Raw genomic sequence first — 126,978 nt, 5'->3', positions numbered from 1 at the left:
TGGTAGTTATTTGAGTATGACACACAAGAAAAAACTTCATGAGAAAACGAAACACCAACAAGTAGATATAAATCTATCATCGATAAAAAAAGATACAGAAGAATTGCTCTTTATTAACTCAAACGAAGGTCAACAGAGAAATGGCAAGAAAACGGTAAAATTTGAATGTCCAGAACAAATTCAAGATACAGCTGATATCGAGAAGAAACCACGAAAAGAAATTTTGGCATCCCCAGTATGTACAATCGACGAAAAAGTGAATGCTTATAGCTGTGAAACGATGTATTCTAACAACCTTTTCATATCAGACATTCAAACAGATAATAGCGAGGATACCGACGAATACTTTAACATCAATTACAAAGGACAAATAACAAATATCGAGTCTGTTCGTTCATTGTGTTCATCTAAAGCTAGCATTGATATGTTCGATTATATCAATTGCGATGCCTTAAAATAGGATTCGTGTAAAATCATTGTAGAATATACACTTAACGTCAATGATTATCTTGATATGTGAATGATCTTCCTGTTTAATCGTTGTTCTTAAAGTTACGTCCGAAATATATGACATAAGCGAACTCGTTTAAAACCTCCATTATTTATTGTTAATTCCATACAATGATATGTTCATTCAAATTTCCTGAGATGCCTAGCAAAAACCGAACTGTATCTGGGGTTCAATAATATGTTTCATTAAATTATGATGTTATGATGATAAAGATGTTTGATAATAAAAAAAATACATATGGACAAATCAATTTGAGTATTACAAGAAAATTGGATGTAAATATTGGATATCTATTCATTGCAAAACATTGATTAACTTAAGGAATAAGATGGAGTGGAGCATAACTCCGTCTTATGCTGCAAAAAACTTTAAAATACAACTGATTAATTGACAGTTTATTGGACGGCAATATTTCGTCCAGTCCAAAAAAGCCATTGTGCACTTTTCATTAAGGTGGCAAATTTTGAGGATTTAACTCATCGCAGTCTGATTTGAACAAATGTGTAAACACATACATGTGAACGGGACACAATGCATTTCGAAAATATTACTGTCTAAACTAATGGGCGGAAATTTGACATACATGTTTCACTGTCTTTTATGTTTATTTGCTTTCGATGAATTTTTTTGATGATTACATTTAAAAGCGATGTACCGAGCAGTTATTGTATTTCATATTTTTCTTCCCTTTAGATGATAATGTGGAAGATATTTCGATGCTTTTGGAGTATGTGATGTTTTGAGATTTCGGGGATGAAGTTTCTTCGAAAAAAAAGTTTAAAAAATTTATCGGCGTTGACAAATTATCATATTGTACAGTTTTAAAACTATTTTGTTTCCTTTTGTAAATTGTATGTTTCTGTCACAGATTAAAACGTAAATGTTTAGCAAATCTTTTCCCTATTCTTGTACAAGTTTGATATAAAATATTTAAAAACTGAACCATGATATAAAACTTTTGAATGACCTACAGTAAACTCTTTTTATAAGAACACGGATATAGTGAACAATTTTCGGATATGGCAAAGTTGTTTTGAGTCCCATGGTAAAATTCTTAGCAAATCTTTGCAAAATCTTACGGTATTAACGAATTCGGATATAACGATTTTACGGATATAGCGAACTGATTTTGAATCCCGTAGAGGTGAATAATAACGAAATTCAACACTTTTATAACGAATTTCTTTACAGTTTAAAAAGTTTTCACTACCATATAAAATAAAAGTTTGAGTGAATTTAATTTAATGTAAATTTTTCAATTCACAATCCGATTGTTAAAAGTATCAAAGTAATGCATATTTTTTAAACCCTCAATTAGGAAAAATATAATTAGTCTTTTAAAAGAATACATGTATATAGTAAATTCATATAGTTATTATTTGGAATTTGTTATACGGATATAACGAAATACGGATATAACGAAGTAAATCCACTGGTCCCTAGGACTTCGCTATAACCGAGTTTTACTGTATATAGTAATAGAATACTTCCGGTACAGTTTCAACTATTGTTCAATGCGAAACATTAACTGAGACATTTGTATACAAATTCTATTCTTATTTATTCTTATCGAATTGTGCAAGTTTGGGAAGCATTCAATCGCCTAAGGAAAAAAAATGTAATATGTCTACCTTGCGATTGTAATAAGAACAAACATTAAGGTACATGGTATTACGCAAAGATTGAACCTGTGTCATTTTTTAATCAACTGAATATTAACTGTAAGGTCTAAAAATAAAAGTGACTCTAAAATGGCAGGTATATATCATCCAGTCACCTTTTAGTTTCTTTTCAATTGTGATTGGTACGAAGTATTAACATTGTGATAAGGACAAATATTGAAGTATTAGGTACCTTGTTTGTTTGGTATTTAGAATCGTTTATTTGTCTAATATATTGTTTCAACTTGATGCGTTTTTACTCAAACTTTGAAATAAAAATATGCAATCATCATTTAATTTTATTCTAAAGCATAGAAATGATAATGGATGCAACAAAGAGTTGCCTGTTATAAACACATCGGCGCACAGCTAAAAGAAACATTATTTATTGTTTTAAAATTCAGTGTCCTTTCAATGTGACAAATCAATAGTTTGTTAATGAATACAAATCAGCATCATTTTCACAGTCGTTCTCAGTGTTGTCCTGTTGGTGTGTAGCGAGGTCAGCAACAAATCCTCTCTAATGGATACTAGTGTTCTCTTCTTAGTTAAAGTAATTAATAAAATTTAAGCAGCTTATTCTTTCGTTTAGGAATTTTAACAGTAACATGACTTAGATCTCAAACAATATAAACATATTTTACATAGGATAAAGAACATGATAACTTAAATCAAAATTCCAAATCTGTCCAAATATTATGGTATGTATGTGTAAACATGTGTCACATAGAAGTAAATGTTATTCCAAAGAAAGAGTTTTTTCGAGCAATGTTGTTGAGGAAATATCCTTTTAAAAAATTTTGTTTGTATGTATATGAGAAAATGTTTCAAATTGGTCAAATCATGACTCTTTAAGCAAAAATACGGAAATAATTTGGATATAGATATATAAGTTCCGTGCCAGGCATTATATCATCCAATACTCTTAAAATCATAATTAGTTTATTAAACGATGAATCACCGATTATGGATGTTTGTTGTGCAGTGCTTGATCTTTTCCGTGGCTGTCTGTCAAAATAAACGAGGCGATGGTTTTTGCATGCCACCGCAAAGGTAATCTTTACTTCTTCTTACATCTTTATTTGTACCACGTGGTTTTTGATCGACAGTAATTGACACGTGCTGAAAACTACAAGATCTTCGCTTGACTATGGTCATCATAAAAGGGACCCTCTAAACGGAACGCATTACAACTTTCTCGATAATCTATAAATGGTTTACCAATTTCAGTTCAGTTTAAAATGAACAGACAGAAAATGTAAAAAAAAAACTAAAAAGTCCTCACTTAAAAAATAAATATAGGTTGTAGCAACTTCTCTGATGAAAATGCAAAATACATGTACATGCTTACAAAGTAATGATTCTGGTTATTTCAAAATCATTATATAATCATTTGCTGGGAGAAACAGAAAAGACATATCTCTATCCAAAAATATGTCCAGGAGAATATTCGCGAGCCCTGCATCTTTTTTGTTATTGTTGATATGCATGCGTAATACGTGTAGTAAAGAAAGTGGAACTCCATAACACATTGCAATGTATATATTTATGGGTTCTGCATCATTATTAATATCAATGTAATAATTTGATATATTTCATGGAAAAAGTTATAATTGTTTGAAAGTTTAAATATTTCTAAGTTGAACAAAAACACCAAACTCGATCGGAAAATTTGTTCAAGTCGGGTTTTTAGTTAGATGCGCTATACTGTCTCATTAACATTTTACCAAAATATCTTTCAATACAAATTGCACATTATTTATCCATAGTCTGTGACCAATAAAAATGTTTCAGTTTGTGTAAATTTTTTGTATTTATTTTAGCATTGCCATTGTATGTTGTATAGGATTTTATAATAGTGGAGACAATTGTATAGGTATGTATGATTAAATTCATTTAATGAAATAGCAACACCATAATTCAAAAGTGTAAGACTTTCTTCGGCAAAAAATGATAAAAATGCATGTTATCACAATTAAACGGTCTGCTGAATTTTTTTGTTTTTTATTCATTGTGAAGAGCTCCTTTTATTTGAACTTGTTCAATATGGTAAAATTGTTCATATTTTTAAAAAGGATCCCACAACCAGGGAGCGGCAATGGAACATGGTTTTTATTAGTTGCCGTGATTATAAATTGAATGCACAAGTTCACACAGAACTCTTTTAGTAACCGCTTCCGTTTGACGAATTAAAATCTTATATACGAAGAATGCAAATATCCTAGCAGCTCTAAATACGCTTAAACTTGGGCGTCTTACTCAATTAGACTTAGATCCAGGCACGTAGCAAGTAATTTTTTTAAATTAACATATAAAAATTTGAATTATCATGGAGTTGCCCCCCCCCCCACACTTTTTTGGGAGCATGTAAAAAATTGATATGGAAATAAGGAAATTAGGATTGACATTAAAGTATTACACTACGCCAGCCCCCCCCCTCCCCCCTCCCAATTCCTAATTTTTCCTAATTTTCTTTTTTTTTCTTTTTTTTTTTTGGCCTGTCAAGATTTTTGGGATGAGTCTGCCCCCCCCCCCCTTTCAAAAAACATGCTACGTGCCTGAGATCCGTCTATTCATCGGAGAATTTAAAATAATCATATACATATATGCTAACAAATATGGCATGTGACCCATTTTATTTAATCTTCCTTCGAAATAATGCAGAATGTGAACCAGGCACCATAGGTGATAACTGCTCCTTGACCTGCCCACCAGACTACTTTGGACTTCAGTGTACAGAACAATGTAACTGCTCCTCGGACGAGTACTGTGACCCAACAAGTGGCTGTCTGGCAAACATCACAGTAGTTACATCTACAAATTTAGGTATACTATTATCATTCAAAGAAAGAGGCTTTGCGTTTTCTTAAAAGTATTGATTCATGATTTAAGACTTAATTAATATACTGAATCAAAGCAGAATGATTTGCTATTGTTAATTGTAAATCTTGGCTTGAATGACAGGACTGATAACGTCTGATACAATGACCAATATTCCAAAAGGTTTTGACTGAAATCACTGTGAGTTTTCTAGAATATTGGGTTTTTCCACTTCAGTTCAATCTCCTACAGCATTATTGTAAATAATAGCATTTATGTAAATTGTTATATGTTATTTTTATGCCAGTACCAAAAATAATAGTGTAGTCATAATATAATTGTAATTCAAATTTTTAAGTATTTTTGAGTATTTAGCTGATCTTCTTTAATTGTCTACTTTAGCCAATTCGAGTGCGGCGTTTAGTCGCGCGATGTTTTAACTACGTCATTTTAACTGTCAGCTGTCAACAAGTTTGTAAATACCGCAATCAACCCACCCTCCTTCCCCTTCATCACCTTTGGAGTTGGTGATTTATTTTGTAATGTATTACACATGCATGTTGCTGTTGATGTGTGAAATGTTGTTGTATGTATATTTGGTACATGTTCATATTGTATACATCTTTGTTTAATATGGGGGAGGTCATTTGCTCACCTTTTATAACTTATATTCAATGTCTGGTAATTGATATTATGACTGTTTGAAGACTTCTCCTTATTGCTTTATTTTTCTTATTAGCAAAAATAAATGGCAGTATATACACTCAGGCATGTTTTATGTTTTTCTATCAATTCTTGGCAGATCAATGATATTACATAAATTCATATTTATTCAAACATACATTCATTTGTATAAAGACTTGTATTACAAAAATTTGTATATAATATTTTCAAGATTATAATGTTGATGATGTTTAAAACTATGTTTTTAAAAAAGAATATGTTCAGATTTGAGAAATACAAAAACTTCCAAGTTACAGTGTAAGTTTTAAATTGTCAAGTCAAGTTCGACTTGGCCATTGATTGTCGTTGCAAAAAAATAGAATTGTTCTAAATATTAAAAAAAGATAATCAGACGAACTTTGAAATATTTATTATAACAAATAGCAATTGATCATTGTGTTGCTTTAAGGTGTCGGAGTGTGAAAGTGAGTCAACATTTTAACAGCTTTGTTTCAATGTTTATTACTAGCTGATACAGGAACTGGGTTCCTACTCAAGTTTGTTCTTCCGTTCTCACTTCTAGCCATTGTTGTTCTGATTGTTGGAACAGTTTGCATCAGGTATATTGAGTTGATTTTTTTTAAATAACAATACAATTGATAAATTTATTGGATTTTGATGATTTTTATTAAGTTTTTATTGTCATTTAAGGAGATGGCACGTAAAAACCATGAAGAAAACAAAAGGTAAAACTATACTATGAATCTGATATTTAGGGCTCTTGAAAAAAAGATTAAATAAGACGAGCAACAACACCGAAAAATTGTTACTTTTTACTCGGATATTATCAATGTTATCAAAACTCGATTTAATTAATTCTAACAATATATACTTTATTTATTAATATATGATGCATTTGAATATGACAGTAGCTTGCGTTGCGGAGTATGTAATATTTACTGTGATGCCTGCTACCTTAATATCCCAATTAAGTACCAAAATATCGTTATATTGTTTGTATCAACAATTAACTTAATTACTTAAATAACTATGCATCGCAATAGCGGGTAATATAAATTCTACGATCCTAACTACATGTATCTTCATAGGTCAAATGAAGCATTGTATTGTTTATGTTATGTCTACTATTGAATTACTTATTCAAGTATCCGTTAAAAGTATTTAAACTAATATCATTGTCGATGAATACGTTATACAGAGAATCAGCATATTCATTATATAAGTGAACGTTTCTAAGGTTACTCGAAAAGTCTGAGATCGTTAGCTTTAGCTTTTGTCGATCGAGTAGATAAGGCACATAGGCAGAAAAGGTATAAAAAGACATCAATAAACATTGTAAAAACATTAATACTTAAAAAAAAATCTATTACGTTTTTTTAATAAAAAATAATGCGTTTATCTTCATACCGATCGTTAGTGCTTTGGGTGACCTGTTTTTCTTTGCTGTAGATGAATTGTCATTATCGAAAGATGTAGCTGATGTCGACACCGAAACTCAAAAATCAGCAAAGAAAGGACTTAGTTCCAGAGAAACGGTATCATCCCAACTTTACAAAAGAAATTCCCATGAAAAAATTAATCGCAATGCAAATCTTAGTCAAAAGGAAACCATGGCCACAGGGGGAGACCCACCTCCCTGTCCTGGTCCGTCACTGGATGTCTCATCACATCAGAGGGAAGGAAATGTCCATATCAACTGGTGTTCTCTCGGCACAGTTTCTGAGAGAAGCAATGAGGTCTTACAAATAAGTTGTATCGACAAGGGTACAATTCAAGAGCAAACCAAAGACCAACAATCATATATTTATTCAATTTCGAGCAAACACTCAAGAAAACAACTGCATCGTGATAATTCAGATTCAGAATGTTCAAAAGTAACCTACGATGAAGAATTGTATGCAAATAATCACAATATTGAGTATTCCACCAGTTGTTTTGGACAGGAAGGGGATTCTGATGAGTACTTTGACGTCAGCTACGATAAACAAAAGAAAATGTCTTGCATTGTACTACCTAATCTTGACGCTTAGGAACTAAGTCATATGAAACTGAACATTTTATGTCTGATTATATAACTGCAAAACAATTGTTTAGGTTTGATACTCAGTGACATTAACATACATTTTTTATACTAATGCAAATCAATGCGTTAAATGCGCTATATATTTTAGCAATTTATTTAAGATGAAAAAATCCGGGTTTTTTTATAAACACGTCAGTTTTTGTTCGTTTTTTTTTTGGGGGGGGGGGGGATATCATAGCCTAAAGCCAAATGAAATTGAAAACAGGTGATACATGTAGGTATTAAACATGCGGGATTTCACAATCTGCACGACATCTGCTATACTCTTACTCTAATATGCCGTGGTTGTTTAATGATTCATCAGTAATTGAATCATTATATGTTGGAACTATTAATGTTTTTATTCGTTAATGCCTAGAACAATTAAAACCAGCTGTTTGGGTAGGAAGTTTGCTTCAAAATAATTGAGAGGAATATAGCTGTCTGTATATAGATCAGTTTTATAACTCTTGTCAGAACACAGGATGTGTGATTAAAATACATTTTCTGTTATCATAATTGTAGCATTTCTTTTTTGTAAAGTTGAAAAATGAATACCATTACAGTACCTTTCAATGACTTTTTCAAATTAAGTATCGCTTTGGCAGTCTAGCGTTTGCTTATAAAACTATTAATTACCTAGGTCTCTGTAATTATACCAAAGACGGAGTTAAGCATGATTTTATTTTGTCGATTGTTTTAAGATTACATTTTCAATAAAACATATGATCTATTAGCTGTTATTAGTTGTTATTAGAAGAATTTAATGTAAGTAAATTGATTGTGTTTTGTTGTTACAATCAACAATATGATTTGCTATGTATAGATAACAGTAACTTGAAGAAGAAACGTTTTTCCTGTAGTGTAGTTGTTTATGTTTTGTTAAAATACCACAATATGTGTAAATATACCGAGGTGTTAGGAAGAAATAATGTAAACACTTTCTACTGTAGTAATGATGCGTATACAAAAATATATTTCCAAACAAAAGTTCACAGTAATGATAAGCAATACAGCCTTTTATATTTTGCCTCAAAAATTAAAACCTTAGGTTGATAGATTTAAAACAAAACCAATTTTTATGTTAGCAAGCGAAGGAATGTAGTCAATCATGTACATTGCATCAATTGCCAAAAATTTTAATGATTTAAGAAATGAAGATAATAATTTTTCTATTGATCGGCGTATCAGGGAAAAAATTGACCGGAAAACTTCATCAATGCACGTAGTGCATTGATGAAAAAGTTTTCCGGTCAATTTTTTCTTTGATACGTCGATCAATAGAAAAATTATTATCTTCATTTCTTATCATTTAATAAAACATTTTCAAATAAAAAAAAATGTGAAGTGTCATTGATCAAAAGTGAAAATAATGTAAATGAAGCGGCGCGTATGAATACAAAACAACAACAGCAACAATATTAAAAATGGATGCGCCTTCAGCTGATGCAGAGCTATTGAGCTGAATTTAATGGATTAAACACAAATAGTGAGTTAAAATCTGAACCGGCTGAATTGAAAACGAAAGGAAAATACATCCGATAGCTTGTGATATTATTCACTGTGCAGAAAAACTCGTAATAAAACTAATTTTCATGTGAGATCGCTGGAATATGCAACTGGACAACCATCCAAGGAAAGGCGATCGTAGACGAAATACTGTGGAATCATTAGATTTCATGTAGGCTCAATTTTCGTGGAATTCGTGGGTACCTCTCATCCACGAATTAACATCCTCCACGAATTAATAAATAAGGGTAAAAATGTTATATTTCTTTTATGGGTCTAGGCGAATACACGAAATTACGTCCCCACGAACCTGTAAAATTTAGGCAATCCACGAAAATTCGCCCCCACCAAAATTAATGATTCCACAGTAGCTGATATGTCGACAAAGAATAGTATGTATAAGCGACTTTTGTAAACGGTGTGGTAACAAGATAGGCAGTGATGTACTTAAATGGTATATCTGCCGCTTGGAATGCGCCGAAGGAGTTGATGCATTACTTATAGCTTTTCTTTACGACGCTTATTCTGATGAACGATCATGTACGTGTGTAAATTTAAAAATTATTGTTACCAAATTTAAACAGCAGTGTTACCGTGAAATTTTAATAGCGGAAAGCGGAGTCCTGGCTGTAGGCAGGCAAATCGCCAATGTTACTATAAATAGCACAACTTCAAAAGTAAACAGAAAACCAAACAGCGTCAAAGTAAAAGCTTCCGCTATACCGATTAGTTACACAAAGAGCCACGTTTTGTCAAAAGTGTTGGTTTTTTTGTTTGTTTGTTTTTTTAATTTCAAGAGAACTGTCTATCTGTTTTAGTTTTCTTATTAATTACGTGTTTCAAAAACAATACTATGCACTTTGGACACATACAATATACGCATGAATTTTCCATAAAGACACACCAAAAGAGCCCGGCTTTCAGTACTTCAGTACTTTGATTGAAATTTCCACCAATAATTCTTCTCATTTAATCTTTATCATTATGTGGTAAACACAGGCTATCATTTTATTTTCTTCCATACTATCAAATGCTGTTTTCAAATCGAAGCTGAGGAATTGCGAAACTATCAATAAGGAAATCAATCCAAAAATGCAGATAACAGTTCCCAAGGATAAATTATAGATAGGAATCATACTCGCAACAAACACAGGAAATGTGCTCAAACATTGGGTTATACATTGTGTGTCATCACTTTGTACTTCGTTATGAGATACACAATGTTGTATAAGCTGGTGGTTTATTTTCTGTGTTGTTTATGTAACATTCTCGTTGTTTGTCAAAGTGGAACTGGGATTTGTATGAATCCAAACAGGTGGGTGAATTCTTCGATAACGTACATTTTCTTATTTTAATATGAATTTTTAAAGTCAACGGTTAATTTAACGGTTAATTTTATTTAAAGCAAATGTATTTTTATTTTAATAATATATTACAATTTAATTGTAACATGTTTTAATATACCTGTGCAACACGTTATAAATAACTTTTGCATTACGGTAACCATACATGTGTGTCATATTTAAGTTAAAATATAATTAACGTTGATCATTGCAAGCATTAAATTTTTAGCGATTTGAAATATTTCCTCTCTGAATGAATTATTTTCGACATATACTTCTATTTAATGTTTTAATTTTGTTTTTATTTTTACTCCTGGGTATGATTAAAAGTTTTAAAAAATGCCACAATAGAATACACACCAGTTTTGGGCTGCTTTTTATGATATCTTTCTTTATTCTTTTTTGATATCATTTCAAATGACATCACATAAAGCTTCTTTTACAATTAACTTTACAACAGTTTTCGATCGGAGTTATTTGGCTTCGCACGAGCTATTGCATACGTTGCACGAGCTCTTGCATTCGTTTCATGCATTTGTGTGGTCGCATCAACTCATGGACATGCACACTTTTTAGACGAGACCAAATGCGATCCAATTTATTGCAGTTCAATGCACGAACATTAGCACGAACGTTTTACAACGTTCTGTGTACTTACTGTACTCGCAAGAGCGATGCACATTTTTTTAACGATAGTAAGATAATACACAGCTGTTTATGCGTGCGTTGTGCGAACAGGAGACTGTTGCTCAACCTGTCTCATGTAAACTTGCAATGTTTGCAAGATTTACCGTTTTAGTTTCCATGCTTTGCCAATAATGTATACAGGATACGGGGTCATTTTCGCCCTGTGATATTTTGGCTTTTACGTAGGTTTTGCCTTGTCTTGAATTTGCCCCAGCAATATTGTGGTAAAAAAAAGAGATAATGTGAAAAACTGGGATTGGCCAAGTCTTAATCTGCTAACTGACAAAAAAACTGAACTGAGCAAAAATAAAACGGGGGTAAATGGTTTACTTATACAGTATAGACTGAATAACCATATTTGTTTCAGACCACAATCGACCTTGATTTTTGGTTGTCGCTTTTGTCATCTTCTTGGGTGGTATCTTCTCTTGCATTCAATTATGTCAACTAAAAAGCGTCGGAAAAGGCGGTATATATGCCCCCTTCCTTTGGGTTGTACGAGCATTCGCAGGATGATACGCATGGTTGGACGAGCGCTGCTCGTCCTTATGCATTGATGCATATTCAATTGTTTGATCATCTGGTCTTTTGTGCGATCCCATCGCGTCATTTTACAACACTCACTTCCATTGTACAACATCCGCATATAGACGCAATGATTTTATGCTTTTACATCGCACTACGGTTGCTCTGAATCGTACGAGTTTCTTACGAATGCTTGTTTTATTTACGATTATATTAGAAACAGTTTATTAAATCTATTTTTTGGTCACACGAATATTTTGTCGCTCTACTTGTTCGCCAATTGTTAAAGGGGCTTTAATCATATATCATATTACAGCATACTACGAAACGTGTCTTTAAAACTAAATTGTTTAACTAAATGCAGGAATGGCTGAACCTGATAAAGAACGATATTTTGAGGAATATTTACGATTCTTTAAAATAAAAAATTATTCCCCCTGTTGATTAAAATTAAAAACTTAGGAAAATTTAAACATTTTAGTTACGTTTCGTTAGGTACTCACCTTTTTTCTTTTTGTTTCAGCTCATCTATTAGATGTTGCTCAAATTTTTATTTAGAGGATGGTGAATGCTTAGGTATGTATTTGTGATTTAAAGTGCTCAATAAACTTTGAGAACGACTTGAACTACAAAATATTATAATTTGACATTTTTTTTTAATTTTTGAAATCGAAACACATTCTTTTGTAAGTGCACCCAATAATATTATTTGCTTTCACTTCATAATACAGTTTTGTAATTTGGATGTTAGAATACGAATTATGCAATTTTCTCATATACAATATTTTTGCATGAGAAAAATAATTGACCATAAAAACAAGATATAGATTTATCAGATTAAATAGAAAAAAGACAAGATCGTGAAAAAAAAGATTTAGATGAATTAATTAGATTTTGGCTTTAATGATATTATAGAAATATTACATAATGGTGAGGGAAATATGAACAGAAATCCCCCACCCCCAATAAAAAATATTTCTCGAAGGCTTTGTCCTTAATATTTTTCTAACATTTAAGCAATAACGTTTTTACTATACCGAACAACAAATAATTATACAATATAGGTCGATTTCAAATAGTTTTTCGACTTTCCGAAAGATAAAAGTCGTGATTGTTTAATTTCTTTAGGTCATTAGGTCTTTTTACCTATCAGGATTTAAATTTAAATTTCTTTTGTTTCAAATGGAATAGAGAACTTTTCCGGAGATATAGTAGGTCTTCTTATTACATTTCAAAATATAGCTTTGGCTCCTATTTTGTCTAAAACCTCTCAGATCTTACTGACATAAGGACATGATTTTAATTGCTACTTTTCTGAAACCACAAGAGATAGATACTTTGAACATTGACATATGTTTTCAAAACATTTTAAGAATTTTTCAATCTATTCATATCGGAAGGATCTGAGGCCCTTTTTTGCAGTTATTGCCCATGAAAGTATGAAATTTATATAAAATCACTTCTACCTTTTTACCATCTAATTGTAACATTAAAAAAACTTTGGACCACTTAGAATGGAAGCGTCTGCCTTGGCTGAAACAAAATGACATAAAGTTCAAAGGTCAAGGTGATTTGTTAATCTGTTGATAATTATGCATACCTTTTTATTTACATTGATGAACAAATACATCTTAAGAAATTTTGAAATATACCCCCCCCCCTTCTAGCTCTTACCGTGACACAGTTACAGAGTTATTGCCCTTTGAGAAGGACAAGCTTGTAATCGCTACTCCTCTGACCATTACAGATAGAAATTTGGAACTTTAAACAGTGTTTTATGTACACTTAGAGGGTTCTTCAATCTATTCATACCAAAAGGATCTGAGGCCCCTTTTTAGCAGTTAATGCCCCTGAAATTATTTTTAAAAATCCATAAAATCACTTCATCCTTTTTATAGAGAATTCAGACCAATTAGAATAGGAGCGTTTCTTTTGGCTAATCAAAATGACATAAAGGTAAATCGATAAGGTCATTTTAAAATCTGTTTATCACCTCACCGTAAACAAAAATAAGATAAAGAGAATACCTCTAACTGTTCAAGAACAGTTAGTCTGATTGTTGTATCTCTTTTCATTTATAAATTTGAATCATTGATACTTACATTGGGTTCTCTGATATTAAGATAATTAAACTAATTTTTATTTAATCATATTTGTTTACATCGAATCCTCATACTATTTGAAATGGAAAATCCCGAGAAATCCGAAGAGGAGCAATATGATATTCACACGATGTTCTGTTTACCCTGTTACGTGATTTTCTAGATTGATCAAATGACGCGTTTCATAGAATAACTAGATTGAGACATAATCAACTCACTTGTTTATTCCCCGCGTCAAGTCGCTTAAACTCTATTTTAATATTATAGAAACGACTTTTACTTTTAGCATTGATAAGTTTCTTGTATTATATCAGTGATGTTAAAGCTTGTCTAATTAATAAGCTAATTTCCTGACATTAATAAGTGGAGTGTTAATGCAATAATCAATCAAGTACATACAGGAAATTGTCAATGCAACTTTGTGTTGCATCTAAAGGGTTGATAATTTTGATACAGATTTGATATAAACATTAAAAAATATTTTTAGGATTAAAATATTTTCATTCATCATCATAGATATTTTGACAGGCGACATTAGTCATAAATGTTTTAAGTAATGCATGCTCCAAATTTTCTAAATGAAACAACGAGGAGATCCTGTTTTAAATCAAAGAACTAAGATTTTTCATTAAGATGATATTGAACCTTACATTTGTAGAATGTATGCCAGGCTACAGAGGTGTAAACTGTTCAGCAATTTGTCCACCTGGATATTTTGGACGTCTATGTAAATTGCAATGTCACTGCTCCTTGGACATGTATTGTGATCCGACAGCAGGGTGTTTGTGTAACACAACCAGTGTCAACTGTACAGATCCAGGTCAATCAAGCTATCTCCAATTAAAAAAAAATATCTCGTCATCTATTAACGCGGTTGATATTAAAAACACACCGTGTTAAACAGAAACTATCGTTAACATGTTGATCATCTTTATGATATTAATTAAAAACGGTCTATAAATTACAGAATACATTACAGAACAAGGTGTTACAGAGTCAATAACCAGTGATGCACAGGTTTCTCAAGCAAAGCACTGTGGGTACCATAAATCACATTGCATTACGACAAGATTTATAATAATTAATGAATGTAAATATATTAAAACAAAGACAATTTCCAAAAACGATGATTGTTGAGCTACTCTTCCTACATTTCAATATCGATTACAGATGATACCAATATAGAATATTCAGAAGTGTTTAAATAGATTTAATTCGATTTCAAAAGAAAAATTGTTTTACTTGTATCTGATTTTCTTACAGATGTCATTGAGACTTTATCCTCTTTGATTGTCATTGTGTGTTTCGTAGTCGGCTCGGTATCTTTCAGGTAGAAGTATTCCATTTATCAATTTTTACGACTTCGACATTTTCTATTGCTGTCACTGTCAACAGTACAACTAATCTTATATCATTGTAGGTATATAAAAGTTCAGAAGAGAAGAAAAGGTAATTTGTCATATAATTATTGAACAATCAATATGAATGATAAGTGAATCTGAAACATTCAAACAAAATATATTGAAAAAAAATTGCATGGGATTAACGTATGCAAAGCAAATCGTTTTTTTTAACTTCATAGAATCACATTCAAAGAGCAAAGTGACAGACTTCAACGCCAGAGCACAGTTACCAGCGGTAGAAGAGAAAAGTTTGACATCATCCGATGTTTACAATCATTTGAACCTTAGAGTACACTGCCCAAACATATCTCTTCACCATTCCGGCAAGGCGGACACTTTCATAGGCCCAGTGCCATGTTCTAGAGGGACACTGACTAACACCTGCCATCCGCATGAGGAAAGTATTCATGTCAGCTGGCGTCAAATTGACACTGCTCGTAAAAACAACAAAAATGGGTTTGGGAGAATCTCTGAAAATCACACTCACATGATAGAAGTCAGTGATCAAACGACAGATACAGAAAAACATACCTACTTCTCACCAAGAAAGTATGGTAATACAGAACATCAAGTAAGCAATCAAAACAAGAGACAACAGACATTTTGCGACGGATCAGCCATGTTCGAACTCAAGCGATCGGTTAACAGCACAGCTTTTCTCGAGAACAAATCACAGAAAGACAATGCAGCATCATCGGTATTGACCAACAATCAAGACTTATATGTAAACTTTGATGATATCGGGTATGCTAACTGTATCTACGGACCGGAAAGTCCTTCAGACAGCGAGGACTCTGAGGTCTACTTTGATGTCAGTTATGAAGGACAGCTGACTGTGCCTGCCCCCACAGATAATAGTTATTGTTTTCAATTACCTTTTTCATGTGAAATCGGTCAAGAAATGTCAGATTATATTAACTGTGGTTCAATAATCTAATTTTCAACACTTCACATCAAAGCACGCACCAAGTGCAAAATAAATGTTGTGCATTCAAAATATTTTTAGATTAATATATATACTAAAAGCAGGAAGTTATGATTTAACGTTTTCAGAAATTACATCAAACTTGTGTTACTTCTCTGCAGTACTATTTCCGAGAGCAACGGATACACTTTGAATTGGATATTGAATAGTATCTGACCATTCATAATGTCAATGAATCAAAGTCCTAAAAAATCTGTAGGATCAAGAACGTAAATTGATAAACCTTGCATCAACCTAGTAATCTTTTTTAACTTCGGTGGTCAGGAATATATATTAACGATGAAATAAAAAAAAAATAATTATCAGTTATTTCTTATTAAATCATTGGTTTGAATAGATTTTGCTTGAAAATGTTTACTTCACTAATCATAGATGTAGATTTTGTTTAACAATTATTTGTAATTATTACACCATTCCATCAAATTTTTGCTCGATATAAAATATCATCATTGATTTAGTCATGCATACCAATTAAAACACTTAACAAGATACAGATCGTTCCATTGATGGTTGTATTAAGAACAGCCTTATAAAACATTGAATTTATCGCATGTACTTATATCACTCTATATTAAGTAATTCATTAGCGTATAACTCCAAGAAAAGTACAATTGAATATTACCAATTTCTAATGAAAACATATGGAAAAACAGTTAACGCTCATCCTTATTCGATAGCCATTTTCATTTAGCAAATTACAGGAATGAAAATGAGATGATGCAACAGGTGGCAGTATAGGAAAATTATCAATTCTCTTTTCCTGCTCATGATCAAGCAAACAATTGTATTCCCAAATCAGTAAAAGTAGAACATCAAAACATTTTTTTCACGTGCACAAAGTGAATAGATGCTAAATATTCCCATTATCAACTACAAAGACTGTATTAACTGCCATTTGAAACAAATTGAGACGTTTCTATTACTTTTTGCATATGATTTCAACCAAGTGTGATTTAAGATTCTACGTTCACCATTTTTCTAAGTAACCAAACTTTGACTTAATGTCTGCCTTTTCCTTTATATCCAGATCAAAATCGTAAATGGCAATATTAACCTTTTGAATTCATGTTTAATTCGTCTACAGTATAATAAATTTTTTATTGTTTTCTGTTAGTTTGTTTTGTTTTCAATCGCTTTGTTTTCTGTGACAAAAACTGCAAAATTCCAAGTCCAATTGATTTTCTATAAAGTACGAGTGAATTTTCTTGACCTTGTCTTGTGAAAAAAATAGTGCTATATCTATTTATTTTATTATTTAAATACCTGCAATAATATATTGTTGATGTTTTACTTTACTATTTATATTTTTCTTTGTAATTAAGCCACTAAATATTTTTTTGTGAAAATATTTATAACTACAAGAAGAACATATATTACATTAAATTGAATTTGATATTTAAAACCTGTAAGAGAGTATTTATATTTATAAATATTGTATGTAAACTTTCGGTATCATGTATCTTTAGTACTACTGTGCAGCGCCTGATGACGATCTGAAAATTAATTTGCTTAATAATTATCTACCGCTAACAATTTTAAATTGAAACTTTATATTTATTTACTTTTGAACTCTTTGATTATCATTTGATTCTGATAAATGTCCTCATACTCCATAATACGTTCAAAAACTTCGTTGAAAATAAAATAAAGAGATAAATGAAATGTGGTTGTGTTCCGGTCGGACACCGAAAACAACTTTTACAATTCAGTGACCTATTTTATTTTAAACGGAGACAAAAGTCGCCATGATCAACGACGGATGTAAGAACATATTTATTCAATGACATGAATAAGTTCAAGAAATGAACACCACTTAAGAAACTCGAACCGAAGACAACTCAGAAAGTGCGTCACACTGCCAAAAACGGTTTGGGATAAAGTTTAAATCAGAAATATTTAGTAGGAGATCATGCAACATAGATGAAATGGACACTCGATGATGAATGATCGATAAGCTTTGTTATCTAACGTAACGTAATTTAACAATAATAACGACAAGCTCACTTCAATCCACTGAATGTATTTAAAAAAAAGTTTTGTTTGTATAGCGTATCTGATCTTTGGATATTTATCAAAGCAGGAAGTTTCAATGGTACATTTTTAACATTTGTTACCACGCTAATCAACAACGGAAGGCAGACTTTGATCTTTCATAGACTGACTATGTTTATCTATTGTTGTTACGCAAACGGTATACATGTACCTTTTAGTTCTAATCTTATCACATATTATGTATTAACTGAATAGACACAATTTATTCTTTCATATTTTTTTCTTTATTCGTTTCAAAGGTTTCATTTCTCGATGCTGGTATAGAACTTTAATTATCATAAAACAACAACTTCAGATAGAAGTTATACCTACTTTATTTATATTTAGAGGACATATTCAAAACATACATTATCTCCAAGAGTGTGCAGGTAGTCCTGAACTGTTTTATGTTAACTTTCAATGATTTTCTCATTCGTCAGAATCTCAAAATCTTTGTTTAAAAAACCCTTAAAGCAACTCTAAGATACATGTAGAAATTATGAACTGATCGACCTAATGAGGACAATCAGGTCAAAGACCCTCTTTAATATTCTTGGTCACAAACACTGACAGAAGGTACGAAACTAAAAGTTTTTTACTTTCCTAGTTCCGGAATCAATTTTTCTTAAAGAATCCATAAGATGGCAAGTACTACTAAAAAAGAGGTCTTGAAACTTAAATGTTTTCCTAAAACGGAAATTAATTTTACAGTACTAATTTTCTTTTTTATTATTTTTTTCATCATTGGGAGGAAGATTGATGTGTGAACAAAATGAGAGTTTACGCTTTAGGGTACCAAACAGGTGACTTTATTATACTCTGATCGATTTCATAATTATGACATGAAATACAACAATTTGTTATCTATTAATGACTCGTTTACACAACTAGGTTTGCTTTGTTTGTGATGTAGGCGTCTCTATTGATAGAATCAAAGAGAAACAACCAAACTTCCTTATACCCCATTTTTGCTGAGCTTAGCATTTGTTCCCTTAAAATAGGTACGAATTATTGTGCAGTGTCCCTGCAGAAAATTCCTAAAATTATTTGTTGTTGTTGTTTTGTGGGGGGTTTTTGGGGGTTTTTTTTATCATGTTACTTTAATTTAAATATAGTCTACTAATGCAACGTTCTGAAAAACAAAACTCGTTTATTTGCACTCATTGTATCTTTGACATTTGTTTCAAATTGAGACATGTATGGCGCATGATGAAAATATGATTGGCAGAACAATAAACACATATAAACTAGTATAACTATCGTGTTCTCTTTTATTCGCAATTAATTTAACGAAACGTATTTTCTTATTATCACGGGTTTACAATTCAGGTGCAATATTTTGAGTTTATCAATATTCTTAATGTCCTCCGGTTAGTTTATTATTTTCAAACTTGATAGCAAAACTGACGTTTAACAACTGCAAGGAGTTGTGAATCTTAATTAGCTTAAGAAACAAAATGTTCAGAATCATTAACATAACCGTGATTCTATATTAAAAATGGTGCAACAGCGCGTGCGGTGTTAGTTCATTAAAAAGTTCATACAGATTTAAATAGTTTTGCTATTCTATAGGCTCATATAAGTTTAATTATCAAAGACAACATCATAACTATAGATAGTTGTTATTATATTTATTGTTTATGTTTGGCGCTACTGGCCGCGGTGATGATATGGGGGTTACCACTGGGCTGTCCCCGCCAAAAACCAATTTATAATACAATACAAAGTCTGACGAACCGTGTATGATTGAATTGTGCATTGGGTTACAAATGCACAGATGTCACAATTACCAATATGCAATATATAAATCTATAACCTAATCAACGGGATTATTACAGATTAAATATTTTCGTCTATTTTGTATGTGTATATTGTTTTTCTTAATTACTAAGACGAACTATTGAATTGCCGGTCAATAAACTGTGATCTATTAGACCGCCGGTCAATAGACTGCGATCTATTGGACCGCCGGTCAATAGAATGCGATCCGATGTATTCTGGAAAAACCGATCAAGGTTTCAAATTTATATTAGTAACAGTTAGGTAAGCAGACATCAGTTGCAAACAATTGAGGCAGCGATATTATTTAGTTAAATGTAGAAGACTTGAGTTAGCTAATGGATAACAAAGATTCCAAAAATACAAAAAACGCTATTTAAATGACTGTGACTGTGCTGATTTCCTATTGCGGGAATAAAAACTTTTTTTTCGGATTTTGAGAAGTTACCATTGGACTCGTTGTGTGAAAATTTTAAAACAGTTTATGCATCTGCAAGAAACCAAAAGTCTATGATAAATTTATGATACGAAATGCAACGCCATTTTTTTAAAATTAGAGACACCGACATTGTTGATTACGATGCATTTAAGCCAGCAAATCTTTAGTTTCAAGCAATGATGGTAAAACTGAAACAAGTAGAAATTGGGTCTAGTGAACACAAACCCCTCTATTGAAGCTGACGACCTGGCTGTACTTTACACAGCATTCGATCTAAAAAGAAAAAACCCTAATGATCTTCAAAACAAGGTGTTTTTCGATTTTATGATATATTTCTGCAACCGAGGCAGATAGAACTTGAGAAAACTTTAAAAACAGGACTTTAAATTCCATGGTTCTGGTACAAATAAGTATGTGACTTTGAGGGACCACTCTACAAAAACTCACCAAGGAGATTCTACAGATACTGATAAAAGTCAGAGCGGGCGGTTGTACACTTACCAAACAACACTTTGTTCCCAGTGAAGTATTTAGCTGTGCTCAACCCAAATTTTGATTCATTTTGGCAACGTCCTAAATCAAAAGAAAAGAAACAGAGGTCTGGTATGAAGATATTTGTGTTCGTAAAAACACTTTGGGAAATAAAATAAAAGAGAAGTACAAGTTAAGCAAATCTTACACAAACCATTCTTTGCGTGCCACTACAATTACCCTATTACATGAGGAAGGGTTTGATGCAAGGCATACTATGTTAATTATGGACAAAAATCTGAGACAAGTAAAAAAATCCTTACAGCAGAACAGGAGAATCCTAAATGCGGATGATAGCAGAAACAATTTGTTACAACATTCTAGGTAAGACCATTTTCATGCACCATTACTTAAGACTAAGATGCTCTTGCTTATAGATTTTTAAAAACCCTGATTGTACTGTTTGAAAAACAGCAAGTATAACCAAATTCAATTGGTAATCTTTATTGAATGCAGATCTGATGTAGATCTGATGGTAAATTGCTGAAACAAATTATAAACAATTAATGAATACATGGTATAATATGCAAACTGACATTTTAACAATTCACACAATAATACATTTATATCATATATGTATATATATCAGTGTTGTCATAAGAAAAAAAATGACAATTATCAAAACAGACGAATTCCAAAATGTGCACCCAGTATTGAAACAGTAGCCCGAGGGAAATTATGGAATGTAAATAAAAATTGGAAAAATTTAATTGAAAAAATATAAACATAGAATTTACACTTTATAGGTGTGCTGTGTACTTATTAATGACCAGTAAATCATATAAATGATGAAGGTATCCTTATATGTTTAACCTCAAGATATGTAAACACGAAAAAATATGGCGCCTACAACCTACTACAGTAACAGTAATTACGAGGGTGCTTTATGTTTGCTTTTATAAACATGTCATGGCAAAAACAACAAATAAAATGAATATTTCATATATCTAAATGCATACGATTCTTACAATTTGAGGGGACAAGGATGAAACATGGAATATGTTGGTAAAGAAAATGTGTAGCACTGCGGCGGGACCGCACGTACACAGCGTGAAAAACTGAACATAGAAGAGTTCCACATAAAGAGGAATAACTCTCAGACTGGACAGTACAACATCAAGAGAGATAACTCTTGGTTCCACTACACTTATGATAATGATAATATTGATATGTAATGTAATACGTCTTTTCTTTATGTTTATTACCAACGTGATTCTTGATTTGATTTATAATTTTGATTCAAATTTTATTCCTTTATAAATTTAGGGACCACAACAGCAAAAAAAAGCAAGGAAAAGCCAACAGGAAAAACAGGTAATCAATTTATATGAACATATGTTCATTCGTGCTCATTGCTGGCGATCTTTTGATTATTCAAAAATGTAAGATTTAAATATTGGAAAACTTTATTTGAGAGAGCTACTTTATTTATATTACAGATGCACCACAGAAGAGTGAAATATTTTCCCCACCAGATGATGGATGCGAGAATTTTTGTATTGTTTTATTTTCCAAATGGTAAAAGAATCTATAAAGATATTTTATAAGAGAAATGATATGACTAATATGTATGATTTTGCTTTCCAATGCAGGTCAGGATGAAGAGAATTTTCAGTCATTTCCAGATGACATGGATTTGTTAAAGTGCAGTCTTTCCCAGTCTTTCCCAGTCTTTCTCCAAACTATCCTTCCAGCATCTGATTCATTCACCAAACCCGACACTTGTTGACACTAGTATCAGCAGCTCCACCTATGTTCAGAGAGTACTAAGAGAGCGTGCTGCAAATACCAACTATGGTGTTTTATCATGTTAAAGAGGTTCATATGCATTATCACTATAACACGCCTCATGATCACTCAAACTGAAGTAATGTATAATAATAAACATACGAAGTTACCAACCTAAAAACTTATTTTTTTATTTTTCAGTTAAAAATGTTCATAATTAATTGCTGCAAGATTAAAAGATCACTGTGTTAAGTTTGTTTTACTATCATTCCTAATATTTAACATTTAGGTCATCTAGGTATTGATTTACAATGAAATGGACGCATAATGTTTAAAAATCTTTTATAACATACGATTATGAACACTACATACTTAAAATATCATTATTTTAATTATAATAATATAACATTTATTTAATGCCCGGGCAGTCAATACCCTAAAACATTTTTCTCTTGGTGCAGGGAACAGCTTAGCATGTTCTATTGCCCTCGGCCGTTGGCTTCTATTAGTAAAACACATTGAGCTATTCCATGCGCCTCGGGAAAAACATTCTGGTCTATTGACTGCCCAGGCATTAAATCATTGTATACAAATATACATTATACAATACCAATGACCAATACAAATATGCAATGTTCCAAAGTTCACGGAAATGTTTATTGGCTAATGTATAAGGCCATGTAGCCATGATATATACAATGATAGCAAATAAAATTGATCAATATGCATTCATCCATTGGTGTTGGGGTGCGACGATAACGTCGCTATTGCGAGAACTGCATAACATCATAACCTCACCATGCATGTGACTATTGCTCTGATGGGCATTCAGGATCCACACCCGTAGCTGCAACATATATTTAAAACCAAGACACACAAATAATGTTTTTATGACAATAAAATATCAATAGTATACACCATTTAACTTGGTAATGTGATAAATGCGCATATTAAAGACAAGCTAAAATATGCGATATTATTCTATAGTCAACTCTTAATGACGCGACGCTTAAAATTGTCACTATCATGGATGAATTTATAATTAGGACATGATTAGGTACTGCACTTCTACATGAAATATTTTTGATTTTTTGCCCAAACTAAGTGCACGAAATTAATAAGGAGGAAATAAACACGTATGTGTTAGTAATATGATGAAGTGAGCAGTCAACAAACCTATGTCTCTGAGTTTATAGGCAACAAAGAGGAAATGCGTCTGTGAAAATTTGACCCTTCTCTCAAAAAAGATTAGTTATGGCATGCCGTTTATTGATATGTTTGTTGCATTTTGTAAGTTTTACCTTGTCCGCAAGCACAGAAATAAGTGGACCTGGAGTTTGTATGCTACCAAATAGGTAAGTTATTGCTTTGATTAATCTGAATACTTTTTGAAATGAATGTCCTTTAAAATTACAAGTGAACAAGTGAAAACATTGCATTTTTGGACGACAAAGTAATTCAATTTGTTAGAAAACATGTAATTGCAGTCCGTTTTCTTATTTTGATGAGATTAGATTAGAAGCTGTTTTCATTTACTTTATATATTTTATTTATGTCGGTAATCTGAAGATACTCTTTTTTCAGCACAATCATTAAGTGTTGTGCAGGATATATGCTCGTAGGAAACATGTGTTTAGGTGAGTAAAATTTGATTTAAGCAAATACCATTTATTAAACATTTATGGTAATCATATAAAGTAAAGTTGACATTATACGTATCAGTATTTATAATTATTATTTTCAAAAATTTAAATAAGATCTTCTGTCTTTTACAGCAGTTAATATTTTTGTCGTAAGATGTTTTTGAGTTTCAACAGCAGTATTGGATAGACTTTGAAACTGATCCATAAAACTTAAATTGAACTATAGATGTTTCATAGGGCATTTAATCATGTATGTATGTAAACGGAAAAGACTGTGGAAAGGAATAGAGAATAATATATTTCTAATACGAAATTGTCTTAAATGTTTGTTAAACGGTCCGTTAAGGAAGGAGTCGATCTCTAGAAAAATACCACACAACTACAAAATTTCTATTCTGTAATATATTTTGTTAAACAGGCAAGATATTGCATTTGTCATTAAAAAAAACGTTAACCCTTCGAACATAACACCACCGTGTCAAAACATTTATCATTCAAATCTCCTTATAACATGTTTTAAATTGCAGGGAAAAAAACACGTTCCATTTTTACACAGCTTCCTATAGCGTGCTATAATAAATCATGTATAAAGTCATTTCAGAAGAAGTTTCAAGGATCAAAAGACCAAAGCTTTGATATATTATAACTCAAAAATATTTTTAAAAAGCAATAAAAGGTGAGATTGTAAAAAGAATGGTTTAGACAATTTATTTCTATAAAAGTTTCTGCTAAACGAATCCGGAGTTGTAGCAAGACGTTTTTCCTGCCCGAAAAAAAGTTAATGTTCCTCCCTGTATGAAAAGAGTAGTCATACTATTTTATATAAAATTTATGATTCTATGCATTTTGGTCTGAAGTTTTATACATGCACATCAATTAATACCTTTAAAATACTTTGTGCGCATTATTTGTCGGCAGCATTTGTTATTTACTGACATTATAAATAATTCATGAACCAAGTCAATTTTATGTTTTTATTTATAAGATATTATCTTGAAACTTTGGTTTCATGTATTGTCCAAGAGAATATATTAACTAAACTATTCCTAAACTATGATATTACTTATAAAACGTTAAATCATTATAGTTTTGGTAAACTATATGCAAAATGTCGCATAAGCGTTAAATATGTACAGCATTTGTAAAACATACAAAGGTGATCAGAAATGTCCATATCCAATTGATTTCCTATAGGCATTTTTCTTGTTATCATCAAGAATTTATATCCCATTCTCTTTAAAAGATTTAAAAACGTCCTTTATTCTTACCACAATCTTTTAACGTGTTACACACATCCACTTATTCTTCATGGCCTTTTTAAAAAAATGTCACTAATTAAATATAAAAAATCATAATTCAATTAAAACGCCTATATAAACTCTTGTAGAATGTAACCCTGGCTACACCGGTGGGAACTGTTCATCGACCTGTCCATCCGGGTACTTTGGACGTCAATGTAATGAACGATGCCGCTGCTCCCAGGATGAGTATTGTGATCCAGCAAGAGGATGTCTGTGTAACTCAACCAGTGATTACTGTAGAGAACAAGGTAGATCATAAACATACTTTTCCATTGAATGAGAAATTGTTCTTTTTTATTGAGGAGTTGCTTTGACACATTAACACTATAAATATTGTATAAAACGTACATACTGTCTCTTATTCTTGTTTCTTTATGGTAGAAAAATATATTTATTTATTTATACTAAGGTAATGGGCAAAAATTCTGAACTTGTTAATAAAATATGTACCTTGTCTTCTATTGGTATTCTCAGAATTGACGACAGGATTTGCCAACAATTCAACAGCAAATCAGTCGCATATAAGTGAGTGTATACAAAATATCACATTTTATTGCTCTGATCACGAGAAACGTTTTGATATATATATACTCTAAAGAATTTTAATGTTTACTACCTTTTAATAACTTGATTATTGATATAAGAATGTGATTCTTGAAAGTATAGGTGGGTTAGTTTTATTATTTAATAGTGGCCAAATGTATCAATATGATGGCAATTTGAAAGAAATAAAGCACATACAACCATCAATTTAGAGATTTACCGTTATCAATGATTTTAAAATTTAAACCTAAGTATTATATAGAAAGAAAATTCTTTGTAGATAACATTCTCTCGTCGTTGGTACTTGCCATAACCGTTCTGGTCATCGGTATTATTTGCATCAGGTATGGAAATTAATAGTTTAGGTAGCTATACAACTGATAATCATTTTTATTTTCAAATATGAGCAATGTACATTCTGTATTTTCTGCTTTTCAGAATGCTGTACTCAAAGATAATGAAAAGAAAAGGTAAAATGTTGTGATTACTGTAAAAAGTCTAGTTTTTAAAATTCTCTCTAATTTTTTTTCATTCATTGATACTTGTATGATGTCAAAAACTGTAGTAACGATGACGATTTCTATAACTCTTTAGATTTACACTCCGTGCAGAATGTGACAACCACAGACAAGTCGGCACTATGTGTAGACCTACACCAGAATGCCTCCCCTCAACAAATCGTGGAGAGTATCGATAAAAACTGCAATCCACTGAGCACCGTCAGTCAAAGAGTCGATGAAGAGATGAGCAATTCAAAACAAAGGCAACAAAACAATGGTTGTAAAACTTTGATGTTTAGATTTCCTAAGTCGGTGACTGATGCAGCTTCTCGGCGACAAAAAATGCAATCAAAACATTTGGTATCCCAAGTACCAGCTAACGATAAAGAATTATATGCGAATTACGTTGATTTGACTTTTACAAACAAATCTTTCAGACCTGACAGTCCGATGGACAAAATGGACTCATGTGTGTAAAATTATCCACAATAAGTGTAATATAGATTGGACGTCATAAGAGGCAGTTTTCATGAAATACCAAATAAATTTCAATTTTAATAAGACATTAACTGTACATATATATTTTGATTAATTCAATAATAGATGCATCATTTTATTTACGTTAAAATTATTTAATAGTTAAAATTCTACGTCTTGTCTTGCTTATTTAAAATAGTAACAGAGTCAGATTGCTCAACATTTGCTCCAGTAACCAAGCATTGATGTTACACAGAAAAACGACTGAATCATTTGATTGCAGCGAGATAATGAAACTTTTACTACTTTTATTTTAAAAAAACTGACAGTGTTGTCAAAATAGTTTTTTTTATATGTCGAATCATTAATAGGAGTATGTCCGGTTGTACACGTACTGAGGGAAATACGCTTTTCAAAAATTTTAACAGCTGGCATTTGTAACTGGAACTTGTTTATTTCAGGCAAAAAAGGTATGAGTGGCCTCATAAGTCAACCATGGCAATAAACACAATAAAATCAACCACTTGTGAATATCAAATCCAGTAATACGTTTTTAACAGTGTGACATGCTAATTATAAAGTTAAATCTTGCTTCGATCACATGTGACATTTATTCTCGTTAACATGTTATACTATCCCATTTATCGACGCTTTTTGTATTAAAACATTTATATTATCTTCAATTTTTGGGTTACCTGCAAGTGACTTATATTCTCTCTCTCTCTCTTTCTCTCTCTCTCTCTCTCTCATATTCTTTCTCTCTCTCTCTCAATATATATGTACCTTTTTAACAGTTAATTGCATGTATTTCATAACAGTTTTCAATTTATAAAAATATTCAACTATTTATTTCAGTTATATTAGATACTTATAATTCTAAAAAAAATTATTTAAATCAGATGGTACATATATACAATGTAGTTCGACCACATTATATGAAGGAAAGGTTGTGAAAAGACCGAAGTTCTCAACTGTGAAGCCATGCTAAACTACACTCTAAAAGCAATTACACAATTCATGTACACAAACTTCCTTTTGTATATTACATATGTTTGTTCATACCATGACCATAACCGCTGGGGCCAGGAAGCAATGCACATAAAATAAACTTAATTTTCTGGGTAAAAAAAATTATGCTAGAAACGGTTACTTTTTTGTGGAAGCTAATGTTTAATATTGTTTTCAGTTATTAGCCTTAGTTGAACCGATGGCCTGGCCTGTTGCAACCACTATTGTAAAAAAACCACTATTGAAATAAATTATTTTAATGATGGTTGGAAATGTATTTCAATAGAAGAATCACTTTGCAAACACTATTGAAATGTTACATGATAAACATGTGCGTGATCAAGTCCAAGACTAGAATATTTATATATTGTCACAAAAACATCAACGCTCATTTTGATATACCAGCCAACCTTAATGTATTCCAATATTTAATTCTGATAAAAGGGGTTGTGACAAACCAAAATTCCATGCACATTTTTTTAAGCATTTCAGATACTTGTGTGCCTCCTATTTCAAGATGTTAGAATACATTTCCAAAAGTACCATTCATAAGGAAAATGTATGCTGAAGACATTATAAAACACTTTACTTGTATACCCGATATTTTGAAATGATGGCCAAAGTAGGTACACGAAAATGGTAATGACGAAATAATCAAATATATGGTAGTAACACTATTAGATGAGCAATCAAAATCTGAAAACTATGAGTCTTTCGCTATGAGCAACACAAATGAAAACGTCAGTCAGAGTTTTGTTGGTATCTTTGTTTTAAGCTTAGTAGAAAGTTCTGTTCCATTTGTTTGTTTGATAAAACAACCAAAATTTACAATGATGCATCAATTATTGTGTGTTTTTTACTTAAGCTTTTGAATGCTTGACTTGTTAGTGGAAAAACAATACTATAAAGATACATGAATTAAAGTACTCACATTCAATGTACATGTATAATGTTTTTTAAGCGCCGCCATGGCATTATTTAATTCGAATGTATAGGATTTACTGATGTGTTTTATGTTAAAGTTGAACACTATTCGTCATAATCCACTTTTCTTAAGAGCAATCGCCTTATAAATCATTCTATTTTCTAAATACCGATTGAGAAGATGTGAAAGTAATACAATGTGTTGCAGTATCTTAAACAATAAAAAATGACAATAACAAACTGTCAAGTATCTCAAAAATTCATAAAACGAAATACAAATCCAAAGCAGAGCAACACGGACCTCTATAGAGGTAGAATCGGGTGCCATTGAGGAATGACTCTGCTGACCGGTCACACCAACTGTGTGCTTTTTGTCGTCATCGGGAAAAAAAACCGGAAAAGTCCGTAGCCAATAAGGTGATTAATTATGGTCTAACAATTAGTATGAAAAGCGTCACTCAGACGACCAGTAGAAAATTGTTTTTGCTGACAAGGTCGTTGTATCGACCATAGAAGTTACGAAAAGATTATGTATAGAATAATTTAATGAATACGTAATATACTAATTAAGTGGAGATCATGTGCATTTTAGCTAAAGCTTATTTCTTTAAAATTATTGTTGAAGAAAGACAACTTTTAATTTAGCCACTTTTAAGAGTTCACTTCTTAGGCTGAAATAAGTTATCAATTTGAATTTTAATTTAGATAGTTTCATATGTCCATTTGAAATTAAAATGTGTGACCTAAGGAGGAATTATATCTTTGGATTAAGGTGGGGATCTCTATGGTTTTTATGATATTTGTTAATTTCAGGAAGAGCACTTGGGATCATGATCTACATATATACCATCTGAAATGTCTTGAACAAAGAAACAATAATATATAATATGTACATGATATATGATTCAATTTAAGAACCCAGATTAAGATCAATCATCTATGTTTTGTAATACTTCCTATGTACATATACATGTATTAGTTTGTGTTTTGTTCTATGCTATTCATGTTCATGACTGTAGTATGGCTTAGTCTTATTTTAAAATACATTAAAAAATTGTCAAATATATGACTTGGAACCCCCACCCCCAAACAAACTCAAATATAAACTATTCTCCCCCCTCCTTTATTGTCGAATGATCTATTAAAATCAAAATATAATTTGGGTGTCTAAAAACTTTTATAAACTGGTAAAAAATGTTATTCTTAAAAAAATTACATTACATCTTGTATATTTGACAAATGATCTATTGAAATATGATCAGAGGTCATATTTCTACCTTGGGATCAATAACTAGTATTGGCATTGACAAATTAGAATTAATAACAATAAATGATTCAAATTATAAATGTTTATACTCCACACTCATCCCCCCGCCCCCAATCTATCCTGGTTCTAAAGATTCAGTCTTCATACAGGACCTATACATTCTTACATGTTTACAGTAGCAAATTTTAAATCATTTCTTGATTGCTTTTTCTCTCCTGATGCACATTAACATTTTGGAAATTGCTTCATTCAGTTTTTTAGATTTATAAACAAAATGTTATATGCATGTGTATTCGCCTATTTGGGGTAATTGTAAAGTTTCCTAAATAAATCCGTGTCATCATTAGGCTAGGAATTACCCACATGGATCAAACACTAGTATATATGAATAAGATTAAATTCTTTATTATTTCTAGTTCTTAAATGTCAGAGTGTCTCCAAGGGGGCATAATCGATATACAATTTTACGCGCAATGACACAAAGAGCAAGAATAAATTATATGGTTTAGGGAATAATATACAGTGAATCATCATTTCCTATTTCATAAAGGCGGGGGGGGGGTGTTAAAGACAACACCTGGGGGTCATTAATATACTTTACACCATATGATGCATCATAATGACATTAGAAGATATTTTGTATTTTCCTGTTTCGTGGGGTCAGAACAGTCCAATAAGGTCATGACCTACATTGTATTTGATGCATTATAATACATTAAGAAAGAAATACTCCTTCCATCCTATCACAACTTATATAAAAATGATAAGTGTCTACACTTACTTACTGTGATGTAATACACAAATTTAATACGAAATTGTTTATACAGGGTCAATATGGGGTCAACTAAATAGTGCAAGTCTGACAAATTAAAAAAATAACTTTTGCAATTAAAATGACAGAAACTTTACAAATGCGATAAGATAGGTAACGATGATAAGCTTATTCAAATATTAAAAGATGATGATACAGTATGCTGTCAAAGGGAGATCACATTTAGAAAGTGAACGTAGAACTTACGTATGCTGGCATCCCATTATAGTGTGCTACTGCTACTACATGTATTATGCTTACCTATTTTGATCAACATCATAATGATAATCCAGTTAAAACACAATAATGAATTCCTTAATCTGATCTTAACTAATCCTCTTCTGCATTTGGAAAACACATACATGTATGTATACACGTGAACCCATCTAATCGAAGAGCTGGGTAAAACTAGTACCCGCTAATGAGACCTGCAGACCTGTGTTGTGTACGCAACTTCAGACAAAGATCAGTTATTTATAACATGCATGTATTTTCATGACCTATTCTTCAAATCCACTTGCACTATTTTGTTAGGTAAATAACAGCTTTAAGGTGGTGCAGGACACCTGCATATTTGTGATGTATACTTCCTATTGAGATAAACAATAAAGTATATTAAATATCAATTAAATATTTACCCACCAAATAATGTTACCTAACATTGAAGCGCAATGGGTTAGAGCGTTTACATGTCTGTAAGAGCATTGGGGTCCAATGTGTATTTTTGGTAATTTTACTATTGATATAAATGAATTTTCATGAGGGGAGGGGGGGGGGTCTGGACCCCTCACTCCCACCCCTTCTCTAAATCTGTGCATCCGATGATGTACATGTAGGCACACAGAAGCAAATCTAAAACCGGCAACCGCCACGGGGACGGGGCATAATTTAATTTTTAATTTTGTTTGTAATAATTATATAGACCATTATTCTTTCTATGACATGAAATGTTAAGATCATTGATTAATTGAAAATTCACTGCAAACAGTTCAACCCCAAATTGCACATAAAGTGCTCATGTGTATTATCACGTACTATCATGGGAAGGGATCTCATCCTTCAGTTATAAAAATTATAATTTTTAAATGTATTACCGGAGCTTGCATGTGGCCTTCATTTTTAATTAAACTGGTACAAAACAGTGTCATTTGGGGGCAAACACTTGGTGCGGGTATTACTGTCAAATGACAGCATCTAGTTTTTAATGTAAACCTCTGGGGTATCAATAAACAGAAAATAGAATCTTTTTCTCTCAAAACAGATTTTTTCAAAATGACCTTTTTTGAATTGGTGTACAGCGATAAATTATTGGGGTGTTTTCGTTCATAGTTACCACAAACATTTCGGTCATAAAGACGTGATATTTTTGAAATTAGGGAGCTTTCCAGTTTTACAAAGATATACATCGGGAAGAGCATTTTAAAAAAATTAACTTTTTTATGGTCAGAGAGAGGGAAGAATAACCAACCAATAACCAACCACTATTTAAATAGAGGCAATTATGAATTCCTAGGAAATATGTTAATTTGTTGATTATAATTACAATGTAACCAAACTATCTTTGAGTTTTGACCCCTTTGGATCACATGAAATACAAACTTTCAAAACGGTCAAAAGTTTTGTAATATTTTTATATTTTTATTATTAACTTAAAGTTTGAAATATATGTGCTAATTGTTTGAATAGAAGTACTGATATATACTCAACACTAAAAGTATATTAGGAATATTTAAATCAACTTGCTATTGCGGAAATGGTTAAATTATTTTTTATTTCATTATATATATCCCCATATATTTATGATTATGGGAACAAACCAGGAAAGCATTTAAACTAATATATCGAATGCAAAATTCAGCTGTTAATTATTACGTGTATATTTCATAATATTGAGTTCCTTTAAATGAAGTTTAACAATGATTCATAAGCCATGGATTATCGTTCTATGCTGTTTAAACATTTTTCCCGGTGCTTGCAAAACCGCTTCTAATACAGGTCTTTGTAATCTTCCAAATAGGTAAGGAATAGAATAATCTTAAAGACAGAGGAGAACTGGAACCTGGAATAGGTTTTAGCATATAATGTTTAAATGTTGACACTATACATTTATTGCATGATGGTGAGCGAAATTAGAAGATTTATTCCCCAAAGAAAAATCATATTATGAATATGATGAATGATTAAAAATATGATTTTTCTTGGGGAATGAATCTTCATATTTCCCGAACTTTCACGCAATAAAAGATTTATTATACGGAACAGCATATGATTTTACAAAATTTGTCGAAAGCAATAATGTCGTGATTGTCTTGGGTTTTTTTTTTGCCTGTTTTCTTTCATGAATTCATTCGAATCAAATGTAGTAAAATTTCTTTTTAGGCATAAAGAGAATTTAAATGAATGAATAATTTAAGTTTAATCAAATTTGTCAACATCGTATACTCATACTGGCATTTTTATACTTTTGGAATGAAAAAACCTGAGATTACCGATAAGGTGAGAACGATATTTTTTCCCGGGAGACACGACGTTTTGTTCGCCCTGTCACATGACTCTCTAGACCAATCAGATGACGCTTTATATAGAAAAATCAAATTAAGATATAATTAATCTTTTTGAAAACCACTTCATTTTCTCTGTCTTTCCTTTAGAACACAAAACCAATTCATATAATGTTATATTTTTGAAATACGATTTAAGAGTATTTAGATCTTTTATCATTGATCAATTTACATCTCACCTTATAAAATAAAAATTCTTATTAGACTAATTTTTTTATAAACTTAATTTTTCAGTTCTTCAATTAGATGTTGAGCAGGGTTTTACCTAAGTGAAAACAAATGTAAAGGTGTGTATTACCTTATATATTTATGTTTATACTTGTATTTGACGGGTCCTGATTTTATTTGTGGGGGGGTTGTTTTTTTTTTTATTTATTTTTTTAGTTTTTGTGGGGGTTTTTTGTAAATGAGATATTGATAGTATATATCAACGTTCACTTTATAATAATATTAAGTCTTGTGTTTTATTAGATGGTAAGTTATCAGATTTTTTTTGTGAATAATCTTGGTGTTTTACAAGGGGAAATAATTTCCCCTCTCCTTTTTTCCCTTTATGTCCATGATTGCGAAATGGAATTTTTAAGCAATGGAAATACTCCAATTGAATTACAAGAGCTATCCTTATTTTTACTGATGTACGCAGACGACATGGTTATTTTTGCTCAGTCTGCTGCTGACTTACAGTCAATGTTGAATACTTTAGAAAATTATACAGAGAAATGGTCGTTAACGGTTAATGTAAACAAAACAAAAATAATGGTTTTTAGAAATGGGGGAATTTTGCGAACAGAAGATGTGTGGTTTTATAAGTGTGAACAAATTGAAGTAGTGAACAGTTTTTGTTATCTAGGACTTTTGTTGAATTACAATGGCAAATTTCATGTTACGCAGAAACAATTGTCATTACAATGTATTAAGGCGCTTTTTGCACTGAAAAGGAAATGTTGTAATATGAGTCTTAATTTTACTACGCCTTTGTCCCTTTTTGACACTTATGTAGGAAGCATTGCTTACTACGGTTGTGAAGTCTTGGGCTTTCATTCTGCCCCAGATATAGAAAAAATTCATCTTAATTATTGTAAAAACATACTTAATGTTAAAAGGGGCACATCTAATGCAGTTATTTATTGTGAATTGGGCAGAATGCCTCTGCAATGTATCAGAAAAATACGTATTTTAAGATACTGGATGAAACTTTTATCATCAAGAAATTGCATTTTAAATTCATGTTATGTTAATATGTATAATGAAACTTTAGGTAAAAACAAATGTAAAAACTGGGCTGCAGAGATCAAGAATATGTTAACAAGTATTGGGCTAATGAACTTATGGGAAAACCAATTTTTTGAAAAGCCAGAAATTATTTTAACGATCGCCAAGCAACGTATTTTTGATAATTTTAAACAGTCTTAACTAACTGACATAAATGCCTCTTCCAAATGTACAATCTATAGATATCTAGTTGATCATTGTACCTTGCAGTCAAATCTAACAAAAAGAATTCCTTTACAATATAAGAAACTTATATGTAAATTAAGATTATCATCCCATTGTCTTACCATCGAAACTGGCAGATATAACAATGTTCCATTACAAAGACGTTTATGTCCTCTATGTACTTTAGATATAGAAGATGAATATCATTTTATATTGAAATGTCCCTATTACTGTAACTTAAGAGAAAAATTCCTTAAGAAGTTTTATTATATTAAACCCTCTGTCTTTAAATTAATTCTATTATTGTCAACACAACATGTAAAGGATTTGTGCAATTTAGGTAAATATATTAAGAATGCTTTTGTAATCAGAAAACTTCATGTATAAACTTGCCTTTTTCAAGTGACCAGTATATGTATTATAACATGTGTATATTAATTGTATATGTCTATGAGCTGTACAGCTGTTGACTAATAAACAATACAATATATTGTAAATGAGACTTCACCAAAAGTTTATTTGGTACTAAAAAGCAGTCGTCTTAAAAGGGAAAGTTTAATAATGAACTGGTTCAACTGTTAGATTTACCACAAATACTTGATAGCAAAACCATTCTATTGTGACCTTCTCAAATTTCATTTAGAATCTGCGCAACATGCAATAAAATAATATATATGAGAGAGAGAGAGAGAGAGAGAGAGAGAGAGAGCATACTATAGTTGAGTTCTATAGATTTGACACATTTGTGTATACATTTTATAAAAAAAAAATTCGAAAAGTCAAAACTCCCCCCAAAAAATTCATTCTGAGTTTAGGCCCTTTTGCTCTTAATACATTTTAATAAAATCTGCATGTGTATGTATAAATAGATAATAAGATGACATTTTTGAGAGGAATTTTTAAACGTCAAATATGTTTGGTAAGCTAGTTTTTTCTTACTGTATTTTCAGCTGAAATAGTTTTTTTTACGTTATCGTTCCTCATCATGTTTGGAAAAAATTTTAACTTCGCATACAAGACCAAGTACTGTGTTCTTTTAAAAAAAAATTTAAAGAAGAAGGTGTTCAGGGGGAACATACCCAAAAATGTTGAACAACAATTTTAAAAAAATACTTACCTGATTTTGCTTATCTTTTTGGGAATTTTTCTAACCCATGTACACATTTATATGCCTTTTTTAATGTATAACAATTTACATACGTCACATCAAAAGAGGGGCCAGGTTCCTTTCACAAATACTTTTATATGTTGATATGAAATTTAAGAATGCATTTGACTTGAAAATAATGTTCAATTTTGGGGAAAAATCAACATTTCAAAATGTATTGCTTTTCATAAAAACAAAAGTTCCTGATATGTTCGTACTTGGGACCTGGTGGCTAGTAGACCAAAGTTATACCCTCTGCACTACAAAAAAAGACACCAAATTTCGTTGACTTAACGGTTTCACAATCAGATCAAATCGCCATGTTGTGACATACTGTCTTAAAAACTTAAAGTCACAGGGTGTCGAGGACCCTTAACTTTTAATGTGAAAATATTTTGTGAGATGGCATAATAGTGTGCAGGGCTACTCGTTTACATTTTTACTTTCCTTCTCCTTGTCCAGACTTAGAGTTTATAGCTATAGACACGTAACAGTTTCTGCCCCGTTGGTCATTAAATTCTAAATTGTGAAAAAATGCACTACTTGCATCATTCATGAGAGTTCCATTAAATCAATGAATATGAATGAATTATTTTTATGTTGATACTGCTATATATGTCATAACTTTGGTGTCTCACATGATTCAATACTAATAAGTGTCCTCAATTGATCACATAATACATCAGTCAAAGAGTTTTACAGTAACAATGTGTGAAAACACTTTATCTATTTGAAATATAACTATACATTTTCCTTTCTGAGCCTTATAACAGTTTATAGTAAGATAAAAGAAATATGCTTGTAGAGTGTGACCTAGGCTTCTTTGGTGAGAACTGCTTCTCAACCTTTCCACCTGGAAACTTTGGACTTAAATGCAGAGAACCTTGTAACTGCTCCCCAGATAAGTACTGTGACCCAATAAGAGGATGCGTGTGTAACACAACCAGTGTTAACTGCACATATCCAGGTATACTTCATTCTTACAATACGAATGAAAAAGAAACACAAAGTATATTATTGACACAAAAATGCGTTCATTTTTCTTGATTTTAATTTTAATTATTGTTTACAGAGCATGAATCGACGCAGGAAATGACAATAAATCCGACCACTATGCAGCCTGTTGAACGTAAGCATTATTTACACGATAATATCCATCGAACGTTGTTGTTGAAGGTATGAACGTATTGAGCATTAAAGAAAAAATACATAACTTCCATTAGACAGTATGAAACACTAAAGAAAACATTTTTCTGTTAATATTAATATAACTTAATTTATTACTTTAACAAGTGAGCGAAAATTTGTAAATGGTCGTTCTTGTAAATCTAGATATAACGCACAACTTAGTGATATTACAGCTACTTGTAAGTCTGAGGTCATCCAATAAAGGTTCAAGGAGTTCTAGGAGTTCGTGCTCTAATTGAAGTTTCTATTGATCACACGGTTGTCAACGTCAAACGTTTAAAACAAGTTTATGTACCTAATAGGCAGTCTGATAATAATGACCTCTATATAAGTGTAACATTATTCAACAATATCAGACCATTTTTATAAGGATATCTCTTGAAATCACACTTTTTAAGGTAGATCAACAGAAAACAAGGAAACATAAAGGTGTTCCTCAAAGTACGATTCATAAGTTTGTCTTGTACATTTATGTAAGAAAATACTACGCAGTTAACTGGTAAATACCAAATTCTATTCGTATAGTTATGCATTTAGAAAGTATCTAAAACGTATGACTTTCATTAGCAAAGATTTGATGACAGAAAAGCAGCACTAATAATCTTTATTCATATCAAAAGATATTCAGTATCATATTTATTTTCAAATTCCTTGAGTCTCCTTTATGATTATGATAAAATGAATACTATTCATTAAAAACAAACCACTTCCTCCAAAGTATATTGTTTTGTCCTTAGTGTCATTTTTAAATATCAAAATAGATTCGTTAAATGTATATTTGACACTGCAAAATGTTTATGTAGTTTATGCCAGTCATAAGTTCGATAAACTTCATTGTGCGGGCGCTGAAGAGATATAATAATGTAAACCCCAAGCGTGGGTATTGTGTGTAATAAGTTATATCAGATATTTTGATACAATTTTCAAAATTTATGATAGTTGATTAGAATATATTATGCAATAAAGAATAATTGCATGACTTTAACCGTATATGTTCTGTTCAAAGTTATTACAGGTCTCCTTTGATAAAGATTAACTTAATAAGAACGGAAGTATGCGTGATTTGTTGCATCTATCAGATATATCATAGTTTGTCTTTGCTTAGCTGGATGAAAGAGACCAATCCGGCAAAGGCTTTGCCGCTTGTATCGCATCTCTGTGCATGGTCCCTGACCTTTCAAATTTATGGTGCTCTTTCATGTGTACCCGCCTGTCTTCTCCTGGGTGCACTGGCATTCCTTTACCTGCCCTCCGAAGCACGATTTTAAGCAAAATATGTTAAATATTCTTTTTGAAGCAAATGGAGGTTTTAAAAAGGATAAATTGGATAACAAGTATAATGTACTAAAGATCCTGCGAAAAATGTTCCAATTAAAACAACGTATGATCCCTCGAGTCATAGGTACTCATTTAAATAAGATTGTATTACGGTATGGAAATGCTTGGTCAGATTTGACATTGTTGTTTAGGTAACCAATACATGCCAGTGGTTCCCCTTTTTATTAATCGTGTTAATAAAATAATAAAAGCGTAGTCTTGATAATTTTAATATATGTTGTTGGTGTTTCAAAACAAAACTGCTGTTAAAATGTTCTCAAAACACAGATATAATTATAAAGGCTGGAGGGTCAACCAATTCAACATCATATTTACAATGACATTTTAAAAGTTATATTTTGGGTCATAAACTATTATTTAGTGAAGAAAAAAGTACAAAGAAATCAGTTTTAGAATTGGACAACTCTATCTTTATATAGAGCTATTCATCTAAAGGAGATTAATAAAGTCTAAATATGGCCAAGAAAGGTAAGTCCTCATAACAAAAACAACGAAATAGTATTTCTTAATTGCAGATCGAATTATGCTAAAATTGTATTTTAAATACGAGATTATCATGTTGTATTTTGACTTTATCCAAAAGCAGAGACTTTTTTTAACATGATTGTTTAACTTTTATTTTTCAAATAGATTTATTTTAATTGCCATCATGGATAATGCAAAAGATGGTGTTAAATTATATATTGTAAACTCATTAAAAACTTTACTAAGGCATAGTTTGGGTGGCCTTTTTCCTTGATTACTGTTTTCTTAATATTCAAACACTAGCTGCTGATGGTATTTCAGGAATTCTACTAGCGGTCCCTTTTTTGATAGCCGTCATCGCCTGTCTGATCTTCGGCACAATCTGTATCAGGTAAACTTACTCAATATAAAAGACCATTTTCAAAACATCACATGTATATTTGAATTGTAATCATCGGGAAATGAATTTATTTTATAACCGGTACATGTTGTGTCTTTTAAGAATACGATATTCACAAATGATGAAGAGAAAAAAAGGTAACTATAAACACAATGATATCAGTGGCATATAAAGTATGAAAGGTAAATTTGATAACATAATTTTTTAATATACAAAGTCTCAAATGATTGCAAAGTATGTCATTTCTTATCAAACTGTCTTCTTTTAATATGTAGATCTATTTTCCATGCAAAATAAGGCCGACTTTACGGTCAGAAACCATCCTTCAGAAACAGAAGAGCAAAATCCGAACGACGAAATTTACGACCATGTAAACCTTAGAGTGCATCATTCCAACCACTCTATCTATAACACAGGCGATACAGCAGTTGTCAGGGACTCGGCATTAAGTTTTGTGTTGACTACTGCTGTCCCTTTACAGCAGTCCCAAAGTGTGGAAAGTATTCAAAACAAATGGCGTCTACACGACGACCGGTTTGGTGAAAGTACTTTGGACGAAGCTTACCTAAAAACTGTTGACAACAAGACAACGGATCGACAAGCAGATATATATTCAACACCATGCAAAAGCATGACAAAGAAACAAATCTCTTGCTTTTCAGAACAAGGACAACAAAGAAATGGCAATGAAACTGTGACATTTGAGTATCCAAACTCGATTATTGATACAATTGTTCACGACACAGAATCACAAACAAAACCAATTTCCTCTCTAAAGTGGACACAAGAGGAAGAAATATATGCAAACGATGAAGTTGTACCTTATGCTAAAAATTCTATAGAACTAAATAGTCCATTGGAAAGCTACGACTCTGGTGAATACTTTGATGTCAGTTATGAAGGAGGCGTAATTACACAAAAGTGAAAAGTGTGACCTTGTTTGTCCAAACCTGGTCCCGAAAATTTAGATTGGATCAACTTACTGCAATATAGTTTTTATTGTATATAACTACTTTTGAAACTGCAAAGAACTGCTTTTGATTAGATATGTTTTAATTCATATTTTAGATTATTTCTACTAATTAAAGTGCATTGATGAATTTCAGATTTGTTTTATAGAAGATAAATCACATCAGCGAGATGTTATTTTATTTCTGTAAGATATGATTCCTATTTGCAAAGCAAAGAACTCTATAAATGATAAAATAATCAATGATAAAGTCGAGTAACATTTTTAATTTGTAAATTTTACACATTAGTGGCACTGGTATCGATAACCTCTCCCGAACGTTAATTGCTTCTCAGAATAAGAGCCATACAGTTAAACTGAAAAGCTATGAAACATTTGGGTAAAATAATAAAACGCACCTTATGATAATCAATATAATTTAGCATTATATCATAAATGAGAACGTTGTGTATAAAATAATATAAACAAGTGGTATAAAGGAAACGTTTGGTATAGGGTTCTATAAACAGGTGATATAATGAGGTGATATAATGAGAAACGTTGTTTCTGATTATCCCAGTCTAGCAAACACCTGTCCCTTAAGTCGCCTGTTGCTGTTTAAACACTGTTAGCAATGTTAACTTGTAAATAGTATATTCTAGTGTTTTAATTTTTCATTCACATTGATTAATCTATCTACAGGAATTCATAACGTAAATAAAGGTGTATTCCATTGAACGTGATTTCATTCAAATTGAATGCAATAAGGTTCCCCGTCCAGATCCCTCATAATGTCTAATGTTTGTACACAGATCTTAAAAACTAAAGATTAAACAAGTATTTACATCAGCATGGCATGCAGTTATTCAGTGAATGGAATTATTGGGCTACAACATGAGGTCACCGTTTTTACTGGTAGTTGTAGTTTGATAGTACATTTCAACAAATATTTGTCAGCAGTGTCTTTCGGCTGTCAGACGAAGTTAGCAACCTTGTTTTAATGCATATATAGAGGGTCTGATTATTTAAAAATGTTTATTTTGAATGAATACATGTATAAATTAGATTAGAAACATGTCATGAATGGATGATTACCGTAAATAAAAAAAAATAAAGTCTCAGGGGTCTATACTTGGGTGATGGAAAGGGGGGGGCTGTTCTCAAAGGTCCTGTACTCCAGCACCTGTGCTTTTCAGTAGATTGATACTTATTACTTGCATTTTAGCTCACCTGAGCTGAAAGCTCAAATGCGCTATTCTGATCACATTTTGTCTGTCGTCCGTCTGTCTGTCTGTCCGTCTGTAAATTTTTCACATTTTCAACATCTTCTCAAGAACAACTGGGCCAATTTCAACCAAACTTGGCACAAAGCATCCTTAGCCTAAGGGAATTCAAAGTTGTGAATATTAAGGATCACGCCCTTTTGCAAAGGGAGATAATTATGAATTTATGAAAATTTTCGAGAAATTTTCAAAAATCTTCTTCTCACGAACCATAAGACCAGGAAAGCATCCTCAGGTAGTTTAGATTCAAAATTGTGAAAATCGTGACCCCGGGGGTGGGTGGGGCCACAATGGGGGGGGGGGGTCAAAGTTTAACATATGAATATATAGAGTAAATCTTTAAAAATCTTTTCCTCAGAAACTATTCAGCCACGCGGGTATGATAAGGCAACTCTCAGCGATCAAATTTCTCTGATCGATATGACGTCACAATAAGCAGCATGATGTCATATCTTACTCAGAAACTTGTCGATTTTAACTTTATCTCTGGTTTAAATTATAAAAAGTAAAGGCATAAAATATCACTAGAAACTCTTCTAACTGAATATATCTTCGATTTCTCTCTATTGCGTATAATTATCATTGATGACGTCACAAGCATGTTTAATAGAGAAGATCATGTCGGGAGACAAATCATCGGAATGCAGTGTAAACAATGCCGAAATAAAACTTATTTTATACAGATACCTTAGGTTTAGAAGAGTTAGTTAGGATATAATCAGGATAATACAGGCATGGATATTTTGTTTAATTAGCGAGTTTTATAAGGTAAGCAGATCGACATTTATATGGCTTGACCAGCCTTTCCTCTGTCAGTGTGTACAAAAAAAGACAAAAGTGTAACACTACCCCGGATGTCATGAAAGATGACTTTGGTAAAAATCAACGGTATATGACCTAAACTACTTGAAAAGTGCTGCTAGAATCCTGTGCTTCGATGTTTTAAATGCAAAATACGTAGTATTTTCAATGAAATTATAGAAGTTGAGAGGGTTTCCAATAAATATTTACAATATTTATTTTATGCGATTAACAATAGGATTCTAGCAGTAATACTAATAAACATGAAGTAATTGCCGATCAAATTATTGTACCAAACATACAAATGAACTTCGTGGTAGTGTTACACTTTTTGATTTTTTGTTAAGGTAAAAAAGTGATCTATTTTTAACTGTCACGTGATACCATGGTACGGCAGCTTCAAAGATCGAGTCGAATCCGAAGTTGAAAAATAATATCTTGGTGAACACATTCACTTGGTATTCATATTCCGCACAGTTTTCATAAAAATAAGCAGTTTTTAAATTGATCATAATTTTGACTGTCATTAAACTCGGAGTTGCCTTAACCTACCCGCGCAGGAAAGCTGAAACTTGGGTGAAAGCATCCTCAGGTAGTGTAGATTAAAAAAAAATTATGACCCCCGTGGGTAGGGTGGGGCCACAATGGGTGATCGAAGTTTTACATATGAATATACAGTGTAAATCTTTAAAAATCTTTTCCTCAGAAACTAATCAGCCAGGAAAGCTGCTGACACTTGTGTGGAAGCATCCTCAGGTAGTGTAGATTTAAAGTTGTGAAAATCTTGATCCCCAGAGGTAGGGTGGGGCCACAATGGGGGATCAAAATTTAACATAGGAATATATTGAGTAAATCTTTAAAAATTATCTTCTCAGAAACTAATCAGCCAGAATATTCTTTATAATTGTTAAGACTTTGGCCCCAGGACAATTCTTTGGCCTTACAAGAAGGTTAAGAGTTTGATGAAGCTTTATATCCCGTATATAAACTATTGTTAAGGATCTTTTTGAGAACTGCAATACTCAACATGTGATATGACTATAAAATCATCCTGTTAGAAAAGGGACTAATGATTATAAACATAAGAATATCCAGGGGGGGGGGGGGGAAGGATTTTATTTATACAGGATCTACATGTATTATTGTACATTGTCCAGATAGTTTATATTGTGACTCCATTAAGCTGATTTTATCATACCTATTGTTCCTCAGGTGAGCGATGTGGCCCATGGGCCTCTTGTTCTTAAAGTATGAGTAAATTCTCTTAACCTTATTTTGTGAAAATAGTGTAATATCTATTTGTTTTGTTAATTAGATACTTGCAACATTAATTCATTTCACTACCACTCAAACGGTATACAAATGCCCTACTATTTCTATTTTTCTTTTAACTTGAAACCGAATGATATTTTTGGTGATTATTTTAATAACTGCATAAAAAACATATATTCTACATTGAATTCATTCGATATTTAAAACTTGTAAGTCTTATTTAAAAGAGTACTCATATTTATGAATATTGTATGTAAGCTTTAGTTTTCAGGTATCTTTGATATGCTTTTTTACTCTTTGATTTATTATTCGATTCTTATGAATGTATATACACTACATGTACATATCACGTTCACAAGTTTTGTTGAAAGTAAAATAAAAAAAAATAAAAATGTTGTTGGTTGTGGACAGACACCGAAAACAACTTTTCCCATTAAGTGACCCATTTCATATTAAAACAAGAAAAGTAGAAACAAAATTCGCCATGATCGACAGCGGATGTAAGAAAATATTTATTCAATGACAAGATTAAGTTCCTGCAATGAACACTACTTTAACAACTCATACCACAGACAACTCAGAAATTGTGACACAATATAAAAAACCGTCAACAATAAAGCAAAACTGAGATATTTTTAGTAGAAGATGATGGAGCGTAAAAGACATTGACACTCAATGACGAGTGATTGGTAAGCTTTGATTTATACCTAACCTAACGTGATTTAACATGGATAACGACAAGTTCACAATAATCCACCGAATGTTTCTATAAATTACTTTTGTTTGTATACCGTATCTGTACTTTGGATACCTATCAAAAGCAAAAAGTGTTTCAATGGTACATTTTTAACATTTGTTACCACGCTGATCAACAACGGAAATCAGACTTTGATCTTTCATAGACTGACTATGTTTTGCTAATGTTGTTACGCAAACGGTATACCTTTTATTTCTAATCTTATCACATATTATGTATTATTTCAATGCATACAACTCATTCTTTTATTTTATTTTTTAAAGTTATTTCAAGGGTTTTATTTCTCGATGCAGGTGTAGAAATTAATATTATAAATCAACAAATTCTGACAGAATTAATGCTTAGTTTTTCATGTTTAGATGACATCTATGGCACAGGAGTGTGCAGGTAGTCCAGAAAGACTGTAATATAGATTGCAGTTAATTTCTCATCGGTCAGAAATGTAAAGCATTTTTTTAAAAGCCCTTCGAACATCTCTTAGTGAATGTAGAGATCAGGTACTGATCAACCGTAGGAGCACAATCAGGTCAAAAGCTCTCTTGAATATTCTTGGTCAAAACAATGACAGAAGTAAGAAATTAACAATTTTTTAATTTCCTAAGTTATGTATCAATATTTTTAAAGTAATTCATAAGCTGACAAGCATGACTAGAATAAAGGTCTTGTTATTTATTATTTATCTTTGAACGGAAATGCATGTAATAGTACTAATTTTCCTACAGAATCGGATTTAACCAGCTGTTTTTATTTTTCAGGAAGGAAGGTTGAAGTAATTACAAAAACAGAGTTTACGCAACAAAAACAATACTATATATAAATAGACAGGTGACTTTATTATACAAACTCCGATTTCATAATCATGAAATGGAATACAACAATTTGTTATCTATTAAATGACGCATTTTCATAACTAGCTATGCTTTGTTTGTGATGTAGGCGTTTCTATGATAGATTCAAAGAGAATTAACCCAATTTTCTTATACCCCATGGTGGCTTTTATCTCAACATAGCAAATGTTCCCTTATAATAAGTTTGGAGTATTGTTCAATATTCCTGTAAAAAATCACAAATAGTATTTATATTTTAGTAATTATGATACGTTCAAAATATCGTCCATGATTGCTATGTTTAATTAAACAAAAATAATTTATTTGCATTTATTATATCCCTAACTTTTGCTATGCATGATGGAAATGTGATTTGCCAAATTATTAGTCCCAATATATAACTATATTTAATTATGTTGTTCTCTATTATTTGCATTAAAATTCACCAAAGTTATGTTGTTGTTATAATGGGTTTAAAATTAGGTTATAATATTTTGAGTTTAACAGCAATATGCTTTAAACTCTACGTTAATTTTTTTCTTCAAAATTGATTGCAAAAATAACGTCAAACAAATGCAATGAGAAGTGCACTTTATTCAATTAATTAAGATATAAACACGTTAACGTAGGTCGCGGGTTTGCTGACGTCACAATAGGAATCGGCGTAAAGAGTTGACCGTCATAGTAAACTCATAATTTTATTTTAAAATGACAAATGAGATATTTAGAAGTATAAAAGAAAATATTTTAAAAAGCTTATATGCGGTTTATGACTGTTTTTACAAAGATTTATAATATCAAGTGCTGAAAATTTAAAGATGTCACATACATTGTCACATTTTGTTCTATGAAGATAAAGAATGAGTGTGCGTTAGAACTCTTCCATTTAAAGTCATGTTTTATAATAGAATGTATGCATTAACTTCGCTTTTTTTTTTACAATTATAACTTCCGTTATCTGTACTACCGATTAAATTCTTAAATTTCTGTTGGCTTGAGATAACTGTTTTATTCGATTACTAACTTATAATGTCAGTAGTTGCCTGGCATTTTATTTTTGCATAGATTGACTCAGAGTTTCATAAAAACAAAAATAGCAATGTTATGTATCTTTACAGCCTTACATTAATTGCATTTAATAACATTCACAATAATGTCTAATAAGCATTAACATGTTCTAAAATGTGTTAAACAGCTAGTCTTGTCAATACATGCATTTCAATTTTGGTGTTCTAAGAAGTAAGGAAATGATGACGTCAGGGTAACGTCGTAATGAAAATATAAGGTTTTGAGAAATCTTTTAAAACTTTAAAGTTTTTTTGCCAAAAATTGGCCGAGAACACATACTGATATTTTTTTATGAATTGATTCATAATTATCTCCTCTGTTTTTGTGTTGAGTATGATTAATTTCGTCTGAATCGTTTAAAAGTTTGGAGCATAGTTTTGTCATGCGTTTCTCGGTTAAAATGTGCATTTTACTATACATTTCATTAAAATGGCGTTGCTTGATTTTATTAATGACACTGTATTTGAAACACGATAACATTTTTATCGCGCAGACGAATGTTAAATAAATTTTAGAAATAAAACTATGAAACCTATGGATCACGTGGACAAATTTTCAAGGTAGGTTTTCTCACAAGCAGGTTAACCCGCGAGCTACCTTAAAACGTTCAAACGATATGAACTTGGTTGGTCACGTAATTAAATTCTGATAAGCCCAAAAGGTATAAAGCATAGGTTGTACATAATTGATCAATGCTATGATGTCGAAGAGTTATTCCCCTTGTCACACTATCTGATTAACCATCAAATCTTTACATGATACATGAAATCTACACTTTTGAAACTGTTAAAAATTACTTTTGAATAGATTTTGACTTGTTTGTGTTCTAATAATAAAAAAAAATAATACAACGAAGACAGATATGCTTATTTCTTTGATATTATATTGGTTAGTAGAGATTTGAACTGTTTGCTTGAACATATACAATTCTTTCTCTGAATGATACGACGCTTAAAATAAGGACGTATGAATTTATAATTAGGACATCATAAGGTACTGCACTTCTACATGAAATATATTTGATTTTTTTTTGCCCAAAGTAAGTACACAAAATTAATGATGAGGAAATAAACACGCGTGTGTTTGTAATATATTGAAGTGAGCAGTCAAAGTACGCGTATTATTTACTGTGAGTTTATAAGCAACAACTAGGAAATACCTCCGACAACGTTTGACCGTTCTTTGTGAAGCACTGTACAAGCGTATATCCCCTTTTTCTTGGTATGTTTCATTTGAACAGCAACAAAAATTAGTAATGGAACACCGTTCATTGTTTTGTTTGATGTATTGCGTAAGTTTTTCTTTGACTGTCTGCAAAAATATCACTGGACCAGGAGTATGTATGCCACCGAACAGGTTGGTTTATGCTTTATTGAATTGAATTCTTATCAACGAACGTTTCTCTTAAAATCAAATATTGAACATTTGCAAACATGAACATGAACGACAGAGCAACAATTTGTGAAATAAATCTGCGTATAATTTAATCCACAAGACTGAAAATGGGCTTGTGCTCATTAACTTTAAAATCATTTGCGATGGGTTTTTATACCATTTAATGAAAAGGTTTAGGGTTAATAACAGGCTTATTTTTAATGCTTGACTATTTTTTTTTGTGCTAACCGTTAATGCTAATGCTAAATTAAAGATATATTATATGTTACAGCTCAATCATCACATGTTGTTTGGGATATATTCTAAAACAAAAAATGTGTTTCGGTGAGTAAAATTGTCAATCATTTTTAAAAATGTAGCTTTCATAAAGATATGTTCTTGGATGTGTCCAATTCATTATAAAACGTTTATTTAGTATCACTCTAATCTTCATTTTTTTTAAATAAATGTTTTGCTTGCTCACTCTTTGTTGACGTTCTACAAAAAACAAACCAACTAAAATTGCCTTAAAGAACTAACAACGAGAATTATATTTCCGGTCAATTGGTGTAATTGATTCACGAATTTTATTATCAATCGTCTGTTTATTTGACAATGGATGTAATCCATCTTTAAAAAGATATGATATGCTCAATATTTTGTCTGTTGATTTTAAGGCGCTTAGACAACTTTATTTCATCAATCCAATTATTTAGAGATCTATATCAAATTTAAAAATCCGATAATAAAAATTTAATAAACATAGTGTAAGAGATAGTTAAGATTATTGTCAATTATGCAAATACCATTTCAACCGTGGTTTGATCCTACTACGTTGATATATTTGTAAAAGAATACATTTTCTTGAAACATTAAAATTCATGAATTTAATACACTGTCAAACAGATCATATAACCTTATAATTCTATCAGTTCAATCGAATTTTCGCAAAAGGGTCAGGTCGAGGTCACTACTAAGGTCACTTCTCTCAACGAAAATGGTGATAAAATTAAATATAGTTATCTGCAGTTATCTAGACACATGTATAAGATATGAAGTTGCTATTCTTCAGTGGAATAAAAGAAGAAAAAAGTTTGTCTTTTAGCATTAAAACTACTATATCACGATAATAGACTCGAACTTTTGGCCTTTGATACCGATAAATAGGAAAAGTACTGTAATTTGTTTTATATATTTTAAAAAGTATTTTTCTTAGAAGATAACCAATTTGTTTTTAATTTTTAAATCAATTTTCGCTAATTGATAATCAACGAAAATTGCTCAAAAAATTTCCAAAATCATCTGGATTTTCTGGATTTTACAATCTTGCGCATGCACATTGCATTCTCGCTAAATCACGGGAGTCTTTTTAATATATGTTTCCACAATATCACATTTTGCATGGATAAACTCAGAAACGATAATACAAATACGTGTAAATTATTTTCATTGGAAATTTGCTCTATATTCTGTTATTAAAAGAAGTTACGGGAGATTACTCTAGCACATTTCATTTAATTTAATAAATCACGAAGTGTGTACACGGTGTATATTTTTAAAGCGAGTTATAAACGTTAGTGGAAAAAGTGTTGAATTCTTTAATAGTTTGAATTGAATTTTAAGATGAAATGTATCTACAGCCTCAAAATGGTTTGTTAAAATAAAAAAAAATTGACTATTATTTTCAATGCAATTTCATTACTTTTCTCCAAAATCGTTTAGGAAAAATTCTGCAAGTTTTTGCTACATTAGGGTATACGGAGGCATTTTAACTGTGGTGAAATCCTGTTCCGAGACACAGCTTGTTTATTCTAACTAAGAAGAGTATAGTGAAATTAGTTGTAGGCTTAAAGCTTGGTTCTGTAAATGTCAACAATACGGTGTGTCGATGTATCTATTTCATGATATGCATGTAAATGTCCGATAACATATGCAATGTCAATCCGTGCACGCATTGGTCAAAGTCTAGTATAGTACTAAATCGGAATAAATATTTAAACTTAAATTAATATTGTTTAGCCCGCATTTTCGCTAATTTTTTTAAATTTTGAAAATATTTTGATTATCTTTTTTATGCTTTAATTATGACAAATGTTTTTGATTTTTACATTAAATGAGAGAGAAAATCCGATATTAGTTTTTCACATAGATCTATTTATAGAGTGAGTGCTTAAAAGCTAATAAAAATGTTGTTTGATAGTTTAATCAAATTTTAAGAACATATTTGAAACCCAAGTATCTTATCATTAGTTCACATTATTTGCAAAAAAGTGATACCTACGCCAACGTTCCGCCAAAAATATGGTCCTTGTTAGATTTTAAACCTTGATTACTATTGCTATCAAAAGTAGTGTGCTACTAAAATAGTAAAAATATATTTTAATTTCCTTTTATCTTCATTTAATGAACAATTAATCAAATTAACTTTTGATAAGTCGAAAACCGGAAAAGACTCCCTCCTTAACTGCCTGTCTCTGATCAGTGTCTTAACAATATGTAACGACATTTATTCACAAAATTTTAAGAAGTTCATTTCCTTTGCCGCTTTCTACACTTTAGAGCAGCTTACCTTTTTTACAATGTATTTTCTAGTTATCGTAAAGATTACGATTTGCAATTGCCACTTTTATATATGAACTGAAAACGCAGACTTCTTTTTTGGGAAAATTCAGGGATTTTTTTCAAAGATGTACAACGCTTGATACATCTTGACATATACAATTTCCTGCTTATACTAATTAGCATTTTAGATCATTTTAGATCAACTGTTTCGTACTGCAACTTCAATAACACTTATTTCATCTTTTCAGATTTCGCTCGAAAAAAGTTCGTTTATTCAGTTTTATCTAATGTCATTTATTGACATTTCATCGTTAATATCTCAGCAAAATGATTTTTTTGTTTTAAGAAAGTTTGTTTTATTTGTTAATAGATAAACAAGCAGTTCTTTTTTTTTTTTATTTGATTTGATTTGTCGTATCTACTGTTTGGCGTTCGTCTATATACATGATAATACATTGATAATTACAAATGTTTAAAGTTTTCAACAATATTGAAGACAAGCAAACGATTACAAATTGTTCTGCTGTAAATTCAGTATCATATATCAAATTATATTGCTTTATACAATAGTTCTGTTTTTATATATTTATTACTATAGCACATTGCCATGTGTGTAAAATAATTTTAAATAATGAAGTTACACTAGTGAAGACTCACCGTTTGGGTTTATAAATCATTCGTAATGACATTGATTTGTTGTAGAGTGTGAACCAGGCACCACAGGTAAAAACTGTTCCATGACCTGTCAGCCTGGATACTATGGACCTTTTTGCAGTAAACCATGCTTTTGTGTCTCTGAAATGTATTGTGATCCTGAAAGGGGTTGCCTTTGTAACCCAAACAGTGTTAACTGTACAGATCAAGGTATATCTTTTTAATTTAAAAATGCAACATTTAATAAATCCTAATAAGTTTTTTACGTGATTTTTTGACACAACATGCCAAAACAAAAAAATTATATGCATACACTTTAAAGATATCTGGTCTGCATTTTACAAAAGAACTTACGACAAAGTCGTAAATATTTACAGCCTAGTAAAATGATGTTTTAAGAACAAAAATGAAATTAAAAACATTGATAACAAATATTTCAATTTCTATAATTATATTTCCCAGCAATAAGAATAAATCACTGATAAGTCTGTGATTAATCAGCATTTATTAATTCGGTCGTAAGTCCTAAGTTCTTATGTAAAACGCAGCCCTGATACACAAATATGATAACGTAATCATTTGTGAAGCTCTCTGATATAGCTATTGCAACTTGGAAGTAAACCTGTAAAATAAGGTTTATTCAAAGAAAAGTGAATAACGGTTTAACTCTTTACGGATAGATCAATGCGTATTTACAGATCAGAAATTGACAACAGAATATGCCGAGAATTCAACAGTTTATAAGTCAAATCATAGTAAGTACATACAAAACACCATAAGATTTTATTACACAAGAGCAATTTCGAAAGAACTATTTAGATTATTACAATCCTTTTTATTCTTCTAAATATTGACAAATTCGGATATTTTATCCGTGGCGTTGTTAATGAATCTGGATCAATGTACTGTTATGATTGATTGAATGATTGAATGATTGAATGATTGATTGATTGATTGATTGATAGATAGAGATATAGATAGATAGATAGATAGATAGATAGATAGATAGATAGATAGATAGATAGATAGATAGATAGATAGATAGATTGTAGATAGATAGATGGATTTACGTGGTATTTCATACAGTATAGTTTCTTTAATTGGGTTGTCTTTTTTAAAAACAGAATCACAATTCATTGACGAAAACATCCTCCCCTCGTTGGTATTTGCTATCACTGTATTGCTCATCAGTATTATATGTATCAGGTATGAACATTAGTTAGTTGAGTTTTACTAAAACTGATAAATATATTCATTCCAAGTAAGGGCTATATTAATACTCTGTTTTTGTTTTGTAGATTGCTGTATTCAAAGATAATGAAAAGAAAAGGTTAACATGTGGGATATACTAAGCTAGCTTTAAAATCTTTTAAAAAAAATTAAATCTAAGTGGTACTAGTAAATTTAAGCTCCGTAGTAACGATGACACTTTCTATTCAGATAAACAATCCGCGCAGAACATGCAGATAGACAACCCGGCACCTTGTCTAGGGCTAAACCCGGATGCCCTTCCTCAGCAAACCATAAAAAGTGTAAATATAAACTGCCATCTACAGAATACCACCAAGCAAAGAGTTGATGAAGAGATAGAAATCATTAGTTGTAAAGCAATTCATAACCAATCGTCAGATCGACAAACAGAAAAAGTCACACATGCGTGTAAAACAACCATTAACCATTCTGTAAACGCAAAACAAGGGAAACGGAAAAATGGCGGTAAAACTGTGATGATAAAGTTTCCTGACTCAGCATCTGATTCAGTTTCTAGCAAAAGAAAAGTACAAGTGAAATATTCAATAACCCAAGAACCATCTTCCGATAAAGAACTATATGCGAATCAAGCTGATTTGACTCATGCAAACAAATCTTTTACACCAGACAGTCCAATGGACAAATAGGACTCTGAGGTTAAGTAGTCTAAATATAAGGCAGAGGAATTAACATGATGTTAACAACAATGCATAATCAAAGTACTTGGCTCTTTGTAAAGACTGAAAAGACTCTCTCTCTCTCTCTCTCTCTCTCTCGCTCTCTCTCTCTCTCTCTCTCTCTCTCTCTCTCATGCGATTTGTATGTGTTTAAAATGCATAGTCCTGTTTTTAAAACACGTTATTAATAAGAGAACTAAAAAAGATAGAAAATTCTCTCGAAATTAAAAAAAGAAACAAAATGCCTACACTTTTTACAAAACGTGGCTCTTTGTGTAACTATTTGGTATAGCGGAAGTTTTTACTTTGACGCTGTTTTTGTTTACTTTTGAAGTTGTGCAATTTACAGCAACATTGGCGATTTGCCTGCCTTCAGCCAGGACTCTGTTTCGGCAAAGCCCTGCTAAAAATGCGAGGAAAGAAGTAAAATGAAAAACTACAAACGTAAATTACCATGTGGAGACATTTGGGTATAGTCCACTAATGCATTTTCCATAGGCGGTAATGTTAACGTTATGGTTCATAGCTCTGGCCCTAATTTTCGTTCAGCAACGAGGGACCTCTTGAATGAAAGCTCATCAAATTGTCTCTTTCCTGTTAAAATTTCGTGGTTTGAAGTCAGATTCGTTTTCCGGCAAAATGCGTCTGTATTGAAAAACTCTGAAAATGAAAGTAAAAGTAGGGAATTTCTCAGTTTTGGAAAGGGTGTACATCAAACAATTTCAATTCTTTTCTTCAAATGATAATTCAATTTTGACACTTGTTTTAAAAATTGCAAATCCTTTTTTCTGACATGTGTCAAGCATTCTGATTTAAAATGTCCCAATAAATGTATATACACTCTGCAAGTATAGGGACTATTTTGCTTAAAGATAATTCGTTGTTGTCCTACCGATTCTTACAATTGAACAAAATATTTCTATCCCAAAGATAAATTGTGCCCTTTGCAGCACTTTATTAATATTGACATATATTCTTTCTGTAAAATCTAAGAAAATATTACAGATATGAAAAATAGAAGATAGGTTTGCTTTATATTTAGCATAAATAGCATTAAATTTGAGCTATTACATAAACTCTATCTTACAAGGTTCAGTCCCCTATTAATAATTTTTATAAGACCTGGGAAGAGATAATCCCTAAACATCTGTATAACGTCCATAACACAGATCCAGAGGTGACATACCAGAAAAGATATTATTTACAATGTTTAAATAATTTTCATAAATAACATCTTAAAGAATAACATCTGGATTGATGTTTTCAAAATTCTTTAATCTGGAAGATATTGACACATATTGATATTGCATGCAATGATCAAAGTCTAAAATTGTAAGTGCTTTGGTTTAATTTTCACTAATTCTAATTTGTATAAGGGCAATGTAACACAGGAAGTACCTTATATTTCGTTTGAACAGTTGTTAACTTAATGCATAACGCTTTGAAAGCATCGTGTTTGATTTTTGTTAGATTACGAGATTCACATTTTAAATATAAATATTTTATTACGCAGGAACAATTCAAGGAACATGACATTAACAAAATGTAGATCTTTGAAAAGAACAATGTAGCAATTAATCGTTTTTTTTTCCTTTCGTCTTATTAGATGATAGACGACATTCACCATTATTAAACTATTATGGATTTATGCAATACTTAGTTTGGACATTCCTAAGGTTGTCTTTCAAACTATTGGCGGGTCGAATGTCTACATGGTATTTAACATGTAAGCTCGGTTACCGAACGAAATCATTTTAATGCGACACTAACTTTGGACTTAATTTTGTGTTGTCATATTGTTAATTTGAAAACACATGGAAATGTCAATTATCTTGCCAGTCATAAACGCGTTTGAAAGTTATCTTGTTGTGTTTTGTTTTGGCACCTCTGTTAAATGTTGCACTGGGTACTATCATAGTAAGGATAGATGTATAGGTAAGTATGATCAGCCATTAATACAATTAGGCACGTGGTCAAATTTTTATAGGCTCAAACAATAGAGAACAAAAACGTCTGATTAACCATCTCGCCATTTCTTCATAGATGATACTTTAGATGTAAGAAGTATCTTCTTATATTTTGTATTAAGTAAGAATAAATAACATAAAAAACCAGCATTGGCCTAGTTATTTGAAATAAATTACAATAATAAATTCATATGACTGCATAATCCATTAGAGTCTTTTATAAAATCTGTCTCATGTGAGTAAACGTAATTCTTGACAAAAGTCAGAAACCCGATGAACGCGTATATATCGATGTAAAGTCTCAATGTGGTGACACAAATAAAGTAATGATTTGATAATAGGCTTTCAATCATCCATATTATTGTTCTAAAAGCTCTAATTAAAGCTGCCTACTAGTGCAGTTTTACTTTATCTTCATGTAAAACAAAGCTATTCATGCACTTCTTTAGGCGCCTTTACATGTTTTTTTATGATTAATAATACTCTATATTTGAATCTAATGGAGTGTTATAACTATGATTATACAAAACATGAATGTAGAGCGTGAACCAGGCACCACACGTAAGAACTGTTCCATGCCCTGTGCACCTGGATATTTTGGACGTCAATGTAATAGACGATGTCACTGCCCACCAGGCAAGTACTGTGACCAAACGAACGGGTGTCTGTGTAAGTCAACAAATGTTTACTGTACAGATCAAGGTATGGTAATCCAAAACAAACAACGAGCAATTTAAATTAAATTTTGGTTTTGCATTGTTTGTTTGGTGTTTTTTTTTGGGGGGGGGGAATTTTGGTTTTATTTATTATTTGTATGAATCATTGGTAGAAACGTCTATAAACGTACGCAGTGAATGTTTTTTATAAGGTATTCAACTTAAAGTAATTTTTTCATTGACAGAACCGACAGTGACTGAAACAGTGACCAAGGCAACAGTTCATTAGTCCAATTACTCTAAGCAATACCAGTATAGAGACTTATTTTATATTTTCATAACTTTGAATACACATATAGAAAGAAAAACATACTGTTTTAATTAAAACCTTTTTAATTATTGAAAACATTCGATTTTCTTGATTTTTATTTTAAGATTGACATTTGACAGTTTGTTATTGTCATTTTTCATCTGAGAGTAAGTGTAAATATTAGACTCCATGCAATGTATCGGTAGAAATTACTACAAACACTCGATATCAGTCACCACCCGTCTGTTCATGCTTTTTGTCAGGTATTGTTACTTTAAGGTTTAAGCCATTATGAAATGTTGAATTTAAAAATTGATATCTATAACTCTTAATTTCATTGCACTTTGATGTATGCTTTAAGGTTACGATGTTTAACAGTTTTGAGATGTAAAGGTAAACATATAATTGTTAATCAGGTTTGAATTTTAGTTCTAAAGAAGTATAAATCACTCTATTTTCTCATTCCCAAATAAGTTCAATAAAGTTTTCTCGTGTTAAAAATATATTCCACAGGCATTGAGACTGAATCTAAAGTCAGAGCCCAGCGTCCGTCTTCAGAACATGACCTGAGCGTAGTGACATCATCTGATGTTTACAACTACTTAAACCTCAGAGTTAATTATCAAAACTTATCTCATTATTACACAGATAGCATAGATACTGGCGTAGAGCCGTCTCCTTGTCCCTGACTCTCATCAAATGACTCTTCACAAAACGATCAAGAACGTATCCATTTCAACTTGCACTCCTTAAGGATCAATCGTCAGAGAAACGTCAAAGAGTTTGATAGAAATCCTGTTAACGGGGCGAACCTCGGACCAGTTTAGAAACAAACAATATATCTCTATTCATCATCAAGAACATATGATACAAAGAAACTTTCACATGGCAAGTCAAAACAGAGAAAAAGCGACAAAACCATTAAACTAAAACAACCACAACCAGCATTTGAAACAGTCGTTTTCAAACCCAAATCACCATCATCATTATCATCACCATCCCAAAACTGGACACAGAATGAAGAGCTATATGTGAACGATAATGAGTCGCCATCTAATCGGAGCAATCTAAGACCAGACAGTCATTTGGACGGAGACGAATCTGACAAATACTTTGACGTCTGTTACGACGATCAGTTGACAGGAGCCTTCTCTGTCCGTTCTTTGTCTGGTTCCTCCAAAACTGGTCCTGATATGTCAGATTACTTTGATTTGCAAGTTTTGTTGAAACAATGAGGCTAATATTTGATGTGGATGTTATCAAATTTAACAGCATCAAAATGTGTAAACTTTATAAATTGTTCTTGGTTTGTAATGAAGACTTTTCGTAGACATTCTTTTCGATATAAAATTGGATGCTCAGGAAAACATCAATAATATGTCTGCATCTAGTTTGATATATAATTTCGAAGATATTTTTAAATATTGTTTTAGATGAATATTTCATATAGTTCTATTTTTGTTTACTATTTTGGATTTGTATGAAAGCAAACGTGTAGACGAATATGATTGTATTTGATGATGTCATTGTTCGTTACATAATGACGATTATGTCAAATTCGTACAATAACTATGAAGCATAAGTTCAAATTTTGGAGATCGCATATTTAATGTGAATTGTAAAACATGATATTGATGTGGTTTACAATTATTGCCATTTCTGGTTTAAATGAGGAGTATAATATGACAGTTGTAATTTAGATTTTTTTATCTCGACGTCTAATAAACTATGGCAATAGATAAGGAAATATTGATTGTTACGCATTTACATGTAAACATGTCCTCATTAATTTCTATTCATGATGCACGAGAAGCAAGTGAAAAACTTCATTAGTTTTGTTGAATGAAATTTGATGTAATGATATTATGTATCTAAACATACAGGTAAACAATTTAGATTTTATCGGTGTGAAATTTGTTTTGTTGCGAAATGAGCTCTGAGTCAAATCATGGATACAGAAAGTTTCTGGGATTGACAAAAAAGTAAATCTCAAATCAAAACAATGACAGAATGTATGAAATTAACAATTGTTTAATTGTTTAATTTCCTAGATCAGGTATCAATATTTTTATTGATTCATAAGGTAACAAGCATGACTAGAATAGAGGTACTATAATTTATTATTTATTCGTAAACGGAAATGCATGTACATGTAACAGTACTAATTTTCCCATAGAATTGGATTTACCCAGCTGTTTTTATTTTTCAGCATAGGAATGAAGGTTGATGTGATAACAAAAGAGAGTTTACGCTACAGTTTCAGTACTATAAATAAAAAAAACAGGTGATTTTATTATACAAACTCCGATTTCATGACATAAAATACAACAATTTGTAATCTGCTAAAGACTCATTTGCATAACTAGTTATACTTTTTTTTATGACGTAGGCGTTTCTATGATAGATTCCAAGAAAATTAACCAAACTTTCTTATACCCCATTGTGGCCTTTTTTTGTCAACATAGCAAATGTTCCCTTATAATGAGTTTAAAGTATTGTGCAATATTCCTGTAGAAAATCACTAATAGTATTTATTTTTTAGTAATCATGAGATGTTCAAAATATCGTCCATTATTGTTATGTTTTATTAAAAATAATTTATTTGCATTTATTATATTCCTAACATTTGCTACGCATCATGTAAATATAATTTGCAAAATCATTAGTCCCAATATTTAACAATATTTAACTATTTTGTTCTCTATTATTTGCAATCAAATACAACGAAGTTATTTGTTGTTATCACGGGTTTAAAATTAGGTTGTAATATTTTGAGTTTAACAGCAATATGCTTTAAATTCTCCAATTCTTTTTTTTTTCAAATTGATTGCAAAAATAACGTCAAACAACTGCAATGAGTAGTGCACCTTGTTCAGATAAATAAGATATAAACAGCACGTTAATAAGTTCAAACGATATGAACTTGGTTGGTCACGTAATCAAATTCTGATAAACCCGAAAGGAATAAACGTTTGTAAAGGTTAAACGTTCAAAACCTTGTTTTAATGTTTACAATAATGCATAAAAAGGAAAAGCACGCACGGTAATCATTGTGAGGTCATAACATTTTTAACGTTTTCTCTCTTCTTTAAGATCTTATAACTGAAATAATCTGTAAACGTAAGGTCACTTTGTCACAGGGGTCCTTGTGATTAATGGTGACACCTGCGTGTTCGTTGATATATGATTTATTCACTATAGTTGTAATTCAAAATTCATCCTGGAAATATACATCGATATCATTTAGTGACATAATTCATACAAGATAATAATTTATTGTACAGGCATAAGAGTTACATAATTGATCAATGCTATGATGTCGAAGAGTTATTATCCTTGTCACAGCATCTGATTAAACATCAAATCTTTACATGATACAATGAAATCTAAACTTTTGAAACTGTTAAAAATTACGATTGAATAGATTTAGACTTGTTTGTATTCTGATAAAAAAAAAATAAATGATACGACAAAGCCAGATATGCTTACTTCTATGATAGTATATTGATTAGTGCAGAAACGTGTAAAAAATTAGAACTGTCTACTTGAACATTTACCATTCATTCTCCTAATGATACAACGCTTAAAATAAACATTATCAAGGACGAATTTATAATTAGGACATCATAAGGTACTGAACTTCTACATGAAATATTTTTGATTTGTTGCCCAAAGTAAGTACACAAAATTAATAATAAGGAAATAAACACGTATGTGTTTGTAATATAATGGAGGTTTTTAAAGGTAAAACCCCTGTTTACGAGATATCTATACTTACCTGCATCAACTTTTTGCATTTTCCCCGAGCTGCCTACGATCATGCCTGAACTTTTGAGACCACCCCTGTGGTATCATCTAGTGTTTACCCATAATGCACAAGCATACTTCCGTTTCAGTTTTGTGAGGGCCTACACAACTAGGACCCAATGAACAGGGGTGGGTGATGCAGGTAAGTATAGATATCTCGTAAACAGGGGTTTTACCTTTAAAAACCTCCAGTTTACATCAATATCTATACTTACCTGCATCAACTTTTTGCAGAATTTGTAGCAGAAATATTGGGCGGGATTACAATCACTATCATATAATAGTAAAATAAAGAATACACTCACCCAAAAAGATATTCTATTTTTGTTCTTTTTCTTTTGCCCATCTCGATGTATCAAGAACTGATGACTTGGCAAAGCGAGCTTCTCCTTGAGGAACATCTCTCATATAGAATGAAGTAAAGGTGTTTTCTGTTGCCCAATGAGCTGTCTGTAGAATTTCTTCTAGAGTTGCACCATTGAAAAGGGCCCATGAAGTTGCCAATCGTCTTGTATCATGTGCACGCACATGAGATAAGGTCTCACTGTTATGTTCATACACAAACTTTACTAGTGACACAATCCATCTTGAAATTGAATTCTTGGATGCTGGTTTTTGCGAGTCCGATTTGTAAGTCAAGAATAAACACTTTTCATCACCACGAGAAGACTCTGTCCTTTTTAGGTACATTTTAAGTGCTCTACAAGGACACAAAAGCAAGTCTCTACTGTCTGTTGCAAAGCTATTAAACTCTGGTATGAATATTGGTTTCCATGGCTTTCCTAATCTCTGAGTTTTGGCTAAAAACTGTATATTTGGTAATAAACGTATTCCATTCTGCTCAAGACGTAAATGTGACTCTCCAATTGAAAGAGCTTGAATTTCGCTTACTCTTGATGCTGTTGCCAGAGCCACAAGGAACACTGTCTTCCATGTAAGGTACTTCATATCGCATGAATTCATCGGTTCAAATGGGGAGTCACACAACTTCCAAAGAACAGTCGGCAAATCCCAATTTGGAAGTAATGGTCGTACATTAGGTTCAGAATTGTATATTCCTTTTATTAACTTTGACAGATCAGTGTTGTTACTGACAGAACTATTGCTCCAACCCTTATGCATAGATGCTATCGCTGACCTATAACCCATTAAAGTATTTGGCTTACAATTACGTTCTTCATGCAAATAGATGAAGAAGTCTGCTAAATCAGCTACAGTGGCCTCAACTGAATTCTTTTGGTTTTTGGCACACCATTCCTTGTAGATTCGTATTCTAGCATCATACATTTTTCTTGTTGACTGTCTTCGTGAGTTGAAGATAAATGACTTAGCTTTCTCAGAAAATCTATTCTCTGTTCTTTGTTGTTTGAAATTTTCCAAACCGCCAGATGCAGACTTTCTGGACTTGGATGAATGAACTGCCCTCTTCTTTGAGTCAACATGTCTCTTATTATTGGAAGTTCCCTTGGAATGTCGACCAATAGATGTAGTAGGTCTGGAAACCATGACTGTCTTGGTGAAAACGGAGCGATGAGGAGAAGAACACACGACTCCTGTTCCACTTTCCTGAGTACTTTCGGAATTAATATGGGAGGCGGAAATGCATATGCAAACATTCCTGTCCAATCTACAGCTAGCGCATCGCATTCCCATGCCAAGGGGTCTGGAAACGGAGAACAAAACACTGCTAGTTTCCGGTTTTCCCTTGTTGCGAATAAATCTATGTTTGGAGTGGGAAAAACTCGAAAAATCTGCTGAACTATTTCTTGGTTGAGACTCCATTCTGTCATCTTGGGAATTTGTCGCCCTCTGGACAACTGATCTGCTATTACATTCTTTTTCCCTGGAATGTGAGCTGCTTTGAGCTGTATCCCGAGAAGGTGACACCAATGCAGAATCCTCCATGTCATCACGCATAGGGCTGCAGACTTTGAACCCCCTTGGCGATTGATGTAAGACACTACTGTTGAATTGTCTGTCCTCAGCAAGACTTGCCTGTGTTTGACATTGTCCCTGAAGTGATGAAGTGCATTCTCCACTGCACTGAGTTCCAACAGATTTATATGTAATGACTGTTCTATCACCGTCCATTTCCCCGACACATTGCGATCCTCTAGGTGGGCTCCCCACCCGTAAGTTGATGCATCCGTCCACAAGGTTAGGTCTGCTCTGAAGCTCAGAATAGACGTTCCTGCCAGAACATTCCCTCTCTCTATCCACCAGAGAAGATGTGGGATGAGGAAACTGTCCATTTGAATCAGATGATCCAGTTCGTCCACATGTGGACGCCACTGGGACAGAAGGCAGAACTGAATGGGACGCATCTTGAGTCTGGCAAGAGGTACCAAATCTATACAGGCTGCCATTAAACCAAGGATTCTGAGGAATGTACGTGCTGGGATAAAAGATTCCATAACCATGGTAGAAATTGCCCCAAACAGACTGAGAAAACGGTCCAAACTGGGGTAGACCATACCCTGTTGGAGGTTGAATAGTGCTCCAAGATAAGTTATCTGTTGCGTTGGCTGCAGAATTGACTTGGATTGATTTATTACCAGGCCCAAGTCCATCAGCAGAAACAAAGTTCTCCTTAGTTGATGAACTAATGTCATTCGATCTGCATTTTTGAGAAGCCAATCGTCCAGGTACATGTAAATGGAAATCTGTTGACTTCTTAGATGTGCACCTATTGCCCCCATTAATTTCGTAAACACTCTTGGGGCTGTTGCTAGACCGAAGGGCATTGACCTGAATTGATAATGGATATTGTCTATGCAAAACCTGAGGTATTTCCTGTCTTCTGGATAAATTGGAACATGTAGATATGCATCCTTTAGATCTATTGATGCCACCCAGTCTCCTACATTCAGAGCCTGTATTACTGACCTTAAAGACTCCATCTTGAAATGTTGATTTTGGAGAAATATATTTAACGGTTTCAAATTGAGAATCGGACGGTAACCTCCGTCTCGTTTTGGAACAACAAAAAAGGTGCTGTAAAACCCCTGACCTTCCTGGGTCTTGGGAACAATCTCTATGGCATGCTTTTCTAATAAACTTTCTATTTCTTCTAAAATACATTGTCTTTGGACGACATCTTGTACATTTGTTATTCTTACTCCTGTATTTGGAGGGTGTTTTATGAACACAAGTTTGAGTCCTTCCTGGACTATTTTTAAAATCCAATCGTCGGATGTAATTTTCATCCACTCCCTGTGGTACGAAATGATCCGACAGCCTACTTTGGCTGATTTCTGCAACTCGAGTCGAGTCTCTAATTGATCCGTCAAAATTACTTTGGGGGACGAAACCCCAAACGATCTTGTGCAGAGCCACGAGTTTGACCTCTGAAGGAACCTCTTGAATTGAAATTTCGTCCTCTTCCTATAGTAGTCTTTTGATTCTTTTCTGCAGCAAACTTTCCCTTCTTTGCAAAGGATGACTGCTGTTCTTTCGGTTCCGAGGTGCCCACTGAATCATCTCTCTTTCTTTTCCTTGCAGAACTGAGGGCTGAACCATCTCTCTGCTTTGAACCCCTCAGGTGCTGTGTTTCTTTAGCATCGCGCATACTTTCTGCACTTGCGTGAAGAATATCAAAATACTTCCCACAAAAGAGCTTAGGATTCAGAGTTGTCTGTACAAGGAGTTTGTTTTCAGTTGCTTTGTTTTTAAAAGCCAAATCCTCAATGTGAATGGCTCTGCGGGCTGCAACTGCACCCACTAACATGCGGGAAGTAACATCAGCCATTGACTTGAACACCTGCATGAGTGCTTGTAGGGCCTCTGTCTTGTCCTCATCAGATACAACGTTATCAACGTAGGACGTAATTAGAGAGGCATATGTCAACTCTCTTAGAAGAAGTCGAGATCCTTGATCTATCTTCCATAACTCATTGTTGCGTGAATGCAACATAGGGTTGCGGAAACGGTAAGAATTTTTGTTTCCTTTTCTCCCTGTTGTAAAACTGCTGTCCTCAATGTTGTCATCAAGGCGCGGCGTTGTGCAGTACTTGTCAAAGTCGGAAGAAGCGACTCGGTATTTTTCATCATCTGATGCTTTATAAGTCCGAATCGCACCTTTTCGCTGGAATTCTTCATCAACATCTGTTAATGTGTTTAAAATGTACCCATCCATAGGCAAAGACTGTTGTGGGGTAGATGACTTTGTCCCAATCAAACGATTTGACATGTATGATTTGAAGTCTCGGCTCTGAGTTTCAGAGGCATCAACTGAGTTGATGTTCAGTTCTGTAGACACTTTTTTAACAAAATTTTTCCAGTCTACCATGCATGAACCATTAGAGTCTGTGTCATGCGTATGTACTGAACCCAAGACAGAGTTATCAAACTCTGAACGATTATCCTCGTGAACATCAATAACATCATCAAGTGAATTGCTTAAGACTTGATCAGTTTCACCTCTCTGACTTACCAGATCATCGTCATCCGATTCTCTGGAGCGTTGATCATCTGACGGTCGAAATCTATCGAACCTGTTACACGCCCTGTCTGAACGAACATCAGACGTAATAGCAATAGTCGGTTGTTTATTCGAATCCTGGACCAACTCTTTAATTCTAGCGTCAATCAACCTTTTCATGCAATTCTCTTGATATTGCTGCCATTGGGCTTCGAAATTCCCCAACACGAAAGGCGGAAAATTACCTACTTGCGGTGGGACTGAACCCTGCGTCAAGTCGCCGCCATTTTGACTCATTTCTGTCGGAGAAAGAATTTCTGACGCAGCTACGTTTCCCGCAGAGGAAACTTGACTATCAGAACGATTGCCACTATTCCCCACAGAGGGAACTTCTGGATTTGGCAATGTAGCTGACTTTCTCCCCGCTTCAGATTTCTTTCGCTCGATCATCTTTCTGATCAACGTCCGTTTTTCCTCTGACCACTTACTGCAAACTTCGCATGGAAATGCTTCGTTGCAAACTCTGTGTCTATAGCACTCTGCGTGGTCATCCAAAACGGTCATTTCTCTATTACATTTTACGCAAATTTTAAATGAATCAGACATTTTAAGACCGCAGGCTTAAGAAATTTTAATCGAAGAAAAACACGCGGCTTTTCTTCTCGAATGCCCGAACAAAACTGAAACGGAAGTATGCTTGTGCATTATGGGTAAACACTAGATGATACCACAGGGGTGGTCTCAAAAGTTCAGGCATGATCGTAGGCAGCTCGGGGAAAATGCAAAAAGTTGATGCAGGTAAGTATAGATATTGATGTAAACTGATGTGAGCAGTCAATGTACGCGTATCGTTTACTATGAGCTTATAAGCAACAACTAGGAAATGCCTCCGACAACGTTTGACCGTTCTTTGTGTAGCATTGTACAAGCGTATATCCCCTTTTTTTCTTGGTATGTTTCATTTGAACAGCAACCAAAATTAGTAATGGAACACCGATCATTGTTTTGTTTGATGTATTGTGTAAGCTTTTCTTTGACTGTCTGCAAAAATATCACTGGACCAGGAGTATGTATGCCACCGAACAGGTTGGTTTATGCTTTAATTGAATTGAATTATTATCCACAAACGTTTCTCTTAAAATCAAACATTGAACATTTGCAAACATGAACGACAGAGCAACAGTGTGTGAAATGAAATCTGCGTATTGTAGATTGCTAACCTAAATTACATGTCATTACAATAATGACAAGCAATTACCATTACAATAACCATTGGTACTTTTTGACATTGTTTGATTCACTATTAGTATAACAAAAAAGTTATAGAGTCGTTAAGTCCATTAAAAACGTGAGTTAGTTTGTAGTCTTTTAAAAAGGCTTTAAACATTTGTCGAATGCCAAGTTATATAAACAAAAGAAAAACTGATTAAACAATACATAAACCCACAAGACTAAATTGCTCTTGAGTTCATTAACCTTAAAATCATTTGCGATGGGTTTTTATACCATTTATTGAAAAGGTTTAGGTTTAATGACAGGCTTATTTTTTGGTGCTTGACTATTTTTTTTTGTTCTAACCGTTAATGCTAATGCTAAATTTAAGATAAATTATATGTTTCAGCGCAATCACCCAATGTTGTTTTGGATATATTTTGAAAGAAAACACGTGTTTAGGTGAGTAAAATTTTCTATCGATTGAAAAAATGTAGCTTTAATAAACATATGTTCTTAGATGTGTTCAATTTATTATTAAACGTTTAATTAGTATCACTCTTATCTTCATTTGATACTATTTTTTTTTTTAAATAAATGTGTTTTTTTAAATAAATGTTTTGTCTGCTCATTTCTTGTCCACGTTCTACAAAAAAAACAAAGCAACTGAAATTGCTTTAAAGAACTAACAACGTGAATTATATTTCAGGTCTTTTGGTGTTAATGATTCACGAATTTTGCTATCAAACGTTTGTTTATTTGACAATGGATGTAATCCTTCTTTAAAAAGATACGATTTGCACAATATTTTGTCTGTTGATTTAAGGCGCTTAGACAACTTTATTTCATCAATCCATAAAGTTGTATTTAAAGATCTATATCAAATTTAAAAATCCGATAATGAAAATTTAATAAACACAGTGTAAGAGATAATAAAGATTATTGTCGATTATACATAAATCGGAAAAGTACTGACTTTTGCTTAATATATTTTTAAAAATTATTGGTCCTTGAAGATTGCCATTTTGTCTTTTTTAATCAATCTTCGCTAATTACAAATCCCGAGAGTTCCGAATGTCAACACGGTATGTAAATTTGAAGCGAGTAATAAACGTTGGTGAAAAAGTGTTGAATTTTTCAATAGTTTGAATTGAGGTTTAAGATAAAATGTATCTACAGCCTCAAAATAGTTTGTAAAAATAAAATAATTTGACTGTTATTTTCAATGCAAATTCATTAATTTTCTCCAAAATCGTTTCGGAAAAATTCTGCAATTTTCTGCTACATTACGAGTATATGGTAGACATTTTAACTGTGGTGAAGACCTGTTCTGAGACACAGTTAGATTATTCTAACTAAGCAGAGTATAGTGAAACAAAAAGCATTATTGTAGGATTAAAGCCTGGTTCTGTAAATGTCAACAATACGGTGTGTCGATGTATCTATTTCATGATATACATTTAAATGTCCGATATCATATGCAATGTCAACCCGTGCACGCATGGGTCAAAGTCTAGTATAATACTGTCAAAGTTTAGTATAAAACTAAATCGGGAATAAACATTTTAACTTAAATTGATATTGTTTAGCCCGTATTTCCGCTAATTTTAGAAAATTTTGAAATGTTTTGATTTTTTTGTTACTCTTTAATTATAAAGATATTCCTGATTTTTACATATTATACGGACTTAAACGACTTTGAAGATGTAAATTAACAAAAAAGATTATATTGAACATTTTATAAGAGAGAAAATTCGATTTTAATTTTTCACATAGATCTATATATAGAATGAGTGCTTTAAAGCTAATAAAGCTAATAAAAATGTTATTGGATAGTTTAATCAAATTTTAAAAACATATTTTGAAACCCAAGTATCTTATCATCAGTTCACATTAGTTGAAAAAATCCAACATTCACGTTTTTGTTTTTAAACTTCTAAATAGACATGAATCTACAACAATTCTGAATTGCCAAAAAGTGATAAATATTTGGTCCTCCTTAGATTATAAACCTTGATTATTATTTCTATGAAAAGTGGTGTGAAAATAAACAAAATAAAAAATATGATATTTTAATTTCCTTTCATGTTTATTTAATGAACAATTAATCAAATTTACTTTTGATAAGTCGGAAACCGGAAAAGACTCCATCCTTAACCTGAAGAGTAAAGCATCAAAATCCGTCTGTTTCTGACCAGTGCCTGTACTATATGTAACGACATTTATTCACAAAATTTAAAGAAGTTCATTTCCTTTGCCGCTCTCAGCACTTTAGTTCTGCAAACCATTTTTGCAATGTATTTTCTAATTATCGTAAAGAATACGATTTGCAATTGCAACTTTTATCTATGAACTAAAAACGAAGACTTCTTATTGGGAAAAGTTTTTTATTAAGCTGAACAACGCTTGATACTTCTTGACATAGAGTACAATTTCCTGTTTATACCTATCAGTATGTAAGATCATTTAAGATCAAATGTTTCGTACTGCAACTTCAGTAACACTTATTTCATCATTTCAGCTTTAGCTCGAAAACAATGTCGTTTGTTCAATTTTATTTAAAGTCACTAATTGATATTTTTCGTTAATATCTCAGCAAAATGATTTGTTTGTTTTAAGAAAGATTTTTTTTTTATTAAAAGATGACCAAGCAATTCTTCTTTTTAATTTGTTGTATGTACTGTTAAGCATTCGTCTATATACATGATAATTCATTAATAATTACAACTTTTTTAAAGTTTTCAACAATATCGAAGACAAGCAAATGATTACAAACTTTTCCGCTGCAAATTGAGTATAATATATCAAAGTATATTGCTTTATTCAATAGTTCTGTTTTACTCATTAATAACTATAGCACATTGCACATGTGTGTAAAATACGTTAAAATAATGAAGTTACACTAGTGAAGACTCAGCGTTTGGGTTTATAAATCATTCGTAATGACATTGAATTGTTTCAGTGTGTGAACCAGGCACCACAGGAGAAAACTGTTCCATGACCTTCCGCATGGATATTATGGACTATTTTGCAGTAAAACATGCCTTTGTTCCTCTGAAATGATCTGTGATCCTATAAGGGGTTGCCATTGTAACCCAAACAGTGTAAACTGTACAGATCAAGGTATATCTTTTTAATTTAAAAAAAAACAAAATGCAATACTTAATAAATTCTAATAAGTTTTTGTACGTGATATTTTGATACAACATGCCAAAATAAAAAAAAGTATATGCATACGCTTTAAAGATATCTAATGCACAAAATAAATAACGTAAAAGTTTGTGAAAATCTCTGATATTACATTTGCAACATTGAAGAAAACCAATAAAATAAGGTATGTATTAAAGAAAAGTGATATAACAGTTAAACTCATTACGAATAGATCAATGTGTATTTACAGATCAGAAATTGACAACAGAATATGCCGAGAATTCAACAGTTTATAAGTCAAATCATAGTAAGTGCATTCAAAACACCATAAGATTTTGCTACAGAAGAGCAAATGAGAAAGAACTATTTAGATTATTACAATTTTTTTCATTCTTCTAAATATTGACAAATTCGGATATCCTCCGTGGCGTTGTTAATGAATCTGGTTAAAATCTGGTTCAAGATCCTGTGATTTTGTGGTCCTGGTCCCTGTACTAATAACAAACCAACAACCGTTTATTTTACAAAATGATTTTTTTCTGATTTCTTCACTGTGGTTTTCCAAAGCCATTTCATCACTCGTTGAAAATGACAACGTAGTACACAATCAAGAACGTTTAACACTTATGAGGAGAGTTCGTTTTAAATATCTTTGTTGAATGTACTGTAATGATTGATTGATTGATTGATTGATTGATAGATAGATAGATAGATAGATAGATAGATAGATAGATAGATGGATGGATGGATGGATGGATGGATGGATGGATGGATGGATGGATGGATGGATGGATGGATGGATGGATGGATAGATAGATAGATAGATAGATAGATAGATAGATAGATAGATAGATAGATAGATAGATAGATAGATAGATAGATAGATAGATAAATAGATAGATAGATAGATAGATAGATAGATAGATAGATAGATAGATAAATAGATAGATAGATAGATAGATAGATAGATTTACGTGGTATTTCATACAGTATAGTTTCCTTACTTAGGTTGTCACTTTTTTTAAAAACAGAATCATCATTCATTGACGAAAACATCCTCCCCTCGTTGATATTTGCTATCACTGTATTGCTCATCAGTATTATATGTATCAGGTATGAACATTAGTAATTTGAGTTTTACTAAAACTGATAAATACATTCATCCCAAGTAAGGACTATATGAATACTCTGTTTTTGTTTTGTAGATTGCTGTATTCAAAGATAATGAAAAGAAAAGGTTAACATGTGGGATATACTAAGCTAGCTTTAAAATCTTTAATTTGTGTACAAAAAAATTAAATTTAAGTGGTACTGGTAAATTTTAAGCTCTGTAGTAACGATGACACTTTCTATTCAGATATACAATCCGCGCAGAACATGCAGACAGACAACCCGGCACCTTGTCTAGGGCTAAACCCGGATGCCCTTCCTCAGCAAACCATAAAAAGTGTAAATACAAACTGCCATCTACAGAATACCACCAAGCAAAGAGTTGATGAAGAGATGAATATCATTAGTTGTAAAGCAATTCATAACCAATCGTCAGATCGACAAACAGACAAAAACACACATGCGTGTAAAACAACCATTAACCATTCTGTAAACGCAAAACAAGGGAAACGGAAAAATGGCGGTAAAACTGTGATGATAAAGTTTCCTGACTCAGCTTCTGATTCAGCTTCTCGCAAAAGAAAAATGCAAGTAAAATATTCAATAACCCAAGAACCGTCTTCCGATAAAGAACTATATGCGAATCAAGCTGATTTGACTCATACAAACACATCTTATACACCAGACAGTCCGATGGACAAATAGGACTCTGAGGTTAAGTAGTCTATATATAAAGCAGAGGGATTAACATGATGTTAAAACAATTCATAATCAAAGTACTGAAAGCTGGACTCTTTTGGTATGTCTTCATGCATATTGTGTAGTAAAGACGGAAAATCTCTCTCTCTCTCTCTCTCTCTCTCTCTCTCTCTCTCTCTTTCTCTCTCTCATGCTTTTAATGTTGGCAAAGCATTAGAGAGCGACCAAATTTTGTAAGCGGCTATAAACAAAAATATGTCTGTCTAGTAAAAAAAAGTTCAACAGTTGCTGTCTTGAATTTTGCAACAAGCGTAATATATTAAACCCCCATTTCTTCAACGCGCAGCAAAGTAGTTCATGGATATTCATGCGCTTTCTATGTGTTTAAAATGCATAGTCTTGTTTTTAAAACACATTATTAATAAAAGAACTAAAAAAAGATAGAGAATTCTCTCGAAATTAAAAAAAACAAACAAAATGCCAACACTTTTGACAAAACGTAGCTCTTTGTGTAACTATTTGGTATAGCGGAAGCTTTTACTTTGACGCTGTTTTTGTTTACTTTTGAAGTTGTGCAATTTATAGTTACATTGGCGATTTGCCTGCCTACAGCCAGGACTCTGTTTCAGCAGAGCCCTGCTAAAAATGCGAAGAAAGAAGTAAAATGAAAACTACAAACGTAAATTACTATGTGGAGATATTTATATTTAAACTTAAGCTTTTGTGTATTCTAAATAACGCTAAATAATGCTAAATTATGTCAAGTAATTTTTACATTTGAAGGCATATTTTGAAGAAAAAATAATAAGAATTAATTCAGCTGAAACAAAAGCATAAACAATGTTATGTTTTGCTTTGTTTGATTTAAATTGTAACATTGTCAGATTGCTCAAAATTTGCTCCAGTAACAAAGCATTGATATTCCACAGATCAACGACTAAATCATTTGACTGCAGCGAGAGAATGAAACTCTCATTGCTTTTATTTTAAATAAAATGACCGTGTTGTCAAAATTGTCCTGCATTGATTTTTCTTCAATTTATCCAACCTGACATAAAAGTATTTCCGGTTGTACATGTCCCAAGGGAAAGAAATAAGTCTATGACAAATGTTTTCTATGTATAACAGCTGTCATTTTTAACTGAAACTTGTAACAAATAAGGAAGAACCAGGTATGAGTGTTTTCAAAAGTGGCAATCAGTCAATATATACAGCAAAATCAACCATATTTGTGAACATCAAATCCAAATAATACGTTATAAAAAATGCGACATGCTATTTACTAAGTTAATCCTTAAACCTTGCTTGAGTCACATTTGGTATTTATTCTCATTTAACATTTAATATCATCTCATTTATAGAGAACGTGTAGATACAAAATTTTATCAAAACCTTATAAAGTTCATGTGGATCAAATTACCTTCAAATTTGGTTTTATACAATCAAAAGATATTGACAAATATATTTATTATTTTTCAATTGGATAAGATGGACCTTTTAATCAGTTTATTAAAGCATTGCATTAAAATATACAGATTTCATAAAATTGTATTTTAAACTATTTATTTCTAGTTATGATAGATACTTTTAATTCTAAAAACAAAAATTAATTGAAGTAACATACGGTATAATGCATTTAATGTATTTCAAACACATTTTATTTTTATCACTTTATAAATGTTAGGTTGTGACAAGATCGTAGTTCTTAACTGTAAAGTCATGCTAGACTTACACTCTAAAAGCAATTACACTGTACATGTACACAAACTTCCCTTTGTATTTTACACATGTTCATACCATTACCATAACCCCTTAAGCCAGGAAGCGGTCACAAAATTAAGCTTTTAACCTTATATATTTATATTCAGTGTATATTCCCCCTTATATTTGCATTGGAAATCTGCAACGTTCAATTTTCTATGGTTTCATCTACCAAGTATTATTTCCTCTATTTCTTACGGAAACTTATAGTTAATTCATAGCTCTATAGAAACAGCCAGACTGAAATCTACACGCCCTGTTCATCGATTGGTCAAAATCTACAGCGACCTAAGAAAGATCACGGACTGCACAAAATAATCATGATGTCAGACTCAAAGTTACACAAGAGACGATTTGGCTGTTTCTTACTTCTGATTATGTACATTAACAGTGATTTCGTGAATTTTACTAACTCTTCATAATCAATTTATTAATTAGCTAAAAAAAGAATTTAATATAAACAATTAAATGCTTAATTTAATGATTCATGCGGGTATGCAGAATTGCAGATAGCAATCAGTGCAAAAAAAAAAATTCTGCAATGTCGCTACCTTCATATCCCGAATGAATCACCAAAGACAGCATTTTATTGTTTAAATGAATACACTTTGCTAATTTATGAGCCATGAGCACAGATAAAAACGTTTTCATGTGTTTTGAGCATATTTAATTTTGTAGGATTAAATTAAACTTTCAATCTTACATAACCAATTCAATATGTACTTTCAAAAAACAATCATTAATATATATCTACTTGTCACAACTGATGTGTTGTGATGGGTTCTTTTAACATTTACCCCTTATGAAATCATATGGATGACTCTTATTTTCCAATAAACAACAACAGTATGAAAAAATAAACAATAAATTTATCTACATATGTACAAAGAAATTATTAATCATAGTTCTCAACGGGCCTCCATAATCTCGTGCTTCTTTCCACCACGCTCCACTACTTCCACCACGATCCACCACGCTCCACCACGCTCCACCACGCTCCACCAAAATCCACCCGTCCCCTCAGGTTAACAATAACTTAAGAATTATAAAATTGGTCACCTACAATTAACACACAATTTTCTAATAAATCATTACAAACATAAGTTTTATGCAAACCCACTAATGGCTACTATAGCTTTAAAAACAAGTAAATTAACGACATTATAGTACACATAGTAATACGTTCTTGTTCTTGTAGGTGAATATGATCAAACACGTTCCAGACAATTTATGTAATAAATAACAATACAATTCATCCGCCGACAAAAAATATCGTAAAGTTACACTTACTGAGTTGTGGCAATAAAAATACAAAAAATGTAGGCAATCAGGTCTCGCAACGCCAGCGCCAACAAAATCCACACAGGCTACATGTTCCCTAGATCACACAGCAGGGGAGACACAAGAGACACACCCAAGTTCACACAGCAAGGGCTTAACATACACGAAAATACTGCTCGGCGTCCAGACCTCTTCTCCCAAAAGTCAGCCCACACCCCATATATATAGTCATCAAAACTAACCAAACAAGTTTTCCTACTCTAGATACTAAATATAGCGACATCCGGCAACACCCCTCATTAGCTTCTACGTAAACCTGCCAAACAGGTTCGAAGAGAATCCCAATCTAAACATAGGAACATCGAGAACGGAACAACCCAGTGACCAATAAAGCGTAAATAAATGAACGATAACTTAGATCTATAAACGACAACTCTTACCTTAAATATAGTAGACAAATATAGAACCAATTAAAAAAATATCATTGGCATAATGTCTATTGTGACAATACCTCCGATCCTAAGACACAAAATACAATTTTGTGAAAAACCTACTAAAAACTATGTACACACACTGCAAATTACTCTGGAAAAACACGACTGAGAAAATCAGCCCCAATATTATCCACACCTTTGATAACTTCTGTTCTAAAATTGAACGCCTGTAGAAAAAGAGACCATCTCATCAATCTACCGTTGGATGCCTTAATCTTCTGTAAATGTAACAATGGTCTATGGTCAGTCTCTAGAACAAATAATCTACCATATAAATATGGATGGAATTTCTTTAAAGCCCATACAATGGCGAGACACTCTTTCTCAACTACCGAATAACGCTGTTCTCTGTCTAGCAGTTTCCGGCTTGCATATGCAACAGGATATTTGCGTACGTCATGCTCCTGCATTAACACTGCGCCATGGTTAGATGCATCTGTTCTCAAGATAAATGGTTTCGTCAAATCTGGTAATCTGAGAATTGGACTAAAAAGTAACATGGATTTTAAACGTTTGAATGAATTTTCCTGTTCAGTTTTCCATTCAAATTTGTTTGGAACACCTTTCTTTGTTAGATCAGTTAAGGGAGCAGCAATTGTAGAAAAATTGGGAACAAATTTCCGATAATATCCTATCAGACCAAGGAAAGATTTAACCTGCTTCTTCGTTTCTGGTCTAGGTGCTTCTTCGATTGCTTCCAGTTTCTCATTGGATGGTTGTATCGTCCCTCCTCCAACAATATGGCCTAAATACTGTAGTCTTGTCTGCGCTATCTCACATTTCGATGGCTTAGCAGTCAACTTCGCCTTCCGTAGTCTATCCAACACCTTTTTAAGTTCTGCAATATGTTCTTCAAAAGTTTCTGTATGAATAAGAATGTCATCAACAAAACTGTCAGTGTGATCTAAACCTTTTAAAACTTTCCGCATGAGCCTGTTAAAGGTTGCTGGACTATTAGACATCCCGAACGGCATTACCTTGAATCTGTATAGCCCATCTGGTGTTAAGAAAGATGTTAAATCTTTATCTTGTTCTTTCATAGGAATTTGCCAATACCCTTTACACAAATCGAGTTTAGAAAAGAAACGACTGTTACTGATTTTTGTCATAATTTCATCAGGATCTGGCATTGGTTCAGGGTCAAAAATGGTTACCTTATTCAAGTTACGAAAATCCACGCAGATTCTCTTGCTACCATCGGACTTCTTCGCAACAACAATCGAACTAGCGTAAGGTGACTCTGATGGTTCAATAATGTCCATATCGATCATATTCTGAATTTCCGCTCGAACTGCACTCCTAACTGCATACGGAATCTGATATGGTCTGTTCCTGATTGGTTCCTTCGTAGTTAGATGAACCTCATGCTGAATAAGGTCAGTCCTACCAGGTAAATCTGTCAAAACATCCTGAAATTCATTCAAAACAGTGTTTATGGATTTAAGTTGATCTGATGCCAGTGAGCAATTTACCTTAACATCTGAAAATGATTCTGTCGCTTTCATGGGGAGAAGATGTAACAAATGTTCATTACTAGAATCCTCCGTCTCCTCTGATTCCAAAACAACACATGATGCAAACGGTATTCTTGAGTCTGGAATTCGTTCCTCTCGAACATTATATTTCTTCAATAGATTCACATGAAATAAGCGAAGTCGTCCATTCATATCGATCTTGTAATCAGTTTGTCCTACCCTCTCCACAACTTTGAAAGGTCCTTTCCACTGCATTAAAAGTTTGTTATTATCAGTTGGAAGTAAAAGGAGAACGAAATCACCAACCTTGAAATATCGAGACTTTGCCTTTTTATCATAGTTTTTCTTGTAGCGTTCCTTGGATTTCTGTAGTTCTTCATGAGCCAGTTCACACGTTCTTGCCAATCTTTCCTTAAGGTCCAATACATACTGGTAAGTAGTTTTCACTTCAGGGTCGTTCTCTTCCTTCGTCCATAATTCCTTCAAAACTGCCATCGGTCCTCTAACACTTCGTGCATAAACAAGATCAAATGGAGAAAATTTAGTACTTTCTTGAGGAACTTCTCGATAAGCGAATAATAATGCGGGTAAGTATCTATCCCAATTTTTTTGGTCTCTCAGAACTCATTTTTCTTAACATTGATTTCAAGGTACCATTAAACTTTTCCACTAGACCATTACAAGCTGGGTGATATGGAGTTGTTACCAATTGCTTAAAAGACAACAGTCGACCCACCTCTTTCATTACATTGGAAGTAAATTGCGTACCCATGTCTGACAGAACTTCCCTTGGAATGCCAACTCTGCTAAAAATTTCCACCAATGCTTCTGCTACTGTCTCTGTATCGATGTTCTTCAATGCAGCTGCTTCTGGATATCTAGAACTGTAATCTACAACAGTCAATATATATCTATTTCCTTTGTCAGTTATTGGATATAATGGACCTACCAAGTCTACAGCAACACGTTCAAATGGCGTGTCGATAATCGGCATCTCATTCAAAGGTACTTTAATCACTTTGCCTCTAGGGAATGTTCTTTGGCATACATCACATGACTGGCAATATCTCGTCACATCTCCCTGTATCCCCGGCCAATAGAAATTCGAAAGGATCCGATCTAGAGTCTTCTTAGTCCCCAAATGCCCTCCTAAGATACTATCATGCGCAATCTTCATGACTTTCGTTCGTAAAGGTTCTGGAACAACAAGTTGCTTATAATGTTTTGTATCACTAACCTTTGTTGAATGATAGTGTCTGTACAACAGTCCTCTATCGACGCTAAACCAAGTCTCAATGTAATCACCGATCGTTTTCTTCCTTCCTGACGCTGCATGTTCGTGGTATACGTTCAGGGATGCATCTTCCATCTGAAGTTGTTTCATCTGGTCCAATGTCAAATCAGCATCTACTAAACCTGTCACATTTAGTTTCTTCATACCTTGGTTTTCTTTCTTCTTTTGAGCTCTAGTCTGCACTGCTTGGAGAACTTGACTGCACTCGCTCCTTTCTTCTTTTCTGCACCACTGAAGATCTGGATCATTCTGATTTCTGACTCCATCAATGTTACCTAGGATAAGATCATAAACAGGTTCTTTCATGCATAATGCTTTGACATTACCAGTGAAATAGGGAGTATCCACATAAATGGATGCCTCTTCTACGTTCCGTACTGTACCATCAATCAAAACACATCTCTGCACTTCTCCAGTCAGCTGATCATCTGTGACTAAATCTCTCTTCACAACTACTCCACTACAGCCAGTGTCTCTTAAAACTTTAATCAGATTTCCACCAACATAACCCATTTGAACAGGCATATATTCACATACCTTGCATACTCCTCCAAGTACGGGCAAAATGTGTCCACAAGCAAGTTTTACCTGTCCATCTGTGACACAACACTCCAACAATTTATTTGTAAGGATACATGCTGATCCCATATGCGGCTGATTTTGACATGGCATGACCTCGTTGGTTGTGACTTCTGTGGAATTTGGTAAACTGAAACTAGAACTGTCATTAGATTCATCACAGTTTAACTCACATTCATGTGGATTCTGTAAAGCTGCTGCTTTCTGGATGCTGCGCGAAAGAGTAAATGTGCGCGGAATTGTCTGTTTATTATTACAGTCTTTTGCCAAATGTCCATTTCTATGACAAATGTAACACCTTCTGTCGTAGTTCTGCTGTGATGAAGTTGAAGATGATTGCTGCTTCGGGCCAGTTCCACTGCCAGCGCTTCTAAAACCACTGTTGCCCGGATTTTGCTTCTGAAAAACTTGAAAGTCTTTAACAAATGATGGATAGCCATGAGCTTCAATGAATTGGTCTGCCAGATTCGACATTTCCTCTACAGTTTTTGGATGGCGCTCCTTAAGATACATTCCTAATTGTTTACTACAACTGTTTAGAAATTGTTCTCGCAAAAATAAGTCTTTAATGTTTTCATATGATTTAGTACTTCCTGCCAAACAAAACCATTTTTCCACATAATTATCAAGTGTAGCAAAGAACTGTGAAGGATTCTCACCATTTTCAGGTCTGCTGGATCGAAACTTCAAACGAAATCCCTCTTCCGTAAGTTGGAATCTCTTTAATAATGCCCCTTTCAATGATTCATACTTTAATGCCTCTGCAACCGGAAGTCTAGAATAAACCTCGAGAGCTTTACCTGTCAGAAGAGCACTCAAATTCATCGCCCAAGATGATTTGTCCCACTTTGCACAAGAAGCAAACTTTTCAAATCTCTGCAAATACGAATCAATACAATCTTTAGATTCATCAAAAGGAGGTAACTTTGGTAATTTAGCAAGCGATTGCGAAGCAAGACCTGAACTAGAAGCTAATTCTCCAGATTTAACTCTATGCAATTCAGTTTCTCTTTTGATTTTTTCTAACTCTATTTCACTTTCAATCTTTCTAGCTTCTCTTTCTGCTACTCTTTCCATTCTTTCATACTGTTCTCTCTCTTTCTTTTCAACAAAATCTTGTAAATCATTCCCTTTCAATCCAAACCTCTCACCCATTGTAACAAACTCCATTGTTTCAACAAAAAAAACCCACAAAAACAGAAAAATTAAAACTGACAAATCACATATACTTAAAAAAAATATAAAATTCAAAGAAATTCCAACTGATGAATGAAAAAATATCAAATCACAATTTGTACTAAAGCAAAAAAGGAAAATCTAATACAAGTATACTTGGCTAACAAAGAGTCATCCCACCGCTGCCACCAAAATGTCACAACTGACGTGTTGTGATGGGTTCTTTTAACATTTACCCCTTATGAAATCATATGGATGACTCTTATTTTCCAATAAACAACAACAGTATGAAAAAATAAACAATAAATTTATCTACATATGTACAAAGAAATTATTAATCATAGTTCTCAACGGGCCTCCATAATCTCGTGCTTCTTTCTACCACACTCCACTACTTCCACCACGCTCCACTACTTCCACCACGTTCCACCACGATCCACCACGCTCCACCACGCTCCACCAAAATCCACCCGTCCCCTCAGGTTAACAATAACTTAAGAATTATAAAATTGGTCACCTACAATTAACACACAATTTTCTAATAAATCATTACAAACATAAGTTTTATGCAAAACCACTAATGGCTACTATAGCTTTAAAAACAAGTAAATTAACGACATTATAGTACACATAGTAATACGTTCTTGTTCTTGTAGGTGAATATGATCAAACACGTTCCAGACAATTTATGTAATAAATAACAATACAATTCATCCGCCGACAAAAAATATCGTAAAGTTACACTTACTGAGTTGTGGCAATAAAAATACAAAAAATGTAGGCAAACAGGTCTCGCAACGCCAGCGCCAACAAAATCCACACAGGCTACATGTTCCCTAGATCACACAGCAGGGGAGACACAAGAGACACACCCAAGTTCACACAGCAAGGGCTTAACACACGAAAATACTGCTCGGCGTCCAGACCTCTTCTCCCAAAAGTCAGCCCACACCCCATATATATAGTCATCAAAACTAACCAAACAAGTTTTCCTACTCTAGATACTAAATATAGCGACATCCGGCAACACCCCTCATAAGCTTCTACGTAAACCTGCCAAACAGGTTCGAAGAGAATCCCACTCTAAACATAGGAACATCGAGAACGGAACAACCCAGTGACCAATAAAGCGTAAATAAATGAACGATAACTTAGATCTATAAACGACAACTCTTACCTTAAATATAGTAGACAAATATAGAACCAATTAAAAAAAATCATTGGCATAATGTCTATTGTGACACTACTCCTATATAAAAAGGTTTTTTTTCTCAAAAAACTTTTTGGCACTATATTTTTGTCGCGAAAGCTAACTAAATAACTTGTTGATATGGCTGTTCCATGTATGTTTCATATCCCTTAATGAGAGCGCATATTTCATAAAAAGAGACATTAGTATGAAAACATAAATAATAGCTTAAATTATTTGCTTATTTTTTGATGTCGTCGGTCCTGTGACAAAGCAAGCAGTGCAGACAAATTATCATACCGGGCTAACATGGGGTTTTCAATTTGTCTGCACCGCTTGTTGTGTCATAGGACCGAAATTAATACTAGAAACGGTCACTTCTTTGTAAAAGCAAGCTGATGTATAATATTGTATTCAAATATTAGCCTCAGTTGAACCGATGACCTGGCCCCGACGTCACCGACTCTCCTCAAGTCATTACTCAGCTTCAATTTTGAGATTTTACTTCAAATTTATGCAGTTTTCATATGAAGATTTGAGTTAGAACTGAGTGCGTGATTTGAAAATTTTAGTCGCAGTAGAGCCAGGTTGATTAAAGCTATGTATGTTCAAGTCTAGGCTTATAATAATCATAAGGGTCAAAAAGAGGTGATATTACCGGCTTTGGATACTTTTCAATTTTACATGGTAATTAATCGGGATAAAATGATAAACAATACAGTCAGTTCGTCCTTGTGAGTGCTAAAAAATCACAAATTAGAGTATCGGATTCTGCATACAGCTTTCACCTGAAATGACAAGCGACTGCTCATGGATATCATTTTAGTAACTAAGAATCTTTACCTTTTCCGGGTTTTTTTAATGTAAAAATGTTGAACTTCAACGTTATTGTATCGATGTATGAGTTGTTATGCCTTGTATCTTGAGTCAAACTAAATCTTCCAAGTGTAAATAGAGAGATAGCATGGATTGTCATGCTTTGCTAGCGATGATGATCCCGTTGATGTGTCCCAATAATGTACCCTTACGTTTAGGTATCATCATATGGATATTTAATCATCACATACTTTGTATATCAAATGAAACCTTTAATTTAGAATCCCATTTAAAAAATTTGAAAACGTTATTAGAATGAAACTGTATATTCAAACATTGAAATAATCATTTTTATTTACATTAGCGACACCGCTTTCTTGCTGCATATCAAATGTATTCAACTAATTTAGATATGCATACCCAACTTTTCCTTTCCTGTCATATTGTTAAAATCACAGACAAATCGTTAAAGTAACAATGTAAAAACCTGTTCTTTGTTACAGTACTTGACTCATATTTAATGAAGAAAAATGAATGGGTGTTTAATTCCAATCCTAAATAATAAAATCCTTTTGATATTCTATTCCAAGATCAGCATCCTGAATCTAACATTGGTACATTAATTTCGTAGATTTATTAAATAACCGGAAATATTAAAACTCCTTGGGACACTGTTAAAAAAATAAAACAAAACAATACACATTTTGTCAAGTAGTACTTGAGAAATGTCACAGATACCAATCACTTGACTGACACCACACAATTGCTTCAGATAACGCTCTTCGGAATTTCTGTCAGAATATATAAAAATCTAAAAAGGCAACCTCTATCTAAAATACTGTTTTGATGTTTATGTGTGTGTAATATGAAAATATACTTTCCTGTAGCAATTAGATTTAGCTTAAGCTATATCATATATATCTAGGGGTTGTTTTTTGCGTCATTGGTCGTAATAGAAAAGTGGTTTGTTTAATCTTGAGTGTAGTTTATTATTAAGATTGAGATGATTATCTATTACGACCACAGAGTTACAGCTTTGTAAAACATTGAGTAAATATGCTTTTCTAGACATTCTTCACAGTTCGTACATGTTTGCGCCATTGGTCGTAATAGAAAAGTGGTTTGTTTAATCTTGAGTGTAGTTTATTATTAAGATTGAGATGATTATCTATTACGACCACAGAGTTACAGCTTTGTAAAACATTGAGTAAATATGCTTTTCTAGACATTATTCACAGTTCGTACATGTTATCCGCATTGCAGCGGTGTCAGGACAACATTGCACACGATCTAATTGATTGTATATGTGACTTATCCACTCTCAACATCATTTCTTTTTGTTATTAATTATCTATAATTTAGGGAGAAAAACAGCATTAGATAAGTTGGAAAATTCGCCATCTAAAAATAATATGTGATTTTTGGAACAAAAGGGAAACGATAAGTTTAAATTTCAAGTCTGGCAGTGCCGTATTGGATACGTTAATTCAATTCATTCATTTATTATTCTATTCTAATTTAACAATGGTTCATCATCCGTGGATCTTTATTTTACACCTTTCAAGCATTTCTTTGGGTGCTTGCCAAACTAACCCTAATATAGGTTATTGTACAGAACCGAACAGGTAAGCAGTTCCTGGAATATATTTTAAATAGTCCTAATATAAGAGTATATAACATTGTTCATCAACGATGAAGGTTTTTAATACTGTCTGTCAAGTATTTTTTACTCTCATTTTCTTGATAGCGCGCTAAGTAACTTTTCATAGGCGATCAAATAGTGTTCTCCATTTATATCGTACAAAGATTTCTCTTCTATTATTATTTTCATTATGATCAGTGTTATCATATACACTTCTTATTGTATTTATAAACACTGTTTATTTTACCCTGTGTGATGATCTGCCTGTTTGAATCACCACATTCGGGGTTTAATCTTTATCAACCCTCTATGAAATTGATGACGTTATACAGAAAAAGCGTTTGTGTTTGTTTGTCTGCTTTGGGTTTTTTAGGGGGGGGGGGGTTGTTTATTGGTTTTTCTGTGTTTTGATTGTGATTGTTAAACATTACCTGTTTCATTTAAAGGAAACATTGTACAATTGATTTTTAAAAAGGTTGTGTTAGTAGTTTAACCTTTTGATAGATTATATAAATAAAGGTTATCTTACAAATAACAATTGAATTGACCTATAGGGGAGAAGGATCTTCCGGAAGAAATCACTATTGAAAATCAAAGTTTTTTGTTATTTTCTTTCGTACATATTTCTAAATTTTTCGACCGGCCTGCCCCTAAAAGATATTTCGATAGCTTTTGTTCGAAAAAATAAATTAAGATAGTATCTTTAGGAGAACCCGGCTTGGACCTACGCTTGAATTTTGCAACAAAAAATTTCGAAAACCAAAGTCTATCAAAGTGGTTTATATTAAACCGCTCGCTACGAAACACGTGATGTTTTTGGGCCCTGGTTCGATTCCATTGGGCATACTTTGTTTCAAATTTAACGACATTCATAAACACCTTTTCTTTTTTATGCAGTATTGTTCATTTTGTACATTTAATTTCGATCTTCTTCTTCAATGCAATCTGCTCCCTGAATTAAAGATAAAAATGGGGAAAAGTACATGTTTCTACTTAACTACATGTGAAAGCAATCACCTGGAACTATACCTAAGTGTAAGCACGCTTTGTTTGAGGACAAGAATCAATTACTCTGTGTCACTCAAAACAGGTGGCAAGTAAAAAAAAATAATGCCAAGCAAAAACTATTGCACGTTTGCTTTTCCAGAGCATCTATAGGAAATGGTGCAATGCATATGCAATGTCAACCCGTGCACGCATGGGTGAAAGTCTAGTAAATACTAAATCGGAATAAATATTTGAGCTTAAATTGATATTGTTTAGCCAGCATTTCCGCTAATTTTAGAAAATTTTAAAGATATTTTGATTATTTTTTTATGCTTTATTTACTTTGATTACATAAATATTTCTGATTTTCACATATTATAAAGACTTAATTTGAAGATGTAAATTAACAAAAAAAGAATATAATATATTTAACATTTTCTAAGAGAGAAAATCTTATTTTAGTTTTTCACATAAATATATTGTGCTTAAAAGCTAATAAAAATGTTGTTTGATAGTTTATTCAAATTTTAAAAACATATTTTGAAACCCAAGTACCTTATAATTAACTCACATTGGTTGAACATTTATATTGTTTTTAAAATTCTTAAAAGACTTATGAATCTACAGCAATTCTGAATTGCAGAAAAGTGATACCTACGCCAACGTTCCGCCAAATACATGGTCCTTGTTGGATTCTAAACCTTGATTATTAAATCTATAAAAAGAACTGTGATAATAAAAAAAATTATATTTTAATTTTCTTTCATCTTTATTTAATGAACAGTTAATCAAATTTACTTTTGATAAGTCGAAAACCGGAAAGATTCCTCAACTGCCTCTTTCTGACCAGTGTCTTTCCAATATGTAATGACATTTATTCACAAAATTTTAAGAAGTTCATTTCTTTTGCCGCTCTCAGCACGTTAGTTCAGCAAACCAATATTTGCAATGTATTTGCTAATTATCGTAAAGAATACAATTTGCAATTGCAACTTTTATCTATGAACTTAAAACGAAGAAATCTTATTGGGGAAAGTTCAGGGTTTTTATTTTCAGAGTACAATTTCCTGCTTATACTAATTAGTATTTTAGATCATTTTATATCAACTGTTTCGTACTGCAACTTCAGTAACACTAATTTCATCTTTTCTACTTTAGCCCGGAAAAAAATGTCGTTTGTTCAATCTTATCTAATGTCATTAATTGATATTTTTTCGTTAATATCTCAGCTAAATGATTTGTTTGGTTGAAAAAAGTTTTTTTCTTTTGTAAATAGATAACCAAGCAATTCTTTTTTTTAATTTGTTGTATGTACTGTTTAGCGTTCGTCTATATACCTGGTAGTAAATAACTTTTTAAGGTTTTGAACAATATTGAAGACAAGCAAATGATTAAAACTTTTCTGCTGCAAATTGAGTATCAAGTATCAAAGTATACTGCTTTATTCAATAGTTCTGTTTTACTCATTAATGACTATAGTGCAATGTCATGTGTGTAAAATACTTTATAATAATGAAGTTACACCGGTGAAAACTCACCGTTTGGGTTTATCAATCAATCGTAATGACATTGATTTGTTGTAGAATGTGAACCAGGCACCACAGGTGAAAACTGCTCCATGACCTGTCAGCCTGGATACTATGGACTTTTTTGCAGGAAACCATGCCTTTGTTCCTTTGAAATGTTTTGTGATCCTGTAAGGGGTTGCCTTTGTAACCCAGACAGTGTTAACTGTACAGATCAAGGTATATCGGTTTGATTTCACTCACACAAACAAATACACCTGACAGTCTGATGGACAAATAAGACTCTCAGATAAGAAGTCTATATGACATATGACAAAAAACTGAAATATAACCCTAGCATTGTAAAAGTCTAGTGTGTCTGACAAAACTAAGCAGAGAGATTAACATAATGTTAAAAAAATTCTTAAAGATGCTAGGAAAAACGTAAAAAGAAAAACTACTAATGTAAACTTAAGCTTGTGTGTATTCTAAATAACGCTAAATTTTATCAAATGACTCTTAAATTTTCAGGCATATTTTGAAGAAAGAAATAATTAAATCTCATTCAATTGAAAAAAAATATAATTGCATTGTTATGTTTTGTTTTGTTTAATTTAAATAGTAACAGAGTAAGATTACACAACATTTGCTCCAGTAACCAAGCATTGTTATTATACGTTCATGTTAAATACTGAAATCTGATTTGTTTACACGCAGTTTATAATCCGTTCTATTACCCTCACGGTTAGCAACACACTTGGCAACGGATAACACGACGAATTGTTACATGCTTAAACTTATGCGCGTACAGGTCACCTTAGAATGAACGTCAAAACATTTAGAAGCAGTAAATTTTTCTTTAAAATTAAGACATTCAGTATAATAAAATAAATAGTGCCTGTTTGGGAGGGCAACAGTTGAAATTGACACCCCGAGAGAACCATTGTCAACCGACACGAAGCGTCAAAACTCTCCCAAACAGGCACTTTTTATATATTACACAAATCAATGACTGAATCATTTGACTGCAGCGATGGATTATACACTCTTACCGCTTTTATTTCAAATAAAATGACAGAGTTGTCAAAATTGTACTGTATTAATTTTTTCTAAAATTTGTCCAACCTGACATAAAAGTATTTCCGGTTGTACCTATACCGAGGGAAATAAGCCTTTGCCAATGCACAACAAGGAAGTTTTCTACGTATAACAACTGTCATTTTAAACTGTAACTTGGAAAAACCTGGTATGAGTCTTTTCAAAAGTGGCAATCACTCCAATATATAAAGCAAAGTCAATCATATATTTGTGACTATCAAATACGAGTAATAGGTTTTTAAAAATGTGACAGGCTATTTACAACATTATTCCGTAAACCTTGCTTCAATCACATTTGGTTTTTATTCTCATTAACATTTAATGCACTCTCAGTTATAGACGACGTGTAGAGACGAAATTTGATCAAAACATTGTAAAGTTCATGTGGATTAAATTACCTTCATATTTGGTGTTATAGAATCAAAATATATTGACTAATATATTTTTACTGTTCAATTTGAACATTTGTACCTATGAAACAGTTTAATCAAGCATTACATTAAAATATATAGATTTCATAAAATATTATCAAGCTATTTATTTTTAGTTATAATAGATACTTTTGATTAACAAACAACAAAAAGTTACTAAAAACAAAAGTTAATTAAAGTAACATACGGTATATTTAATGCATTTCCTCCATATTTTATTTTTATCACTTTATAAAGGTAGGGTTGTGACAAGGTCGTAGTTCTTAACTGTAAAGTATTGACTCTAAAAGCAATTACACTGTACATGTACACAAACCTTTCTATGTCAAAAAGAGGTGATATTACCGGCTTTAGATACTTTCCAATTTTATACGGTAATTAATCGGGAAAAAATGATCATATAGTCAGTTAGTCCGTTTGAGTGCTAGAAAAAAAATCATCTATAGGATTATCGGATTCTGCATACAACTTTCACCTGAAATGAAAAGCGACTAATTATGCGTGTCATTTTAGTAACTTAGAAGCTTTACCTCTTCCAAGTTCACCATCATTATTCTCTCATAGCTACATTAATTTTGTAAATTTATCAAATAACTGGAAATATCAAAACTTCTTGGGACACTGTTAGTTATTAAAAACAAAACAATACACATTTTGTCAAGTAGTACTTGAGAAATGCCACAGATACCAAACACTTGACGGAAACCGCACAATCGCTTCAGATAACGCTCTCTCGGAATTTCGTTCAGAATATATAAAAATCTAATAAAAGCATCCTCAATTTTAAACACTGTTTTGATGTTTATGTATGTGTAATATGAAATTAGACTTTCCTGTAGCGATTAAAAATAGCTTTAGATATGTCACATATATTAATGGGGTGAATGCGTCATTGGTCGAAATAATAAGGTGGTTTGGTTAATCATATGTGTTCTTTGTTATTAAAATTGAGATCAATATCTATTACGACCACAGAGTTATAGTTTTGTAAAACATTGAGTAAATCAGCTTTTCTACACAAGTTTCACATTAAATACATGTCATCTGCATTGCAGCGGTGTCAGGACAACATTGTACACGATCTAATTGATTCCATTTGTGACTTAACTACTCCTAACATCATTTCTGGTTGTTATTAATTATCTATAATTTAGGGGCAAAAACAACATTATATAAGTCAAGGGCTACGTTCTAAAAGAGTTAATAAAGGAGTTTTAATTTAATTACTAGTATTATTTATATACAACTATGACATTTGATTTATAAGGGTAAAGTTACACAAGGGAAAGAGTGTAACACATTGAAAAAGTCGTGACAAGAAAAAAGACGTCTTTAAAACTTTTAAAGAGCATGGGGTATAACGACAATTTCACTTTAATCCACCGCATGTTTCTAAAGATTACTTTTTGTTTGTCTACCGTATCTGATCGTTGGATACCTATCAAATGCAGAAAGTTTCAATGGTACAGTTTTAACATTTGCTACCACGCTGATCAACAACGGAAATCAGACTTTGATCGTTCATAGACTGACTATGTTTCGCTATTGTTGTTACGCAAACGGTATACCTAGTTCTAATTTTATCACATATTGTGTTTGAGTTTAATGCATACAATTCATTCTTTTATTTTTTTTATTTAGTTATTTCAAGGGTTTTATTTCTCGATGCAGGTGTAGAAATTGATATCATAAAACAACAAATTCAGATAGAAGTAATGCTTAGTTTTTTATGTTTAGATGACATATATGTCATCACCAAGAGTGTGCAGGTAGTTCAGAAGGACTGAGAAATAGATTGCAGTTAATTTCTGACTGGTCAGAAATGTAAAGCATTTTTTTAAAGCCCTTCCAACATCTCTTAGTGAATGTAGAGATCAGGTACTGATCAACCGTAGAAGCACAAACAGGCCAAACGCTCTCTTAAATATTCTTGGTCAAACCAATTACAGAAGGTAAGAAATTAACAATTGTTTAATTTCAAAGATTATGTATCAATATTTTTAAAGTAATTTATAAGGTGACAAGCATGAATAGAATAGAGGTCTTGTAATTTATTATATATCCGTAAACGGAAATGCATTTAACAGTACTAATTTTCCTATATAATCGGATATACCAAGCTGTTTTTATTTTTCAACCTAGGAAGAAAGGTTGATGTGATAACAAAAAGATTACGCTACAAGTACAGATCTATATATAAATAAACAGGTGACTTTATTATACAAACTCCGATTTCATAATCATGATACAAAATACAACAATTTGTAATCTACTAATGACTTTTGCATAAGTAGTTATGTTTTGTTTGTGATGCAGGCGTTTCTATGATAGATTCAAAGAGAATTAACCAAACTTTCTGATACCCCATTGTGGCTTTTTCCCCAACATAGCAAATGTTCCCTTATAATAAGTTTGGAGTACTGTGCAATATTCTTGTTGAAAATCACTAACAGTATTTATAGTTTAGTAATCATGAGACGTTCAAAATATCGTCCATGATTGCTATGTTTTATTAAACAAAAATAATTTATTTGCATTTATTGTTTCCCTAACATTTGCTACGCATGATGAAAATCACTATATTTAACAACACGAGTATTCAACTATTTTGTTTTCTATTATTTGAAATCAAATTCAACAAAGTTAATCTGTTGTTATCACGTGTTAAAATTAGGTTATAATATTTTGAGTTTAACAGAAATATGCTTTAAATTCTCCGATGATTTTTTTTCAAAATTGATTGCAAAAATAACGTAAAACAACTGCAATGAGAAGTGCATCTTGTTCAATTAATCAAGATATAAACAACACGTTAAAAGTTCAAACGATATGAACTTGGTTGATCACGTAATCAAATTCTGATAAGCCCGAAAGGAATTTACGTTTGTAAAGGTTAAAAGTTCAGAATCAATCACATTACCTTGTTTTAATGTTTACAATAATGCAAGAAACGAGAAACACGCACGGTAATCATTGTGAGGTCATAAAATGTTTAACGTTTTCGCTCTTCTTTAGGATCTTATATGTGAAATAATCTGTAAACGTAAGGTCACTTTGTCATAGGGGTCCGTGTGATTAATCATGACACCTGTGCGTTCGTTAATATATATGATTTATTCACTATAGTTGTAATTCAAAATTCATCCTGGAAATATACATCAATATCAATTAGTTACATAATTCATACAAGATAATTTATTTTACAGGCATAAGATGTACATAATTGACCAATGCTATGATGTCGAGGAGTTATTACCCTTGTCACAACACCTGATTAAACATCAAATCTTTACATGATACAATGAAATCTAAACTTTTAAACTAAGAATAATTACGATTGAATAGATATAGACTTGTTTGTATTCTGATAAAAAACAATAAATGATACAACAAAGCAATATATGCTTACTACTATAATAGTATATTAATTAGTGCAGAAACGTGTTAATATTTCAACTGTTTGCTTGAACATTTACCATTCATTCTCCTAATGATACGACGCTTAAAATAACCATTATCAAGGACGAATTTACAATCACGTATGAATTTATAAATAGGACATCATAAGGTACTGCACTTCTACATGAAATAATTTTGATTTTTTGCCTAAAGTAGGTACACAAAATTAATAATAAGGAAATAAACACGTATGTGTTTGTAATATAATGATGTGAGCAGTCAAAGTACGCGTATCATTTACTATGAGCTTATAAGCAACAACAAGGAAATACCTCCGACAACGTTTGACCGTTCTTTGTGTAGCATTGTACAAGCGTATATCCCCTTTTTTCTTGGTTTGTTTCATTTGAACAGCAACCAAAATTAGTAATGGAACACCGTTTATTGTTTTGTTTGATGTATTGCGTAAGCTTGTCTTTGACTGTCTGCAAAAATATCACTGGACCAGGAGTATGTATGCCACCGAACAGGTTGGTTTATGCTTTAATTGAATTGAATTCTTATCAACGAACGTTTCTCTAAAAATCAAACATTGAACATTTGCAAACATGAACATGAACGACAGAGCAACAATGTGTGAAATAAATATGCGTACAATATAATCCACAAGACTGAAAGTGGACTTGTGCTCATTAACCTTAAAATCATTTGCGATGGGTTTTTATATCATTTAATGAAAAGATTAGGGTTAATGAAAGGCTTATTTTTTATGCTTGACTATTTTTTTGTGCTAACTGTTAAGCTAAATTAAAGATATATTATATGTTTCAGCTCAATCATCACATGTTGTTTTGGATATATTCTAAAAGAAAACATGTGTTTCGGTGAGTAAAATTGTCAATCGTTTGCAAAAATGTAGCTTTCATAAAGATATGTTCTTGGATGTGTTAAATTCCTTATAAAACGTTTAATTAGTATCACTCTTATCTTCATTTGATACTATTATATTTTTTTAAAATAAATGTTTTGTTTGCTCATTCTTTGTCGACGTTTTACAAAAAACAAACGAACTGAAATTGCTTTAAAGAACTAACAACGAGAATTATATTTCAGGTCAGTTGGTGTACATGAAACACGAATTTTATTATCAATCGTCTGTTTATTTGACAATCGATGTAATCCATCTTTAAAAAGATATGATTTGCTCAATATTTTGTCTGTTGATTTTCAGGTGCTTAGACAATTTAATTTCATCAATCCAATTATTAAGAGATCTATATTAAATTTAAAAATCCGATAATGAAAATTTAATAAACATAGTGTAAGAGATAGTTCAGATTATTGTCAATTATGCAAATACCATTTCAACGGTGGTTTGATCCTACTACGGTGATATATTTGTAAAAGAATACATTTTATCTTGAAACATTAAAATTCATGAATTTTTTACACTGTCAAAACAGATCATTTAACCTTATAATTCTATCAGTTCGATCGAATTTTCGCAAAAGGGTCAGGTCGAGGTCACTACTAAGGTCACTTCTCTCAGCGAAAATGATGATAATATTAAATGTAGTTATCTAAACAAATGTATAAGATATGAAGTTGCTATTCCTCAGTGGAATAAAAGAAAAAACAGTTTGTCTTTAAGCTTTAACACTACTATATCACAATAATAGACTCGAACTTTTGGCCTTTGATACTGATAAATAGGAAAAGTACTGAAATTTGTTTTATATACTTTAAAAAGTATTTGTCTTAGAAGATTACCAATTTGTTTTTAATTTTTAAATCAAGTTTCGCTAATTGATAATCAACGAAAATTGCTCAAAAAATTTCCAAAATCATCTGGATTTTCTGGATTTTACAATCTTGCGCATGCACATTGTATTCTCGCTAAATCGCGGGAGGCTTTTCAATTTATCTTTCCACAATATCACATTTTGCATGGATAAAGTCGATAATACAAATACGTGTAAATTTTTTTCATTGGAATTTTGCTCTATATTATGTTATTAAAAGAAGTTACGGGAGATTACTCTAGCACATTTCATTTAATTTGATAAATCCCGATGTGTGTACACGGTGTATATTTTTAAAGCGAGTTATAAACGTTAGTAGAAAAAGTGTTGAATTCTTCAATATTTAAGATAAAATGTATCTACAGCCTCAAAATGGTTTGTAAAAAAGAATTGACTGTTATTTTCAATGCAATTTCATTACTTTTTTGCAAAATCGTTTAGAAAAATTCTGCAATTTTTTGCTACATTAGGGTATATGGAGGCATTTTAACTGTGGTGAAATCCTGTTCCGAGACACAGCTTGTTTATTCTAACTAAGCAGAGTATAGTGAAATTAGTTGTAAGCTTAAAGCTTGGTTCTGTAAATGTCAACAATACGGTGTGTCGATGTATCTATTTCATGATATACATGTAAATGTCTGATAACATATGCAATGTCAACCCATGCACGCATGGGTCAAAGTCTAGTATAGTACTGAATCGGAATAAATATTTAAACTTAAATTAAAATTGTTTAGCCCGCATTTTCGCTATTTTTTTTTAATTTTGAAAATATTTTTATTATTTTTTAATGCTTTAATTATGACAAATGTTTCTGATTTTTACATTTAATGAGAGAGAAAATCCGATATTAGTTTTTCACATAGATCTATTTATAGAGTAAGTGCTTAAAAACTAATAAATATGTTGTTTGATAGTTTAATCAAATTTTAAGAACATATTTGAAACCCGAGTATCTTATCAGTAGTTGACATTAAAAGACGACGGCGCCTGGGTTAATTCAAAACGGGGCGAAACTGTTTGCAAGTGTAGACGGGTAAAAATTAGACTGTGCAAAAGTAACCCTGTATACAGTATCTCTTTGAACTATTTTTCACAAAATAAATATATTGTCTTATATCAAAGTTTTTAAAGAAATGAATCAATTTTTTTCCTTTGCAATAGTTACATGAATTACTTGCTTATTTCAAAAGAAGATTTGACAAGATTTATCATATCTTTATTCTTTTTATCCATTTTACCACCCCTAGAATACGTTTGATATACTTTCTTTTAGTGAAATTGAGTAATATGACATAGACGAATTAGGAAAGATACCTTTTGGTTTTTAGCTCACCTGAGTTGAAAGCTCAAGTGAGCTATTCTAATCACATTTTGTCCGTCGTCCGTCTGTCCGTCCGTCCGTCTGTCCGTCTGTAAACTTTTTACATTTTGAACTTCTTCTCTAAAACCGCTTATCCAATTTCAACCAAATTTGACACAAAGCATATTTATGGGAGGGCGAATATAAATTGCAGAAATAAAAGTCCGATCTGTTTTCAAAGCGGAGAAAACCTTGAAATTGTAGAAAAAGGGGGGTGCATTTTTAAAAATCTTCTTCTCAAGAACTATCGAGGCAAATTCAACGTAGTTTAGCATATATTATCCTTATGTGAAGGAAAATATAAATTGCAAAAATTAAGGGGTGATTCTGTTTCAAATCTGACTTATTACGAAAATAATAATAATGGAAAGGCGTGTTTCAATCAGTTTAATAGCTTCGGGCTCGGCATCCGGAAAATGGGTAGGCAAGACTTGGCCAGGGCAAAACAAAAGATTGGCAGTTAATAATCTGCCAATCTCATTAAAATTTAAGGATATTTGATGGACTAGTATATTTGTATTTGCTGTAAATATTGCTGCGAAATAATGCGTATTTGGAATTGACGATTGTCGATCTGCCCCGGCTTTTATTTTGCCACGGCCCGGGTTTGCATACCCATTTTACCTAGACTCGTATTCCATACTTCTAAAACGAGGTTCTTTGATTAAAGCAGCCATGACATTATACGAAAAAGGTTCGATCTATGATGAATTTGCTTGTTGTGCAACAGTTCGCGTATGAAGGGAAATTTTGAAACATGCAAAATATATTGGTGCCGATTTTGTGAAGTAAATTGAGGCTAAATATTTCACTGCGTTGACAGTTTTCACACATGACGTTGGTGTTCGCTTGTTCTGATTTTCGTTCCGTTTTCATTATTTATGCTTTGTAACCTGGAAACTATCGTCTGTATTTCGTGATTTTTACGTATTAAATCAAACAGAGACTTCGGTAAATCAAACAGTTAACTGTTACCTGCGCAAATTAAGCAACTTCTGATGTAGGGGTAGGTGCCTACAGAAATATAATTCATTCTATCGGTAATTCAGCATTATCTTTTGTGTAATGATAGATTCATGCAATAGGTTTTGTTGAGATGCTCGGCATTTTCTCGAGTTTATTCAGTTTAAATAGAGTTTGATATCGCTGACGGAAATATGTAGGTATATACATGTATATATATGATTCATTTCGAAAAAATAAATTGTGTTCTTTATTTGTTATACATGTAGTGCATGTTTCTTGTGTTTAATTGTTTACAATTTCTATTTACTAACCATATTTAAGTGTTAAACTTCGAATTATAAGCAAGAAAAAGAGATTTGCTCAGAATTCTATGTTTGTACACAGATCTTAAAAACTAAAGATTAAAAAAGTAAAAAAATTGTCAATATTTATTAAGAAAATTTTCAAAGTCTGTTCTTCCAGAAACCAACTTTAACAACTTCTTGTATTTTAAACTTAACCTTTTTAGCTCACCTGAGGGTGGGGCCACAATGGGGGGTCGAAGTTTAACAAATGAATATATAGAGTAAATCTTTAAAAATCTTCTTCTCAGAAACTAATCAGCCAGGAACGCTAAAACTTGTGTGAAAGCAACATCAGGTAATGTAGATTCACATTTGTGAAAATCATGACCCCCGGGGGTAGGGTGAGGCCACAATCGGAGATCAAAGTTTAACATAGGAATATATATAGAGTTAATCTTTAAAAATCTTCTTCTCAGAAATTAATCGGCCAGGAAAGCTGACACTTGTGTGGAAGCATCCTCAGGTAGTGTAGATTCCAAATTGTGAAAATCATGACCCCCGGGGGTAGGGTGGGGCAACAATGGGAGATCAAAGTTTAACATAGGAATATATATAGAGTTAATTTTTAAAATCTTCTTCTCAGAAACTAATCGGCCAGGAAAGCTGACACTTGTGTGGAAGCATCCTCAGGTAGTGTAGATTCCAAATTTTTTTAAAGTCATGAAAATAATAACCCCTGGGGGTAGGGTGGGGCCACAATGGGGTTCGAAGTTAAACATATGATTATATAGAGTAAATCTTTAAAAATCTTCTTCTCAGAAGCTAATCAGCCAGGAAAGCTGAAACTTGTGTGGAAGCATCCTCAGGTAGTGTAGATTCAAATTTGTGAAAATCATAACCCTGGGGGTAGGTTTGGGCCACAATGGGAGGTCGATGTTTTACATAGGAATAAACAGAGTAACTCTTTAAAAATCTTCTTCTCAGAAACTAATCAGTCAGGAAAGCTGAAACTTGTGTGAAAGCATCCTCAAGTAGTGTAGATTCAAATTTGTGAAAATCATAACCCTGGGGGTAGGTTTGGGCCACAATGGGAGGTCGATGTTTTACATAGGAATAAACAGAGTAACTCTTTAAAAATCTTCTTCTCAGAAACTAATCAGTCAGGAAAGCTGAAACTTGTGTGAAAGCATCCTCAAGTAGTGTAGATTCAAAGTTGTGAAAATCATGATCCCCAGGGGTAGGGTTGGGCCACAATGGGGGGGGGGGTCAAAGCTTAACAAAGGAATAATTATATAGGGTAAATCCATTAAGCTGATTTTATCTTACCTATTGTTCCTCAGGTGAGCGATGTGGCCCATGGGCCTCTTGTTATATAACAAATTCATTAAAGAAATGCGAAACCTATCTTGGAGAAGTTTACCCACATGACAAGTTTTCTTTATATTTAACATTACATTGGGTAAAAATGAATTTAAGCTTTTCATCACTTCCATTCCACAGAAGTTAATTTCCATATTAATACAATTTAATGGTACCTATGGGGAATAAATAGGTCCTAAACATCTGTTTCTTAATAGAATAGATCAAGAAGTCACTTCACCACAAAAACTAATTCACTGCGTTTTAATTATATAGAGAATAAGGCATACCCTTTTCCTATCACAACCAGTATCAGATCGAGACTCCAATATCAGCCCAAGGCTGTGATAAGGAAAAAGTATATATATTATTATATTTATTACATACTTAGTAATAAAATAATTAAAAGGCATCAACTTGAACAAATTGATTTTAAATATTTATTAAAAGTAGTCTGTACATATATTAAATAAAAATATGAGATCTTATTGTTTTACCAAACATGTAGCTACAGAACCCGAATTTCCTCGTGTATTAAAATCAACTTCTCCAAAACTGAAGTTTTCAATTGCATTTTAAAAATGTCGACTGTAGGAAATGTATTATTTTCTGTCTGTCAACATGCAGAAGTGCCGAAACGGAAAAGGACAGAAGAGTACAGTTCCGCAGGGGGTGTGATACGGATCATTATCAGCCCAGGGTTGATAACCTGTATCATCCCCGGAGGCCGATATGAGTTTTGGGGTGTCATCTGTATCACATATGCAAAATACCTGTATTTATTATTAAGGATATAATAGAATCATATATAAAAGTTAATGAATAAGGTTTGAATTCATATTTTCGAAATGCCTACATCTGGAAGATATCGACACACTTTGAGATTGCATGCGATGATCAAAGTCCAAAATTGTACGGACTTTGGTTTTATTTTCACGAAATCAAATTTCTCAAAGAGCATATACATGTTACATACGATGTACTCAATCAGATGTTTGAACAGTTGTTAACTTAATGCGTAACGCTTAGGTTTATATCACGTTTGATTTTAACTAGATTACAAAGTTCACAGGTTAATTATAGATATATTATTACACTGGAACAACTTAAGGAATATGAAATTTAAAACATGTTGATCCCCAAAAAGAATTAAAGCAATAAATAGGTATTTTCATCTTATCTTTTAAGTTGAAATCAGAATCAACATTCACCATGGTAAATCTATTATAAATTTTTGAAATACAAAAAGTGGTTGTCTGTCAAAATTTTGGTTGCTCGAATGTCTGCACGGTACCCAAGAAATAAGCTTTTCCTTAACTAAATGAAATTCTGATGCGGCTATAATTGTAAATCATTATAGTTTCAATCATCTTGCTAATGATATTGTTTATATAAAAGTCACCCTGGTTATTTTAAAGCTAAATTCATAGATTTGCATTTCTATTGGGTTTCTATTGGGTTATTTTAATCAAATTGTACCAACTAGGTATACGTGATCCTTGTTAATAGTCAGAAACCCGATGAATGCGAACTTTACGACATAAATTGTCAATGTGAATGTAAAAATTAAGTAATGATTTTAATGTTTTTTAAACTCTGCATTTCCATTTGACACCAAAATAGAGTTAAAACTATGATTATACAAAACATAAGTGTAAACCAGGCGCCACAGGTGAGAACTGCTCCTTTACCTGTCCACCAATGCAAAGAACAATCAAAGATCAAATTGAATTATAAAACAAAGGGTATTTTCTCAAAGCGAATCATTGTGGGGGCAATTATGACACATACCAAAAGCCCATGGAAATGTTTGGCATTATGCGAGCAAATTACAAGAGGAAGCTAAATGAGATAACAAACATGTATCTGTCACATATTATGATTTTGATAATATCAACAGGTGACATTATTACACAAACTCCAATTTCTCTTCATGATCCTGACTGAACAGCTGTGTATCAAAAGTCACCTCAGAGAGATTTAAAATATTAGATAACTGAAATACCAAATAAACGCACTTTATTGTGGACGAGTCTGTTTTTTGGTAAACACATTGTTAAACATAGCGCATACAATAAGACCAGAGGAATCAAAGAATTCAACGAATGCTGCCTGTAAATAGTGTCGATAACTATTCCCCATTAGCATGGACATTTTTTTACCGTTAACGGTGTCTTTATAAAATAACATGTCTTACTGCTGTAATATAACATTGAAACAAGTATTTTTAGCTCACCTGAGCTGAAAGCTCAAGAGCTATTCTGACCACATTTTGTCTGTCGTCCGTCTGTCAGTCCGTCTGTCTGTAAATTTTTCACTTTTTCAACATCTTCTCAAGAACCTCTAAGCCAATTTCAACCAAACTTGGCACAAAGTATCCTTAGCCCAAGGGGATTCAAAGTTGTGAAAATTAAGGGATTTATGAAAATTTTCGAGAAATATTCAAAAATCTTCTTCTCACAAACCATAAAACCAGGAAAGCTGAAACTTGTGTGAAAGCATCCTCAGGTAGTGTAAAATCAAAGTTGTGAAACTCATGACCCACGTTTGTAGGGTGGGGCCACAATGGGGGGGGGGGTCAAAGTGTAACAAAGAAATATATAGAGTAAATCTTTAAAAATCTTCTTTTTGAAAACCAATCAGCAAGGAAAGCTGAAACTTGTGTGCAGGCATCCTCAGGTAGTGTAGATTCAAAATTGTGAATATCATGACCCCCTAGGGTAGGGTATGGCTACAATGGGGGATCGAAGTTTAACGAAGGAATATATAGAGTAAATCTTTAAATATCTTCTACTCAAAAACTAATCGGCCAGGAAAGCTGAAACTTGTGTGGAAGCATCCTCAGGTAGTGTACATTCAAAGTTGTGAAAATCATGACCCCCGAAGGTAGAGTGGGGCCATAATGGGGGTAAAAGTATAACACAGGAATATATAGAGTAAATCTTTTAAAATCTTCTTCTCAGAAACTAATCAGCCAGAAAAGGTCAAACTTGTGTGGAAGCATCCTCAGGTAGTGTTAACCCAAAGTTGTGAAAATCATGACCCCGAGGGTAGGGTGGGGCCACAATGGACGGGGGGGTCGAAGGTTAACATAGGAATATATAGAGTAAATCTTTAAAAAATCTTCCTCTCAGAAACTAATCAGCCAGAAAAGGTCAAACTTGTGTGCAAGCATCCTCAGGTAGTGTAGATTCAAAATTGTGAAAATCATGACCCCCTAGGGTAGGGTAGGGCCACAATGGGGGATCGAAGTTTAACGAAGAAATATATAGAGTAAATCTTTAAATATCTTCTTCTCAGAAACTAATCAGTCAGGAAAGCTGAAACTTGTGTGGAAGCATCATCAGGTAGTGTAGATTCAAAATTATGAAAATCATGATCCCCGAAGGAAGATAGAGTGGGGCCACAATAGGGGGGGGGGTCATCATACCTTTTGTTCCTCAGGTGAGCGATGTGGCCCATGGGCCTCTTGTTTTAAAGGAATATCATTTGTCACAGCTCTGTTGATGTAATGGGAAAGCGTTATGTTACATGCAATAAACATAATTAATAAGATATATCGCACCGATTTGTTGATATCCGAAATAGGAAGGCATGAATAAGCTTTGCTCTAAAGAAGGTTCGTAGCCATCTTGTACATTTGAGGATAAGAATGTTAGCATTTCTTGAACTGGCTTGTTTCTGCCTAATTTTTAAATACATTGTCCCGTTCTTGTATGCATTTTTTTCAAAGTCCAAACAAAATGACATGTTTGACTTTAGAAGAATGCAGAAACAAGCCAGTTCAAGAAATATTTACATTCTTATCCTCAAATGTACAAGATGGCCGCACATCCCCCTTAAGTAGGCAAATTGTACTTCCTAATAGAGGGAAATGGTCACGATTTTGGTTAATTGTTTTTCAGATTTGAGTGCTTACAATGCTTTACTTAGGCATTTTTAATAAGCAACCAAAATTTGAGAATCATTCGTTGAGTTATAAGGAATAACAGAGCTTACAATTCTTTGCCATGTAAAAAAGCTGTTGTTTACATTTTGAATGTTGAAGTAAATATGCCACAGTTTTAGACCTAAAATGAATGTATTAAACGCTCTGAACTGTTTATTAAAAATAAATAAGAAGATCGACAAATCAGCTTGAAAAATACTGTTTACTGGTATATTAAACCTATGTTCACCAAGCAGGGCACGAGCCTTGTTTACATGACAAGGAATTGGGAGTCCTGTATCTTGCTGAAAACTCTACGGCTGACTCTCAAATTCCATTTGATCACTAGAAAGGCATTCCTTAAGCATTGTAAATAATTAACAGATAAATAGAATTTAACCAAAATTGTGACCATGCCCCTTTATATTTATAAGCATATGTGAAGATGAACGTAATTCGAATCGCTATTTATGTAACTGTATAAATGTTTTATACTCTCAGATCAAACGCATTAGAATAATCGTTATAGTCATTTACATACACGAGGTTGCCATTACATAGTAAATAAAGTAGTGTAAGGTGCAATGCATGCGCAAATAGTAAAATTTGCCGGATGTATCCTATAGATACAATTGCCATTTTAAAGAACGCGCTTCGTGTTGATAGCTACTTTATGCGATTGATAATAGTTTAATTACAGTTTCAAATGCAAAACAATTAATCTTAATTATCAAAATTGTGTGCACATTTAAAACTTTAGTTAGGTATAAAAATGTAGTGAAAAATGCTGGGAATGTAAAAAAGATACAGTGTGTATAGTTTAACATACCCCTTATAATTAAACATTTTATTGTAGAATTGTGATTTTACAAAAAAGAGTTTCAAATAATTTGGAAATTAATTTTAAAACATGTTTTAATAAATTGTTTGTCTTTGCCATCCACCTAGATAAAAACAATTGCCCAGTAACGAAGATGTATCTAGTTCAAGCCCTGATGTGATTATCTAACGGTGTGTGTTTTCCTCTAAGACTTCATTTTCAATGACACTTTCATTTAGTGAATCAATGATTTACATCTACTTATCACTACTAATTATCGCCGTAAGATGTTAAGCCTCTGGATGATCAGCAAAGAGACTCATTTACTATCAAAACAGTTCTACAAAACTTGATTTGGTATATTTAAAAACAGCGATGATTTTTTGGGAGTGTTCAGGTTAAGACTTATTATGGTCTTTGGGGTCAAAAGGAGGTAATATTTCTGAAATTAGGAAATTTTCCAGTTTTACAAAAATATACATTGGAAAAACCTATTTTTTAAATGCTAATATTTGTGAACGTTAGATTGCTTGGGCGTCTTTAAACTTCATTTTATTGTCAGAAAGAGAAGGTGAAACTTTGGAAGAACAACCAGTCTTAACCAACCAATATTTATATAGAAACACTTATGAAAATATTCCGAGGAAATATAATCTTTGGCAACAATAATTGCAATGTAATGAAACAAACTTTACAATATTTCAGGTTTTGGCTCCCTTTGGATTATAGAAAGTAAAAACTTTCAAAACGGGCAAACTTTTGTACTTTTGTTAATTTTTATATTTAAATTTTACTACTTTGATTAGAAGTACTGATATAAACTCATCAATGAAAGTACATCTGGACTAATTAAATCATATTGGTATGGCGGAAATGGCCAAAGTATTCTTGATGTCACATCGCTTTATAATCACTATATAGATTTATGGCAATTGGAACAAACCAGGAAAGCATTTAAACTAAAATATTTACTTCAAAATTTAGCCTTTTTGTATTACGTGTATATTGCATGGAATTTAATTCCTTTTAATGAAGTTTAACAATGATTCATCAGCCATGGATTATCGTTCTATGCTATTTAAACATTTTTCCGAGTGCTTGCCAAACTGTTTCTGATAAAGGTTATTGTAACCTACCAAACAGGTAAGGGGTCCCTTCAAATAGTCTTAAAGACGAAGAAGCTTAACAGGGAATATATATTAACATATAATGTTCAAATATTGACACACCTTTTTGAAAACGGCTTCTTCTGCTTCTCTTCAGAACCAAAGAAACAAATTAATGTAGTGTCATAGTTTTGAAATACAATTTATGAGTATTTAGATCTTTCAACATTAATATTTTACACCTTGATTTATGAGATTAACATTCTTTCTAAACTAATATTCTTCAAACTTACTTGTTCAGTTCTTCAAATGTTTGTTGCACAGGGTTTTACCTAAGCGAAAATAAATGCAAAGGTATGTATCACCTTTTACATTTATGTCTATGCTTGGTGACCAGACAATATTTGTTGCTTAGTTGGGGTTTTTTTTTGGGGGGGGGGTTGGGGGTGTGGTTTTTTTAGGAGGGTGGGGGTGTAAATGAGATATTGATAGTTAATATTGTATTGTAAGCTATGTAAATGAGAATTCAACAAAAGTTCATTCGAAAAGATATGTGGTGATAACGACAGTGTTCAAAAGTCCAAAGAATAATTACAAAACAGGAGCAGAGCGAACACCGACATCTTAAAAATATAGAGGAAGGATCAGGTGCCACGGAGAAGTGAGCATCCTCTGGTCACACCCGCCATGTGCTTTTTATAGTAATCGGGGAAAACGGATAAAGTCCGTAGACAATTAGGTGATAAATTATGGTCAAACAATTAGTATAAAAATTTGAAAAACGTCAGTCAGTATGCAACCCAATGGAAAATTGTTTTTGCTGACAAGATCGTTGTATCGACCATAGAACTTACCAAAAGATTACTTCAAACGAGACTGTTGATAGTCCTGTTTTATCAGCTTGTTTGTCAGTAGCTTGCCTCGCCTTAGAAACTGTTTATACGAAGAAATGAAGGTGAAACGTATCGTTTAAAAAAGTACTTATTTTATTAAATCAACTGTACTGAGGAACCAATGTGATTGATTAGAGGTCACGTGATGGTTAGTGTTTAGAGGTTTCTCAAGATATAAAGACGTTGATGTTTGGTGTTTAAGCAGTTTGGATTATTTAAGGATTTTATTACCTATATCAGAACTTTTTATATCCAGTGCAGATTATTGTGCATGAAAAACAGAAACGTTTTGCAGGTCTACCTGTGTAATAAAACGCAGTAAAAGTTAGGAAACGTTTTCCTGAAACTTGATACATTGCCTAACCCAATTCTGGGTGACGAGGCTGGAGTTACACCCAATTCTGGGACATGCAATAATCATGATAATGTAAACGTGACTTTACCCAATTCTTGGTTGAATGATAATGTACCTCATTCTGGGTCTGACATTCTGAATACATCCAATTCTAGATTTAACATTTTGACAATGCTAATGTGCAGTCAATTAATTCTGGATCCAGATATTTCGAGACTTCCGTAACGGGAACGATTGCGGCAGCCATATGCGAAGCTTCGCTAGGGACAATTTTGAACCAACAACAAACGTTCTTACACAATTTAATGTTTGAGATCAAGCAACAGAAATCTAGAACTCCGATTACTGAAAATCGACTGTAGACAGTAAACTAGACCTCGACAAACCAGAATCTGATGTATTTGACGACGACGATATGGAGGAAATTCGAAGGACAGTGTCACATTAATCTGATATTTATATGGAGTAAGTCGATCTCCTCAAGTCGAACATATAAATCCAGATGAAGACCTCATTAAACAAATTGAACATTTTTACAAACAAAACGAGAAATGTTCAAGGAAAGATTGGCTAAAATAGTCAACGATGGAAGATGTATTCTTATAAATGATGATGAGAAGGAAGATCTGTTGACTAAACATTAGAAGCCTGAAAATTGAGAAAATTTACAAGTTACAAGGGTGATCAAAGGCATCTGGACCTCATTGGGACGAAGATAACAAGACAATGATCTCAAACTGCAAAATGCACAGACACCTGTTTGCAAAGTTTTATATCCATTGTTAGATTTAATGGATTAACTCATGAATACAACCACAAATAAAATCGATATGAAAACAACAGATTTAAAAAAAAAAATCCCTTAGCCTTAGCTAATGACACCCTCACAATGATGCAAATAGCATTCGCTGATTTATCACAACGCCGTTGCCATTTTCTCAAGTCAGACCTGACCAAAGAATTAAAAACATTGTGTGCTGTGGACAATTCCGTTACCAGCAAACTCTTTTGTGATGATCTTGGCAAACATATCAATGAAATCACAGATGCGCGTCAAATAAGCAGAAAAAATCATTCACTCCAATAGAGCAGAGAGAAACAATCGGAAATATATGTCCTTTGATAGACAAAATACATCTTTATTAAGATCTGGACACAACCAATTAGGTATAGTCCACTAATACATTTTCCATAGCCGGTAATGTTAACATAATGTCACACAGAATTCTCCCTAATTTTCGTTCAGCAACGAGTGATCCCTCAAACTGAAGCTACACAAGTTGTCCATCTTCGGTCCGAGTTTCGTGGTTTGATGTCAGATTCGTTTTCCCGCAAAATCCGTCTGTTTACGTCAACCCCTGAAAAAGAAAGTGAAAGTAGTAAACTCCTGCCTGTCAGTGAAGCATCAAATAACACAAAATAGTTCCATACACTTACAGGTTAAATCACATTTTGCTTAATATACTTACAGGAAAAATGATCCTCACTTACAAGTATGATGTTCATAATAATACATAGCTTGATTATTTTTTTATGTAGTCTGCTAATAAAGGAACTTTTAATTTTAATGGCACTTCTTTGTTGTCCTACCGATTCTAAAAATAGTTGAAGGGATAAACCCAATATGTAAACCCATTTATCAATTTAATTATTTTTTAACATATCATTATCTTTTATACATCACGCATATCCATACTACCAAGTTTCGTGAAATTCCGATAAATAGTAAAAATTTTACAGACTAATAAAAATTACATGTACTCCTCCGTCATTTCATGTAAATATAGCTGTTTTTAGACTTGTCTTTTGATTGACTTATACGCACAAAAATATTAAGTTATACCATGATTTTTTAGTTTAAATTGCGTCTTAGAACTAGATTTAAGAATATAAATCAAAATATTGAGAGTAAACTGTTAACTTACAAAAAAAATCAGTATATTAAGTTAAAAAAGTACACAATTTTTCTCATTACTGGATACATTTTTACTCAAATCAAGAAAAATTGCATCACAAACACCACGAATAAGGAATTGCAAGAAAGAAGAGGATATGTCGTTTCTAAAAAGGTGCTACATGTGAAATTTGGTATGTTAGAAATGGAGTTAATAAACTTTCAATGTGTAAACCTATCAGTCTAACCTAACTACATTTTTACGCCAAAACCCAACGTCGTGATGTCATAGACAGCTGAGGCAGCCATATTGAAATGTGATGTCATCATAACAAGGTAATTTGAACTTGTGTATGCATTGAAAATGAGAGGTGAGAGAAAAAAGCACAAGTTTGCCTGTGGAAACAGTATTAGAAAGGGGAGAGTGGGTCACGGCCACTCTAAACATGAGGTATTTAAATCTGTTTGGTTACCACGGTTAACAGCTAATCAGTTTAACTTAATTACTAAAGTATCACCTGACGGTAAGTCGTACACTTTGTCCGGAGCTGAAAAAAGTCTAAGTAATGTTAAGGTTTTGCGCCCTCGCCCAAGTGATCCCAACCCTTACTCAAGAGTCACCAGACTCGACAGCCGGGAAATGAGGGTTGTAGACAAGGGTCTGACCCTTGACATGATAAATGACCTGTGTGTATCACATGCTAGGTGTAAATGCCAACTTGCTGATTTTGAGATAAAATCCGAAACTAAGTGGGGGCTAGGCTGGTCATGGACATTCGGGTGCAAGAGGTGCAATTTTATTTCGAAACCATATAAATTGTATCATGAGATTCCATCTGAGCACTGTGGCAGGAAAGCTGCAGAAATGAATCGAGGTATACAAACAGGTCTCTACCAGACCCCATTAGGTAATGATCAGGCCAGACTTATTCTGGCATGTACCGGCATTCCACCCCCAGCAAGGTCTGCAATGTATAAATCAGGTAATAAAGTGGGTGAGAAAATTGTTGAAATTGCGGAACACGATATGAATGAAAAATTGAAACAACTTAAGAAAAAGAGTGAAATGTTAGGTCTTCAATCCTCGCATCCAATCAATATTCAAATGGATGCCTCTTATCAATCAAGGGGTATCACCAGCAGGCATAAAATGGGCCAGGGAGCCTCACAAGTAATTGGTGTAGCCTGTGAGGATGAGACAGACCAGCATAATGTGATAAGCTATCATATGGTAAATAAGCTTTGCTGGGTTGGAGCATGGCTCCGAGGAGTGGGATATGATATTAGCTGCCCAAATGGGCATGTCGGTTGTACAGCAAATAAAAATCCTGCCGAACCATTGTCTGAGAGGGAGACGGGATACAAAATTGGGGAAAAACTGGCTAAACATGATCTACTGGTTAAATATGTGACCACTGATGGTGATGCCACCAGTTGTGCGGGGTTAGAAACCGCCCTTCAAAACACTCTGTCGCCCCTGTGAAAAACTAGCCGACTAGCCGATAGGATTCATAGGGGGCAAAGTCTGTTTCGTCAAGGTGTTAAAGCCGAATTCAGTCCCAAAATGTTTCCTGCACACACTAAAACTCAAAAGTCCGATTTGCAGAAAATGTTTGCCAATGACATCAAAGAACGATGCCACGGCATTTTTCAGGCATTGTTTAAAAAACATAACGGTGACTTGAACAAAATTTCAAAATGCCTACCTAGAGTCGTAGACAGGGTCATCAAGTGCTACAGTGGGGGTTGCGGTGAAGGTTGCAGATGGAGTGTAACTCTCTGTAAGGGTGGCAAGAAAACTAGCTGGTGGCAGAAATCTGTTGGTCTACGGGCACATGATCTAGAACCAGGTGACCTAATGTTAAATCAGAAAGACAAGGTTATTCTTAAATCATTACTCGGAATGGTTCTCTCGATCTCTGCCTTGAATGAAATGAAACTGAACACAACTACAAACAAGTGCGAGTCAGTCAATCGAACCATATCTGTCAGTCTTCCCAAAAACAGAACTTACAGTAGAAATGCAAAATCCCGTGCTCTCTCGGGTCTGTTACGAGCTAACAATGGGGTAGACATGGCGGTGTGTAAAACCCTTGCTTCCCTAGGTGCTCCCCTCGGTGCCCAGTCTCAGTCACTGAAAGCTCTGCAAAGAATAAAACAAATATCAGAGTATAGCATAAAGCATGCAAAATCGCTGAATCAGAAAAAGAAGCGAGCATGGGCTCGATGTAGAAATGCAATACAGTATGTCAAACAAAAACTAAATCGGCCTGTAAAGACTGACTACCGAAAGAATCAGCTAGAACCGTCACTCTCCGGTCTGGCAAAACAAAAGTGTGAGAATTTAGAGAATCCCGATCCCGATAAACCTGGTTGCAGTCATTGGTGAAAAATGAACTGATATCAACTTTTAAACTCTTGTGTTCTTCAAATGTGTGTTTAAAAAATACAAACTGATTTGCAATGAGTATGCAATAAAAATTATGTGCAATACTTTTAAACATAAAATTTGTAAAGAAGAAAAAAAATTGTAGACCACTGGGGGGAGGGGTTGGGATGGGCCTCCAGTGCTCTGCATATTTTTTTTTATATCTTTATAAAATTAGAGAATACATAAATTTTAATCTATAAAATACATACCATTACTCATTTAAATGGAGATTTACAAGACATGGGGGATAATTCACATGCTGTCTGCACACACCTTCAGACATACAGTTGACCCGCTGCATATTAACCCCATGTGGTTCAAGTGAGAGATGATCTGGGTTTATACATAAGCGGTTGTGGCATAAATGTGAACAATCAAGAGATGTAGGGGGAATAAATCTGAGTTTAATCATTAAAGATAATTTAGCGGGGGAATAACTATGCCATTCCAGGTTCGGAAGTTTAACTTTTATCTGACCATATGACTTTGACCTCTGACCATTATGCCACAGTCTACACTGGAGATTGGCCGCTACATAGCTTTTTTCACGTAATTTCTCAGAGTATTTAGCCACAAAAGCATCCATGTTGATGAAGAAGATGAACAGGACGTGGATAAAATAAAAACACACACCGTTGAATTTTATATTTCAGATAAAAAATAAAAAATAAAAAAATCACATATTTTTTGCTACTTACTTAATATGGGTATAATCCACTAATACATTTTCCATAGCCGGTAATGTTAACATAATGTCACACAGAATTCTCCCTAATTTTCGTTCAGCAACGAGTGATCCCTCAAACTGAAGCTACACAAGTTGTCCATCTTCGGTCCGAGTTTCGTGGTTTGATGTCAGATTCGTTTTCCCGCAAAATCCGTCTGTTTACGTCAACCCCTGAAAAAGAAAGTGAAAGTAGTAAACTCCTGCCTATCAGTGAAGCATCAAATAACACAAAATAGTTCCATACACTTTCAGGTTAAATCACATTTTGCTTAATATACTTACAGGAAAAATGATCCTCACTTACAAGTATGATGTTCATAATAATACATAGCTTGATTATTTTTTTATGTAGTCTGCTAATAAAGGAACTTTTAATTTTAATGGCACTTCTTTGTTGTCCTACCGATTCTAAAAATAGTTGAAGGGATAAACCCAATATATATATATATATATATATATATATATATATATATATATATATATATATATATATATATATATATATATATATATATATATATATATATCGTAACAATTTATGGAACATGTGTTATTTAAATACGATCCACACATTCTGTAACCTTAATTTGTGATCATTATCAAATGTTTAAGATTGTGGTAATTTTGTGTCGTATTTATTTCAGCAATGTCATTAGATGCTGCATAGGGTTTTATATTAGTGGAGACAACTGTATAGGTAGGTATGTTTTGATTTCATTAAATTTGATCACGTAAATAATAAATCAGTCTACGGATTCATTTATACATTGTATATAACTTTTTTCACAAGTTCATGTTCAATGTGGCGGAAAAAAAATGTCTTCATCATAGAACCAAGGAAGGTGCAATTTTAAAATTATTATAATTGTTTTTAGTTGCAGTGAATATAAAATACATGAAGAATGCAGACACCAAGTATTAAGTTATCGGTTTTTAATCAAATGGAAATTATTTATAAATTGCAGATCTTAACACCGTTAGATAATAATGGCAATGACGCCATACTCAAGTAGTCAGCTTTTTTGTGTTCTTTGGAGAACTGAAATTCTCTAAACTCAACAAATCAAAATAGCTGTATTTATTATGATATAAATATAAAGCGTTTTTCTTTAGATTTTTTATTTTTATATTGTTTTTTAATGATTTTTAAATATTTCTAAATTAAATAATGATAATGCATTTAACAAACTGTTACAAATATGGCTTTTGACAAATTCTACATTACATTTAAACTTCCCACTAAAATTTGCAGAATGTGAACCAGGCACAACAGGTAATAACTGCTCCTTGACCTGTCCGCCAGAATTCTTTGGAATTCAGTGTAGAGAACAATGTAACTGCTCATCGGACGAGTACTGTGACCCAACAAGTGGCTGTTTGGCAAACAGATCAGTAATTACATCTACAGGTTCAGGTAAATTGTCACTTATAAAAGAAAAAGGTTTAGCACTTTCTTTACCATATTTATTTTTAATATTTTACTAATTTAAATTAAAAATGTTGACTCATTGACAGGACGGGAAACATCTGATACAATGACCAAAAATCCAAAAGTTTCTGACTTAAATCACAGTGAGTTGTATAGAATCACAAATTTTCCACTGATTTAAAGTTTCAACGGCAATTATTCAAACATCAATAAACAACTGAACACTAAGACTTTGCTCAACAAGTAATTAAATGGATTTTTAACAAATAGTTGACAAGACGGTAATCCTGATAGTGTGCATCCTTCCTTTCTCAGTACCGGTCATCGTCTGTTTTGTCATTGGCATGGTTTGTATCAGGTAAAATTTTTACCTACTTCTTACATTAATATCATTGTAAATTATACTCATTGTAAAAACCATTGATGCTCTAATAAAGAATATCTTTAAGGCGTGTTAAAAAACAGAAGAATTCCATGCACAATGTGACTGATCCCCCAATCAGAGTTCATGAATCTGCAATTGACGACACCGTATCATCCGATGTTCATGATCATTCAAATCTTCTAGGACCAAGTCTTAGCTCTTCCGCCTATCCTAAAGACAAGACAATTGCTGTCAGAGAACCAGAGCCTTGTTCAGGGATGACCACTGATACCACACTTAATGGCAATAACAAAGATTACCATGTCAACCAACATTCATTGCCTAGAGCTTGCGAAAAAATCAGTGAAAAGTTAGATGGAAGTTATTTGAGTATGACACACAAGGAAAAAACTTCATGAGAAAACGAAACACCAACAAGTAGATAAAAATTCAACATCGAGAAAAAGAGATACAGAAGAATTGCTCTATATTGACTCAAACGAAAGTCAACAGAGAAATGCCAAGAAAACGGTAAAATTTGAATGTCCAGAACAAATTCAAGATACAGCTGATCTGAAGAAAAAACCAGGAAAAAATTTTGGGGCATCCTCAGTGTGTACATACGACAAAAAAGTGAATGCTAATAGTTGTGAAACGATGTATTCTAACAACCTTTTTATATCACACATTCAAAAAGATAATAGCGAGGATACGGAAGAATACTTGAACATCAAGTACAAATTACAAATTACAAATACCGAGTCTGTTTGTTCATCGTGTTCATCTAAAGCTAGCATAAATGTGTTCGATTATATCAATTGCAATGCCTTAAAATAGGATTAAAGTGTAAAATCATTACAGAAAACACACTTAATGTCAATGATTATCTTGATATATGAATGATCTTCCTGTTTAATCGTTGTTCTTAAAGTTACGTCCGAAATATATGACATAAGCGAAAAAAACCTCCATTAACTCTTTAAGAAAATTTTACAAGTGTTTGTTAATTCCGTACTATGATATGTTCATTTAGATTTCCCGAGATGCCTCGCAAAAAATAGTATCTGGAGTTCCAAAGAATGTTTTATTAAATTATGATGTTTATGTCTGATGATGATAATGATGTTTTATAATCAAAATTTACAGATGGACAAATCAATTTGAGCATTACAAGAAAATTGGATGTAAATATTAGATATCTATTCATTGCAAAACATTGATTATTTTAAGGAACAAGATGGAGTGGAGCACAGTTCCGTCTTATTCTGCAAGAAGCTATAAAATACAACTGATTAATTGACAGTTTATTGGACGGCAATATTTCGTCCGGTTCAAAATTTTCCAATAGCCATTGTGCACTTTTCATAAAGATGCGATTTGAGTATTAAATTGTCATCGCAGTCTTATTTGAACAACTGTGTATACAAATACATGTGAATGGGACACAATGCATTTCGAAAATCTTATTGTTGATACTAATGAGCGGAAATTTGTTTCAAACAAAATTGACATAAGTGTTTCATTATCTTTTATGTTTATTTGCTTTCGATTATTATTTTTAAAATGATTACATTTAAAAGCGATGTACCAAGCAATTATTGAATTTCATATTTTTCTTCCCCTTAGATTAAAACGTGATTTGTTATAAAATATTTAAAAACTGAACCATGATATAAAAATTTTGAATGACCCATATAGTGAAAGAACACTTCAAGCAGAGTTTCAACTATTGTTCAAGGCGGAACATTAACTATTTGTATACCGATTGTATTCTTATTTATTCTTATCGAATCATGGAAAACGTTCAATCACCTAAGGAAACAATCGTAATTTGTCTACCGTGCGATTATAATAAGAACAAACATTAAGGTACAGGGTATCACGCAGATAATGAACCTGTGTCATTCTTTTAATTAACTGAATATTAACTGGAAGGTCTAAGAATAATAATGTTTAAAATGGCAGGTATATACCATCTAGTCACCTTTCAGTTTCTTTTCAGTTTTGATTCGTACGAAGTATTAAAATTGTGATAAGGACAAATATTGAAGTAATAGGTTTCTTGTTTGTTTTGGTATTTAGAATCATTTATTGGTCTAATATATTGTTTTAACTTGATGCGTTTTTACTCAAACTTTGAAATAAAAATATGCAATTAATTATTTAATTTTTTTCTTAAGTATAGAGATGATAATTGAAGTAACAAAGAGTTGCCTGTTATAAACACATCTGCGCACAGCTATAAAACATTATTTATTGTTTTAAAATTCAGTGCCCTTTCAATGTGACAAATCAATATTTGTTAAAGAATACAAATCAGCATCATTTCACAGTGTCGTACTGTTGGTGTGTAGCTAGGTCAGCAACAAATCCTAGTTTTCTCTTCTTAGTTAGAGTAATTGATAAAACATAAACATCTTATTATTTCGTTTAGGAATTTTTACAGTAACTTGACTTAGATCTCAAACAATATCAACATTTTTACAGAAAATAAAGAACATGATAACTTAAATCAAAATTCCAAAACTGTAAAAATATTATATTAAGTATGTGTGTTCACTTATTGAGAGTGTAAAAATGCATCACATAGAAGTAAATTTTGTTCACAACAAAGTTGTTGAGGACATGTCTTTTTAAAATGTTTGCTAATATGCAGATGAAAAATGTTTTAAAATGGTCTAATCATGACTTAGCAGCTCGACCGGCAAAATGTGAGTTTGGTTTTAATGAACTTCGTTTTCTTGGTCATACCATAGGGAGTGTGAAAATAAAACCGATGATGTCAAAAGTAGAAGCCATACAAAACTTTACGATTCAAACTACAAAGAAAAAGGTAAAGTCTTTTCTTTTCTAGGTATGATTGGGTTCTACCGGAAATTTATTCCAAACTTTGCCACAGTAGCACTTCCGCTTACAGACCTGACGAGAAAAAGAACGCCCAACAAGATCAAATGGACAGACGACCTTGATCACTCCTTCAAAGAGTTGAAAGGTAAGTTACTATCAGAACCAGTTCTTCGAAGTCCAGACTTTAGCAGATCATTTATTTTGCGCACAGACGCAAGCGCACACGGTGCAGGCGCAGTACTAGAGCAAGAGTTTGAAGATGGTAAGCATCCAATTTGTTTTTTAAGCAAAATGTTCAGTCCTGCTGAGAAAAATTATGCTGTCGTAGAAAAGAGTGCCTAGCTATTGTGTGGGCGGTTCAGAGTCTCAGGGTGTATTTAGAAGGTAAACCATGTGAAATTGAGACTGATCATGCACCATTATGCAAGGGTCAAAGTATTAAAACAAGGAGCTCTCCAAAGGATAAACCGGAAGGGTGAACCAAGGGGAATTATAATTATACACAACGAATTTTAGTTTGTTACACACTTTAAGCACAAATTCGGAACTAATTTGAATATAGATATATAAGTTCCGTGTCAGGCATTATATCATCCAATACTCTTAAAATTACAATTAGTTTATTAAACGATGAATCGCCGATTATGGATGTTTGTTGTGCAGTGCTTGGTCTTTCCCATGACTGTCTGTCAGAATAAACAAGGCAGTGGTTTTTGCATGCCACCGGATAGGTAATCTTTACTTTTAATCATATGACAGCATTATCTTTTCAATCATATTCCTGCTGTTACACTGGAAAGCATGCATAAAATGTATGAAATTTAAAACTTGGCATGCAATCAAATCATTCGTTCAAAGATATTACAAATGAATTATTACATTTCAAAATTAGATAATACAGACCCTGAAACGTACTACTACACCAAAAAAGCGTGCGACTTTCGTGCGAGAAACGTTTTGTGTAAACCGTTTAGCGTTTCGTGTAAACCGTTTAGCGTTTCGTGTGAATCGTGAAGCGTTTCGTGTAAACCGTTTAGCGTTTCGGGCAAAGCGTGCAGCGTTTCGGGCAAAGCGTGTAAATCGTTTCGGGCAAAGCGTGCGAGAACCGTGTGAAACGTTCATCAGATTTCATTCGGAACTCTCTGAAAATTTAATTGTTTCATAATAGCGCTCGTGTTAAACATGACTTTAAACTAATTGGCAAAACTAGAAAAAAATCTATTAGAAATGATGTACTTATCTTTGTACAAAATTGATTTTATTTTTAACAAATGAAAAGTACGCGTATTGAAAGAAGACTAGTTACTAAGACTATTCGGCTGTGTACAACCAGTCCACATAACCTCGGACATCGGGTAAGACCTGCACCTGGCTGAACCTGTCAATCAAACTCTGTGTATTCGTTTTCATTGGATGGTTACGCGTCTCTTTTTTTGTCAGTAGCCAATAGAAATTTAATGACTTCAAGGTAGTCGGAATCAGTATTTGTTGATGCACACAATGTCAATGATCGATTATTTAACATTAATAAAGTAAATTCTTTTGAGTCCCGGATAAAAATATTTCTACAAGTTATTATTTCAATTATTTAAACACTGATAACGGAAAACAACAAGTAATTAACACAAGGAAATTTTCCTAAAATGTACACATGCAATTAATTATTATGGGAATCTATATGCATGGTACTTAATTCAAATAGATTATGATAGATATATTGTACGCCGTTATGCGGGGTGCCGGTTATGTATACGAATATTGAGACAAAAATTTAAATCATTCTTTATTTTCTGTTCTTTCCGAAATCTGAAATAGAAATGACAACTTTCTTTATTGTTTAATCCATTGATTTTTCTCTGTGATATTATATACGGAACATTTATTTACGCGAATGATTCGACATAAAAAAAAATTAGTCGGTTGTTTTATAGCATTTTTCTAACTTATGTGACTAATTAGATTTTACATAACTTTCAAAATTATCAATGTAAATAATTACAGGTTTATTTACAGTAAGTATTTTTACATCGTATTCTCTGAAACCAATAAAAATATTAATGTGAGAAGAAAAAACAAATCCCGCCGAATACTGAAAAACCAAATTATCAATGTAAATAATCACCGGTTTATTTACAGTTAGTATTTTTACATCGTATTCTCTGAAACCAATAAAAATATTAATGTGAGAAGAAAAAACAAATCCCGCCGAATACTGAAAAACCGATATCAGTTTGAAATCATACGGATTTTATTTTTGGTATTGAATATTGTGTTAAGGTAACTTTTTTCTCTGAAATATTTATTATTTACGGCACTAATAAGAATCATGGATATTTCTTTTGAGCAATAAATATATTTATAGAAGTAATATTTTTGGCTAACTCTGTGAATAAATAATTTTTTGCTTTAAATATAAGTACCAAATTTATTTAATCAATCAATTCAATACTTATGTACATATATGTTTCTAATATCAGTATTTCTATTATTTCGTGTTTTCTTAAAATAAATTCTTACTAACAGAGTCAGGGTAAAAATCCGAGAGGACCCGAATCGATCAGGATAAAAGCGTGTCCAAAGCGTGTGAAAAGCGATCAAATCGTTTCGTGCGAGAATCGTTTCGTGTAAAACGTTCAGCGTTTCGTGTAAATCGTTTAGCGTTTCGGGCAAAGCGTGCAGCGTTTCGTGTAAATCGTTCAGCGTTTCGTGTGAACCGTTTAGCGAGCGTGTAGCGAGTGTGCAGCGAGCGTGTGGTGTAGTAGTACGTTTCAGGGTCTGTAATTAGATCTTTCAATAAAACCTTATTCTTTACCCATAGCTTGTAACCATTAATTAATATTTATGACTGTCGTGGATTTTTGTCGTATTTATTTCAGCATTGTCATTAAATGTTGCATAGGATATTATAATACTGGAAAGAATTGTATAGGTACGTATGTTTCATTTTTTTTTATTAATTTAATAGCAACACAGTATTTTAAATTTCAAAGATTGACTGTGGCAAGAAATGAAAAAAATATTTCATGGAAATAATGCACTAGTTATCATAATCAAACGGTCTGCTGATTTTTATTCATTATACATTTATTTTTGATCTTGTTTATCATGGTAGGACATTGTACATTGCAATAGATCCCACACCCAGGGAGCGGCAATTCAAGATGATATCTATTTGTCGCAGTGATTCTAGAATAAATTCACAAGTGCACACACACCTTTTTGAGCAATCGCTTCATTTTAGCAAATAAAAATCGTATACAGGTAGTATTGTTTGTGTTTGTCCTAACACCTAAATATAATGATCAAAATACCATTCATTTTAAATGTGGCTTACTTTGTGATATAATTATATAAAACACATTCATTCTTATTTTGTTTATGATGCCAGGTTTAATTTATTAATTGAATGATTATAAATTATGCCCATATATGCTAACAAATATGGCGTATGACACATTATATTTAATTCTCCCACAAAAAATTGAAGAATGTGAACCAGGCACGACAGACGAGAACTGCTCCTTGACCTGTCCACCGGACTACTTTGGACTTCAGTGTAGAGAACAATGTAACTGCTCCCCGGATGAGTACTGTGACCCAATAAATGGCTGTTTGGCAAACAGTACACTAGTTACATCTGCAGAATTAGGTATATTATTGTCACTCAAAGGAAAGAGGTTAAGTACTGTCTTCAAATTATTTATTCAATATTCACAACTCGAATAACATACCGAAACAAAAGCAATAATATTTTTACTAATGTACATTTTAAATCGTGGCCCGATTGACAAGAATTGGAACTTTTAGTACGAAGACTTATGATTCAGCAGCTCTTCAGTCATACTGCTGTGAGTAGTCTGTTATATCTAATGTTATTTTCCAATGCATCGAATTAAACGTTTTATCTGCATTTGTTTAACCCTACATGTATTTGTATAGAGACGTCCATTATATCAATCTTTTTATCATTAATTTTACGATATTGGTGGTGTTTTATACGTCTGACAAAGAAAGAAATTGTTCAGATTTTATTGGTAAAATAAGACACAACAAAGATAAGTAAAACTGTTTTTGGCAGGAGATGTAATGCAAATGCACAATTAAAAATATATTAAACAAATTTAGAAATGTTAAATCATAATAAATACACAATTTATCTATTTGTTGTTTGAAGGTGTTGGTGTGTAGAATTGAGTTAGCATCTACATTCATGTTTTCTTTTAATATGTTTTATTACAAGCCGATACAAGAACTAGGTTCCTAGTAACGTATGTTCTTCCTTTCTCAATTCTCACCATTCCAGTGACAAATTTTCATTTGAATTTTGTAAAATCTTAGAATATACTATAGTAATAATTTGTCTCTCAGTCATAATGAAAGATTGCTATTGGTGGTGGTCCAACTCCTTGCATCGGAAAAACATCGGATGTCTCATCACAGCAGAGGGAAGAAAATATCCACTTCAGCTGGCATCAACTTGACACAGTTTGTGAGAGAATAAATGGAATCTTACAAAAATACGTGTATCGATAAGGGTTCATTTCATAAGCAAAACATAGAACAACAAACATATATATATATATATATATTCTATCTTGAGCAAACATTCCAGAAAACAACCGCATCGTAGCAATTCAGATCAACAACATTAAGGTGTCAGTAGAGCGATTAATTTTAAATTTCCAAAACTCGGTTACCGATACAAAAGAAACCTAAACTACAAAACTTCCAGCTTGCTTAATTGGGACCCAAGATGAAGAATTGCATGAAAACAATCACGGTATTGAGAAATCTAACAGTTGTGTTAGACAGGACGAGGATTCTGATGAGTACTTTGACGTCAGTTACGATAACAAAATGAAAATGCCTTGCACCAAGATAGCGAATCTGGACCCTTAGATACGAGTTCATCTGAAGTTGAACCCTATGTGTCAGATTATATCACTGATAGTTGTTTAGTTTTGATACTCAGTAACACTTAGATACATCTTTCTATACTAATGCGATAATTGTGTGAAATGCGCATAAATTTTAGCGACATATTTATGATGAATAAAACGTCTTGTATTATTTGTTGGGCAAATACCATAACCTATAACCAAAAGGCATTGAAAACATTTGATATGGTATGTTGTTATACTGTAACTCTTATGTTTGATGTTTCACTAGTGATTGACTCTATATATGTGGGAACTATACATTGCACTTGTATTTATTCGTTAAATGCTGAGAGCGATTAAAAATTCATGAAAACAGTTATTTGTTGAGGAAGTTGGCGTACAAAATAATTAGGGAAAATATTAATTTCTTAATATAGATCTATTATTTCAATTTTATCATAACACGTAATATGAGATCAAAATTTTCCTACATGGGTTCTGAATATATTGCTGGATGTATATCTTTAACTTTTGAAAACTGGGAAATGTTCACTACATCACATGGACACGTTGAAGATAGATCGAGTTGATTGAATTGATTTGCATTTCTATCAACAGTATATTATAGATTGGATAACGATATCAATATAAACGAGAATTTTAATCTTATTATTAAGGAACGGATGTTTATTATATCAGAGCGGACACACAGAACACTCCTGCTTTCTCATTTGACAGTCTATTCATGAATGCAATACGTTTACTTTGTGTGTTTTTTTGACCTGCGTCACACGAAGAAATGAATTGTCAAAATAAACTAAACGAGTTGACATGTATTTTTAATTTGAAAACTTCTGACTTGAAGTACTAATTTCAGTCTAAACGTTTGTTTAAGGGGTTCCATCGAACGACTTAACAGATTACACATTTGCTTAAAGAGTGTGAACCACGCTATTTTGGTATAAGCTGTTCTACTATCTGTTCTCCGGGTACTTCGGTCATCGATGTAATGAAAAAATGTCATTTTTCCTTGGACATATTTTGAGAACCCGCAAAATGGGTGCTTGTGTAACATGTTGTCAATCTCTTATGTCACCTGAGTCACTTACACAATCAATTGAATCTACGCTAAAAAAGTGCAGTAATTGCTATGACCGTTTTGTACACATATTTAATAAATATGGATCAATACTTCAAAAAAATGTGAATTATTTGTTTTCATGTTTCTAAGATTAGTCTAACAGTTCTTTCAAACAAAAGCGAATAAGGCAATTGATGTTCATTTTTAATCTGTTTACATTCGGCATTTTACGGAATGACCAGAAGATTTACGAATGCATCCGGAATATTCGTCGACTCATAAGAAATAGTTCTTAAATGATTCAACGAGTTTAGCTATGAAACTTATTCAATGAGTTGTTTTGGAAGTCTCATTAAATTTGATTCGAGTTAAATGTAAAATTCTAAGTTATTTGATCACAACATACTGAACAAAAGAGCAACGATCAAGAAGTTGCAAGTATGAATATACGAAAAGGAGAAAAAACTACTCCAAGATAGCATGGGTAAAGAACATTTATAGTACAATTGATAAATTTGACCCCGTCTTTCAGTTCTTTCAGTACTTTGAATTTAGTTCTGTATTAGGTATAGCGATAATAGTAGTTTTAACAAGGAAGTGTTCGTTAAAAACACATCTGTGCACTACTAAAAGAACACTACGAGGGTCAATCAAAAAATATGAAGACTTTTACCATAGCTTTTTTACTGAACGTCATATTACTACTAAATTTGGTGGACAATTTAGCAATAGTTTCAATCAGTTTGAAATTATAAAACTAAAGACGTTCTGTTATTTCTTATAACTATTTAAAATATATTCCTGCAAAAAAAGAGGCCACGGCGCACGGTTAAAACGTGTGTTACGTCAACAATAAACCATATAAACCATATAACGTCTGAAGTAATATTTCTACAAATTGGACTTAAAACCCAATAATTTCAAAACCTCAAATAAGATGTTGTCTTGTTATATAATGACGAGATATATTGTTTCGTTGAATAGAAATCAGTTACTAAAGACATATTGTCCTCTTTAAAATTGACTAAAAACGTTAAAGTCGCCGACGTCACGGCGCAACGAGAGATACAAACATTATAGATTTAACTCGGAAAAAAGCTTATACAAATTATGTAAATGCTCAATGGTGCAAAGCATATGTCAAAAATAATTGGCTCATCGATGGTAACACATTTTGTGGGCGCGGTGGTAACTGTATTTTGGACATCAACCATCCCGAAAGACAATTGAATATCTGTAAATATTTGGTAGAAAGAATAATAGCATCATCTGATGTGTAGGGTTTTCATACTGTAAACTAAGAGACATACATTAAAAAATGAAACTCTCTGAGAAATAACCTATGATTCTTAAACAAATGTGAACAAATAGGATGTCAAGTAATATAGTGCAGTTTTTAGTTGCAAAGTAAAAAGCACAATATACTCAGCCAGTAAAAGAGGTGAGATTGCATGAATCAATGTGTTACTTATGATTTTATTGAAAACAATAGAATAGGCAACCACAATGTGTTCGTATTTTTGATTGACCCTCGTAGTCATTGTTTTAAAATACAAAGTTCTTTCGATGTGACAATATTTGTTAATGAACACAAATCATTTTCACCATCTTCATCGTTGTTGTCCTGCTGGTGTGTAGATAGATTCGCGACTAATTTCCTCTGCTGAATGCTGGTGTTCTCTTCTTTAGTAGAGTAATTCATTAGCCTTTTATTGTTTTATTTAAGATCATTAACCGTAGCATGATTTTGGTTACGAACAATATCAGAATCTCCACAGAAAATACAGAACCTGGTACCTGTGATTAAAATTCCAAATCTTTTAAAACATCATGCTTAGTATGTGTGTTTACTGTTGAGAGTAACAAAATGTGTAATATATATGTAAATTTCATTCCTAACAAAGAGACTTTGCTAACAATTTATATAAAACTATTGAGGAAATAACTTTTGTCGAATATCTGTAATTATAAATATGTAAAAAAAACAAAACAAAACGCAGTTTAAATATAGATAAATCAAACTTGAATGTGGAGTTCCGTGTCAGGCATGACATCAACTTTTTCTCTTACACTCAGAATAATTAGTTAATTAAATATTTCTGCTAAACAATGAATTGCCGATTATGGATGTGTATTGTGCAATGTTTGAGCTTTCTTGGGACTCTCTGTCCAAGTAAGCGTGATACTGGATTTTGCATGTCACCAGATAGGTAATATTATCTTTTAATTATATGACAAACTTATTCTTAAAATGATCCCCCTGCTGTAAAAACAATGTTAATATATATTAATGGATCTAAAAAAAACCCATGTAATGTGTTTGAACGAACTGCATCTTGTGAAGCCTGCTTATTATATTTTGATATTTAATTTGAATTGGCGTTTTCCAGAAACATTTGCTTGAATAATTTAAAGTTTAATAAATGAAATAATAAACAAGCATTCTGAGAGTATTGCATAAGCAAAACACGTCCCCTACTGGTCTAAGAAAGCTTCGCAGCATACATCTATTTCAAAACAATTATAAACGAGTTGTTAGGCTTAAATCACAGATAAAAGAACAGAGAAAATTCAAACTACATAGTTGATATAGAAATTTTAAAAAAATGGGTAAAATAATACTCTTTATTTTATCTCCTGAAATTTCGCCAAGTCCATATAGTATTTGCTGGTAGAAATTTGCACTGTAAAACAATGTATTGTTAGGCAGAATATACTTTCTTACCGTCTTTTGTATCCCGAACCAACATACCTACCCGATAACGAACCCGATTGTAATAATACAAAAAACCCTGTCGATTAAATTTACAACACAATGCTTGACACTATTTTACAGAACTTATTTGTTTGTTAGAAACAATAAAAGGAATGGTACAAGTAATGCACGATATTATTACTGACTACATACTTTCCTCGTTTATTCGATACACACCAAACCCGATAACGAACCCGAACAATAAAAAACTGGAATATAAACACTTAATTTTCTCAGAAATATGTCAACCAGGCGCTACAAAAGTGAACACCTGATTTGTATTTTGACATTTTGAAGCTGTTCAGCAAATTTCATATTATTCCTCAAACGCTAAAAGGAAGAAAAGTGTGGAAAACTGAAGAAGGAGAGACAAACGGACGGACGGACAGACAGACAGACGGACTGACGGGCGCAGAGGAAAGCTATATGGACTAATAATAAAACGGAGTATAAATTGCGTCTAAACCAATCAGATTTCGGTATTTAACATGAATGCATAATAGTATGTTTTGTAAAACCTTTCCATACGCCGACAAAACGGCATTTTAACGTATAAATGTTTACTTCAATTAGATTAAAATTGATTGTTCTAAAATTATTTATTATGATTAGATATTAGATATTATTTTTCTAGTGTCTTAAGTATCTATCTATCTATCTATCTATCTATCTATCTATCTATCTATCTATCTATCTATCTATCTATCTATCTATCTATCTATCTATCTATCTATCTATCAATCTATCTATCTATCTTTCTCACTACCTATCACTCAGCCCTTAAGAACCCCAACAGCATCCTGAGAAATAATCTGTTCATTCTTTGCACTAACGAAAGAATGGCTGATCTTTTCAAGGATCTGCCAATGGCTGTGTTTAAACGCCCGAGAAACTTAAAGGACATGGTAGGGATGGCGAGATTAGACAACCCGTTGCCAAATGGTGGTTTTAAAACATGTTCCGATGCCAGATGCCTTTTGTGTAAACATAGCACCAACGTGAACAGTTTTAAAAGCCCCATCACGGGTCGCACCTACAAGATATTTGGCAAAACTTTTTGCCGCACAGACAACTGCATCCATCTCATCAGTTGCAAAGTCTGCTCTAGGCAATACGATGGTGAAACGGGTGACCTCCCCAGAAGGATCAATAACCATCGCTCTACCATAAAGACCAAAAAGTCAAGGAGCCCGTCGGGGAACATTTTAATACAAGTGGCCACAAATGGGAAGACATGACAGTATTGGTTATTGACCTTTATCTTCATATGCATTGGACAGACGCGGAGAGGAAAAGCAAGGAAAAGTTCTGGATGCACAGACTCAAATCATTCAGACCTAATGGCATGAACAAACAAATGGACTTCACTAAAATTAACGTCTCATAGCCATACATCACCTGACACCCATATAGTAATTTCATCAAATCTGTCAACTGCGCCTCTTTTAGTTATTAGTTTCCTTTACAACCTTTTGTTTGTAAACCACTTTTTTATAATTTCTTAATTTCTTTATTTTAATTTTTTAATTTATTTTTATCTCTTTTATTATCAAAAATTCGAGTCTAAATCATAAGTGCCGGACGAGTTAACAACGGGGTTTTTAATTCTCATTTATTAACTCGGACGTCAATTTTAGTTAGCTAATTAACTTAATCAGGCGTGAAGTTGGCAGTCGATTGATTACTTTAGAGCGATTGGCGGCGGCATCAACACCTTCTTTAAGAATGTGAACAAATGTTTATAATGTTGCTGTTCGTTTTATAGTTTCTTAAGTAGTTTAGAAGTAGCTTTAGATTTTGTTTTCTTTGATTTTTACTCATGTAATTTTTTTTTTTGGTCCTGTAAGAAGGGACTGGTTGTCCCGAAAATTTGACAATATCTATTGTTCGTGTCGTTAGCCATTTTTAGTGCTTTATATATTAAGTTTACTGGCTTAGTATCTATATATTAGATCCCACACTTTAAAGATTCCTAGTGTTGTTGATTCTATTCAGTGATATATATATATATATATATATATATATATATATATATATATATATATATATATATATATATATATATATATATATCGTAACAATTTATTGAACATGTGTTCTTTAAATACGATCCACACATTCTATAACCTTAATTTGTGATCATTATCAAATGTTTTAGTTTGTTGTAATTTTGTGTCGTATTTATTTCAGCATTGTCATTAGATGCTGCATAGGGTTTTATATTAGTGGAGACAACTGTATAGGTAGGTATGTTTTGATTTCATTAAATTTGATCACATAAATAAAAAATCAGTCTACAGATTCATTTATACATTATAGATATCTTTTTTCACAAGTTCATGTTCAATGTGGCGGAAAAAGAATTCTTCATCACAGAACCAAGGAAGGTGCAATTTTAGAATTATTATAATTGTTTTTAGTTGCAGTGATTGTAAAATACATGAGAATGTAGACACCCCTTAAAAGTTATCGCTTTTTAAACAAATGGAAATTATATATAAATTGCATATCTTAACGCCGTTGGATAATAATGGCAATAGCGCCATACTCAAGTAGTTAGCTTTTTTGTGTTCTTTGGAGAACTGAAATTCTCAAAACTCAACAAATCAAAATAGCTGTATTTATTATGATACATGAAAAGCGTTTTTCCTTCGACTTTTTATTTTTATATTGTTTTTTATGATTTTTAAATATTTTTAAATGAAATGATAATAATGCATTTAACAAACTGTTACAAATATGGCTTTTGGCAAATTCTACATTACATTCAAACTTCCCACTAAAATTTGCAGAATGTGAACCAGGCACAACAGGTAATAACTGCTCCTTGACCTGTCCACCAGACTTCTTTGGACTTCAATGTAGTGAACAATGTCACTGCTCTCCGGACAAGTACTGTGACCCAACAAGTGGCTGTTTGGCAAACAGTTCAGTAATTACATCTACAGGTTCAGGTATATTGTCACTTATAAAAGAAAAAGGTTTTGCACTTTCTTTACCATATTCATTTAAATATTTTGCTAATTTAAATTGAAAATGTTGACTTATTGACAGGACGGGAAACATCTGATACAATGACCAAAAATCCAAAAGTTTCTGACTCAAATCACTGTAAGTTGTCTAGAATATCAAATTTTCCACTGATTTAAAGTTTCAACGGCAATTATTCAAACATCAATAAATAACTGAACACTAAGACTTTGCTCCTTTTTAACATTTCAAATATCAACAAGTGATAAAATAGATTTTTAACAAATAGTTGACAAGACGGAAATCCTGATAGTGTGCATCCTTCCTTTCTCAGTACCTGTCATCGTCTGTTTTGTCATTGGCATGGTTTGTATCAGGTAAAAGTTTTTACCTACTTCTTACATTAATATCATTGTAAATTATTATTCATTGTATAAATCATTGATACTCTAATAAAGAATGTCTTTAAGGCGTGGTAAAAAACGGAAGAATTCCATGCACAATGTGACTGATTCCCCAATCAGAGTTCATGAATCTGCAATTGACGACACAGTATCATCCGATGTTCATGATCATTCAAATCTTCTAGGACCAAGTCCTAGCTTTTCCACCTATCCTAAAGACAATACAATTGCCGTCAGAGAACCAGAGCCTTGTTCAGGACTGACCATTGATACCACATTTCATGACAATAACAAAGATTACCATGTCAACCAACATCCATTGCCTAGAGCTTGCGAAAAAATCAGTGAAAAGTTAGATGGAAGTTATTTGAGTATGACACACAAGAAAAAACTTCATGAGAAAACGAAACACCAACAAGTAGATATAAATTTAACATCGAGAAAAAAAGATACAGAAGAATTGCTCTATATTAACTCAAACATACGTCAACAGAGAAATGGCAAGAAAACGGTTAAATTTGAATTTCCAGAACAAATTCAAGATACAGCTGATATCGAGAAGAAACCACGAAAAGACATTTTGGCATCCCCAGTATGTACATTTGACGAAAAAGTGAATGCTTATAGCTGTGAAACGATGTATTCTAACAACCTTTTCATATCAGACATTCAAACGGATAGTAACGAGGATACCGACGAATACTTTAACATCAATTACAAAGGACAAATAATAAATACCGAGTCTGTTCGATCATCGTGTTCATCTAAAGCTAGCATTGATACGTTCGATTATATCAATTGCGATGCCTTAAAATAGGATTCAAAGGTAAAATCATTGTAAAAAATACACTTAACGTCAATGAATATCTTGATATATGAATGGACTTCCTGTTTAATCGTTGTTCTTAAAATTACGTCCGAAATATTGACATAAGCGAACTCGTTTAAACCTCCATTATTTATTGTTAATTCCTTACAATGATATGTTCATTTAAATTTCCTAAGATGCCTAACAAAAACCGAAATGTATCTGGGTTTGCATAATATATTTCCTTAAATTATGATGTTAATGTCTGATATTGATAATGATGTTTGATAATCAAAAAATACATATGGACAAATCAATTTCAGTATTACAAGAAAATTGGATATCTATTCATTGCAAAACATTGATTAACTTAAGGAATAAGATGGAGTGGAGCAGAGCTCCGACTTATTCTGCAAGAAACTTTAAAATACAACTGATTAAATGACAGTTTATTGGACGGCAATATTTCGTCCGGTCATAAATTGTCCAATAGCCATTGTGCACTTTTCATTAAGGTGGCAAGTTTTGAGGATTTAACTCATCGCAGTCTGATTTGAATAAATGTATATACACATACCTGTGAACGAGACACAATGCATTTCGAAAATTTAACTGTCTTATCTAATGGGCGGAAATTTGACATGTTTCATTATCTTTTATATTTATTTGCTTTCGATGAATTTTTTTGATGATTGCATTTAAAAGCAATGTACCAAGCGATTATTGTATTTCATATTTTTCTTCCCCTAAAATGATAAAGTGGAAGATATTTCGATGCTTTTGGAGCCAGTATGTCATGTTGTGAGATTTTGTGGATGAAGTTTCTTCGAAAAAAAAGTTTAAAAAATTTATCGGCATTGACAAATTACAATATTGTACAGTTTTATAAGTATTTTGTAACCTTTTGTAAACAGTATGTTTCTGTCACAAATTAAAACGTAAATGTTAAGCAAATTTTTTCCCTATTCGTGTACAATTTTGATATAAAATATTTAAAAACTGAACCATGATATAAAAATTTTGAATGACCTACAGTAAAAGTCGCTTAGTACGAGCACGGACATAGCGAACAATTTTCGGATAAGGCAAAGTGTTTTGGAGTCCCATGGTAAAATTCTTAGCAAATCTTTGCAAAATCTTACGGTTATAACGAATTCGGATATAACGAATTTACGGATATAGCGAACTGATTTTGAGTCCCGTAGAGGTGAATAATAACGAAATTTAACACTTTTATAATGAATTTCTTTACAGTTTAAAAAGTTTTCACTACTATTTAAGATAATAGTTTGATTGAATTTAATTTTATGTAAATTTTTCCACTCACAATCCGATTGTTAAAAGTATCAAAGTAATGCATATTTTCAAAGCCTCAATTAGCCAAAAAAAAGTCTTTTAAAAGAATACAAGTATATAGTAAATTCATATAGTTATTATTGGGAATTTGTTATACGGATAAAACGAAATTCGGATATAACAAAGTAAATCCACTGGCCCCTAGGACTTCGATATAACCGAGTTTTACTGTATATAGTTAACTGATACGTCCGGCACAGTTTCAACTATTGTTCAAGGCGGAACATTAACTGAGGCATTTGTATACAAATTTTATTCTAATTATCTTGATCGAATCGTGCTAGTTTGGGAAGCGTCCAATCGCATAAGGAAAAAAAATGTACCTGTATACCTTACGATTGTAATACGAACAAACATTAAGGTACATGGTATTACGCAGAGAATAAACCTTTGTCATTTTTTAATCCACTGAC

General features: G+C 32.5%; 10 protein-coding genes, 1 long non-coding RNA gene and 2 pseudogenes across 13 annotated transcripts; 9 read left to right on the top strand and 4 right to left on the bottom strand.

Annotated features, from left to right (window-relative positions):
- Window positions 1–3,124: 3,124 nt before the first annotated feature.
- On the top strand, window positions 3,125–8,122 carry LOC128190903 (uncharacterized). The gene is made up of 6 exons (XM_052863141.1): window positions 3,125–3,225; window positions 3,996–4,048; window positions 4,837–4,998; window positions 6,185–6,275; window positions 6,367–6,401; window positions 7,126–8,122. The coding sequence occupies exons 1-6, from the start codon at window positions 3,125–3,127 to the stop codon at window positions 7,704–7,706; spliced, it is 1,023 nt and encodes a 340-aa protein (XP_052719101.1). The 3' UTR covers window positions 7,707–8,122.
- A 2,246-nt stretch (window positions 8,123–10,368) lies between these two features.
- On the top strand, window positions 10,369–17,552 carry LOC128190808 (uncharacterized; the record flags this gene model as incomplete). Its single annotated transcript, XM_052863009.1, has 7 exons — window positions 10,369–10,562; window positions 12,326–12,378; window positions 14,563–14,724; window positions 14,872–14,940; window positions 15,168–15,234; window positions 15,325–15,353; window positions 15,487–17,552. Coding segments are annotated over 7 exons (1,332 nt in total), but the record flags the coding sequence as incomplete, so codon positions are not given.
- Window positions 17,553–24,026: 6,474 nt separating this feature from the next.
- LOC128190904 (uncharacterized) lies at window positions 24,027–27,604 on the top strand. Its single transcript, XM_052863142.1, has 7 exons — window positions 24,027–24,155; window positions 24,385–24,437; window positions 25,831–25,992; window positions 26,219–26,269; window positions 26,568–26,631; window positions 26,726–26,757; window positions 26,882–27,604. Exons 1-7 carry the CDS (start codon window positions 24,055–24,057, stop codon window positions 27,262–27,264), a joined length of 846 nt encoding a protein of 281 aa, XP_052719102.1. The 5' UTR covers window positions 24,027–24,054; the 3' UTR covers window positions 27,265–27,604.
- A 5,586-nt stretch (window positions 27,605–33,190) lies between these two features.
- Window positions 33,191–40,889, top strand: LOC128190902 (uncharacterized; annotated as a pseudogene).
- Window positions 40,890–48,022: 7,133 nt separating this feature from the next.
- On the top strand, window positions 48,023–52,692 carry LOC128190807 (multiple epidermal growth factor-like domains protein 10). The gene is made up of 6 exons (XM_052863008.1): window positions 48,023–48,123; window positions 48,434–48,486; window positions 51,406–51,567; window positions 52,056–52,112; window positions 52,482–52,563; window positions 52,656–52,692. Exons 1-6 carry the CDS (start codon window positions 48,023–48,025, stop codon window positions 52,690–52,692), a joined length of 492 nt encoding a protein of 163 aa, XP_052718968.1.
- An 8,544-nt stretch (window positions 52,693–61,236) lies between these two features.
- Window positions 61,237–62,445, bottom strand: LOC128190800 (uncharacterized). Its single transcript, XM_052863000.1, has one exon. The coding sequence runs from the start codon at window positions 62,443–62,445 to the stop codon at window positions 61,237–61,239; it is 1,209 nt and encodes a 402-aa protein (XP_052718960.1).
- Window positions 62,446–63,317: 872 nt separating this feature from the next.
- LOC128186716 (uncharacterized) lies at window positions 63,318–65,261 on the bottom strand. The gene has a single exon (XM_052856571.1). It carries the CDS (start codon window positions 65,049–65,051, stop codon window positions 63,318–63,320), a length of 1,734 nt encoding a protein of 577 aa, XP_052712531.1. The 5' UTR covers window positions 65,052–65,261.
- A 132-nt stretch (window positions 65,262–65,393) lies between these two features.
- Window positions 65,394–70,049, top strand: LOC128190794 (multiple epidermal growth factor-like domains protein 11; annotated as a pseudogene).
- A 5,792-nt stretch (window positions 70,050–75,841) lies between these two features.
- Window positions 75,842–78,662, bottom strand: LOC128188617 (uncharacterized). Its single transcript, XM_052859783.1, has 2 exons — window positions 76,396–78,662; window positions 75,842–76,135 (listed from the first exon to the last, which is right to left on the bottom strand). The coding sequence occupies exons 1-2, from the start codon at window positions 78,653–78,655 to the stop codon at window positions 76,110–76,112; spliced, it is 2,286 nt and encodes a 761-aa protein (XP_052715743.1). The 5' UTR covers window positions 78,656–78,662; the 3' UTR covers window positions 75,842–76,109.
- A 25,123-nt stretch (window positions 78,663–103,785) lies between these two features.
- LOC128188624 (uncharacterized) lies at window positions 103,786–108,065 on the bottom strand. Of its 3 annotated transcripts, XR_008244170.1 has the most exons (5): window positions 107,954–108,065; window positions 107,643–107,842; window positions 106,528–106,656; window positions 106,220–106,368; window positions 103,786–103,977 (listed from the first exon to the last, which is right to left on the bottom strand). It is a non-coding gene; the product is annotated as an uncharacterized LOC128188624 (long non-coding RNA). The 3 variants fall into 3 exon arrangements; XR_008244169.1 differs by having other exon boundaries at window positions 107,643–108,047; XR_008244171.1 differs by lacking the exons at window positions 107,643–107,842; window positions 107,954–108,065 and adding an exon at window positions 106,801–106,846.
- A 209-nt stretch (window positions 108,066–108,274) lies between these two features.
- LOC128190792 (platelet endothelial aggregation receptor 1-like) lies at window positions 108,275–109,462 on the top strand. Its single transcript, XM_052862988.1, has 4 exons — window positions 108,275–108,368; window positions 108,924–109,085; window positions 109,187–109,243; window positions 109,371–109,462. Exons 1-4 carry the CDS (start codon window positions 108,275–108,277, stop codon window positions 109,460–109,462), a joined length of 405 nt encoding a protein of 134 aa, XP_052718948.1.
- A 10,893-nt stretch (window positions 109,463–120,355) lies between these two features.
- LOC128188621 (cell death abnormality protein 1-like) lies at window positions 120,356–124,467 on the top strand. Its single transcript, XM_052859786.1, has 5 exons — window positions 120,356–120,482; window positions 123,218–123,270; window positions 123,820–123,981; window positions 124,082–124,138; window positions 124,287–124,467. The coding sequence occupies exons 1-5, from the start codon at window positions 120,382–120,384 to the stop codon at window positions 124,376–124,378; spliced, it is 465 nt and encodes a 154-aa protein (XP_052715746.1). The 5' UTR covers window positions 120,356–120,381; the 3' UTR covers window positions 124,379–124,467.
- Window positions 124,457–125,430, top strand: LOC128190789 (uncharacterized). The gene has a single exon (XM_052862982.1). The coding sequence runs from the start codon at window positions 124,457–124,459 to the stop codon at window positions 125,216–125,218; it is 762 nt and encodes a 253-aa protein (XP_052718942.1). The 3' UTR covers window positions 125,219–125,430.
- The last annotated feature ends 1,548 nt before the right edge of the window (window positions 125,431–126,978 follow it).

Source organism: Crassostrea angulata, chromosome 6 (genome assembly GCF_025612915.1).
Source record: "Crassostrea angulata isolate pt1a10 chromosome 6, ASM2561291v2, whole genome shotgun sequence".
NCBI lineage: Eukaryota > Metazoa > Mollusca > Bivalvia > Ostreida > Ostreidae > Magallana > Magallana angulata.
Note: the sequence above shows the minus strand (reverse complement) of the source record. Positions and strands in the feature narration are given on the sequence as shown.

What these genes read in the sequence shown, in the direction of transcription:
- LOC128190903 (XM_052863141.1), top strand. Translation starts at nt 3,125, where the DNA reads ATGAATCACCGATTATGGATGTTTGTTGTGCAGTGCTTGATCTTTTCC. An exon ending in TTTTGCATGCCACCGCAAAG is followed by an intron (nt 3,226 to 3,995) that starts GTAATCTTTACT and finishes TATTTATTTTAG; the next exon opens with CATTGCCATTGTATGTTGTA. An exon ending in GTTGGAACAGTTTGCATCAG is followed by an intron (nt 6,276 to 6,366) that starts GTATATTGAGTT and finishes TTGTCATTTAAG; the next exon opens with GAGATGGCACGTAAAAACCA.
- LOC128190904 (XM_052863142.1), top strand. Translation starts at nt 24,055, where the DNA reads ATGGCATGCCGTTTATTGATATGTTTGTTGCATTTTGTAAGTTTTACC. An exon ending in TGATTACTGTAGAGAACAAG is followed by an intron (nt 25,993 to 26,218) that starts GTAGATCATAAA and finishes TGGTATTCTCAG; the next exon opens with AATTGACGACAGGATTTGCC. An exon ending in AAAGATAATGAAAAGAAAAG is followed by an intron (nt 26,758 to 26,881) that starts GTAAAATGTTGT and finishes ATAACTCTTTAG; the next exon opens with ATTTACACTCCGTGCAGAAT.
- LOC128190807 (XM_052863008.1), top strand. Translation starts at nt 48,023, where the DNA reads ATGGAACACCGTTCATTGTTTTGTTTGATGTATTGCGTAAGTTTTTCT. An exon ending in AAAACAAAAAATGTGTTTCG is followed by an intron (nt 48,487 to 51,405) that starts GTGAGTAAAATT and finishes GATTTGTTGTAG; the next exon opens with AGTGTGAACCAGGCACCACA. An exon ending in TGTTAACTGTACAGATCAAG is followed by an intron (nt 51,568 to 52,055) that starts GTATATCTTTTT and finishes GCGTATTTACAG; the next exon opens with ATCAGAAATTGACAACAGAA.
- LOC128190800 (XM_052863000.1), bottom strand. Translation starts at nt 62,445, where the DNA reads ATGGTTATGGAATCTTTTATCCCAGCACGTACATTCCTCAGAATCCTT.
- LOC128186716 (XM_052856571.1), bottom strand. Translation starts at nt 65,051, where the DNA reads ATGTCTGATTCATTTAAAATTTGCGTAAAATGTAATAGAGAAATGACC.
- LOC128188617 (XM_052859783.1), bottom strand. Translation starts at nt 78,655, where the DNA reads ATGGGTGAGAGGTTTGGATTGAAAGGGAATGATTTACAAGATTTTGTT. An exon ending in GGAAGTTCTGTCAGACATGG is followed by an intron (nt 76,136 to 76,395) that starts GTACGCAATTTA and finishes TTATGCACGAAG; the next exon opens with TGTTAGAGGACCGATGGCAG.
- LOC128190792 (XM_052862988.1), top strand. Translation starts at nt 108,275, where the DNA reads ATGTTTAAGATTGTGGTAATTTTGTGTCGTATTTATTTCAGCAATGTC. An exon ending in TAGTGGAGACAACTGTATAG is followed by an intron (nt 108,369 to 108,923) that starts GTAGGTATGTTT and finishes TAAAATTTGCAG; the next exon opens with AATGTGAACCAGGCACAACA. An exon ending in AGTTTCTGACTTAAATCACA is followed by an intron (nt 109,244 to 109,370) that starts GTGAGTTGTATA and finishes TTTAACAAATAG; the next exon opens with TTGACAAGACGGTAATCCTG.
- LOC128188621 (XM_052859786.1), top strand. Translation starts at nt 120,382, where the DNA reads ATGAATTGCCGATTATGGATGTGTATTGTGCAATGTTTGAGCTTTCTT. An exon ending in TTTTGCATGTCACCAGATAG is followed by an intron (nt 120,483 to 123,217) that starts GTAATATTATCT and finishes TATTTATTTCAG; the next exon opens with CATTGTCATTAGATGCTGCA. An exon ending in TAGTGGAGACAACTGTATAG is followed by an intron (nt 123,271 to 123,819) that starts GTAGGTATGTTT and finishes TAAAATTTGCAG; the next exon opens with AATGTGAACCAGGCACAACA.
- LOC128190789 (XM_052862982.1), top strand. Translation starts at nt 124,457, where the DNA reads ATGTCTTTAAGGCGTGGTAAAAAACGGAAGAATTCCATGCACAATGTG.